The sequence below is a fragment of the Brachycentrus maculatus genome, unplaced genomic scaffold, assembly GCF_059751285.1.
Source record: "Brachycentrus maculatus isolate JH-2025_06_01 unplaced genomic scaffold, ASM5975128v1 h1tg000880l, whole genome shotgun sequence".
Classification (NCBI taxonomy): domain Eukaryota; kingdom Metazoa; phylum Arthropoda; class Insecta; order Trichoptera; family Brachycentridae; genus Brachycentrus; species Brachycentrus maculatus.
In genome coordinates, this window is record NW_028281605.1 from 332,601 (window position 1) to 476,779 (window position 144,179).

The following is a 144,179-nucleotide window of genomic DNA, read 5'->3' on the forward strand; positions in this document are numbered from 1 at the left end:
GCATTCTTATAACTGGACTCGTATCATATACAATCACAGATTTTGTTCCATCTCTTTCCGTTACCGAGATATTCATCATCCAAATAGCCGCAAAATTGTATTAATTTGATACATGTTTTGGCAAAAAGCATCATTTTAAGTTGACTTGAAACTCGTTTATCTCAAAACTGCTGTCTTTAACATGCGGCTATTTCCCTTTGCACTTTAGGTCATGTCGCTCACTCCTTTCAAGAACGTCATAAATCAAAAATTGACAATTTTCAGTTGTACATGTTTTCGGAATGCCCAGAAAATGTACTATATCTAAGCAAAAGAGGCATATTTTAAATTTAATATTTACCCGCTACAGGGCAGAAAATGCTGTTTTTGCATTTTGAAGAAAATGTATTGTTTTATTATTTTTTTTTTAAAAACTAAATCTTTTTCAAATGGAGAAAAAACCTTCAGGTTTTACCTAAAAAGATCTGTGGCAAAGTAAAAAGTTCAATAAGTGGCTTGATATTTATTTTTAATACATTGCGTTATATTTTTAAACTTTAAAAACGTTCTCACGAAAAATCAAGTTTTTTTATTAATGACGTTCTTGAAAGGAGTGAGCGATGTATATAATAATCCCGATGAACAATTTCTATTTCTCATTTTGGGACATGGGATTAAAGTTAACCATACCATATGGAAAATTAAACAAAACTAACACAGGGTAAAATAAAAATCATAAAACAATAAACGAGTAAATAGATAGGCCTATAAAAACATAAGGTGGGAGCATGTTTAAAAGAAACCAATGAGAAAATATAACTAATCACTAACACAAATATCTTTCCCTTAAGTATTTTTTCAGTTCATCATTAAGCTTAAATAGGGCATGGTAATTAGTATTTTTTCATATTTCAATAGATGTCTATAGTGAAATTCTAGAATTCAAGCACAATGTTTAAAAATTGGATCATTGATGAGAATTATTTTATGTATTATAGGTGTCTCAACTTGAGACGAGACATTTATTGTTTTTATACGAAAAAATGTGGAATTAGGTTGACTTAAGGGTGTACTTATAAATATAAAATTCAGTAGGCGACCGGCTGCGCGAGAAGCCACATGTGTTGTTCGCTCATAATTTTATCCACAATTAAGAATCTTGCAATCTCTTAAAGAATTATTTACATTTACATTTCCTTGTACCTTATAAAATACAAATATGTATTAAATAATGTAAAAGTATTGTTCTTTATTCTTATTTTTAACGACATTTTTTTAAAGTAAAACATTTAGTTGACAAAATAAGGATGAAAGTAGAATACTAAATGCGTTCTCTCAGATAAATGTGTGGCATAACTATTAATTAGTTATTTGTATTGTTGTTATTTTATGTTACAGTATTTGGAACTACGCTTTTCGAAATCAGTGAGAACCTTCGCTTCTGTCCTTTTCATAATTCACTGCCTCATGTACCTTCCCTGGGTTATTTATGTACCATCGTTGGCACTAACCCAAGGTAAATTATTAATTTATTTATTTATTGAACTCCTTGTACATAATAACATACATTATATTACATATTTATTTAACCCATCCAACGAATTTATTATATTCAACATTCCAAGTCCAAAAAGTAGAGACCATTTTCAAAAAACATTCAACTATTTAAGAGTAAAAAATACTTTAATCACGCCGCTTTCGCAGAGCTAGGCAGCGAGATGGTGATGATCAATAATGACTAAAAGTTAAATACTGTACAAAATTTATTATTCTTTGCAAACAGGTTGATCGGTAGGTACTTGGGTAAGTACTCTGATATTTTGAGGGTACCTACGCGATAATTAAGTGCCTTTTTTGTTGATAAATGTTCAAAAAAGGAACAATAATATCAATATACAAACGTCAAAAGCGCTTATAATTTTTTTAAGTGACAGGTGAAGTATTTTAATTTATTAAAGTTTTATTTTTTTTCCTAATGGCTTACGTATCCTTTGTTTTTATGTGTGTTTATGAAACAATATAGTGTTGACAAAATTAATATTCTTAGAGTATATTGTAGATTTATCAAAGATGGCTAAGTTAAAAAATATTTATTAGGATACATTGTTCAAAGTATTATATAAACTCTTATTTGTACGTGATAATTTTTTTCTTTCAGTGACTGGCATCAACTTACATTTTATATCAGTCGGAGTAACATCAGTATGTGTCTTCTATACAATGATTGTAAGTAAAATAATGAATATGTTATTTGTTATTTTTTTTTTTTTTTTGGAATCTGAGCCCACCATCCACCCGCAGCAGTTATAGAGTCCTGAGGGACTCTCTGTCAGCTGCACATAGAGGAAAATCTTCAAAATATTTCTGAAGAAATAAATATTGCTCTATTCAATTAATGAGGGGGGAGGAGGATGTACGGACAGAGGCCGACACTTCATCCCCACCCCTCGGGATCCCCTCATTACCTCTTTTAATTTTAATAAAATAAAAACAATAAGAACACAACAAAAAAAAAAAACAATGTTTCCAAAAATAAAAAAAAACAGAATACAATTTAAGACGAACACAAACAATGACTTAAAGACTAAAGTAATAGAGAACTAGTAACTAATATTTAAAAACAAAAAAAAACACCGTTATTTACATTAAGAGAAGAAAAAAAAACCATTAATAAAGAAGGACTTCCTGGGTGAACAAAGGCAGAGGATCCAAATACCACCCCCGTAAGGGGAGGACAAAACACAAAAGAACGTGTGCGTTCCGCTCGGAAGGAAGCACAGTCCTGGCCGTATCAGCATCCCACAGGAACAGCAGCCTGTCCCACCAAATCAATCTCACCTAGGCGTCCGCGCATCTGAGGAGTTCCCAACGAGATACCCAAGTCCGGACAAACCGACGGAAGAGTGCAAAATTCGTACTGTTGGCCATCAGATCCACATTCCACGCTGGTCGCATGACCCCTGTCAGACCATTCAGCATCTCATCTCTGGCGTCATCCAATAGCACACAATGCCACATTATGTTATGTTATTTGTTATTGTTTTATCTTGCCCAAAACCACTCTAAAGATTTTTTTACTCTTCATTGGTAGAATCCATTTTAAGTTATAAAATAAAATCATGAGGCCGTTCTGCGAAAACACATATGAAAATGGCACAAATTCTGCAAAATTCTATCAAAATAAATAACTCGATCTAAGTTTTGTACTCACATTTCTTGGTGAAAACGCATATTTATCACATTTTCAATGTCGTTTTTATCATTTTCCGTGTTATTTGACCTGGCCACGGCCGGTTTAGGTCGAATAATCGAGACTCTACTGTACATAAAAGGCAAGGAAAATTTTCTATGGCAACTAACAAATATATTTTCTTTTTAAGTTTCATTGTTATTTTGTTTTTAATGTTGGCATTATTTTTCGATGACCGTGTATGTATTTATTATGAATCTTTGTTGCAGGGAGGTTTGAAAGCCGTGGTGTGGACAGATTTTTTACAGACAATGGTAACCCTAGTAGCCTGTATCGCAATTCTGATCATTGGAACGGTCAATATCGGTGGCCTGTCTCATGTTCTCTCAGTAGCAAATGGCAGTGGAAAACTTGACATATTTAAGTAAGTTCACCATTTTAATTTTAATTTATATGTTTATATTCAACAATATCCCAACTGTTTGCAAGAGAACAGTCAGCATACAAATGGTGAATAACTCATTATTTTAATTTGTAATTTTTAATAATGTATATTTGCTTCTGTAATGTAATGGTCAGCACGCTCGGCTACCATACTGGAGGTCCTGGGTTCGATTCCCAGAGGGGGGTCAAATAAATATGAGTGATTTTTTCACTCTTACATTTATTCAATATTACCCTGGACTGGTACCTGAAGCGGATGGCTGATCACCTTTCCTTCATGTGTTAACGATTAAGATAACACTGCGTTTGTATGATGCAGTGCCCTATGCACCATTGTGTGCGAATAAGGGTTGGAAGGAATAATGTATATCGTGAAATATAAATAAAATGGATATGAACACATTGTTTACGAGAAGTGTTGAAAAGCGTCTTTTACATACTGTTGCTAGAGAGTAGGAGACGGTTATAAGCGTTCTATTCGCTTACTTTTGGTAGACTGTGAGAGACACCAAAAAATATTGTACAGATCGAAATTGGGTTTGTGGTTATTTATGATTAGTATACTGAGGATCAGATGGCAGACTATCTGAGTAAAATTAGGGTCGAGGTTCATGAAAAAACTGCCCGACAAGAATGGGTTAATATATTTAACTTAAATTTCATATTTTTACTAGGCGATAATGTAATAATAAAATTTCATTATTTTAGCATGGACCCAAATCCATTCTTGAGAAACACATTTTGGACCGTATTCCTCGGATCATTCTTCTCTTGGACATCAGGTATTGTCTGTCTACAAGGGAGTATACAGAGATTCATTTCTGTTCCAACGCAACATGAGGCTAATAAGTATGTGTAATGTTGCAATATAATGTAATATTCACTAATTATAGCATGTTATTCTAAGTTTATTCGAGTTATTTTGTGAAATTAATGGTGACAGCTCATTATATACATATTACTAACTCTCTAGCTAACTATCATACCGCTACACAGTAGTAGGCGGAGGGGATATAACGCCCCACACACTTTGTCTTTAGAAATATTCTTAACTTCTTCCACATTCATGCATCTCCTATTACATATGCTCACCGAATATTCCGACTCCTGAACTATCTACTTTTGAAAATATGAAGAATGATATGAATTGATTTTGAAGATATGATATGAAGAATTGATACATATGAAGTACTTGATTATACGGAGTTTTCCTCGATCTTCCTCTGTTTGTATGTATTCGGCTCATAAATTTGTTTTACTGTTATTTCCTAGCTCATTTGTTCCACATATCCAAACCACCTTATTACACCTTTTCTATAATTGTTTAAACATTCTATTCTCACGCATTTGTTCTACATGTCCAAACCAACACTTTCTTAATTTTACTAATAATTCTTGCAATAAAATTAATTAGCCTTGCATATTTTCCTCATTTTGCCATTTGAACATCTTTCATACATTATTTTGCCGCACATTAGTCTAAGTGATAAACCAATTCGGCTGGAGTGCAAGATGAGACGCGAGTGCCTTTTTTAAGTCCAAATAATGTATAACAACCATAAATTTTAATGAATTTGTAAAAATGAACTTATTTCGTAATCCAGCATTTTTTTTACAATGTGTAATGCTTTCTTTTCAAATTGCAGAGTACTGTTGATTTACTGGATCGGTTTGGTATTCTTGGTGACTTTAAGTGTGTATGCCGGGATACTAATGTATGTGGTGTACTACGGGTGTGATCCTATTGATAGGAAGGTTTGTAATAAAAACATACATTTTGTGTAATGTTATTTTTTATTGATTTGACATCAATTTTGTTGAATAACATGATGATGACTTGAATGCCGCCATAGAGGCAGCATGCACAGTTTACCCTACAAAAGTCTTTATAATTTTTTTGTTTTACCTTTCAATATTATGAAACCAGAATCATTTAAGTACAATAGTAAGAAGTCTCAAAATTTGATTGAGTTGCCGGTATACACATAACAAAAAACTTTCCAGTGCAAAGGGTTGAATAGAAAAATAAAACACTTGAACAAGACCACTTTTTGCGTTTATTCATGTAGACACGACTAGTTTTGAGAACTACGAATGTTCTCATCGATAGGTGAAAATACAAACTGATAAACAATAAATAAAATAATATCGAATGACTGTCTTGGGTCTGTGATAAATGACCTTAAAGGTAACAGTGTTAAAAGTAAATTCCATGTAAGCGGTAACACCTTTTTGGACAACCCTGTATATTGTAAATCATGTGATATAACAAATATTATATTGTGATTGTTTTTATAGATCGTTTCCACAGCTGATCAGATGTATCCGTACTATGTATTAGACAAGATTGGATATGTTCCGGCGTTACCAGGATTATTTGTAGCTGGGGTATTCAGTGCTGCATTGAGGTAATACTTATTCTGTTTCTGGTGCGTTGGGCACCGCATATGCCAATGCGGTCTTCCCCTACTATTTGATGGTACGAAAATAAAGGTGATCAGTCATGCGCTCTAGATTCTTGGATATGGAATGTAATATATTTAGTGAGACGTTCAGACGAGAACTGTCAATGTATTTTCAGCAGTGGATGTCCTGTGCGACGTGAGCTTGATGCCTTGTACAAGAGGCAAGCTCGATAACTGCTCTCAGGAGGCATGCGAAGTATTCCAATTCTATTGCCTTTTCTTCGCAACATATCGCTCAATCCTTTCAACAACGTCATATATCAAAAAACTTGATTTTTCAGCAGATCGTTTTTAAAGTTTAAAAATAAAATAAAATGTATTCAAAATAAATACCTAGCCACTCATTGAACATTTTACTGTGAACAGATCTTTTTAGGCAAAACCTGAAGGTTTTTTCTCCATTTGAAAAATAATAAGTATATTTAAAAAAACAATTAAATAATACCTTTTCTTCAAAATACAAAAACAACACTTTCTGCCCTGTAGCGGGTAAATATTAAGTTAAAAATATGCCGCTTTTGCTGGGATATAGTACATTTTCTGGGCATTCCGAAAACATGCACAACTGAAAATTTACGATTTTTGATATATGACGATTGTTGGAAGGAGTGAGCGATATGTGACCATAGGTTTCTGCGTCTTACACCGTATTTCCTCATTCCTCACGAAGTAAAACCACTGCGCTCGTAAAATTCTTCTTCTCCTTCTTGAAACCCTCATCCACACCCAATATTGAATAGGGCATCATATAAACGCAGTGTTATCTTGATCATTAATTAACACATGAAGGAAAGCCGTATTTCAGGTACCAGTCCAGGGTAGTATTAGATTGAAAAATCACAAATATTTATTTGACCCCCCTGGGAATTAAACCCGGGACCTCCAGTCCAGTAGCCAAGCGGCTGAGCATTACACTACGGTGGCGGACAATTTTTAGCAGGCATCTTTTCTCTAAGCTAAGTATACGGTTGCTCTGGACTCTTGCAAGGTGCCATGTTTCACAGCCATGTAAGAGAATATGAGTGATACAAGCATTATATAGAAGGCATTTGGTCTTCACTGAGTACGAATCCTATTTCCATACATCCGTCATAATGTTGAATGCGGAGTGTGCGAGTGAATAACCGGAGTCTAAATCTAATGTACTTGTTTTTCAGTTCTCTGTCTGCTACTTTGAACACCCTGGCAGGAACAGTGTATGAAGATTATTTAAAAAAGAAAAACACAACTGAAGAAAGAGCTAATGTGATTATGAAAAGCATTGTCGTGATTTTTGGTGTGTTTTCCGTTCTCATGGTCTTCATGGCAGAAAAGATGGGGAAAGTTATTTCAGTGAGTGATAGTTATTTTCTACATTGAACCTGGACATGAGTGCAACCTCCTTATAAGAGAACTGACTCAAGGTGTCATTTCTTCATAACAGAGGTTAAAGAAAGCGTAGACATAAGAGAGACCTATTTATAAGAAAAAAATATCTCGGTCCCTTGAGTTCCCTTATTACGGAATTGCAATTTACAGCACATAGTTGAACTGGACAAAATGACAGAAATAATGGCACTTACTTTAACCTGTCCGGGAGCATGTACGGCCATGGTTGTCTAAACAAAACTTTCCTCAAAGGAGTATGGGCGTACATGAACGGCCGCGCTTGTAGCTAAAGCCGGGTGACATTTATTTCTGAAATGGCACTTGTACTGCCATCTGTGGTGGCATTTGGACACTAAAACCACTCAGATTATTTTGCTGATTTACCCATGATTTTTTACTTAAAACAAAATTTTTGTAACATCTATTAAAAGCATTGTTAACACATTGTCATCGGGTGGTTTTTTCATCAACCCCGACCCTAACTCGTCTTTTAATTAGGGTCGTATACTAATCACAAGTAACTGCAAACCTAATTCCGATCAGTTCAATGTTTTTTGGCATCTCGCGCTCCACCAAAGGTAAACAAATAACGCTTATAAACATCTCCTGCTCTCTCTCAACAGTATATAAAAGACGCTTTTAAGCGTTTCCCGCAAACAATGTGTTAACTTTGTTGTATGTTATTGTAACACTCTCCTTATCATTATCGTTCACTTTGTGTAATACCACATAAAAAGCGTAAACTTTTTAAGCAGTATTACACAAATTGAATGAGGAATGATAAGGAGAGTGTTCTGTTGAATATTTTCAGGTTGGGTATACAATTTCATCCGTAACAGGCGCTCCCTTGTTTTCCGTATTTTTGCTCGGCATGCTGATCCCCTTTGCCAACACCAAGGGAGCTCTGACGGGTTCGTGCTCTGGAATGGCGTTCCTGGCATGGATCGCTATAGGATCCAGCCTGTCTAATATTCACAGAGCGCATAAACCTGTTTATCCCGGAATTCCCGATACTTGTGGTAACATTTCCATAACGTATTCTTACTCAGCTTCAAGGTAATGATATACAGCATTTCTAACACTTTGATGAATTCATCCTTATTTATCATTAATGTTACATTATTCTATAGTTAACCTGAGGATGGAATAATTATTCTGAAAACGGTAGTGGCAAAGTAGAGTTTTTAAGTGGTATTACACAAAGTGAATGATGAATGATAAGTAGAGTGTTATATTACCATATCACAAGGTTGACAATGCTTTTAAAAATAGATTCTCATATATGTTCAAGTTATGTTCAACATCTCAAAGTTCTCAACAGTTTTTTTTTTTAAATGGTTGTACTTAACAGTACGTAAAAGACGCTTTTAGGCGCTTCCCGCAACCAATGTGCTAATATAGTCACAATTTATAAACAAATATATTATATTGTACATGTATATATGTATGTGTGTGTATGTATTTTAGTTTTCCCGACACGCCGGAAGATGACGACGTATTCATACTGTACAAGATCTCCTTCATGTATCTCATGATGTGTGGCACGGGAGTGGGGGTCATCGTGGGAATGGCGGTCAGCCTCCTCACCGGAGGCCGTGACCTGTCGCTGCTCGATCCTCGGCTGATATCTCCACCAATCAGGAAGTTCTTGCCGAGGAAGATCATGGACGATTACCGGAACCAGCAGATCAACCTCATGATGGAAATGAAAGATACGATGTTGAATAAAGAATGAGAAATCAGTTGTTTGTTTTATTTTATATCAATTAGATTATTCACCACTGGATTATTCACCCTAACTAACTATCACCCCGCTTCATCTCAGGGGTACGTTAAGAGAATCTTCATCTCCGTCTTACTCCTTAATACTGAGGGTTGTAACCCTTATCGAAGCAATGACTCTTCTCTAGTTAGTCAAGCCATCCAAATGTACTCCTGAATAATGTACTTGTTGATGTGTCTAGCTGTCTTATGGGATTCGGAGCATGCGCATCCAACACCACTTCAAAACAAAACAGAAATCCAAACATTCTTCGCCTCTTACACATTCATGTATGTATCTCCTCATACATCTCATATACCCGCCGATATTCCTCCCGCCATATTAAGTCCTGACCTGACCACACCCAAATATTTGACATACTCGATCATGCCATATTTTTCTCTGTCTTTCTCTGCTCCTATTTCCAACTACATTCACCTCATAAATTTGTTTTGCCATTTTTATCTCACTCGTTCGTTACACATCGCTCACTCTTTTCAAGAACTTCATAAATCAAAAAATTTGATTTTTCAGGAGAACGTTTAAAAATACATATAATACAATCTATTAAAAATAAATACCAAGCCACTTACTGAACTTTTTATTGTGCAACAGATCTTTTTAGGTAAAACCTGGAGGTTTTTTTTCCATTTGAAAAATATTTAGTGTATTTAAAAAAATAATTAAACAATACCTTTTCTTCAAAATGCAAAAACAACACTTTCTGCCCTGTAGCTGGTAAATATTAAGTTAAAAATATGCCTCTATTGCTGGGACATAGTACATTTTCTGGGCATTCCGAAAACATACACAACTGAATATTGATGATTTTTATTTATGATGTTCTTGAAAGAAGTGAGCGACATGTCCGAACCATCTCAATATCTTAATTCTTAATTTTATCAAAAATACTTATCTCAGCCTTGCATTCGCGTGATAAAGAGAAGAAATATATTAAGCCTCATGTAAAAACTTAACTAAATCCATACCAGGTATGGGCAAATGCGTAAAGGCCCATTTTCTTTTGCTCGTTTATAGTACAGGCAAATCTGTAAAGGCCCTTTTTCTTACTCGTATCAGTATAGGCAAAGGGTTAATGGAATCCATAGAGCGCCGAATCGCATTTTTATAATTTTTTTATTTATTTTATTAACATAAATTGTATACCTACTTTTATTTAAATCACAATTTTAAACATATTTTAAAAAATTATTTTGCACCCACCCACCAAGCCACCTTGCGTGTCTTGTCAGTGGAGTTCTTTTTTAATACATTTTTTATTTACAACATTTTGAGTGTGTCCAAATACTTGTTCACAAAATCTGGATTATCTCCAAATACAGGAGTTATTTTCATATTATTTTTTGACATCTCATCAAAGATATCCATATTCTTCTTCATCTTTGATGAGATGTCAAAAAATAATATATTAATCTTTGTTAATCTGTATTAATCAGTCTTGATAAAGAAGCGGTTAGCTTCGAAACCGGTAGACATTATAATTAAGTTTAAATAAAATATTTATAGTGATTTTAAAACAAAGTTACATTTTACTTAAAATGGAAAATCACAATGTTAGTACTTCAAATATAAATTATATTTTTAAATTATTTTCGTTTACATAAGTGTAAATACTTGTTCACAAAATCTGGATTATCTCCAATTACAGGAGTTATTTTCATATTATCTTTTGACATCTCATCAAAGATGAAGAAGAATATGAAAGTCTGGGCATTTAAACCAGCCTATGAAGGTCGTCAGCCCCGTTAATGCCCAGACTTCCATATTCTTCTTCATCTTTGATGAGATGTCAAAAAATAATAAATTTTTTATTGTTTTTAACCATTTTAACCTTAAATACACACAAAAAGAGAGAAAAATTAAGAATACATAAATACATTTTAAATGTGTAATGATGTAAAGATGTGTAATGATATTTTATTGCCATTCAAAAAAGGATAAAAAGTCCAATACTTTATTCTTAAAAGAAAAGAATGGTAGAGGATTTCCGCCATTTTATAAGGAGAGAAAAATACAAAGTAATATGATATACAAAGTAATATAGTATTACAAGGCAAAGAATATAGTATTACAAGGCATTGTCCGCCTCCGTAGTGTAATGGTCAGCACGCTCGGCTACCGTTCTGGAGGTCCCGGGTTCGATTCACAGGGGGGGTAAAATAAGTATAAGTGATTTTTTCACTCTAATATTTATTCAATATTACCCTGGACTGGTACCTGAAGCGGAGGGTTGATCACCTTTCCTTCATGTGTAAACGATCAAGATAACACTGCGTTTATATGACGCAGTGCCCTATGCACCATTGGGGTGCGTATAAGGGTTTTATTATTATTTATTATTACAAGGCAAAGTGAAAGGTAAGAGTAGCATAGGAAGAAGGCGTATATCCTGGCTTGACAACTTGAAAGACTGATTCCACTGTAGCACTAAATTGCTGTTTAGAGCGGCTGCAGACAAAGTAAGAATTGGCATGACGTTGCCAAACTTCACAATAAGAATCCCAAATAGCAAAGGATCCTTTTTCTGGATGTTGTTAGACTCTTTTGATTACATTTTTTTGTCCTGAAGGATAATAATTTTCATTTTCATAAAATACTACCTCAAGGGCGGTTCCCTATGATTTAATTGGGGGAAAGGATATTGTGGAAACGATTTAGCAAACAAGGGTGCTTTTAGTTTTTTTTTTCTTGTATAAATCATCTCACTCTCATCTGTTTCTAACTACTGGTGGAAGAGCATTCAATGCCATCAGTGCCACAACGGCAAAGGCAAGCTCGCCAAATTTAGTGTGCTAATAACATCCGCCTCTGTAATGTAATGGTCAGCACGCTCGGCTACCGTTCTATAGGTCCCGGGTTCGATTCCCAGAGGGGGGGTCAAATAAATACAAATAATTTGTTTACTATGACATTTATTCAATATTACCCTGGACTGGTACCTGAAGCGGAGGGCTGATCACCTTTCCTTCATGTGTTAACACGATCAAGATAACACTGGGTTTATATGACGCAGTGCCCTATGCACCATTGGGGTGCAGATAAGGGTTTGAAAAAGAAGATAACATCACTTGACCCATAATAGTTGTTTTATCTGATGGAATGACATTTGGTTCCTGAAGAATATAATAATATTTTATTATTAATATTATCTTCCTTTATTACGTGTAAGAAGAAGAAAAATCTTTCCTTTTTTATTATTTATTTACGAATTTCAATAAAAATAGTATCGTAGAACGGGGCTACTTGAACTTTGATGTGTTACTTGAGCCCATTACAAAAAAGAGATTTAAATCTGTATTTGGTCTACAATAATGAACATATTGTGACAATAAGTGTCACCTGTCAGGGAAACAATGAATCATGTCGATACGTTCATTGCTGTAGACCAAATTCAGATCTAAATATTTTTTTTGTACTGGGCTCAAGTAACACATCAAAGTTCAAGTAGCGCCGTTCTACGGTACCGATTGTTTTGTGATATATTTTTATTATAATAATTTATTTTCCAATTTTAAAACAATCCATGATAATACTCCATTGCAAATATGTCAAATCTACTTGCCTATCAATAACTTGACTCTCATGGCCTTATTGTAGAAACATAAGATAACATATTGACCCATGTGTTCAATGCCACTTTATTATATCCTCGTTAATAACATGTGCTTAGCGTACTAGTATTTTTGCTCAACAATTAAGAGAATTTATCAATTGTGAATTTTCATGACATCCATTTTTTTAATTCTCCAATGGATGTCTTATCTCGCGGTAAAACTAATTCACTGTTTAAATAAATATAAAAAGGTAAGACAGTTGCATTTATTTGATTATATATTTTTTAGTAAATTTTCTGTAATATTGAATATAACATTAAATTAATTTCTGTGTCATATAAATCTCAAGGTGATATAAATATGTTAAATGTTGACTTATGACATGTCAATAAAACTTCTTTTTTCATAATCGATGAATAAATATACTAACAGTCGGTGTTTACAAATATTCTCATTCTGTAATACATGTGTGGCCGTATAACGACTTGCCTCAATTTATTGTAAAACATTGTGTTTAAAATTTATTTTGTCTCTGGACATGAATGGATATTGTCATATACTTGTATATGTATATTATGTATAGCTTTGGTTTACAATTGCATATTGTGTTGCATAAATATTGGTGAGTAATTTTTATTTGTTCTAATATTTTACATGTTTGTAATTTGTTAGTTCACGCTAGAGGTCCTGGATTCAATTCCTATGGAATCAAAATATTTATCTTGTATATTTGTTGTTCTTATACAATATTTATAAGTGTTTTTCATTGTAATATTCATTTAATATCACCTGGGATTGGTACATCAAGCGCAGGACTGATCGTCCTGACTTCACGTAATTAACAATCAACATAACACTGTGTCAATATGATGCAGTGCCCTGTACCGCTTGATGTACCAATCACCTGGGATTGGTACATCAAGCGCAGGACTGATCGTCCTGACTTCACGTAATTAACAATCAATATAACACTGTGTCAATATGATACAGTGCCCTATGCACCATTTAGGGTAGAAAAGGGTTAGAAGAAGAATGATTTTTTTTTTCAAGAATTTTTTGAATAAAAACTAGTAATAACATACAATTACAAATACTTATTAATGGTGTTTGTTTTTTTTATATCTGTTTAAAGTTTGTAATTCCTTATTGGTATGTAACACATGTGTATAAAGAAGTGTTTGAACTCAGTTATTTATCTGTTTACATTCGTTACATCTTATATGAGAGCATATTGCTACAAAAATACTGTATATACACATCAAACAATCTCATATAGTTACAGTAAGAGCTCATAAATTCAAGCAACTATAATTGTAATAAAATTCTGATTACTCTCAAAATTTCTCATATTAATCATTCAATACTTAATTTTAAAAAAAATTAAAAAAATCAATAAACGAGAGAAAAAATTATAATTATCAGAAAAACATGGTATTTTGTTTTATTTATATTTAAAAAATTGATTATAATTATTATTATGATGCTGGAATTTATAATTAATAATTACTATTTTTTTTATTTTATTTATTTATTTCATAGATACAAACATTATATTTTTTTACTATATGAATTAGGCATGGCTTGTGTCGAGCCAAAATACTTGCATGTTAATTTTTATTTTTTTCAATTATAATTTTTTTTTTATTATTAGATTATATACATTACATACAATAGATACAATACCAATTTACAGTATAAAGGTTTTACAATAAAATAATTACGCTTGGACGTTAATTAATTCACTTTGTCCCTTGTCCCTTCCAACGAGAAGCAACCATCGACAACACTGTTCTTAAAGACATGTAATTACTTCTTCATGTAAAAACTCTAAGATAGTAGTCTGATGCTTTTCAAAAAGTGCCTAAAACATTTCTTTCTATATCTGAATCATTCTTCCTTTGTTTCCTCCACCTCCCCCCTCAACTTCTTACCTGATCTTACTTCCTTTACTTTCCTTGTTTTCATAAATTTACAATTTCATTAATATTGAAATTTTTGTCCATTTATACTGAGATTAATTGGTTTTTTTTATACTTATGTGCAAGCACTATGTGCCCTATAATTTTAAACGGCTGTATAATGTTAAAACTTATGGTTTGTTGAAAGATATTGCTTCATAGCAATAAGGGCGCTTGTCCACTACCCGGAAATTTACCGTCCGGCAGTCCGGTTTTGAAAAATGAAAGCAACTACGACAGTTTAGCATCATTGAATTTACGCGCAAGATTAAGAGCTCCAATCAGAAGAAAGAAGGGCAAAAGCACAAGCCAATCGTCGTTTTAAAACGCTAACTGACGTGCCGGACGGTAAAATTCCGTGTAATTCCATGTAGTGGACAAACGCCTTAAGACCCCAATGTACATTTATTCTGTACAAAAAGCTATAAAATAAATGTTTTGACGATTTATTTACAGAAACTATAAATCGCTTTAGAAACTTTGCATTTGTATTAGTTTTTTCAGTATTTGAAACATTTTTCTGTTGTAATTTTGTATTACATATTGCAGAAAATATAGTTATTATAAAATACTTACTCGTATTATATATGTTTTGCATACTTTTGAATTATTACTTCCTTCTACCTACACACATATTGCATTGCATTTGAATAAATGTAAATAAGTTAATTATATAATAAAATCACGAAACCACTTATTATCAAGGTTAGTTTTACATACCTACATAAATATTACTAAACGTTTTCTCACTTCTAGATAATTCTACAGCAAAATCAACATGCCAGTTATCAGCTAAATATATCTTAGTACACAACTGTTGATCATCAATACTTTTTTGATAAATTTTCATCTCTGATCTCCAAAATGAATCAGTCCCTTGAAAACGCATCTTCTTTACCCAAAGATGGAGCGGTTTTGCTTAGTTTTTCTGATTACATTGGTATTACCGTGATGTTTTCAATTACCACTATGATTGGAATTTATTTTGGATTCTTCGGAAAGAAAAATATGACCACTGGTGACTTCATGGATGGAGGGAAGAAAATGAAAGTGATTCCAGTTGCATTGTCGCTAGTTGCCAGGTATTCAAATGTTTTTTACTTAAAAACAATATTTTTTAATTTAATTTTTAAGTATTGAACTGATATTTCTTGGTAAACTGCATAGCTGTTTCAACTATACAGCTGTTTCCACTTTTATTTTATTTGACCAGTGTCCGGGTTTTATTGTTACCGCGAGATCTTCAGACTGGTAGACTAGACTTTTTTTTATTATTTTCACAAGGCAACAGTTTAGAACAATGATTTAATATTATTTTTCTGACAGAACGAATTTGAACTGAATTAAATTAAATGGCTTATAAAACAAAAATAGCATTTAAAATATGGCAAAATTTAAAACAGGATTTTATATTAATTTTAGTAATGAAATGGATTTTGCAACTTTTGTCTAACCTCCCACCAGTCTAATAATGTTGGTGATGATAAAATTTGGTTACTGGTGTAATGAAATAAATAATTGTAATTAAATATTAGTTTTAAGTTTTGTACTGACATTTCCTGGTGGTATTACATTTTATAAAATAAAAAACAACCATACAGCTTTTCCACTTTATATTATTTGAGCAGTGACAGTTTTATCATTACCGACATCATCAGACTGGATTAAGTGATCTCTCGATTAACTGACATCCCAATCGAACGGAACCAACTGTACAAAAACGCTGTGGTTTATTGTGTAAACAATATAATATACCCTTATTTTTCTTCTGTATCGTTGTCTACATTACTGAGGATCATGACCATCCTCTGTCCTTCTCCTCAAAACATTATATATAACTAAAGTGGAGGACAACTGTCCTCCATTTCTCTCAACACACCATTGTCTGCATCATTCCAACCACTGGTAAACTCTTAGCAGCATTGATTTGGTCAGTCCATCTAGTAGGATCTTCATCTTCTTCTAGTACCTTTGACCCCTTCATAAGCATTAATTTTTCAAAGCTGTTATCATTTCTTCTGGCAATGTATCAGAAAAACCAAAAGACTCATCCATCTTACCCTAATTTCCATGGAATCCTTTAAGCAACAAAGTAATGAATATTTTTCTTTCAGCTACACATCGGGTATAATATTAAATAGTGTATTATAACCATTGATTTTTCAAAGCCGTTATCATTACTTCTGGCAATGTATCAGAAAAACTAAAGGACTCATCCGTCTCTTACCCTAATTTCCATGGCATTGTTTGCACAAAGTAATGAATATTTTTCTTTCAGCCACACATCGGGTATAATATTAATCAGTGTACCTGCCGAAGTATACACGCATAATGCGCTTTACATCTTGTATTGTTCAGTATTGGTCATTGCGTTAATATGCACGTGGTATTTCTTTCTACCAGTATTTTTCAATCTCAATCTTCAGAACTCGTACGAGGTATATTTTTCTTCACATGTTTTATTTATATATTATATAACAACTAACATGGGTTAGTGGACATGTGATTTCCATACACATATGCCACTTAACTCAACATTCTTAACTTTTACGCACATTTATGTTTTATACACTTTTATGTATATTTTGTATTTCCAGTATGTGGAGTTGAGATTCTCAAAAACTACTAAAAATGTAGCTTCAGCTATTTATTTATTGAGCTCATTTTTGTATTTACCATTTACAATATATGTGCCAGCATTATGTTTAAGTCAAGGTATTTATTTTAAAAATGGATATTTGTATTATTGATTTATTTAAAACATCAATGACTAATATCTATGCTTCTTATTTTAGTAACTGGATTGAATTTATACTTAATATCAATAGGAGTATCCTGTATTTGTATATTTTACACTACAGTTGTGAGTATTTTGTTTTATTTTAAACATTGACCTTTTCCGGCAATACATTGTATCATAAATACCAGTTTGGCAAATATCGTTTTGGTTTATTGATTCGCTCAAAATAAATAATTGTATGATTCAGAAAAAGTCCTTTATTTTGGGGAGATCTAACGACGCTCCACAGTTTTGTCTAAAGTGTGTATAACTTAGTTTGTACACAGAGAAAGTAAGTAAGTGATGGAAAACTTTAAAAAAAAAACATCATACTCTTCATTATTTACTATTCATAACAATGTAGCTTTTCATTTGCTTTTTAAAGCAAAAACGAAGATTTTTTTAAAAGAAGCCAAGAAAATAAAGTTTTGATCATAATTTTTTTAAATATATTTGGTTAAATAAAGTTTAAACTTATTAAGCAATTTTTAGGATACTTGTTTTTTATTGTGATAAAAAAGTAAAAAAATGTTTACATACAAAGAATTATATGTATTTAAGTAAATTCGTAGAAAGTAGCTTAATAATTTCAATAGTAAATTGTTAATCCTTTTAAATTTATTTATTTCTTCCAGATCATCCATTTTGTGTGTAGGTATATTTACTGCAGTAAATTTATTAAAACAAAATGATTTCATAATTTTGTTCAGAAAACGGTTAATTTTCAGTCTTTTGACATGTTTTGTTACATTCCTTGCTTTTATCGTAATTTTTAGTGAATTTAAATAATACGAGTATGTGGGTGAATCTGAAACCGTTGGTGTGCAGCCCCTACAGCGTATTTGTATTTTTGAAAGAATTTTTGAATTATTGTAAGTGTTTTATTTGATGTGTTTGTTTTAGGGTTGTCTCAAAATGTAAACAGTTTTTTTTTCTGTCCTTTCTTATATCTTAATTTTTAGTGAATTAAAATGATATATGAGTGAATCTAGAACCGTTAGTTAGCAACTCTTTCTACTGAATCTTTGTATTTTGAAAGGATTTTCGTAAGTGATGTGATGTTTGTTTTAGGGTGGTCTCAAAGCGTTTGTCTGGAGCGATTGCTTCCAGACGTGTGTCCTTGTGACGGTGTCCTTAGTCATGTTGATAGTGGGGACGTCTGGAGCCGGCGGGTTATCTGAAGTCCTCACGACAGCGAGTCAAGGTAGATTATTGGACATATTCGAGTGAGTCATGTATTGTAGTTGTTCATCTACCCATACAACTCCCATCATCATGCTCACTTACTTACTTATCAATCCGAATCTCTGATTAATCTAAATTAAGCAATCGTCAAACGGATCGTAGATTCACAACATTTTTAGTGTGCTTATCCAAATACTTGTTCATATATCTGGGTTTCTCCACTGAGGAGTTATTGAGATCTCAACAAAGATGAAGAATAATATGAAAGTCTGGATATATACAGAGCTGTCAAAGGCTGGTTAAGTGATCATTTTACACACGTCGCTCACTCCTTTCAAGAACGTCATAAATCAAAAATCATCAATTTTCAGTTGTGGATGTTTTCGGAAAGCCCAGAAAATGTAATATATATTCCAGCAAAAGCGGCATATTTTAAACTTAATATTTACTCGCTACAGAGCAGAAAGTGTTGTTTTTGCATTTTGAAGAAAAGGTATTGTTTAATAATTTTTTTAAATATACTAAATATTTTTCAAATGGAGAAAGAAACCTTCAGGTTTTACCTAAAAAATCTGCTGCACAGTAAAAAGTTCAATAAGTGGCTTCATATTTATTTTGAATACATTGTATTATATTTTTAAACTTTAACAACATTCTCCTGAAAAATCAAGTTTTTTGATTTATGACATTCTTGAAAGGAGTGAGTGATGTGAACATTCACCATTCTACCCAGTATGTTGTATGAAATATGATTTTCAATCAACTTTCACTTTATGTATTATATTTCGAAAATCGCATCTGTATGGGCGCTTGTCCCCTACCCGGAATTTTACCGTCAGACAGTCCGGTTTTGAAAAATTAAAGCGACTGCAACAGTTTAGCGTGATCAAATTTACGCGCAACGTGTTCACGCACCAATCAAAAGCTCCGTTCCGTAGAAAGATGGACAAAAGCACAAGCCAATCCAAGCCAATCATCATTTCAAAACGCTAACTGACGTGCCGGATGGTAAAATTCCGTGTAATTCCGTGCAGTGGACAAACGCCCTATTTCTTAATTTACTTTTTAAAATTATATGACCGGTAATGTTTTCAATATCTTTTTGTTTTGAACTTATATTTTATGAATTTTTTCAACTCAATAAATAAAAAAGGTTAATTTATTTGCATTCAAAAAACTTAATTTTTAACTAGCTGTACCTGGCCACGCATCACTGTGGTATAGTAAAAAAGAATAAGCATACCCTGCCCACCTCAGAACAGGTATCTTCAAATACCTAGTGAGGATAGACAGTGTCCAATAAAAAAAATAATAATAAATATATGTTTATATATAAATATGTATAACTTAAGTACAAAATTATATTAAATAATAAACGCTGTTCTGCAGCACTGAACCTAAATAGTCTGGTTAAATAGAAAAGAAAGAAAACAGAAAGCACACATTTATATAATTTCACAATGCTTACTAAGCAATGAAAATATCGAAAATCTTTGGTATACGCAATCGTAAACATTGAAATGCTTAATGACAGCGGTTATCAAGAAGAATCCTGTCTTCCATGAGAAATGCTTAGTATTGCGACTAACAGATTGTGTCTTAAATTATTTTTCTAAAAATACATTTTTTATATGTCACTAGTTACATTTCTTATTAAAATAACTAACTAACCAACTACCTAACCATCACGCCGCTTCGCTGCAGGGGTAGGCAGAGAGAACAGAACCCCACACCACTCTGTCTTTCCAAACATTCTTCGCCTCTTCGATTATTTCGACTCCTGACTACCTTTAAATATTTGATATACCTGATCATGGCAAGTTTTCCAGAGTCTTCCTCTGCTTTTTTTTCCAACTCTGTCAACATCAAAACTCATTCTTTCCATATGTCCTAACCATCTCAACACACCTTTCTTAATTTTATCAATAATGCTTATCTAAGCTTTGAATTATTTTCATATTTCACTGTGAAATGTGTATCATACATTGTTTTGCCGCATATTCGTCTAAGGGATCGCACTTTGAATGCATTCGGTCTACTTTCATCCTTCTTTTGCCAACTCTATATTTCACTTCCATACATAAGGGTTGGAACCTGGACTCCGTTGTGTACTGCCAGTATAACTTTCGCCGATAGGTTTATTTATATATGTAGATAAATAAAAACATGAGTTTATTCTTATACAATATTGTTTCCAAATTTCTAAGCAATCAGTGAATAACTTTAGGAAATTCAAGATTTTGAAATTCAAGATTTTGAAATTCAAAATTCGTAAATTTTCAGTTGTGCATGTTTTCGGAATGCCCAGAAAATTTACTATATCCCAGCAGAAGCGGCATATTTTTAACTTAATATTTACCCGCTACAGGGCAGAAAGTGTTGTTTTTGCATTTTGAAAAAAAGGTATTGTTTAATTATTTTTTAAAATAAACTAAATATTTTTCAAATGGAGAAAAAACCTTCAGGTTTTACTTAAAAAGATCTGTTGCACAGTATAAAGTTCAGTAAGTGGCTTAGTATTTATTTTTAATACATTGTATTATATTTTTAAACTTTAAAAACGTTTTTTATTTATTGACTTGGCGTTTAATTTGTAGAACTCCATTTTAATTTATGTATTAATTTTAAATCAAACACAGATTATTTGAGTCTACTAAGTTGTATTTTATTAACAAAAAACACATAAAAAATTATATTGTGACAATTGTTTCGCCTTGTTTGATAATGCCCTAACAAGGCGAAACAATTGTCACAATATAATTTTTTATGTGTTTTTTGTTAATAAAATACAACTTAGTAGACTCAAAAAATCTGTGTTTGATTTAAAATTAATACATAAATTTAAAAACGTTCTCCTGAAAAATCGAGTTTTTTGATTTATGACGTCTTGAAGGGAGTGAGCGAAATGTCTTTATTTTTTTTTATAAATTACAATATATCTAGTGTACTTTTTGATCCCTGGTTCACAATTAGTTATTTTTAAGTAACTAAAATTCATGCTTTTTTTTCATAAAATTTTTATTAAAGCAAATAGCAACACACAATTTTGTTTCATTAATTTGTCCCTAAGATTCTGATGTCACTCATAATTCATTTTTGTTTGTATTGAGAGTATATTTTATACAATAGATATTTTGGGTGTATATTGGCAAAAAACATTAACTGTAAAATCCCCGTTTGAGTAATCCCTGTTATTCAAAGCCTTCTGGTTAAAATACCCGCTATTAAACTTAAAGTTGAATTCACTTTTAAAACCACATATATATATATATATATATATATATATATATATATATATATATATATATACATATATATATATATATATATATATATATATATATATATATATATATATATATATATATATATATATATATGAGATTTCAAACTACAAAGTGTATTTTGCCAGTTTATAAATACTATTTTATCCGCCTCCGTAGTGTATTGGTCAGCACGCTCGGCTACCGTTCTGGAGGTCCCGGGTTCGATTCCCAAGGGGGGTAAAATAAATATAAGTGATTTTTTCACTGTCATATTTATTCAAGATTACCCTGGACTGGTACCTGAAGCGGAGGGCTGATCACCTTTCCTTCATGTGTAAACGATCAAGATAACACTGCGTTTATATGACGCCGTGCCCTATGCACCATTGGGGTGCGGATAAGGGTTTTATTTTATTTATATATTTATAGAATGTTAAAAGGTGGAGACTGACCGGAACATTTTGTTGTAACATAACGTAGTAACATCGCTCGCGGCGAGCATCACCGATCATCCGAAACTATGGCCATCCATCCAAGCCGGGCGCTCCATAGCGCCCGGCTTGGTGTACTGACTGCCTGAATGCTCGCATCGTAACGTGTTACGTTACGACGAAATGCTCCGGTCAGTCTCTACACCTTTATAATATGCATCATTAAGTCAAAATTGCATATTTTCGAGTTGACGTTTTTTGCCAGTGATATGTTAAGTGTGAACCTAAGTGAATGGCAAATAAACAATTTGTTTTATAAGCAAACGATTTTAAATTGTGTTTTGATTTTTTAGCATGAATATGAATCCATTTGTGAGGAATACATTTTGGACCATGATGGTAGGATCATTCTTTGACATAATGTGCGTGTTAGTTGCACAGCAAGATAGCATACAGCGCTTTACATCTGTTCCACACATCAAAGATGTTAAAATGTAAGTTTATCACCTTCAAAAATTTGTATTTGATCTGCCTCCTGTTCTTATATTCAGGCCAAAAGTATATGAGATTTTCTTTCTTAATCTGCAAATTTAACAAATTTACAAACTTATTTTAAAATTTACAAGGTTACAAATTTACAAGTTACAAGGACACCATGCCTTTAACAGGACTCGTCTAACACCATGTCTTTCGACTTTACAACAGGTCTTTACAAATCTGAGTTTTGTGCAGTTGAGAATTATTTATATTGACATCTTAACATAGATAAAGGTCTCATATGGGTTTGTAATTCATAAAGGTCTCTGCTAAATTTTAAAAACCTACTCAACTGAACCATAATGGTGCTGAGAGCTAGCGTGTGAAACAATGTGTCAATTTAAGGATAATTGCAATATCTGAATTTTGAGTACTGTGGCTGTCAATCATGGGTACAATGGTAAATGTAATATGTGCATAAATTGGTCACTTAAACCAGTGTATGATAGATCATTGGCTTTGTAAATACCTAGATTTGCATATTCTTCTTAATCTTTGTGGAGGCATCAAAAAGTCTACATATAATTCCTAAGTAGAGACCAACCCAGATTTGTCAACAAAAATTTTGGACACACTCAAAATATTGTTCATGGGTAGAATAATAAATGTGACCACTGAAACCAGCATATGACAGACTGAAAGCTCTGTAGATTCCCAAACTTCAATATTCTTCTTCATCTTTGTTGAAATGTCAATTTAAACAAATCCTGCTTGTTTTTGGTATTGAGAAAAAAAATTGTTAAACCTTTTATACAATTTTAAATGCATATTTTAACTGATATTTGGGTGAAACTAATATATATTAATTACGACGATTTTTTTCCAGAGTATTGCTTATCTACTGGGTGGCAATTACAGGAATGATGGTAATGAGTGTGTATGCCGGAATTTTGGTTTACTCTGTTTACTATGGCTGCGATCCCATAGAAAGAGGGGTAAGTTTTTAATTTAATCAAATTTATCCAAATTGAATACATTATATTTACTACCAGAATAAACTAAAACAGTTACGATTTTTTTCAGTTAGTCGGGGAGGCTGATCAAATATTTCCTTTCTTTGTAATAGATAAAATAAGACACATATTAAGTTTCCCGGGACTGTTTGTTGCTGGTGTCCTCAGTGGTGGTCTAAGGTACAAATAAAATTAATATTTTACTATGTAATTAATAATTATTTAAAGATTTCAAAGAAATGGATTGGCCATGTTTAAATCTTGTTTAATCTGAGTATACAATAAATAGTACAATTTCGGTTATTGAAATACAGTTAAACCTCTATCTATCGTTCCTTGAATAATCGTTTTCCCGGATGTGTCGTTTAATTCTTCATTTCATACAAAAATAGATCGCATAGATCGTTTCTCTTTCACCATTTTACCGCATTCATTGTTTGAATTACGCTGCATATTTGGAATATATTGTCTATGTTTTTTACATTCTTCTTAATATTCCAACGTGTGAGATAGAAATTATTGAATACTTGTGTGATGCAAGTTAACAGATACAAGAGAAAAAGTCGATATTGATGAAGAGGAGCCGCTGCCTGTGCTTTCATTTTCAGAAGCATGCACTCTTTTTTTTAAAATTATCTTCATTTTAAAATTTTGACCCATCAATTGTTATGCAAATAGGTTTCAAATAAGGTAGAGAGGGCTCGAACCCAGAAACTCTGACTCGGAGTCCGCGACACTAGCCACGGGACTACAACCGGTTGAATTGAGAATCTGCAGAACTATGATAATTTTTTATTATTTTTTCAATTTAAAATAATATTTGTTTTCAGTTATCTGGCTGCAATACTAAACACAGTAGCTGGATCTATTTACAACGACTACATCAAGAGAGATGGAATTTCTCAAAGAAATGAAAAGCTGATAATTCGATCGTTGATAGTAATTGGAGGGATATACACAGTTGCGATGGTGCCAGTTGTTGAAAACATGGGCACGCTTTTATCTGTAAGTCATCACTTTTAACCCTTTGCCCAATTTGCCATGTACCAGATACGGCCGAAATAAAGGCCTTTGTGGAGTTGCCCGTACCTGGTACAGGCAAAAAAATATGTCTTTTTGGATTTGCCCATTCCTGGTGCGGGCACTTCAGCAAAGAAATAGCCCAAACTTATCAGTTTAAGCTATTTATCAGTTTAGTGTAGTAATAGCGGTAGTAGTAGATTAAAATAGAGTTTTGGGCTAGAAATACTACATTGAAAAGCTTTGTGTATCAGTTTTAAAATTAGTAAAAATTCTCTTTGTGGATCAGTTTTAAAATTAGTAAAAATTCGCTTTGTGGATCAGTTTTAAAATTAGTAAAAATTCGCTTTGTGGATCAGTTTTAAAATTAGTAAAAATTCTCTTAGTCTATTCATTCAATAAAAACATAAACAAATCATAAAAACTGGAAAACATTGTTATTGCCTTGCAATAATGTAATATTTCATTATCTATCTAAAATACTAAATAAATGGAAAATTGTATTACTTTTTTTGTCATTAATAAGTATGTAAACATATATATATATATTTTTTTACATTTTTTGATGATATATTGTAGTACATTTTTTAAACTTTATACTTTTATTTTGGTACTATATTTCATCAAGTCTTGACAAATACCTTATATAGGATATAAAACGTAATTGTAGAAACCGGATTGAAAAATAGTACCCAAAAAAAGGAGTGAAAAATGAAGTTTGTGTTTTATTTATTTTTATAAAGTTCATAAAAAACACTTTTTTCAATCCCATCCACATTGAATTAATGTCGTTGTATATTTTTTTGGGGTACTTACTTACGTTTACTTCTTCTTCTTCTTCTGCTTGGTGTAGGCCTAGTGGCCTGGTTTTAAGAGGGATTAGCTTCCTGCGATATCGATTCCCAGCTGTCAATCCATCTATTTTGTGGTCTGCCCGGGAATCGTCTACTTTAAGGTTGGCCGTACAGTGCAATGTGGGGGAGTCTGGATGACTCCATTCTTCTCACATGCGCATACCATTGTCTCCTTCATTGCCTTCCCCACAACGACATCTTCAATCTTTTATTAATTGTTTCGGCATTAACTTTATGGTAAGACATGTTACAATGATTAAAGAAAACACTTGTTTTTATACCACTTGAGTTTTATTAAAGACTACTTGTTTAGAAGCTAAACTTCCATCATTCAGGTCTGAATAATAACTGAGTAAAAAATAAAGTTCAATCTTGCATATTCGTATAGCCACTTTATTGAATTCACATAGGTGATGTACACCCTGGACGGTATCACAGCAGCGCCATGCCTCTCCTTCTTTGCCCTGGGAATGCTGGTCCCCTCCTGTAACTCCACGGGGATGATCACGGGCGCCCTAACCAGCATGGCAGTCCTCACTTGGATCGCCATAGGATCGGCAATGTACGGAGTCAATGAGGCCACTGACAAAGTCTACCCGGGAGTGCCCAATACTTGCAACTACACATCCACCAGTGGGCTACTGGACTTCACCCAAAGGTATCCCAAAAGATTTATTTGTTTATTAATTTTGATATTTCTATTCTCCTCACATTGGCATACTATTTTGTATTTTGTTTTTATAATTTATGATTAAAATATAACTTTGTTTTAAAATCATTAAAAATATTTTTTTATAACTTAATTACAATGTCAACCGGTTTTGAAGCTAACTGCTTCATTTTCAAGACTGATTAATACTAAAAGTCTATCTACTTAACAAAATTCAAAATATTTTGGCCGTTAGGCAAAAGAGATTGGGTACGCTTTATGTTTTGTGTTGATTAGCAGTCACAGTCAAAAGGGATCAGGATTGTTGAGTGATTGGAAACATATCGCTCACTCCTTTCAAGAACGTCATAAATCAAAAGTCATCAATTTTCAGTTGTGCATGTTTTCGGAATGCCCAGAAAATGTACTATATCCCAGCAAAAGCGGCATATTTTTAACTTAATATTTGTCCGCTACAGGGCAGAAAGTGTTGTTTTTGCATTTTGTAGAAAAGGTATTGTTTATATTTTTTTTTTAAATATACTAAATATTTTTCAAATGGAGAAAGAACCTTCACGTTTTATCTAAAAAGATCTGTTGGATAGTAAAAAGTTCAATAAGTAGTTTGATATTTATTTTTAATAAATTGTATTATATTTTTAAACTTTAAAAACGTTCTCCTGAAAAAAAGTTTTTTGATTTATGACATTCTTGAAAGGAGTGAGCGATATGGAAACATATTGAAAAATAAGCGGTTAGCTTCGAAACCGGTAGACATTATAATTAAGTTAAAATAATATCTCTTTGGTGGTCTGCCCGGGAGTCGTCTACCTTCGAGTTGGAATTAATATTCTGATCATTTTCTTAATTTCAGAGATGCAAGTGCTTCACAAGATGATGGTGTATTCTTCCTCTACAAGTTATCCTTCATAACGTATACCGCGTTTGGGACTATAATAAATGTGATTGTATCGATCATTGTCAGCTCTCTGACTGGCTCCACAGACTTGTCAAAAATGGATCCTAATCTCATCAGCCCACCACTAAGAAGATTCTTACCCCAGAAAACTAGCAGTGAAAACCAAGAACCTCTCAATGGGTCTATAGAACTTGAAGAAATGGAAAAATAATGCTAGAAAATATTTTTCAAGCGTTTCTCAAGTACCTATATGAATATAATCCAGGATTCGGACCTCACATACAAATTAAAGAGTTTCTGCTTAGTAAAAAGCTTGCCTCGTCCTACCATAGATGTCTGTCGTGAAGTCTATCGAGTTCAAGAACTGTGTATCGAGATTAATCAATATATCTAGAAGTTCCAAGAATTTGAATAGTGTAGTTACTACAAATAGGGGGTAGAATTGGTTAAAATTCATCACGTGTGTAGGTATAATAAAAAAAAACTTTAGTGACGGAAATGTAAATAATCCGAGCGTTTGCAGAGAGCATCTCATCTTTTGCAGCCTGTATCACTTACCATGCTCAAAGGTGTATCTTTCAACAGTGGAGGGACTAGCTATTGTGGGGATAATCTTTTGACCCTATGCCTGTAATTCTGACACAAAGAATAAGCTTCATTGAACATCCATTATGCCTGAATTCTCAGAAGTCATACCATATTCAGGGTCCGGCAAAAAGACCTCTCACACACAGTTCTGCAGTTTCAAAATCTGTTCCAGTTTATTCTTCGGTGACCACCATTTTTGGGTGCATGTGAAGATCCCTGTGCAGGATTCTTCTTATGCTCCTTTCGGATAATCCTAGGTCAGCTGCCTGTTTAAGTGAATGCTTTAGAGATTGTTAGATGAAAGTTCTTACACGCTGCACATTTTCCGTAACGATATAATGAAATTATCTTGTTTTTACTTTACTTCACCCAATGACTGAAATTCATTGTTACTGTCATCATCAGACAAAATTCTACGGTATATACACAACAAAGAAAGGGGTTGAGAACCATGATTTATAAAAAAAATCTGACAAAATTTATTTAAATTGAATGAATTTAAGTTGCGTGAATAATAAATATTACTTATATAACGCGAGGTACCTCACTGTTCATATTTATAGCGTCTGACGTATACATTTACAACACTCTCATGTATGACATTATCTTTTTCTATTGCTTTGTATCGATGTGTATACATATATTTCTTTTGCTCCACTTAACTCTTTTTCCTTCTCTCTACATTATATCTTTCTGTTTTCTCGCATAACGGGATGTGCCTAATAAACATGACGCATCCTTGAAATTTTACTCTCAATTCCCATCCAATTATCGATTATTGAATGCCACCTAGGAAGTTTCCCTTAACAAAAAAATAAAATACATTTTCTTGTGATTAATTTATTTATTTTATTGATATCATAAGTAATAAGCTGATACAATATTAAATATTTAGTTTACGCATGTGCGAGATATATATAAGAAATAAAATCATTACAAGTTTCACTGTCATACATATATATATAATATATGTACTACATAAATAAATCAGAATATAATTATTAATAAGTCTTTTTATTGCACAATTTGGAGTATTTTTAAATAAATACAATCAGTAGGAATATACGGTGATCAAACAAAAAATTATTATAAAAAATATTTCAGGTTTACTGCGGGCATGTCCTTTAAATATAAAACTATAAAATGGCGTTCAATTAAATATGTTTGTGTCTTTAAAGCAAAGGATTAAAAAATATATAAGAATAATCGTATTTCCATACAAATAGAAACATGGCGTCTTTGTATCCTCATTTAATAATATTAGTTCAGAGCATCGGTCCAGATATAAAGAAATCAATAATATAATCTATTTTTAATTATGTTTTATTATACGCAATATTATGTATGATGTCTTTCAAATGAAGACATACCGATGTAGGAAACAAAATAAACAATTCATACTAAAAATAACCGTAGTTACTTTTAAGAATGAAACATACGTATAAGACCACTTTTGAGTTTATTAACAACTTCATGCTTTTGAACGAGCAGTGTCTGCGGATAGCGCATGTATTATAGAACGCCAATCCGAGCTCCCGTGTTTCCACTTCTTTGCGTTACATAAGAAAAACAACCAAATTTAGCTCGCCAATTGCCACTTGACGGTTTTTATCGGAATTTATTGGAAATACTTCAATAAATGACCAAATTTTATCTTTTTATTTTGATTGTTTTTTACTATTATTATAGTTAGACCTGTTTAAAGTTTTTTTTTATATTTTTCATTGCTTCAGTATTGTTTTTTTAAATGGACAAGTTTTAAACTATGTAAACTCTTTATACTTACAGTTCTATTTTTGTTTAAAAAAAACATGAGCAAGTGATTGATTTAAACAAAATGGGTATTTTCATTAATAAACCCAAAAGTGGTCTATCATAATATAATTAAATCATTGTATTGTTCAATAAAGTTAATGTCAAATCAATAAAATATTTTTTATGTACGTGTATAGTAATCAGCGCGTTTCTTGGTGTCATGATTTTGTTATGGTAAGATAAGACTTTAGCTTTTTAAATGAGTTTATGCAATATTACATTAACAATGGAGTTCTTGGTTTTAAATGTAACCAGTACGCAAAATAATCATGAAGAGGAGAAGGTGGACATGGTTGGGACATGTTCTTAGAATGCCACCTGAGAGCATTAACCCCTCGTGTCTCTTCTTCCAACCCCGAGGATTCCGGCGCCCCGGAAGGCCGCTGATGACCATTCGCCGACTATACTATACTATATAGATGCCGGACTGATTTGGGAGGAAGCCAAGGAGATGGCGCGTGACAGAGTGACTTGGAGACGTCTCGCGTTGGCCATATGCTCCACCTAGGGAGCGAACATGGAAAAAAGAAGAAGTACGCAAACTCTAAGGTTTCAAATGTTACTAGTCAAAGGGATACATAAAAAAGATAATTTTCTTTTATATGAAACAATTTTTCCATCAGCATAACATTCTATCTACTACATATATTTGAGTAAAAAAAATTATAGTGAGATCATTATTAGACTTAAATAATTATCGTGACTAAATTCATAGTATAAAATTTAGGTTTTTCGATGGTTATATTTGAATGTTTCTTTATACCTGGACCGAAACTTGAGATTAAAATTACGACCGTAAAAAAACTTACGCTACCTATGACCTAATTATATTATTAAGGATCTATAAAAATAGCCAAAATAAAGGCATTAAAATACTTTTGGACTAGAAATCAATAACACACAAAATATCATCAATTTCAATACATTACTCAACATCGCTACTTTAAAATATGCGCACAGTTCAATGAAAAGCTTACTTATTACATGTTATTTTCAAATAGATTATCGATTTGATTAGGAATCAATTACATAATGTTTTGTCACATTCATTATTGTATGGGAAAAATATTTATATTTGGGTGTTTAGTTGAAAAATCATAAATGATTGATTTTAAGTATTTTTGAACTAAACAAAAAGGCATCAAAATGAAGAGATTAAATTAATGTTTTCTTATGTCATACACACAAAAAATACTACTTTTATGAAAGTCATACAGTTTTAATGAAAAAATATCACAAGTGTATCTTTTATCATTTTGAAATTAAAATGGAAGCTTTTGGAATTTTTTTTTGTTTCTTTTTCTTTAATAATACATATCATGTATTGTAACCAATCCTATAAAACTTGGAATGAATAATTATATATTCGTGGAATGGATAACAAATATCTTATTTTTTTATCATAAATGACCATACAAATATGTAAAAATAAAGTGTACATTAAATTAACACTGCAAAAAGCAAAAACAAACACATACTTTTCTATACTGTCTTGATTTTTGGAAAATCCTGCATCTGAAAATACACCTTATTTCATATGATTCTGGTGACAACATGTTAATTGGCAATAGGTTTTTGTAAAATATTCGAAAATATTTTTTGTATTTTATGGTTTTATTTCATAAAATAGATAAATACAATAGTTGTATTTGTTTTTATATAATTTTATGGCAAATTATTGAGTTTTTTCCTTGTGTCTTGGATCGTCCTAAAAAATATGAATTTTTCCAGATTTTTCTGAGAATATTCCTATCATTATAATTTTTTTAGAAATTGGAATTTTGGAAAAATAAAAAAGTGTGTATAAAAATACAAATAAAATATAAGATACGAAAGCCTTATAAATTTCAAAAAGAAGGAAAATATATGTAATTTTATACATATTGCAAATTATAAATAAAATAGGAATGTTCAGGAACATTTCAACATAAAAACTAAGGAATCGTAAATTTCATTTAGCAAAATTGAAACTGTGCGCATAGTAGGATTTGTGTCAGATAAGTTAAAGACTACGCGTTACTACTAAAATGCAGTTTGTTGTCTAGCTCACTAACACATACAGAGTACTGTATACGTACACATACACAAGCATGCAGAGGTTGGTATATTGTCATGGTTACATAAAGATTTGTCGCCATATACGAAATTTACATTCTTGAAATGATGGATATTGAAATTTTCACTTTTAAAAACTAGTAACTCAATTCTGATGCTACTAAATCATCCTACTACTGACAAACAAAATGCCCAAAATATTGTCTGGTTCGATTTAATAATGTAAAGGGTATTTTCACGAGATATTATTCACAATCATTGTATTCATCCATCTCCTTCTTTTTTTATAACCATAAACAAATTAATAATAGAAGTATAATAATTTCTAAATTTCTGACAAGTGTGAACTCACATTGGGGTTACCATTCATCATGATATACCGCAACATAGCCGACAGGCAGTTTTTAAAATTATTATCCATCTTTTAGCAAAAATGTCCCAGCAAGATCTAAAATATAATTATAATAATAAAACCCTTATCCGCACCCCAATGGTGCATAGGGCACTGCGTCATATAAACGCAGTGTTATCTTGATGGTTTACACATGAAGGAAAGGTGATCAGCCCTCCGCTTCAGGTACCAGTCCAGGGTAATATTGAATAAATATGACAGTGAAAAAATCACTTATATTTATTTTACCCCCCTTGGGAATCGAACCCTGGACCTCCAGAACGGTAGCCGAGCGTGCTGACCATTACACTACGGAGGCGGACTATCTAAAATATGGCAACTTTAAATTATCTGGACACATAGTATTACATTTTGCAAATGCCTTTTTGTTCTTATTTCTGTCATACTACAAAATTTGGATATAAATTTTTTCTTATCATTAACAATCTTAGAATTTCGTGATAATACCCTCACACGGTGTTTTTACGCTGTGCCTATATACTGTTGTATATAAACTGATATGCATATAACACACTGTTGCACTGCAGCCGCCCTACCAATATCTAAAACTTAGACATCTTACATAAAAACTTATTAGCTTAGAAAGTACAAAAAAAAATTGAGCATTTCATTTTGTTGATTTTGAACATCTAAAGAATACTTGTTTTTTTTTTCAATATTAATATTTTAAGCCAGCAATAGGATAATTCTGGATGATATCAACACATCGCTCACTCCTTTCAAGAACGTCATAAATCAAAAATCGTCGATTTTCAGTTGTGCATGTTTTCGGAATGCTCAGAAAATGTACTATATCCCAGTAAAAGAGGCATATTTGTAACTTAATATTTACCTGCTACAGGGCAGAAAGTGTTGATTTTGCATTTTGAGGAAAAGGTATTGTTTAATTATTTTTTTAAATAAACTAAATATTTTTCAAATGGAGAAAAAACCTTCAGGTTTTACCTCAAAAGATCTGTTGCATAGTAAAAAGTTTAATAAGTGGCTTGATATTTATTTATAATACATTGCATTATATTTTTAAACTTTAAAAACGTTCTCCTGAAAAATCAAGTAATTTGATTTATGACGTTCTTGAAAGGAGTGAGCAACATGTGATTTTTTTTAATGCAATATAGAACATGAACATTGCGTAATACATGTGGTATTAATAAAAAACAATGTATATTTAAAAATAAAATAAAAATCTTGACTTGACTTGCATCGTTACGTCTACGTAAAATTTGACACACGTTGATTACACAGGCTGACAAATTTCAACATTCAAATCGTATTTTTACATCTGATACCAATTCTTATAATAATTGTCCATTTTTAATTGAATGACAAAAAAATTATTTTTGGCTACCATGTCAGGTTTTTAAAGAATGTGGGAAACGCGTATAAATGGGGTCTTCATATTGAAAAATGTAAATTCAGTCATATGAAATTTTGCTCTTTGGTCCGTGGCAATTACTCTTCAAAAATGAGTCATATATTCAATTTAAACGTACAATTGTATGCATCGGTTGTTAATATCATGCTTCATACCATAATCTTATCACTTTCTTGATGCGGATGGAGCCCCGCACCGGTAATCTCTAATTTTGAGTGACTTAATTCTTAACTGCAGAATCGAAATCTACAGTCCAAATAACATAAGAACATTGATCAAACCTAAAAATACGAAAATCATATAAGCCTGTGTAATTATTTAAAATTAAATTAATCGTAAGAAATAAATAGTTTTAAAAAAATTTGGAAATCAGAGAAATTTGCGTATCAAGTGTGGGAGAGGAAAAGCACGCAAAATCTACGATTTTGGCATTGGATTATCACATTTTGTCATGAAATTTTGTTATGGAAATAAACATGAATATGAAGATGAGTATTACGAATGGTTTCCGCTAGCAAAAAAATATTAATCTTAAAGATATATATTCCTATAACATTAATACATGAGCCTTTGCCATAAGGAAACTTACAAGTGGTACTTGATCAAAAGGTTACAGCCTAACTTACGCTATTAAATATTACGATATACATACATGATGACTTTTCTACCAAAAATACCACTCCGTTTGGCAGTAGATTATTAATTTTCATATCAAATATTAGAAAAAATACCTCAGTATGGGTACGGGTAGAAAATACTAGAGCGGGATAGTTTTATAGTCTTAAGTAATTGTTTGTAAAGCTCATAGAAAAGAGATGATGTATGGGGGTGAGACGGTACAAATCAAAATTATTATCGGTTGTAGGATCCAAAATATAGGCAAAATTGCTCGATAAAACAGTGTTCATACCGAATGCTGTAAATCAAAATGTGCTAAATCACTTTTTAGTTGAATCTTTAGATAAAAAATGCGCTGGTTGAAATGGCTTCCTTTTGACCACCGCATAAACCGCAATCTCTCTTTACTTTACAATTTTCTTCACAACTCCAATACACCCTTGTTAAAAAAATTATGTACCTTTTAGATCACGTTCTATCAACTTATCAAAAAAATAACACTTTTCATTCTTCGCTATAGAACATCATACTTCAGCAATTCCGGCCCAGTCCAAACGGCCAGACTATGGAATGAATTACCTCTTCATGTATAAAAAAAAACGAGTGTTGGGCAGCAGACTGTCTGAATATAATTAGAGTCGGGGTTGATGAAAAAACTGCATGACAATGATGTGTTAAGATGTGTTCTGTGAAAATTTGAGTTAGCACAATTCCGTTTACAGCATTTGATTAGTACTTCTGCGGATGAAACACTAAATGATTATTTGGATGTGTTATCGAGGATTGAAGATTAGGAAAATTGTGTTTTATTATTGCAGAATTTAGAATTAAAAGGTTGCAATTGAAGGATAAGTGGAAAAGTACTACTTGTATCGGTTTGGAATTGTAATGAGGATGGGTGGGGGGGAAGGTTTGGATGAACATTGGTATGGAAGAGATATAATTATCTAAGTAGAGATGAGTTCAGTAGATTGTTGAGCGCCGTATATAAGAGTTAGTCACTGTTCACTGATCCCATTCCGATTCATCCACTCCCTCCATGCTGTCCTGTTCTAGCTTGAGATTCACTTCCACTCTGGCAGCTAAAGAACGCTGGATCTGAAAATAAACATGGTTTTACTAAGAGCAAAAACACAAAACAATCATAGATATATCGCTCACTCCTTTCAAGAACGTCATAAATCAAAATACTTGATTTTTCAGGAGAACGTTTTTTAAGTTTAAAAATATAATATAATGTATTAAAAATAAATATCAAGCCACCTATTGAACTTTTTACTAAGCAACAGATCTTTTTAGGTAAAACCTGAAGGTTTTTTCTCCATTTGAAAAATATTTAGTATATTTAAAAAAACAATTAAATAAAACCTTTTCTTCAAAATGCAAAAACAACACTTTCTGCCCTGTAGCGGGTAAATATTAAGTTTAAAATATGCCGCTTTTGCTGGGATATAGTACATTTTCTGGGCATTCCAAAAACATGCACAACTGAAAATTGTCGATTTTTTATTTATGACGTTCTTGAAAGGAGTGAGCGATATATTAGACAACAGTGGCATATATAAATTAAACTGCGCCTGTGGCAGTTCATACATTGGTATGACTTCCAGGAAATTCTAAACAAGAATCAGGGAACATGAATTGTGTTAAAAGAAATAATAATTTTTCAGAATTCGCTAACCATTCAATAGATAATTATCTCAAATTTAACAATAGTAATGTAAAAATCCTAAAAACTATGAATATGAAAAGTCATAAACTGCAACATTTTGAAACAATATAAATTCATAAAAATTAATAATAAATCCATAATTAACTATATGAGTAAACCCTCCCTCCTACTGTCTATGTTCCCACTGATAAAAAATAGAAAATAAATAAAAATAAGAACCAGCTCCTACCCCCTCTTCATCCTTTAACATCCCAAGGACACAACTCAAAAATTTTGACTTACGTAAGGTATTTGAAAACGATGTGGAATGCATTAAAACACATGTCACAATAGATTTTAAGAAATAGTGGTTAAAAGTAAAACTTAGATTGAAAAATAATTGTCTGGTGAGATACAAACAGAGTCACATCACTCCACTACTTCACAAACTGCACTGTAAAATATTTAATATTACTGATAATTTTCTATTTTTCTTCAAATTAAGCAGACCAAAAATATGATATTAATCATTCATTATTGGGACCGACGGAGTTAAGGCAGCAGCAGGCACCTCGGTGGTTGGAGCGCTACGTGCAGCGCAGTCAAGGGATAACTGGAGAAGAGTCATTGCTTCCACAAGGGTCACAACCCTAAGAAATGAGGATCAAGACTGAGAAGAGATTGGGATTTTTTCAAAGCGTTGAATTGTATAGGGTGAATTACCTCGTCTTGTTTAGCTTTGGTCAGTCCCGCCATATCGGGGTTCCATCCCAGTCGGTTGTAGGGCCCCTTGGGCAGGGTGACGCTAGGAGGGGCCGCCACGGGGGTCTGGGGGGCCCCTGACTCTGACACTGTTAAAATAAATTATTACTAGTACACAAATTATGCATTTAAATTCTAATTACAATGTAAAAGTTATATTTTGATATTAACACATTGTTTGCGGGAAACCCTTTAAGCGTGTTTTACATACTGTTGGTAAAGAGCGGGAGATGCTTATAAGCTTTCTATTTGCTTACTTTTAGTAAGGTAGAGCGCGAGAGACCCCAAAAAACACTGTACAGATCGGAATTGGGTTTGTGGTTTCTTGTGATTTGTGATTCCGCCTCCGTAGTGTAATGGTCAGCACGCTCGGCTACCGTTCTGGAGGTCCCGGGTTCGATTCCCAAGGGGGGTAAAAATAAATATAAGTGATTTTTTCACTGTAATATTTATTCAATATTACCATGGACTGGTACCTGGAGCGGAGGGCTGATCACCTTTCCTTCATGTGTAAAACGATCATGATAACACTGCGTTTATAAGACACAGTGCCCTATGCACCATCGGGGTGCGGATAAGGGTTTTATTATTATTATTATACTGAGCATCAAGCGGCAGACTGTCTAGGTAGAATTAGGGTCGGGGTTGATGAAAAAACTGTCCGACAACAATATGTTAGTAATATGACTTTCAAATCAACATAGCATCGATTTGATGCGGTCCACTATACATTACTGGGTGCAGATAAACGTCAGTAGTAGTAATTTGAAATTGGTTTGTAGTAATCTGTTTAATTTTCTTTTTTACGTATGACTGTGGTAGCACAACTCACGTGAATCCATTCCCGGAGGCTTGAGGGAGATTCTCTTGGCGGGCTTGTCCACTCCGTTGAACCACTCGGCCGACGTCAGGGTAGGTTCCCAGTTCACAAGAGTCGGTGGGAACAAATCATCTTGGAACAGCTCGCTCTAAAATCATGCAAGGGTAGAGCGCAAGGAGTTAACATCTTCACTGTCCTTTCATATCAAAACCATTATACATAATAAAACAACAGCTATATAGTATTTTACACCTTTTTTTTCTCGTTTTATTTGACCAATGTCCAAGTATTGTCATTGACAACATCATCAGACAGGTTATGTTATATACACAACAAGGCAGGGGTTGAGTTTCTCCAGGGTATGCTTGGCTACAATAGATTAGAGACTAGAAGAAACGTGTATTTGATTACGCATTTTTATCGATTGCTGCGCGGTATGATCGATAATCCTGAAATTATCGGAAACATTGGTCTGTATGTTCCCGATAGTTACCTAAGACAGCATCGACATAAATTGTTTCACATTCCTATACACAGGACCCACCTGCCGATGGTTATGCCTGTAGGAAGAGCTACCGCTATGTTGAACAATATCTCATTGGATATTGATCTGTTCCGTGTATCTGAAGGAGTTTTCCAAAGCGGGATTCTTCTACACCTTAAGCAATAGTATTATTGCTTATTTTCTATTTTTGTTAATGTATACGATTTAAATTTAAGTTTTTAATGTGTATGTCAACTATAAATAAATGAATGGAATTGAATTGAGAACCATCATTTAGTATAATTTTTCTAAAAAAATTAATTTAAATGGAATGAATTTAAGCAGTGTATTAAAATAATAGCAGGTGGGGCAGCAGACCTACGCTGTGTATATATATTTTTTTATTGTGGGTGTACGCAAACTTTTAATGTGTCTAAATGTTTACACACTGATTAAAATTTTGCAAAAAAATATATTCCCCCACTATGGTACTTTCGAGAAAGGGTGTATAAGGGATGGTGTTGAAGTGCCGCCAGTGCGCAGTGTGACTATACTATACAATCAGTTAGTCTTTGAGTATGACGTAGTGGCTCAGGATTATATTCACACTCAATACTATGGCTGATTAATACTCAAACAAATAAGATTTCAAGAATCAAGATTCCATCATGTCGATACTGGCGGCGCTTCTGCTTTCCTTATACTTAGAGAAATTAGAGAAAAAAATAATTCATTCCTGAGCTGGTGTTTTCTTTGTCCCTCGTCATCACCGTGTATTTATTTATTGAATGGCTAATGCCTTTAACATGATTAATACATATATCGTTGTCGTACAGGAGAAAGTGACCAACTAACAAAACGTAAAATGTTCATTTAAGTCACTTATGCTTGGCAAGAAAATAAACATTAATGCAATTAGTCATTTTTAACAAGTCAATATATTATATTTCCAAGATTAAAATGCTTTGGGATTTTTTTTTCAGGGCAATATTAAGCTAGTAAGATACCAAATAGTCGATGATCACGTTTTTGTAAAAAATGCACTTGGTCACTTTCTCCTGTATGACTACGATATACAGTGTCTAATATAAAAATACACCAATAAAGAAACAAAAAGTCTTAAAAATAAAATAAAATAACAAATAGTAAGCACTAGTAAATACACATCTCCTCAACACACTATCAGCGAGCAGCGAGAGAGAGTGAAACACAACGTTTAAATTTATCCATTTTAACATGGAGAAGAAATGCTGAGAAAGTACAGACTTCAGGGTGGATAACAATATAATGTATGTCCAGTACCATTAGATGTTACAGTAACCAAAGGGTTAAAAACAATTTTTGGTAGAGTTAAAAACTCAGAAATAAGAAAAATCTGCGATGTCAAAGATGTTGTGCGATGGGGAAGAGAAAGGAGACGTTTCTGGAGAGATCATGTGAGAAGAGCGAATTCGGATCGAGTGGTGAGGGTGGCAGCGGACAGCAGCATAGGCGGGATCAGACCCCCAGGAAGACCACCTAAACGATGGAAGGATAGCTGGTCTTCTACCTCCCAGGAGCGACCCGAGAATGACAGAAGAAGAAGAATCTGAGTTTGGCCCACCTTGATCCTGGGCACGGTGAAGCTGAGCGGCTCGATGGTGGTGTTGGTGAGGCGCAGGCCGCGGGCGAACTCCACGCGCTGCACGGCGCAGGTGTTCTTGGGCAGCATGGCCAGCCCCTGGTGCAGCGACAGGCAGCGGTGGTGCGACAGCGCGCACAGGAAGGGCGGCTCCTGGGTCACCTCCAGGCAGTAGATAGTCGTGTCGCCCTGCCACATACCAACGCACAACTTAACTCTCTCCCACAATATGTGTAGTTACTTGTGAAAGGGATCCGAAATAGTGTCAATGAATAATGGTTGAGTGGAAATGCGATGACTGACCATTTTTTTTAAATGTCTTTGCACTGTTCCGTGTCTCTCTACTGTGCTGGTCGGGGTTGTGGGCGTCTGTGTACCGGCCAACGTCGAGTCGGAATCCGATCTAGCTGACTAATTGAACTAAATACTAATCCCTTTCACTGCCTACACTGGGGTACTTCTAGAAAATTTGGTGATGGACTTACAAGTCTTACTTTCTTGTATTTATTTAGGTTGGCAGTGACAGGTATATTGAAAGCTTTTAAATGTAAATTCACAGTAAAATCGGGATACAATTTTATATTGTTTCACATTTTCAATAAATTTCGCAACTTAGTTAAAAAAAAAATTGCTTAGCAAGAGCAGATCTGTCAGGAAGCCAAGATGCTTCTGTATCTGGGCATGCAGTGGGACAGCTTTCTCCCACATCAAGCCCTCATGTGAGGAATTAAGCTTTCCGGGAGTATGGACGTAATGAACGTTGGTGCGAATTTTCCTCAAAGACAAGAGATTCCCTATTATTGTCCCGACTGTAATGTGGACCTGTGTATTCCATGTTTTAAAATTTATCACACTATGGTTTATGAGATTCTCAAAAATATAGCTTGGATTTATAATTTTTTTTTAAGAAATGGGTCTAATGTATAACATTCTCGCAAATAATGCGTCTGATTTATGAAATTCTCACACACAGGATAGGAATCAACAAAGTATTAACCTGTCCGGGAGTATGGACGTAAATGAATGTCGGTGCGAATTTTCCTCAAAGGAGTATCGACGTTAATGAATGTCGAAGTCCGTCTGTCAGTTAGTATGATATAACTTGTATAGCAATGACATCTGTAGATATTTGTGTGTAATTTTGTCATAATTGAAAAATATTTCGAAAAGGTTTTTTTTTATTAAATTATTTTAACATAATTTCTATCTTCATAATATATCGATTTAAAGAGAAAAAAAAAATGTTAAAAGAACCGACTCCCCAAAGAAAGTTGGAAATCAATTTTTGTACTCAAGAAAAGTTTAAGGATTGCAACTATTCCTTTCCACACATGCCATAGATACATCATGTTCACATACCCTTCCAGTGAGGAATAAAGTAGAGCTGTCTTCATCATAGAAAGGCATCAGGATAGCTGGAGAAACGTCCAGCCCAATAGTGTTGAGCGGGGCCGACAGATCTGATGCATTGAAGACTGTTATCTGACGTTCCGAGACCCTATGAAATTGTATCACATTGAATCCTGAACTAAAAAATCAAATTGTACAAGAATACGAATGAATTTCAAACTAGCGAGAGCATATTACCTTGCATTCACAGATAATCAGTGGTGGGCAATAATATAAAGAAATTAATTTAAATAGTGACTTCTTTAAAATATGTCGTTACTTAATTTTATCACAGCAAATCATGCCAATTTTTTTAGTAAATTTTTCATAAACTTGGTTACGTATTGCATATTTTAAGCTCATGATATATTTGACATCAAAAATTTATTAATTGATTCAGCAGTCACTTAGTGATAAAATCTATCTATTTTTAATCAATGTTTTACTTAGTAAATAGCACTATTTAATTAGTTTTTGTTTAGTATAGATTTCTTCTTATGAGCTACTGTAATAGCTATATCTCAAGCTCTGTCGTCCAGGCAATCCCATTCCGCAGGGTGAAGTATATAGGTCAATTCTGAATGTAAAATTTTTAACTGATGTTTTATATTGTCCCTGATGATAAACCACAATTTTATTTTTGCACTCACAATAGCTTTATATGCCGCGATACTGTGACTTTTAGTTTTTATTTGAATGAATTTTGGAAATACTTTTTGAGATTGATTGAAGTAAATATCTAAACACACAACTCTATATTTGGTCATTAACTTCCCACACATTTTACCTTTTTTAACCCTACTGGCTTCAATAATTTCATTAATTGATTCAGCAGTCACTTTGTGGTAAAATCTATCCATTTTCAATTAATGTTTTACTTAGTAAATACCACTACATAGTGGTACATATTTACTAAGAAAACATTATTTAAAAATCAAAAATTTAAGCTGGGAAGAAATATTAATCAGGAAAAAGCCATTTCAATACAAGTACAAAAATTTTCTTGTTATGGCATAATTTTAGCTCATAATATATTTGACAATTTGACATAAAAAAATAAGTTGAAATGAAAAATTAACTGAGAAACAATAATGAATACCATCCCCAGAACACAACTTTGGTGGTTATTGTATATTTTTAGCTCCTGATATATTTGATAATTTGATATTAAATAGAAAAGCTATAAAGAAATAGAAACCGAGAAAAAGTAGCACTTACGCATTAGGTACATTCCTACAGATAATCCATCATCATATATTTCCGAACAAACAAGGTAAACGCAAAATTACATAACAGGTTGTGGATAAGGGTTAGATTTAACCTGCAAAAGCGAAAATTTTGGGTAGAAAAGGGACAAATTTGGTTTGTAAAAGGACAAATTTGATTTATAAACGGACAAATTTGGTTTGTAAAAGGACAAATTTGATTTGCAAAAGGACAAATTTGATTTGCAAAAGGACAAATTTGATTTATAAACGTACAAATTTGGTTTGTAAAAGGATACATTTGATTTGTAAAAGGACAAATGTGATTTGCAAAAGGACATATTGATTTGCAAAATGACAAATTTGATTTATAAACGGACAAATTTGGTTTGTAAAAGGATAAATTTGATTTGTAAAAGGACAAATTTGATTTGCAAAAGGACAAAATTGATTTGTAAAAGGACAAAATTTCATTTGTAAAAGGACAAATTTGGTTTGTGAAAGTTTTAATCAAGATGGGACTCTGGAGTCACTCACTTATCGAATCCGGTAACCACAATGTGAGTGCCGTTGAGAGCCCAAACTATTCTGGCACCGCGGCTTCCTACCGGACCCTTTCCTTCTCTGATGGGAGTGGTGGAAGATCGCGGCTTATAAACCTGTGACAACAACAACAACAAAAACATTACGACAAAGAAACACATAAAGCTACGTATGTACTATTTTCGTATTTTATTAACTACTACTACAACTACTATCATCACGCCGTTTCTCCGCAGGGGTAGGCAGAGAGGATGGAATGCTACACTTTTCTGTTCTGATATACTCCTTGCTTTCTTCACATCCATACATCTAGCCATACAAGCCCTCCGATTAAGCAGACTTTTGACACAACCAGATATTAGGTTCAGATTGATCTCTTCGTGCCAAGTATATCACTTAAACTTACCTTAGACAGGTTGTAAGCCCTGTAAATACTCAGAATTCCATATTCTGCTTCACTTATTCGATTTACATGCCCAATCTCAAAAAAATCCATCTTAATTTGATCGATAATGCTTATCTCAGCCTGAATTCTTTCTTTATTTCACCATTCGAACATCTAGCATTTCAACTGTATTCAGTCTCCTTTCGTGCTTTACTTTCATAGGGTTGGTACCAGAACTCCATTATTGAAAGCTAAAAATCGGTTTATTTTGTCCTAATTTTGGTAGATGGGTTCATTCCAATTTTGGTAGATCGAGATTTCAGTAGAGTTCTCAACTGTATGAAAGCGTGCTCACCCTAATCAGGCCGTCTTTGCTGACGGTGGCCAAGTGGGCGCCGCAGGGCGACCAGGCCAGCGCGAAGATCTGGTCCTTGTGGCCCTCGAGCAGGATCCTCTCCCGGGGCTGGTCCACGTCCACGGCGGCCAGGTCCCACAGCTTGACGGAGAGGTCGTGCGCGGCCGTGACCAGCACGTCGGACGCCGTCGGGTGGAAGCGGATCATGTAGATCTTGTCCGAGTGCGCCGCAAACTGGCGATTCGGCGAGTTGGTCGGCTCCGTGAGACCTGCGTCAGAAAGTTTTTTACATATTTATTTACCAACCATACATACTTCAGCAGTTACACTTGGATGGCTTGACTTGGCCAGAGTCTGTACACGACGGATTCTAAAATTCTAATTTATTTTGTTATTTTTTAATAAAAAGAGAAATATTTGTGTTTTCATTATTATTTATTCAAACCCTTATCCGCACCCTATGGTGCATAGGGCACTGCATCATATAAACGCAGTGTTATCTTGATCATTAACACATGAAGGAAAGGTGATCAGCCCTCCGCTCCAGTTACCAGCCCAGGGTTATATTGAATAAATGTTACAGTGAAAAAATCACTAATATTTATTTGACCCCCCCCTGGGAATCGAACCCGGGACTTCCAGTATGGTAGCCGAGCGTGCTGACCATTACACTACGGAGGCGGACAAAATGGCACTATGACAGGCGTCATTATTATTTACAAAAATATTTCAATTTCATACTGTCTGTGAGCCTAAGCGGCTCATTAGAAATAGGTATCAAATTGTGATATGAGTGGGTTCGAACCGAGAAACTCTGTCTCAAGAGTCAGTGACACTAACCACGGGACCAAAACCTGACTTTGGACACATTGCACGTGGCAGTGAGGATCGCCTGAAGAGGAAGAGAGGGAGAGGAATATCCTCCACACGATAGACCAATCAAGTTAAGACAGCAGCAGGCACCTCGGTGGTTGGAGCGCTGCGTACAGCGCAGTCAAGGGATAACAGGAGAAGAGTCATTGCTATTATCCTAGGCTCAACCAAGTTTCTCCAGGGTATGCATGGCTACAATAGTTTAGTGACTTGAAGGAATGTGCATTCGATTAGTCATTGCTCCGACAAGCGTCACAACCCTCAGTAATGAGGAGAAGAAGATATATCTAGATATATAAACATATAAATAAAATATTAAGATGTATCTCACCTCCCTCGGGAATGATCCATTCCCTAAGGATGCCATCGTCACAGGCGACAATGAGGCGCGCCCCGTTGAAGGGGTCCCACTGCCAGTCGCAGAGCGCGTTGGGGTGCAGCAGGGCAGGCGTGACCCCGTCCGCGAGCCTACCGGGTGCGGACAGCTCCAGCACGGCTACGCGCCCGCCACCACCGCCCAGGGGCACAGCCACCCTATCGGGATTGGCTGAAAACAGATAGTATTTTAATTCAATAAAGGGAAAAGGTCATCAATTTGAAATTATTAACTATTCAATGAAAATTATAAATAATTCATTTGAACCCTTATCCGCACCCCAATGGTGCATAGGGCTCTGCATCATATAAACGGAGTGTTATCTTGATCGTTAAAACACGAAGGAAAGGTGATCAGCCCTCCGCTTCAGGTACCAGTCCAAGGTAATATTAAATTAATATTAATAATAATAATAATAAAACCCTTATCCGCACCCCAATGGTGCATAGGGCACTGTGTCATATAAACGCAGTGTTATCTTGATTGTTTACACATGAAGGAAAGGTGATCAGCCCTCCGCTTCAGGTACCAGTCCATGGTAATATTAAATTAATATTAGAGTGAAAAAATCACTTATATTTATTAGACACTCCTCTAGGAATCGAACCCGGGACCTCCAGAACGGTAGTTGAGCGCGCTGACCATTACATGGATTATAAATAAAACATTTGTTTTATACCACTTGAGTAATATATTTTATTTTCCACGACTAGTTTCGTAGGCTACAGATGCTTCCATCTGCGGGTTTGAATATAAAACTGTGATTTATATAAAAATGAGAAAAACCCAAGTAAGATCTAAACATTCCCGTCCACTTAAAGAGGAAAACATTTTATGCATGTGTACTCCCAGTGCTCACATATGGATTCGAGATATTTACCCTAACAAAACGAATCATATATAAACTCCGGGTAACACAAAGAGCAATGGAGAGAAGGATGCTAAACATATCCCTTATGGACTTCCGAAACTAGTCATAACAATATAATACTCAAATGGTAAAAAACAATTATTAATTTACTTTAAAAGTATTATACAAAATAAATATTCTACAATCATTTTACAATATTTAATTCAATAATAAAATATACATATATATTTTTTTTAATTAAAAAAATAACTATCAAGAAAAATTATTTGATATAAATTTTCCAAAAATTAAAGGTTGGTGTTTTCAAACATTTAAGTAATTTACACTAAAAACTTGTACTCAATATACAGTACACCCCCATATAACACTCCTATATGTACCGCGTTATCGGAGGGGATGTTATAGGGAAATTAATGTTTTTAAATTGTATTTTAATTTTAAATGACTCATTACACTTTTTTTCTGCTAGTTGAAATGTAAAAATACAATTTAAAACATTAACCCTTTTAAAATTCAAAAGATAAAGGGGGTACCTATGTCAAAGTTGTAGGGGGGTTAACTGTATATGCTCTTTTTATTTTATACTCACCATGGAAACCATCACACTCCCCAGATATCTGGCGACTGATGTTTTTGATATTCTCAATGTGAGTGGATTTATGTCCCGGAGTCCCTTTCAAATGTCGAAACTTGGAAACTCGACCTAAATGGAATTTATAAATATATAAAAATTAATATTTCAAAATATTTTGCATTAGCTTGTCAGGATAAACAGTACATACGAGAGAGAACAGTACATATAGACAAACGTCTTGCTGTACACATATGGACAAAAGTAATTTTTTCTTTATTAGATTTAAGTTTTGTACTAACATTTCTTGGTGGAACCGCATTTTATACAATAAAATAACAACTATGCAATTTCTTCCACATGAATTTTATTTGACCAGTAACCGGGTTTCGTCGTAACCGGCATCATCAGACTGGTGGGAGGCTAGACAAATTTTATATTTTATACACAATAAGGCAGGAGTTGAAAACCATGATTTTATATAATATTTCTGACCAAATGAATTTAAATTGAATGAATTTTCTCTTTCTTTATATGTATATGTATTTCATCTGTACTTTTACTTGTTTCTGTCAGTTTGTTGTGTTCTCATTTAATTTATGAAAAACATTTATACGTACTTTATTGCATTTCATGTTATGTGTTTTTCATTGTTTGCGAACTATAAATAAATAAATAAATTTCTTTAAATGTTACCAAACACAGTGGATGTTCGTTTAGTAGAAGGATTAGGAACGGAAGCCCTCTTATCTTCCGGTTCAGGACTCCGTCTGGACTTCAGGGAATCACGTCTTCTGGAATACAAAATAACATAAGAAATGAATCCAATAAGAAGTAAAAAAATCCCATAGCAAAGATAATATAAAAAAAATGTATGCACAGATAATCATAATTAAATCTATAGTCATAATAAAATCAGGAGACGCTTATAAGCGTTCTATTTGCTTACTTTTGGTAGAGTGCGAGAGATGCCAAAACACATTGTACAGATCGGAATTGGGTTTGTGGTTACTTGTAAATAGTATACTTAGGTATTATTTTTTGACATCTCATCAAAGATGAAGAAGAATATGGAAGTCTGGGCATTTACGGGGCTTACGACCGTCATAGGCTGGTTTGAGTGATCACTTTACACACGTGTAACATTCACCAATTCTACCCATTATTGACAACCACACTACTCAAATTCTTGGAAGTTCTATATATATGAACCAATTTAGAAACCTTGTTCATGAAACCTTTACATCTCACCAATAGATGTCTCTAGTGAAGTTTTAGTGATTCATGAACAAGGTTTCTAAATTGGTTCATATATATAGAACTTCCAAGAATTTGAGTAGTGTGGTTGTCAATAATGGGTAGAATTGGTGAATGTTACACGTGTGTAAAGTGATCACCCAAACCAGCCTATGACGGTCGTAAGCCCCGTAAATGCCCAGACTTCCATATTCTTCTTCATCTTTGATGAGATGTCAAAAAATAATATGAAAATAACTCCTGTAATTGGAGATAATCCAGATTTTGTGAACAAGTATTTGGACACACTCAAAATGTTGTAAGTATACTTAGGGTCGGGCATCAGACTGTCCGAGTATGATTAGGATCGGGGTTGATGAAAAAACCGGCATGTATATAAAAACAAGCAAGCAATAGACTATACCACAGCCGCGTCTTCTATACGGCCGCCAGGTTTTCTACAGAAAGGTCTGTAAATGTTAAAGTATTTATGTAAATACACTATAAACACATATTAAGTGAATTGTGAGCATCTATAGTGGGGATATCCGAACGACTTACGAAAGTTTCACTAAAAAAAATAGGTAAAAAAATGTTTTATTTGTCAGTAATATTGTACTGTAAAATGATCCAGCACGGGACAACAAGGATGAATCTTGTAATTGAACAGCTTAGAGCAGTGGTTCTGAACCGTGTTGGAGGTACCGAACCCCACCAATTTCATATGCGCGTTCACCGAACCCTTAATTGGAAAAATGCATTGCTAGATTGATATATTCCTTTCAAATAATCTACAAGATCTATTAGATAAATGAATAAACCATATCGCTCACTCCTTTCAACAACGTCATAAATCATAAATCGTCAATTTTCAGTTGTGCATGTTTTCGGAATGCCCAGAAATGTACTATATCCCAGCAAAAGCAGCATATTTTTAACTTAATATTTACCCGCTACAGAGCAGAAAGTGTTGTTTTTTCATTTGAAGAAAAGTTATTGTTTAATTTATTTTTTTTATATAAACTGTATATTTTTCAAATGGAGAAAAAACCTTCAGGTTTTACCTAAAAAGATCTGTTGCACAGTAAAAATTTCAATAAGTGGCTTGATATTTATTTTTAATACATTGTATTATATTTTCAAACTTTAAAAACGTTCTCCTGAAAAATCAAGTTTTTTTATTTATGACGTTCTTGAAAGGAGTAAGCGATATGTCCCATCATTTTTCATAATATTTGATATATTCCTCTGAAAAAATATACTTGATGTATTGGATAAAGGAATATATCATACCTCATAATATCGTACACTAAGTCGGGTGTGCGTTTTGACCTCCGCCGAACCCTGGAGACTGACTCACCGAACCCCTGGGGTTCGACCGAACCCAGGTTAAGAACCACTGGCTTAGAGGTTAAAATATCGCCACTAACCTCAGAGGAGTGGGAGAACCGACTTCTGGGACAACGGGGACATTGGTGGTCTCCTGGACGCTGACGCTCCGGCCCTCGTACATGCGTCGCCTCTCCGCTATACTGCAGCGCTGGCTTCCCGAACGGTCAAACTTGCCGCCCGCGTCATCAAACGCGTCGTCAGCCACGCACGTGTCGGGGGTCTCCTTGGAATTAGATCTACAGAAGAAAAAAACCAATCAGCAAACGATAATAAGAACCACTTCTGAAAATGACCATATTGAAATATTGTTTATTTAACCTTTCCTGTAACTAGCAAGTTTTGAAAATAGGTGCCTGAGGCTAATACTGGGTAAAAAGTGGTATGAATTCGTCAGGTATGACGATGTGAGGAGAAGAACTCAACAGCCCCTCATACTGGAAGTTCTGAAGAGGAGAAGGTGGACATGGTTGGGACATTTCCTTAGAATGCCACCTGAGAGCACTAACCCCTCATGTCTCTTCTTCCAACCCCGAGGATTCCGGCGCCCCGGAAGGCCGCTGACGACCATTCACTGACTATACTCAGCGGAACTTCGAAACGCCGGACTGACCTGGGAGGAAGCCAAGGAGATGTCGCGTGACAGAGTGACTTGGAGACGTCTCGTGTTGGCCATATGCTCCACCTAGGGAGCAAATATGGAAAGAAGAAGAACCTTTCCTGTATTGATCACCTCAAAATTACACATGATCCGAAGCGGGGTAACAATAGATCCCAGTTCATATTTGTATGGAAATCGTATACTATCACGTATATAATCACTTGTTACTCAGAGTTACTAAGTCACAGATTCCATATCTTTCCACAGTAGTTTATAAATTGAAACCCAATTTTCCATTCATATCATGGGAAATCAACAAGTCTTCTATCGGGTTAAATATTTCCGTGACCGCTCTCTTGCAATCTGCCATCGTTAAGCATAATGAAATAGTACTTACTTCACTTCAAACATTTTCCTCCTCTCGGCTGTACTCGGAGTCTTAGGCTTGTATCCCGAGTCGGAAGAATTAACATCCTCCTCGATACTGGAGTCCGACTTGCCATTCTGGTAATCACCGTCTGAAAAACCAGATGAATCAATTAACCAGTCCAAGAAGTAGAAATCTTTTCTTGTGAAATTGGACTACTCGAGCTAGTATTTCCCACATGATGGAATAAAATTCATAAATACATAGTGCAAATAAAAACCTTTTATAGGATTGGCTTCTACGTCGCTGGTAGGAGAAGCCTTGTCCGGGTTGTAATAATCGGTTACATCCTTAAGGGTTGCATTCACTATGCTCACATTACCTGAAACAAAATATCATAATAAAAACAAAATGTAATAAAAAAAAAAATAATAATACAGTAAACCCCCTACAACGTTGACATAGGTCTCGTTCGAGCTTGTCGCAATTAGAATATATCAATTAGGAATATCATTAAATACTAAAATATTACAATTTACCGATATTATCAAAAATACCGTCATCATTCTAAAAGCTTTCACATTTTTGTTGAAAAAAATCACGACCTGCTGGGTACGGCCATATTAATACCTTCCGGCATTGAAAGGGTTAAAAAAAGCCCTTCCTATTTCAAATAATGAGCCGCTTAGGCTCACAGAAATAAAATGTAGTTTAAGTATTTTTGTAAACAATAAAATCACAAATATTTATATTTTCTTATTATAATGTGATTAAAATTATTAGCTTTCTTCTATAGCAAGTGTCCCAACTTACCCTGCGTGGGGCTCGGTCTCTGCTCCACCGGAGACACGACGGCCTGTGGAGGGGGCGATCCCGTCCCGTTCTCCCCGTCCTGACTGGGAGCAGATCCCGGGACTGCTGGAACGCTGAACACACGGTCGAACGAGAACTCCTGGCTACCTTGCGAAGAGGAAAAGGGCTTCGGACCTAGTCGCGGCTGGGAGAAACAATTGTAACAAAATTAAACAATTTTTAATTAATGTTTTACTTTGTAAATACCACTACTTTTTAAAATTTACTGTGACACGTGTTTTGATGCATTCTGCATCATTTTCAAACACCGTATGACACCATTTTTATACGGTGAAACCATGAAATGTGTGACGTATGAAAATGAAAATGAACACCGTATGAAAATGGTTTTCAAACACCATTTTCATACGGTGTTATTACACATGTTTTATTCATATGTTTAAAAACTCATTTATAAAACATGTTAATTTACACACCATTAACATATCATGGGTATACTGGCAAAACTGGCTCAAACCTAAAATCGCTTTTTGAATAATCTGTTTTTTTAAGCTTTTAGCCTGAATAAAACCCGCTACTATACTTAAAGTTGAATTTACTTTTAAAACCACATATACATATGTGACATTTGAAACTATTTAGTGTATTTTGCCAGTTTGCAGAATGTTGATTACTTTATAATGTGCAACAAGTCAAAATTGCATATTTTGGAGTTAACATTTTTTTCCAGTGCACCCACGTCATAATGTAAACATATTTATCACACATAAATAACTTAAAATAAAAAATAAACACATTACAAAATAAAAAAACAAAAAAAATCAAAAGAAATATATTTTTAATGTGAAAAAAATCAAATAAACAGTTTTGAAATATTTTTATGTTCTTTTTTACCTTGTAACTCCCGACCGATGTTTGAGCAGTGGTTCTTGGTTTGGCAACGGGCCGCGGAACACCGTTTACTACATTCACGTTAGAAAGCGCTTCTTCGCCGGCCCCTGCGTCTGAGATAGAAGCCCTGGGCATCGGTTTGGGAGGCACCATGACTGGAGAGTTGCCATTCTCGATCGCGTCTGAAGAAAATCCATTAGACTTGTGATCGACGCCGTTTTCAGAGCCGAAATCCTCCTTTTCAACCGCTCCCTGATCGCTTTCAGGCATGTCGTTGCCATCGCTCTCCGGCAAAATAACTTCCTTGTTTGGCTTCTCGTCAATTCGTTTCGGCGCCTCTTTGTTCGGCTTCTCCATACCTTTGATCAGGTCTTTCACGTTTACGAAGTCGATTTTGGACTCTTGTTCCGTGCTTTTTACGATGTCGGGGTGTTCGATGGGCGGGGTGAATTTAGGCTGAGGCTTGATGAGAGCTGTAGGCGGAGAATTTATAGGCTTTGATAACTTGGGAGCTGGATCCACCATACCTTCTAATTGCTTCACATACTGAGCCAACGATCCCCTGTGTACCTGAAAACGATAGTTAACAAAATATATCCCTTCAAAATCAAATCAAATATGTCATAATTAATTAAATTAGATTTGTTTAAACAACCCTTTACCCTAGGATGCACCAGTACCAATTGTTTAGCAATACTGTGGTGAAAACCCTTTTCAAAAAGTGCAGAGAATATTGAAAGAAATTGAGTGTAAATATTAATGTTTATACAACGGTTAAAACTTACCTTGGATAGGAGATTTGTGGTTTAAGAAACATAGATACAATAAAACACCAAAATACACAAAACGCACAAGTAAAAACAGAAATAAAACACAACCGTATAGGGTGACTACAATTGCTACTCATGCGCTGAGAAAATAAAACGAGAAAAATAATACAAAAAAAACACATAAATTATTTTCACACTTAAGTCAAGTTAATTTTATTTGGTATGGTTATTACATTATAAACATTGGTAGTTTTTTTTTTTAATTATTAGATAATAAAATGACAAACTTCAAAATGAACCGTATACCCATGTGAATAGAATTTTTTTTTTAATAATACCAAAAAATTTACTGAAATTTAATTCATCTTTCGTAAGTCTAAAGCTGATATCTTATTTTTCATAACTACTCATTATTAAACGTAACTTTTAAAATGTTATAAACACTTCAAGAATAGCACGTCCATCTTTTAATCCAAAGGTGCATAGGGCGCTGCATCATATAGAAGCAGTGTTATCTTTATCGTTATACACAAGAAGGAAAGGTAACCAGCCCTGCAGATCAGGTACCAATCCAGGATAATATTATATAAATATTAGAGCAAAAAATCTCTTATATTCATTTTGACTCCACTGGGAATCGAATCCGGGACCTCCAACACTGTAGCCACTATTACACTGCTAAGACAGACAATGAAGAACGTCCAGTCGCCAGAAAAACTAGTAAAATCGCAAATAATTAAATTTTTATTATGAAGTCTTTGAGACTCTAATCCTGTTGCGTTGGCCAGAAACTTAATCCTCCCCATATTATTAAAGTTTAAGATAAAAGTGGTAATAATTAAACTTGTAGGAAATTCAACTCTCTATTACTTAGCCTACACTCGTTTACAAGTGATTTAATATTACTTTAGTTATCATCGTAATGATTTCTCTAAGTTCTATACTTTTTAGGTTTTATTATAGGGACCAACATCATTAAGTTGGGGGTTCCCAAAATCTGGATTAACCGGATCCACGCGGCTCGCATAACCGTATGTGTTTTCACAAAACATTCCCTGTACGCGGCTGACATAACCGTTTGTGTTTTTACTTTGCTCCAAGTTTCGAACCTCAGTTCAACTTGGAGGGATTTTTTCATGGTGTGGAACTTTGGATAAAATAATACGTCAATCTTTGGCTTTATGACATCTGTTGAAATATCTGACTAATAATTTGTAACATCACAAGGATAAATAAAAGAACAGATCCCTGATTTTTCTTGCGGTCGGTAAGTAGTTCGCGCCATAATCATACCCTATATCTGTCTCACTCTCGACGCTACGCATCGCCAGTGGGTAAGAGTGACACACGATGCATGCTTTGATTTATTTATGTTACGATCTTATTTGTTTATATTACGATATATTTCAAGAATAATGTGACACGAGTGTATTATAGAGTACTAAAAAGGCACAATGAATCCCATTGAACGTTTTTGTTTAAGAAAATAAATGGTTTCTTAACTAAATACATGATAAAAGTAATCATTTAAAAAACGGCGAAGCGAAATACCGCCGCGCACGGGCGTCTTTCAGGAACAAAGTGAACGCGGTAAAAAGGTTAATAATACCAATGACCCTCTAATGATTAAACAATATAAATATGTTAAGTTAATATTAATTAAATTTTCAAAGCACATTGTAACTGAACTAACTTCATTAATTTGTTATAGATATATCAAGATAAAGACGTTATTCTGAATGGGAATATCTCAGTGATGAAGCGCTCTTGAGGTGATTTCTCATGAAAACTGCGCTATATCAATTGTCCAATAAATAAATAATAAAGAAATGGAAGATATATTAATTTTTTTAAACAAAATTAAGTAAAAGGATTGTGTGAGCTATAATAAAACTTTGATAAGTAAGATAACGGATAAAAAATTATCATTTTTTTTCACCGCATATTAAAAAATTATATTTATGTTAAGTTACGTTATAAAGTTATAAATTAGTATGTATTTGATTTATTTTAAATTTTATTGCAAAAATTAGGTACAGTTTTAGCACATTCTGTATACGTAATAAAACCTTAAAATATTGATGTATTAAGTATTTAAAACACCATTGATCAATATGATCTAAAGCCATTGCTTCGTAGTTTTGTGAAAAAATTAAAAGATCAACTTAGTTGAAGAAATTTTTATACAAAATTAGAATAAGCGCAGGAAATTACCCATTACATATTTATTATAAGTGTAAAATTATATAAAACAATATTTAAAACCGAGAATCCAAAGTGTGGAAAATAAAAATGAAAAAATGAAAAAATCTAAATTGGTGCAACAAAAAAACACAAGAAAAAATATATTTGTAAGGTATAAACACACTGTAACTACAAATTGTATCATATACCGACATTGGAAAGACTGTAATATGTAAACCACAATACGCATTGTAGTATAAAATGAATAAATCGTAAATGGAAACATGTTGAAAATGTTTTTTACCACTTGAGTTAAAATACAAGTGTTAAAAAGGTTGACACTTGAGTTAATTTGTATTTTTACTAATGTGGTGAAAAACAAGTGTTAATCACGTCTTACCACAAAGTGAATGCCAAAACAATAAAAAAAAAAAAATGAATAATAAATTACATTTAAATTTTTTAAATATATATTCTCGAAACCAACAGTTTAAAATTAAAAGTATAAAAGTTTAAAAAACAATGTAGGTTTTTTTATGAAAGAAAATATTGTTTTGAAACATAGACTTAACATTTACTAATTTGAAAGAATTTTTTTATTAAATGCATACAATAAAAATAAAACAGATATTTTGAAGAGAGGGGTCAACTGGAATGTAGAGAGTATCTTCTAACCCTTATTCATACCCAATGGTGCATAGGGCACTGCATCGTATTGACGCAGTGTTACCTTGATCATTACTCACATGAAAGCAAGGTGATCATTCATGCGCTTCAGGGACCAGTCCAGGGTAATATTAAATAAATATTAAGAGCATAAAATCACTAATATTTATTTTCACCCTCCCCCCTGGGAATCGAACCCGGGACCTCCAGCACGGTAGTTAAACACGCTAACCATTACACCACGGAGGCGGACAAAAGGATAGAGGATATCATACATTGATTTAAGGAGCAATTTTAAATTAGTTGAAAAGAATGTTTTTAAAATGGCATTTACATATTTCTCTCTTTCCACTGTCGATATTACAAATCCTAAACACACACCTATAGTGACACTATCAGAACGTTATCAACCGGTCCGTAACCGAGTTTCACCGTATATATTTTATTTCAACATTACTGTGAAACGAAAATCGTGCGTATACAAAAATTTACATTGTGAAAAATATTTGCCGGATCAATTGCCGGATGAAATGTGTTGAATGACTCACTTTCTCCGAGCTTTCCGGTCCTCGCTTGGCCGGGTCTAGAGACATCTTGGGAACGGGATGATCGATCCCCTTGAACCACATGGTGGAGTTTGTGTGTGTCACGAATCCAGGGGAATCCGGATACAGGTCGGCGTGGAAGTCACGGTATGTCTAAACAATAAACAAATTTACAATATTTTGAGTGTGTTCAAATACTTGTTCACAAAATCTGGATTATCTCCAATTACAGGAGTTATTTTCATATTATTTTTTGACATCTCATTAAAGATGAAGAAGAATATGGAAGTCCGGGCGTTTACGGGGCTGACGACCGTCATAGGCTGGTTTAAGTGATCACTTTACACATGTGTAACATTCACCAATTCTACCCATTATTGACAACCACACTACTCAAATTCTTGGAAGTTCTATATATATGAACCAATTTAGAAACCTTGTTCTTGAATCACTAGAACTTCACTAGAGACATCTATTGGTGAGATGTAAAGAAGCTCTTTATTAAGCAGAAATCTCACCAATAGATATCAGATAAGGAAGAATATGGAAGTCTGGGCATTGACAAGGCTTACAAACTCTCATAGGCTAGTTTAAGTGATCACTTTATACACATCGCTCACTCCTTTCAACAACGTCATAAATCAAAAAACTTGATTTTTCAGGAGATCCTTTTTAAAGTTTAAGAATATAATAAAATGTATTAAAAATAAATATCAAGCCACTTATTGAACTTTTTACCGTGCAACAGATCTTTTTAGGTAAAACCTGAAGGTATTTTCTCCATTTGAAAAATAATAGGTATATTTAAAAAATTATTAGACAATACCTTTTCTTAAAAATAACACTTTCTGCCCTGTAGCGAGTAAATATTAAGTTAAAAATATGCTGCTTTTGCTGGGATAAAGTACATTTTCTGGGCATTACGAAAACATGCACGTTGATGACGTTGTTGAAAGGAGTGAGCGACATGTGAATTCACTAACCCACGATTGAGAACCACACTTTAAGTGTAAAAAATCTTGATTTAAATAACTCCTAAGTGGAGCTAAACCCAGGATTTACAAAGATTTGGACACTCAAAATATTGTGTGTAAAAAAAAAGTTTACCTTTAAATAATTAGAAATATTGGGTTGATGCAAAAGTTTTGACCGTTTTTTACATTAATTTTTTTTTAAATTTTTTTCTTGTGTATTATTTATTTAATAAATTATATAATTTCCATCAGTTCTTATAACCTTCTCCCATCTTTCTATCAACTTATTAATACCAGTATTATAAAATTCCGTGGATTTTAATGCGAAAAATGAAGTAAGGGATGTTTTTACCTGCTCTATTGAATAATTTTTTTCATCATTTAAATTTTTTTGCAGTGATCGGAATAAATAAAAATCAAAAAGAGCAAGATCTGGAGAATACAGTGGATGCTAGATGACATCCCAATTTAACTCATTTAGCTTGTGTTGGGTCATCATAGCCACATGTGGTCGCGCGTTGTCGTGATGAAACACTGCCCCTTTTCTGTTTACCAATTCTGGTCTATCCTTTTGAAGGACCATGTTCAATTTGGATAATTGCTGACAATATCGTTCTGCTGTACTTGTCTTATCGTGTTCCAAGAGTTCAAAATACACAATACCCTTATTATTCCACCAAACACAAAGTATAACTTTTTTTATGGATTTTGGCCTTCGAAGTTGTTAATGGGGCTTGTCCAGGTATAGTCCAATGTCTTTTTCTTGTCACGCTGTTGTACACGACCCATTTTTCATCTCCCGTCACCAAACGATGCAAAAAAGGTTCATGTTTTTGTCTCGCACTCAAAGCAACGCGCGTTGAAACACGATCCAATAAATTGGCAGCCGACAATTGATGAGGTATCCAAACGTCGTACCGCGAAACCATTTCCATACGCTTCAAATGTCTTAATGCGATTGTTTGGTTGACTCCCATCATTGACACAATCTCCCTGATGGTTAGACGTGGATTGGTGTCAATTATGACTTTTAATTCGTCGTCATCAGACTTCAATGGCCGCCCGGTACGTGGTTTATCAATGAGTGAAAAATCTCCAGATCGGAATTTTGCAAACCATCTTCGTACCTGTCAAACTTTGATGACATCTGCTCCATACACTTCACAAATGTTTTTGGTTGCCACACTCGCGGTATTGTCTTTACGGAATTCATAAAGTAATTTTGCATAATTCTGCACTTTATCGAACGACATTTGAAAAAATACAAAGGGTTATTACTGTACTCTGGCCAGGCCAAAACTGAATAGAAAGTAGAGGGAAAGCATCCTTTATACAATGGAATCATAAAAAAAGAAGATACTATTCATAATTTATGAAAAAAATTTTTTTTACTTGGGATCATAAAAAACGGTCATTACTTTTGCATCAACCCAATATAACAAAATTTTGCATTTAGTCTATATATGACATGTGAAAGAATTAGTGTACAATATACAACAAAATAGATGTAAATATGTATATAAATTATTTCCATTGTTGCTCCCTTTTTAAAAAGGAATAACCTTAAAAATCTCTATTTTAGAGGCTTGTCTGCAGGTAGGTAGGATAATAAGGATAGGTAGTTATGAAAAATATCCCAGACTGATCGAAAATAAATATTTCTTGAATTCATTTTTCAATTGTCGGGAATCAAACCCGTAACACCAATTTCGCAGTATGTCTAACCAACCACACTACAGCGTCTGTCAAATTTCAAAATGTTCTTGAAAATTAATTAAATAAGGTTCTTTCTTACCTTCCTGGGTACCTGATACATGATAGGTACCACCATGGATGATGTTAGCTGCAGGATTCTGTTGACTTCTCCGTCCATGACCCTCAATGCTCTCTTAGGGACCAGACATGCTCCCTTCGTCTGCTCCCCTGGTAGAATTGAACCAAAACAAACAAACTGTTATACCAAATGTATGAATCTATATTTTTTTTCTTGAATGTTTTCCGCAGATACTTTGTGGTACATTTTATAAACTTTATAAAATTGATTAACTTTGTTTTCACCCCTTTTTTTTACATACAATTTAACCTACCGGTTTTGACAATACCTTTTCATCATTAGGGTTTATTTTAAATCAAAAACATTAAAATACTCTCACCAAAAACTTCCACACATTCCATAAAAATCCTAAATGTTATTTTTATTATTCATTGCATAGCAACCCCAAATAACAACCCGACTATACTCAGCGGAACTTCGAGACGCCGGATTGACCTGGGAGGAAGCCAAGGAGATGGCGCGTGACAGAGTGACTTGGAGACGACTCGTGTTGGCCGTATGCTCCACCTAGGGAGCGAACATGGAAAAAGAGAAAGATGCAATGAATAATAAAAATATGTTTTTAATATTTTTTTATTTAAAATAAACCCTGATGATGACAAGGTATTGTCGAAACCGGTAGGTTAAATTGTATTAACAAAAAAGTGGTGAAAACAAAGTTAATCAATTTTATAAAGTCTTTATTTTTTTTATATGTAAAGTAAAAACTATTTTGAAATGTAGCCCATGATTCTATTAGAGTAGTGATTTGTATAATTTTCTGCAATATAAGGGAAATAAGGCAGACAAAAAATATTTTCCATGGCTTTTCTTAACACTTTGTAGCTGATTTTTATTTACGGCAAAGATTTTCATCCGGGCCTTCAATACTCACTGCAATACAAAAATAAAATTTCATCCAATGAATGTGGATTTTTATCTTCGCATTGTCCAGTAGGAAAGGATTCAATATAATACGTAGAAAAGTAGAGATCAATATTTTCCTGATATAAAACCATTATTTATTGATTTGGCATTTAATGTGTAGAGCTCCATATTCATATTTTAAATATTAACATCACACACTGATTTGACACTAAGTTAGTAGACTCAAAGCAGTGTTTGATTTTAATACTTAAAATATAAAACCATTACATTAACCGCTTCATTCTTTTGAACAAGTCACACTCGCGCGCTATATGCATTCATTCCCTCAAGCATATGAATTTTTCAATTACTTTTTCGACGATGAATTAGTACAAAATATTGTAAACGTAATTGTAAATTAATATGTTCAAATTATTCTATTTTATTTAAAAAGTGGATTAAATTTAAATAAAAAAGTATAAACCCTGAGGGTTGTGGTCCCGTGGTTAGTGTTGCGGACTCTTGAGTCAGAGTTTTTCGGTTTGAACCCACTCTACCACAATTTGATACCTATTTTTAATAATGAGGCGCTTAGGCTCACAACAAAATAGTATGAAACTGAAGTATTTTAGTAAATAATAAAAACACAAATATTTGTATTTCTTTTTAACGTAAATTAAATAAAAAAAATACACTTAAATTCTGGTTATCAAGTGTGGTTGTCAATCATGGTTAAAATTGTGAAAATTGTATTTCTAACAATGAGCCGCTTAGGCTCACAGAAATAGTATGAAATTGAAATATTTGTGCAAGTAATAAAAACACATAGATTTCTCTTTATTTATAAAAAAAATAAAAAATAAAAAATGAAATAAAACAAATGCTTTTTTAAACACTTTTTTATAAAAAATAAAAAAAACTCTACCATTAAGTGGTTAAATTTGAATGAATAAAGGAGACAGTCAATCACAAAGTCCTCACCGGAGTGTCGGATGCCTTCGATGAGGTACGGCTCCCTGTCGGCCACTTCCATGTAGGCTATGGTGGTGTCCCCCTTCCCCGCCAGGAACAGCATGCTCGTGTCGGGGTCGTACAGGGCCATGAGCACGCCGGTACTGCAGTCCAGCTCCAGGGTCTTCTCCGGGCTGGACAGGTTGCGCACGTCGCGGATTATCACCTGACGCAGGCGGGCCGCATCGAAACCTGATGATAAGTCATTACATGTCATCAATGAAATCACCGCAAGTACTCCACGGCTGAGCTTACGAAGACTATATCAATAGTGATGCCTCACATAGAGTAATTCGTTCCAGGAGCAAGTTCATTATAAGAAATGCGTTTTCCCATAACAATACATGTTTGCGGGAAACAATTTTTTTCCAAATTTTTTCATAAATTATTTATTTCCGTCGCTGCAAATGAATAACTTTATACAATAATACCGTCATGTAATACATACTTATATTACGAAGGAATACGAAAATTCTGAGCCCATATTTACTATATTTTATATTGATTTTCTCATTTCAAAAGTTGAGTTGTAGTAAATACATATCACAGGGAGGGGAAGGTTAATGATATCCTACCTGTAGTGAGGATTCTATCCTGGTCTCCGAGCCAGACAAGGCGACTATCCTTGATGCTCTGGTGGCTGGAGGCACTGCCAGTGATTGGCTGGGGCGCCCGAGGGTCCACGATCCGGACCTTCTTGTCCTTGCACGAGGTGGCCAGCAGCTTCCCGTCGCGGCGCCACGACGCAGACTGGATCACGTCGCCGTGGTCGCTGTTGACTGTCAAAGAAGGCTGGTGTAAGTGGTCACTTTATACGCTGTGTAATATTTTATATTAGATTTAGATTTAAAATTTAGTACATAGTACCTAATTTTAAATCAAATACAGATTTTTTGAGTCTACTAAGTTGTATTTTATTAACAAAAAACACATAAAAAATTATATTGTGACAATTGTTTCGCCTTGTTAGGGCATTATCAAACATTCGTTTTATAATGCCCTAACAAGGTGAAACAATTGTCACAATATATTCAATTAACACATTGTTTGTGGGAAACACCTTTGGAATAAGTGTGTGCGTCGGAGAGATGAATATTTAATACTTTGAAGGGGATGTAATTTTTAAATAAAGTATATTTTTTCATTAATTGATTCGGCAGTCACTTTGTGGTAAAACCTATCCAATTTTAATTAATGTTTTACTAAGTAAATACCACTATTTCTTAAAATCTACTTTGACACGTGTTTCGATGCATTCCGCATCATTTTCAAACACCGTATGTGAAGCTAATTCTAAGTTTAAGAGTTGGGTCCTTGAGACGTTGAAGGTTGAAGAGGGGGTAGTAGCTGTTTCTTATTTTCATTTATTAATTTTATTTTTTTATATTTTTTATTTCTTATCAGTGGGAGCATAGACAATAGGGGGGAGGCTTTAGTCATTGTCATATTGTTAATTATGGGTTTATTGTTATTTATATTTTTATGAATTTCTCTTGTTTCAAAATGTTGCAGTTTATGGCTTTTCGTATTAATTATTTTTAGGTTTTCTATGTTAATGTGGTTAAATTTGTGATCATTATCTATATACCCCACCTTAAGGATAAACTGAGAATAAAACAAACATATCGCTCACTCCTTTCAAGAACGCCATAAATCAAAAATCGTCAATTTTCAGTTGTGCATGTTTTAAGAATGCCCAGAAAATGTACTTTATCCCAACAAAAGTGGCATATTTTTAACTTAATATTTACCCACTACAGGGCAAAAAGTGTTGTTTTTGCGTTTTAAGGAAAAGGTTTTGTTTACTATTTTTTTAAATAAACCTAATGTTTTTCGAATGGAGAAAAAACCTTCAGGTTTTACCTAAAAAGATCTGTTTCACAGTAAAAACTTCAATAAGTGGCTTAATATTTATTTTTAATACATTGTATTATATTTTTAAACTTTAAAAACGTTCTCCTGAAACATCAAGTTTTTTTATTTATGACGTTCTTGAAAGGAGTGAATGATATCTAGTCTTTTTTCGTGATGTTCTTACTAACCGAAGACTTCCTGCTGGGTGATGAGGTCCCACAGGGAGAGGTAGTTGGCGGAGGTGACGTGCAGCAGCCCGTCGGCCGAGGGGTTGAAGCCGACCGTCTCCACCCTCCGCTGGCGCTGGGACAGCGTGCATTCGGGGTTGGTCATTGACTCGGCCAAGCCCGTGGCGGGAACGTTCCACAGTTTCACCTGTGTGCAATGTTTACACATATCATAGTCGTACAGGAGAAAGTGACCAACTACCAAAACGTAAAATGCTCAGGAGGGGCATTTAAGTCACTTTTGCTTGGCAACAAAATAAACACCAATGCAGTTAGTCAATTTTAACAAGACAATATATTATATTTTCAAGTTTAAAATCCTTTGGGATTTTTTCAGGGCAATATTAAGCTAGTAAGATATCAAATAGTCAATGATCACGTTTTTATAAAACAATGCACTTGGTCAATTTCTCCTGTATGACTACGATATTTCAATCTTAAAAACATGAAAAAATAGCATGAATCTCTTGACTTCAGGACCCAAGTGTTCAATTAATTAGGAAAAACTTGATTGATAAATGATTTTGTAACAGTCAATGTTTACAAACAATTCAATTTGAAAAACAAGAAAAAATAGCACGAATCTCCTATCTTCAGGAGCCAAGTGGAGACAAGTGTTCAATAATTAATCATTAGGAAAAACTAGATTGATAAATGATTTTATAACAGTCAATGTTTACACATATTTCAATTTGAAAAACAAGAAAAAACAGCACAAATCTCTTAACTTCAGGAGCCGAGTGTTGCTAATTAGGAAAAACTATATTGAAAGATGATTTTGTAACAGAGTGTGAGAAAAAGTTGTTTTTTTTTTGGTGTTGACAAACTTACTACAGAATGCAAAAAGTAAAGTTTCAATATGGAAGCATTTTTGTGAGTCATTAAGTCATTGAAAATTGTAAATGAAAACACTTGTTTTTGACACTTGAGTAATATATATTTTTGCTACTAGTTTCGGAAGCTTCCATCTTCAGTACAGATAATTATTTATGCTTTAGTTTATATTCAGACCCGAAGATGGAAGCAACTGTAGCTTCCGAAACTAGTCATTAAGATAAATATAACTCAAGTGGTAAAAAACAAGTGTTTTCATTTACAATTTCATCATGTCTTAGCACAAAGTAAATACTGAAACAAAAAATAAAAGGCCTTGTATTGTTAGCGATTTACGCTGATGTTTCTGACCAAAATTCTGTCCAACATCAGGGAATGTTTGCTCGAAATATTAAAATAAATCTTTTCATATCACTATTTTGAATACAATACAAACTGTACACAAAATTTGATTGCCCTTAAGCACTTGATATTTTTAGAAATATTCGATTTGATAACATCAATTATGTTATGGCATTCAGCTAAATGATAAGTAATATCAAATCGCCAATATTGTGTCAATATTCAAATTACCAATCGAGGTCTGTTATCAAAATACATGTGAAAATATCAACATGAGTATTTTTTGTTTGGAGAACAAGTAATGTTTATTGGAAAAAAAAAACATTCTATCACAATTCTGATTTTACATATGGATACCTTAGAAGTTTTCAATATAAAAATAAAGCTCTTGTATAAAACTAGCGCGCCTCCGTAGTGTAATGGTCAGCACGCTCGGCTACCGTTCTGGAGGTCCCGGGATCGATTGCCAGGGGGGGGGGTTCAAATAAATATAAGTGATTTTTTCACTCTAATATTTAATCAATATTACTCTGGACTGGTACTAGAAGCGGAGGGCTGATCACCTTTCCTTCGTGCGTTAACGATCAAGATAACACTGCGTTTATATGATGCAGTGCCCTATGCACCATTGGGGTTTAAAAAATTATATAAATTAAAATGCAATATTTTTTTAAACAATATTGAACAAATAAAAATATATTAAAATTATGGTATATAAACTCAATTTATATTCAAACCCGTACATGGTAGCATCTGTAGCTTTTGAAACTAGTCATTTTAAAAAATTAAATATAAAACTGAAGTGGTAAAAAACCAGAATTTTATTTACAATTTAACCATGCCTTACCACAAAGTATATGCCGAAACAATAAATAACATTAAAATGTATACTTATGTATAATTTCCAAAAGTTATACGAACCAAGCAGTCTTGGGAGCCGGTAGCCAGGAGCCCATCATGGAAAGGAGAAAACTCCATATCGGTTATGGTGTCGGAATGCGCGTGCAACAGGGGCATGGTCTTGCTCTTGCGGCCGCAGTCGTCCAGCGGCAGGACCGCCAAGCTCGAGCCGACGTGCTCCCAGTTGAACGCCATGACGGACGCAGACGCGCAGATGTTGTTGCCGTACGTCTGGTAGGAGCCGACGCAGACGTCCCTGATGCACGCCTCGGGCTTGGGGACAATCGGAGCGGCATTCTTGTACTTGGACGCCTTGAAACGCCACGCCATCTTGCTTCTCAGATATGTACCGACTCTAGGGGCTTAAGTCTGGCTCTCTTTTTCTCCTCCGTTTTTGACAACTTTTTCTTACTCTACGAGTGAATACTTAAGAATAGAAGGAATGTCTGAAAAAAAACATTTATGATCCTTACTACCGATTTTAAAAAATTTAAGACATTAACCCTTGCGAGTGTTTTTGCCTAGAATTTTCACTCATGAATTACATGAAATTATAGTAACTTTAAACATAAAGAGTAAATTCACTCACAATTAGGCATAGGCTATGAAACTTACAAAGTTGAAGCCTGAGTAGGGACATGATAAACGGTGTTGCATAAGCCGTAGCTAGATTTCAGAGTCACTTGGACGTTAGGTAATTTAAAAAAAAAGGCATTAACCCTTACTGGTCCAATGTCGAATCTCATTCGACATAGATTTTTTGCTCTTAGGTCCCGTGTCGGATGTTATTCGACATTTTTTTCATCATTAGTATTATTTATTTAAATTCCAAGCTTACCTTTTTGCCACTCGTATCCATTACAACAGTATGTGGAGCAGAGGACAAAAGGTTTTTTTTCCAATAAGAATGTAACTGTCTACCTAGATTTTTTTTTTAATTTTGGGGGACCGGAAAGGGTTAAAATGTTATAAAATAAATTAAATACATTAAAATAAATATTTTAAAAAAAAATAATAAAATATATATGATAATAAAAAAATTGTATCACCCACAAACATAAACAATAATTAATAAGTGTAAGTCCCTCTCCAAGCACAAGAGTGTCTCTTTATTGGAGAGAACAGCGGAATGAATTTAAAGAATTTAAAGTAGAAATATGTAGATTTTTTTTTTAATTAACTCTTGTAATATACTAAATTAATTAATTAAAAATTAAAAAAAATAGAAGAAACTTTAAAAAATAATGAATAAATAAACTCTTATCGGGCTAAAAAAAAGTTTGGTAACCTCTACATATATACTATGCATACATGCATGGAAAAAAACAAAACATATTTAATATTTTTAAATTTCGGATGAGTCATTAGAAAATTTGATTTGTATTCTACTGCACAATCCATTTTTTTTAATAAAATCTGATAAAATAAAAAATGGTTGGGTGAATGTGCATGAAAATGAGGAATGGATTATTATTTTATAACTGTAAAATGACACACTGGGAAGACTGATAACAATTAACGTACGTGATGGCAACTTCCGCTCGTGTACTGCACTTTAATGCAATAATACAAAAATAGATCACGTATAAAAATAATATATTGATTATCTTCACACAAGGCTAATAAAATCTTCGATATTTTCACGATGAAAGGCCATACTATGAATAAGAGTTAAGTTAAAGTTATGATAAAAATCAATTAAAATGTGCGTAACGTGCAAAAAGTTGAATAATTTATAAGGATATGCACTCGCACATTTACCAATCACTGTGCAAACACTGTGAAGAAATTTAGTGCAAAAATTGGATATTAATAACAATGAAATGTCTGTAATTACGATTCGCGCACGCCGCTATCCTGCCGCCACAAGTAAATTTTCATTCGTATAAAAAGAATTCGAAGATCAGCTACATTCGCACCACGTAATTATATAAATATTTCACATTTAAATCGTAGACAAAATCAAATCACGCCCACTGTTGTGACGGCCATTTGTCAAAACAGCGTCGGCATTTGACAACTGCAAGTTCATGATCATCGCCAACTTCATAGCATTTATTCTCCGTTTCTGCATATTTTGCATTCCATGCAATGACTATATCGGTATCTACTTATTCGATTCTTCAAATTCTAATGTAGGTAGCGAATGTTTTTGCCTCGAATTTTCAGTGAGAATTTATAGTTACTATAAACATAAAGAGTAAATCCACTCACGAGTAGACAAAGGCTCTAAAACTTCTAAAGTTGAAGCCTAAGTAGGGCGGTGTTATAAGCGGTGTCGCATAAGCCGCAGTTAGATTTAAAAGTCATTTGGACGCTAGGTAATTAAAAAAATCTTTTATAAGAATATTTTCATTTATTCTCAGTTCTACGATATCATTTTTTTATTTATTTCTTGCCCTAGTTGAAGTTTTTTTTACAATTTAAGACAGTGAAATGAATGGCTAAGTTACGGATACTTAAATGATTTTAAAGGGCATTTTAATTTTTTTACATGTAGAGCAAATAGATTAAAAAATATCTGGGGAACCTATGAGTGCGTGTCAAGACAGGCGAATGTGGCTCTCTATCCTCTTTGCCTACCCTGCAATAAGGGGCGTGATGGTAAAGAGTTTTGTGTTTATGTTTCTAGATTTCATTCACAAAATAAGTTTTTCAGCGAAATTAGATTTTTATTAATGGCGTCCATTACTAAGTTATAATGACGAAAATAATTATTTTTTTCATATGCCAATAATTTCTCAGATTTCATACATGACAACACTAAATGTCAAATTTACTAAATTTGTATATGAGTATACGATTCGCGATTGATCGAAATGTCAAATTGATAGGTTTTTATTATTTATAAAAAACTACTTGTCATTTAATTCCCAGGTGAGTATTATATCCGTTTTCCTTGCCTTACAAATCCGCCTAGAGTTTTCGTGTTCTTTTTGCGTGTATTGCGCAATTATAATAAAGAAAGTGCCCACCGACCGATTGATTTCACTTTCATTTGAGCGAGACTCGCGATGTGATTTGGTTGATTTTGTTTTCAGATTCCTGTAATGGAAGATTACAAGTTTCTGTTCAAAGTGGTGCTAGTTGGGAATGCGGGGGTCGGGAAAACATGCCTCGTTCGGAGGTTTACCCAGGGCATATTCCCTCCCGGACAAGGGGCGACCATCGGAGTGGATTTCATGATAAAGACTGTCGAAGTTGACAACGAAAAAGTTAAGGTAATATATCTTACTAACAACTAACCATCACGCCGCTTCCCCGCAGGGGTAGGCAGAGAGAATCGAACGCCACACCACTCAGTCTTTGCAAACATTCTTTGCCTCTTCTACATTCATACATCTCCTCATACATACCCGACGATTATTACGACTCCTGACCCGGCCGCTTTTAAGTATTTGACATAATGATTTGCCAAATTTTCCTCGGACGTCCTCTGCTTCTTTTTCCAACTACCTTCGCCTCATAAATTTGTTTAACCGTTCTTTCTTCACTCATACGTTACACATGTCAAAACCATCTCAACACACCTTTCTTAATTTTATCGATAATGCTTATCTCAGCCTTACATTCTTTCCTTATTTCATCATTCAAACATCTATCAAACATCAATTTGCCACACATTCGTCTGAGGGATCGCATTTCGACTGCATTCAGTCTGCTTTCATCCTTGTTTTGCTAACTCCATGCTTCGCTTAGGGAATACCTTGCATAATTTTTTATTTTTTTAAAATAAATCTTTACCATTATATATATTTGAGTATATTTATACGACAATATATTTAACGACAATACCTTTAAAAAAATACATATCTGTTATAGTAGCTTGCGTAAAATATATTAAAATATTTCAATAAAACGCAGATTTTTAAGGGTTTTGTTTTGTCCACCTCCGTAGTGTAGTGGTTAGCACGCTCGGCTACCGTTCTGGAGGTCCCGGGTTCGATTCCCAGGGGGGGGTCAGATAAATATAAGTGATTTTTTTCACTCTAATATTTATTCAATATTACCCTGGCTTGGTACCTGAAGCGGAGGGCTGATGACCTTTCCTTGATGTGTTAACGATAAAGATAACACTGTGTTTATATAATGTAGTGCCCTATTCACCATTGGGGTGCGGATAAGGGTTTGAAGAAGTTGTATATTTATTTTAAAAAATATTAAAATACTCTGTGGTAATTGTATCGCCTTGTTAAAACACTAAGGACGGGTGTTTTTTACAGGAGCTAAAACCTTATCAAAGAGATTGGTGCATAATATTATATAAAAACATAAAAAAATTCTTCCCCAATACCCTTCGCGTCCTTAAGCATTAATTGACGGAACGGGTAGAAATACCTTTCCCGTCCTTAGTGCGTTAAGCCATTATCAATGAACAAAAGTTTTATAATGCACTAGTGAGGCGAAACAATTGTCACGGTGAATTTTTATTTTTATATTTAAAAAAATATATATATTCAACTTATTAGACCCTAAATAATCAATTTTTGATTTTAATATTTAAAATATGAATTATGGAGTTCTATTAATTTAACACCAAATCAATTAATAAATAAAGCTTGCCTAATATTTACTTTTCATAAAAACGCTCTCTGTTGTCTTTACTCAGCTGTTTAAAATGACCGCAAAAAGATCAATTAACACCTCTTTAAACTTGTTTTAAATTTCACTTATCAATAACATATTTTTCTTATTGTAATACTCAAAACCATATGCTTCCATAGTGTATTGGTAAACTCTTCTAGCTACCAGGCTGGAGGCCCCGGGTTCGATTCCCAAGGGGGTCAAATAAATGATAGTGATTTTTAACTTCATAACCTACAAATTATTAAATCTTGGCAACTATATTTATGCATATATTTTTTCCTTTCTCAGTTACAAATATGGGACACTGCCGGACAAGAGAGGTTTCGCTCCATAACCCAAAGTTACTACAGATCCGCACATGCTCTCATCCTTGTGTATGATATATCCTGCCAACCAACCTTCGATTGTCTGCCAGACTGGTTGAGGGAAATCGAGGAGTATGCCAGCAGTAAGGTGCTGAGGATCTTAGTTGGTAAATAACCAAATACATTACTTAACAACATGGGTGGCCAACATTTTCAATAGCCGGGCCAAATTTTAGAAATGAGATTTCCTACCGGGCCGTGAAACAAAATTTATTTTATTATTCAAAGCAAACAAGATAAGATCATTTGCATTTTTAGCCTCGTAATGCCGTTTCATGTTATACTTTTTCAAGATAGAAACAAAATCATTGCATATGTAGTTCATAGTCCATCTGTCTTAAAAACTTCTCAGTTCTTCTGTTACTCTTCTCTTCTTTAGTCCAACGTTTTAGCTACTTGACCCCATTATAGGTCATGGGATATTATACGAACTACGCATGATGGAATGTTCTTTTGGTGGTTTTGTTTGTGTGATTTGCTCGCGGATTGGGCCACGGGTTGGCCACCCTTGCTTTGCAATGTTCTTAAATAACCCCAAAATAATTTCAATGGAATCTGTTTATTGTGTGTTGATAATAATAACAGACCGATAACACATTGTTTGTGGAGGTTTTTTTTCATCAAACCCGACCCTAATTATACTCAGTTAGTCTGCCGCCCGACCATCAGTATACTAATCACAAGTAACCGCAAAACCAATTCCGCTCTGTGAATTTTTTTTTGGCGTCTCTCGCGCTCTACCAAAAGTAAGCAAAAAGAACGCTTATAAGCGTCTCCTGCTCTCTACCAACAGTATGTAAAATATGCTTTTAAGCGTTTCCCGCAAACAATGTGATAAGCAGATGATAAAATAAAATACATTGTTCAACATCTATGTAAATTAAATAGTAAATATTTGTTTGTTAAAAAATGTCAATCTCTTAAAGTTATAGTTAGAAATTTTGACACAACGTTGCATTCAAATACGCATTTGCTTTTATGTACCTGTGATAGGCAGAAACATGTTTTATTTACAAACAGTTTTTTTTAATGCAATGGCAGCGCCATCTCTTGAACATAACAGCAACACATGCAATACTAAACGTTGCTCATACCGGACAGTGTACTTCTTGATAATGTAAGCCCACAAGTATTGTGATACTGAAACATCATGAAATGTGTGTTTTTTTTTCTTCTTTAACATTTAACCAAATTCAGGCACGGCAACACGTGGCTCGGTACAGCTAGCAAGAAATATATTAAATTTAATAAATAAACACTAAAATTTCATCTCACCTATAGATGTCTCTAGTGAAGTTCTAGTGATTCAAGAACAATGTTTCGAAATTGGTTCATATATATAGAACTTCCAAGAATTTGAGTAGTGTGGTTGTAAATAATGGGCAGAATTGGTGAATGTTACACGTGTGTAAAGTGATCACTTAAACCAGCCTATGACGGTCGTCAGCCCCGTAAATGCCCAAACTTCCATATTCTTCTTCATCTTTGATGAGATGTCAAAAAATAATATTAAATAACTCCTGTAATTGGGGATAATCCAGATTTTGTGGACAAGTATTTGGGCACACTCAAAATGTTGTGACTAAATGTGACTTTTTTCTTAGGTAACAAAATTGACAGAGAAGATTGTGAAATACCCCGTCATGTTGGAGAAGATTTTGCGCAAAGGCACGGAATGTATTTCTTGGAAACATCGGCAAAAGAGTCAGATAATGTAGAAAGGCTTTTCATGGAGATTGCAGTTGAACTTATGGAGGTAAACTATATTTTTATAGGTAAAAATATCCAATAATAGGATGAGAACAATTGTACTTCTCAAAACAAGTAATTTTTAAACCACATCCGCTCCCTATGTGGTGCATATGGAGTCCAAAAACTGTCTCCCAAGCTTTTCTGTCAGCTGTCAGCTACTATGCATCCTCCCAAGTGAGATACGCGTCCCGAATTTCTGATGAGAACTGCCGACGAATTGTCAGCAGTGGTCGTCCTGAGCGGCGCGAACCTGATACCTTGTAAAAGAGGCAAGCTTGATTAAGGCTTTCGGGAGGCATGCGGAGTATATGGCCAAGCCAACTGAATCGCCTTTTCTTGACAACAGTTGTGGCCAAGATTTGCTGCGTCCTACACCTTATCTCTTCACTCCTCAAAAAGTCAAAGCTTCTCAAAGCTAAGTACATGGCTGCTCTGGACCCTTGTAAGGTTACAACTAGTCAAGTTCATATTAATAAACTCGAGAAATGGTCTTATACAAGAATTTTTTTTTTTCATGACAATTCTCAAATTACCATATACAGTGGAACCTCTTTTAACGAGCAGCATCTTCCTCGTTAAGCGAAACATTTTTTGTTTTGATTCGTTACGAGAGATTCCACTGTATGGGCGCTTGTCCACTACCCGGAACTTTACCGTCAGGCAGTCCGGTTTTGAAAAATAAAAGCGACTACGACAGCTTAGCATGATCAAATTTATGCGCAACGTGTTCAAGCACCGATCAAGAGCTACAATCTGAAGAAAGATGGACAAAAGCACAAACCAATCGCGAAACGCTAACTGACGAGCCGGTTGGTGAAATTCCGTGCAGTGGACAAACGCCCTAAGTATTTGCGATGTTGTGCCAGGAATGTGTAAATTTTATATTCAATAGTTGTATTTAAATATAACAATTTTATACACCATTTTAGCAAGCCAAATGCAAAGAGTTGCCGCGATACGACACAAGTTCCACGCCGATAAATGGTAAAACGACCTCCATTGGAGATAGCGCATGCTGCGGAGGAAAAGCGGCGTAACTATTCAAGTGGCGAGACAACTCCGCAGACCTGAAAACCTGCACCTATATCGGCTTCTACAAACTTACGGGGTTACACCACCTCACAACCCTCTGATCTTGGCGATACGAAACTTGGGCGCCAAACAGTAAGCCAATTACCGGATTTGATATTGAATTCAATAATATTCCAGTGATATTCGCTTTTTGCAGTTATATTTTAAACCAAATTATCACCATGCATAAATATTCCTTTAACTTTGTTTATTATTAACATTTTCTATTGATTTTTCTCAATAAATTCCATTTTTTAGATAATAGATATTTGGCGTTATGTATTAATTAAAATAAATATGGTAAAAAAAGTACTCGGTAGTCAGTTAATGTATATTGAATTTAATATACCAAGTATTTTCCTCAATAGGGCGTTTGTGCACTACCCGGAATTTTACTATCCGGCAGTCCGGTTTTGAAAAACGAAAGCGACTACGACAGTTTAGCGTGATCGAATTTACGCGCAATGTGTTCACGCACCAATCGAGAGCACCGATCCGAAGAAAGATGGACAAAAGCACAAGCCAATCCAAGCCAATCATCGTTTTGAAACGCTAACTGACGTGCCGGACGGTAAAATTATGTGCAATTCCGTGTAGTGCACAAACGCCCATACACGATCAAATATCTATTATCTGACTTTGTTTATATTTCTCATAGCACTCGTAAATCATAAACCATAACTTAAATATGTATAAATCATAGACAAAAAATTATAATTTAGTTTCAGTTTTTGCGTAAAACTATGTATTTGGTAATCTTTATTGAATGGCCATAATTGATGCCTCAACCTATTCATCAAAACTGGACTTTTTGATTGACATCTAACCCTTAACTCACCACCAGACTTAATTTAATTTTAATACAGAATTTTATTTCATTATAAAGGTACACATTGGTTATATTTATTACAAACAAAATAATTTTCAAGCATAGATTTTTTAATTGTATCATAGTGATTGGTTATGGTGACTTCACAACTGATTTTTTTGTTGTAATTTCTCTAAATTTTCCATTACAATAAAATATGTTCCACTAGTCTAGCAATTCATAATTATCACAACCAATTAATGGAATGAAGGCATTACTCTTCTATTGAACTAATTACATAGCTAGATTTATGGACTCAGCTTTAATTAATCTTTTATTGTTGATAACAAATTCCATTCAATGATTGCTATATTTTTACAGTTAAAAATCTATTCCACAAGCGCTTAAACAACAAATAAAAGTACATTCTATACTTAATGTTAATAGCATAACACTAATGTTAATAGCCTTATCTGTTAATAGTATCAGTATTTAAAAGCTATTTTTGTTAAGATGACTATTGTTTATCCAGTAAATATTCTCATACGAATTCAAGTAAACATTTAAATATGGACATATCGCTCACTCCTTTCAAGAACGTCATAAATCAAAAATCGTCAATTTTCAGTTGTGCATGTTTTCAGAATGCTCTGAAAATGTACTATATCGTACCAAAAGCGGCATTTTTTTTTTACTTTATATTTACCCGCTACAGGGCAGAAAATGTTGTTTTTGCATTTTTAAGAAAATGAATTGTTTAATTATTTTTTAAATATACTAAATATTTTTCAAATGCCGATAAAACATTCAGGTTTTACCTTAAAAGGTCTGTTGTACAGTAAATAGTTCAATAAGAGGATTGATATTTATTTTTAATAAATTATATTATATTTTTAAACTTCAAAAATGTTCTCCTGAAAAATCAAGTATTTTGATTTATGACGTTCTTGAAAGGAGTGAGCTATATGTAATACTTTGATAAATATTTTTTGTTTCTGTTTATGGATTTTTTTAATATGGTTGATTCATATTGTGTTTTGTATTGGAAAAGTAATGTGAGAACCCAAGTTCATTCAATATTTGAAAAACCTTTTTAATTTTATTTTAATGCAAATGACATACAAGGACAAAAAGAGAAAATATAATGTGTTGTTGTTTTATCTCCAATGTCATCAAAATGCTGATTGTGGCATTATATGTGTGAGCCTTAAACCCAGATGTTGTCAAATATTGCAATATTTAATAAATACTTACAATTTATTTAAATAAAAGTGCATTTAATTTATTTTTATGCATTTTATACCATAATTAAGCCTGCACTCATTTACTAATGTTTTTTTTTTATAAATTAAAATCACTCGTAAATGAGTGGAGGCTTAATAAATAATATACCATAATATCTTTCTGTTCTTTTTTAGTACAGAATCATTCAATTTAAAGCATTTTGTTCAATGTTACTACTTAAATATAAATAATTTATAATCACTCATGGCATCAAAATATTGATAGATAATTAATTATCATATTTTGAAAGCTGTAATTGATTTAGCATGTTTAAATTTGTTTTAAATACAATATTTTAAGAAATGGTTGTAATAAAATTTTATCCTAGTTTAAAATGCATTAATTTAACTTACATAATATATTTTAATTTTTTTTTTTTTTATTGGAAGGAAGAACAACAGTTACAATATATGATACATCAGAATACAAAAAATAAAATCATGAGTACCAATTACAGTTCTTCACAACTATGCATAAGAGAGGTAAAGGAAGAGACATGAGACAAGGATGGGATAAAGAGAAAATATTTTAATAATAAATAAGTATTTTAATAATACTAATGTGTTCTTTAACTGATAAACCACAGAATAAGCATCATGACTGCTTATTTTGGCTCAAAATAAGCAAAAATTAACCAATACCTGTTGTTATAGCTACTGATGACACCCTTTATTGTTACAATAGTAAAACCATCCCCTATTTATACCCAAATCTAACATGTGCAGTAATCTGAAATTCGACAGGCTGGTAATGTATATTGAGTTTTGGTGTTATGACAGTACTGTTAATTCCTGTTTTTTTTTCACTTACTGATTTATGAAAGTAATTTATTTATTACTATCATTAACATAACATTTTTGTATTTCATAATTTTATATTTGCTTCCTAAAAACCAACCCCGAAATATTCTAATACATCACTTATTTATCTCTTAACATTTTGGATTTGCGATATTTCCCAAATACACATAAAAAATATATAGATATTATCATAAAGTGACTGCTGAATCAATTAATGAAATCTTTATCTCAAATAGATATTGTTTTTTTTACTGCTTATATTTTTTTTGTTTTGATTACATAAAATATTTTTTGTCACATTTAAAATAACTGTTTTGGTATAATAACTTTCAAGATTTTGACACACTTGAACTATTGTTCTTTGCCAAGCTTTATTTTATTGTTAGTAAATACGATATTCATATTTTTTTATAATCATAGGTATATTTATGTAACATCTTTAAATTTCAGTATTATCTCAAGCATCTTCATTAATCTGTAGTATTATCCATTTGTATACTAATCATATCTTAATAATAGTATCACGATACATTATTCTGATAACTACCGATCATATTTACTGAAGTGGCATTTACTTTGTAAAATTCCTTATCATATTATTATTATAGGTGATTATAAAACGATTTATGGCATTTTTAACCTTGTCACTGTGTAATTTTTTGAAAAGGATACAGTGTTCAAAATTGTATGTGTTAAAATGAAATTTGTATTCTATCGGTGTTTCCAATTTATGTTTTGTGGAAAAAATACTCAAGCTGTTCTGATAAGGATTAAAAAATGAGCAACTTTAGAATTCAACATTAATCTAACTATATAAATTAAATAATAATGCAGATTAGGAATGTACAATCTTTTAAAAGGTGATAAAATAATTGATTCGTGAAATGTTTTAACTGTTTTTTTCTTCAAATTTTTTAATTTTATTAATTGATGACTCTTTATTATTTTGAAATAACATCCATGATATGAATAACACCATTATCGTCATATAACACTGGCCAACAATGATTTTTTAACTGAAATTTCAATGACTGATTTGGACTGAGTTAATCGTTCTTATTCAAAGTCTATATGATGACAGGCTTGTATCACGTCAAGTTTTGATGTTACACGCATATTATTGTTTGTATGGACCCCGTGCATTGAAACCGTAATAGTGGTTGGTATCTAGACATGTTTTAGTCTAAGGTCTAAGGGATTCAAAACAAGTATTTATAATTATGGAGTAACAGAGGAAATACATATATTAACTTATTAATATTGAATATGATAGCATTATATGTATATATATATTTATACATAAATAATAAGATAAACTTTAGTCAATATCAGAATAAAAAATATCCATAACTAAAATATCTGACGTGCTACATTTTTTTTGCTTTCGTTTTTGAATTCAGCTATGCAAAGTGCATAAAGATCAGGTATTCTCATGCCAGTTACAAAATAAAAGTTGTAAATTGTTGGCCAGTGTAATTATCATGATTACTCTTTTGTGTTTGTTTTAAGTACCTTTTCTAATAAACTAGTAGATTTTCCTACATTTTTGTGATAATTAAATATGTTATTTGCGCAATCATTTCTTACTACGAATTTATTTTTTAGTAGCTAATCATCTGACATTTAAAAATTAAAATTACTTGTACAGTTATAAGTTAGAAATTTATTTATTTTAACCAAACATGTATTTTATTTATATGTCGCATTAACGTTGACTAGACATGTATGTTCATATTTTTATTGTAATACATATAAGTTTTAAATTTTCGTTCATAAAAATTAGGCATTTATGAAATAATTTTTTGTACTTAATTTTTCTTTTATCTCTTAATTAATTTCACCGATTAATCTTATTCAATATCACATTAAACAATATTATTTTGCTATATTCATTTCCATTCCATTTTTCTGACATTCATATTATCAGCAATAATTGGAAATATGATATCCATCAAGTGGCTCCCGCCAGTGTTGATACACATTTGTGCCGTTTTATAAATTCGTTTGTATACTGCAGCTGTCTAGTTCACAAATTTCAAATATGATTGACGTACAACGCCATTAGCAAAAATTATAACATCTTCCAATAGGGTGATCAATTTTGCGCCACCCTGTGTATTGCTGGTAACATGAAAGTCAGAAATATTTTATATTTTTGTTATGGCCTCTATGGCACAGTCGTATGGCATGTAGATAGACGTCTGACAGCAAATCTGGTTATGTGGGTATGGTATCCACCAATTTAAAAAAAAAATATGTTTTTTTTTTTACTTGATCTAAACATTGTGCTGTGCCCCTAAATAAAGGCTTTGCGGATTATTTCTTTTAAATATAATTCTAGAGCTCCTTTTTAAGCAAAAAATGAAATATTTTGTATAATATTGTGTTCTGGAAACGGGTAATTAATAATTTGTGGTTTTTTTAAATTAAATAAATAAACCGAATAATTCAAATGATAACTTCGCTCGTTTTTGCATTACATTGTTTGATGCATTATATCAGGAGCTTAAATCAATTGGTTTTAATTGATATGTCCTAATTTATTTATTTTTAGCGTAGCTAATTAATTCAATTAATAAATGCCTTTGTAGTGGTTTATTTAAAAAATAATTTAATAGATTAAAAAAAAACTCTTGGTAGAGTGCATAAATAAAACTAGCATAGCTTTTAGGTGATTAGCTTTATTTTGTTTATTTAAATAATGCATTTTTTATATTGACGCCTCTTACATACATTTTCGTAAGCCACGAAACGTAATTTTACAAAAAAATATATTATACTTACATATATTTTTTTTTTATGAAATTTTGTTTTACGTTTTGCATCCGAGAATAAACGTAATTGATCAGTTTTTTTTTCATGTAATTATTTTTTTATTCAACATTAATTAAAGCATTGTAAGAGAATTTTTGGTATCAAAAACATAATGGAATACAAATATTTTTATTGAAAACTCGCTATTGTCTATTTTTGGCTTGCGATATATCGCTCACTCCTTTTAAGAACGTCATAAATCAAAAAACTTGATTTTTCAGGTGAACGTTTTTAAAGTTTAAAAATATAATACAATGTATTAAAAATAAATATCAAGCCACTTATTGAACTTTTTACTATCCAACAGATCTTTTTAGGTAAAACCTGAAGGTTTTATCCCTATTTGAAAAATATTTAGTATATTTTAAAAAATAAATTAAACAACACATTTCCTTCAAAATGCAAAAACAACACTTTCTACCCTGTAGCGGGTAAATATTAAGATAAAAATATGCCGCTTTTGCTGGGATATAGTACATTTTCTGGGCATTCCGAAAACATGCACAACTGAAAATTGACGATTTTTGATTTATGACGTTCTTGAAAGGAGTGAGCGATATGTAAAAATGTTCAACTTATTTGATTTTATAGTATTTTTTATGATATTTTCATCACAGTTTTGAATATGTGATTTATATATATATATATATATATATATATATATATATATATATATATATATATATATATATATATATATGTTTATATATAATTGTTTAGAATTATAACTATGCAATCCTTGTTGTTCCCAAATATTGGCAGTAATAAGTTTAAGGAATCCATAGTGCTTTGTTAACCAAAATGAAAATGATAATGCAAATATGATCTCTGCACCCGTAAAAACTATTAATGTAACTATATTATAGATTAGAATTTATTGTTAATTAGGTTACAATGAAAAAATGTCAATTGTCTCGGAAAGTTGAGAAATAATGCATCATAATGTGGTACTTTCCATTTTTTCTTTACTTTGAAGACTTTCACTGATGTGGTACTGAATCAACATATCGTGTCTGAAATTCAAGTGGTAAATCAAAGAAATATTCCAGTTTGAACTGTTTAATAATAATAAATACTTCTCTACTTGTTCGATAATGCCTCATTACAAATGTGCGTAAAGAAAAGATTAGCCTAGTTTATATTTAAACTTTACCATTTAATGTGGCAGAAAAGTGGCAATTGTTCTGTCCGATTTTTGACTTGTGAATTTATGAAACGAAGCCTTTTTACAATTGAAGACCTTGGAACAGAAACCACAAATCGCTGACTCCTTTCAACAACGACATATCGCTCACTCCTTTCAAGAACGTCATAAATCAAAATACTTGATTTTTCAGGAGAACGTTTTTAAAGTTTAAAAATATAATGCAATGTATTATAAATAAATATCAAGCCACTTATTAAACTTTTTACTATGCAACAGATCTTTTGAAGTAAAACCTGAAGGTTTTTTCTCCATTTGAAAAACATTTAGTTTATATAAAAAAATAATTAAACAATACCTTTTCCTCAAAATGCAAAATCAACACTTTCTGCCCTGTAGCAGGTAAATATTAAGTTACAAATATGCCTCTTTTGCCAAACCACAAATCAAAATACTTGATTTTTCAGGAGAACGTTTTTAAAGTTTAAAAATATAATGCAATGTATTATAAATAAATATCAAGCCACTTATTAAACTTTTTACTATCCAACAGATCTTTTTAGGTAAAACCTGAAGGTTTTATCCCTATTTGAAAAATATTTAGTATATTTTAAAAAATAAATTAAACAACACATTTCCTTCAAAATGCAAAAACAACACTTTCTACCCTGTAGCGGGTAAATATTAAGATAAAAATATGCCGCTTTTGCTGGGATATAGTACATTTTCTGCGCATTCCGAAAACATGCACAACTGAAATTTAACGATTTTTGATTTATGACGTTCTTGAAAGGAGTGAGCGATATATCAAAAAACTTGATTTTTCAGGAGATCGTTTTCAAAGCTTAAAAATATAATAAAATTTATTAAAAATAAATATCAAGCCACTTATTGAACTTTTTGCTGTGCAACAGATCTTTTTAAGTAAAACCTGAATGTTTTTTCTCCATTTGAAAAATTTTTAGTATTTAAAAAAAATTAATTAAACAATACATTTTCTTCAAAATGTAAAAACAACAGTTTCTGCCCTATAAAAATAAATTCTGCCCTCTAAATATAAAGTTTAAAATTTTCCGCTTTTGCTGGGATATAGTACATTTTCTGGGCATTCCGAAAACATGCACAACTGAAAATTGACAATTTTTGATATATGATGTTGTTCAAAGGAGTGAGCGAAACGAAATCATATTTTTTTTCATTGCATTTTTAGATTCTTTGTCATAGATATTTGACCCATATTACTAACATGGACGCTACGCATTACAAGAGTTTTAAATACTTAGTTTTATAAAAAATAATTCAGCTGTGTCTTTGTTTCTGTTTCCTCAGAAAATTTCCTCTGTTTAATTTCCTGAAAAAAATATGTTTTTTGACACTTGTGGTTTTTGTCACAAGGTCTTGATTTATTGTTGTACATTTATATGACAAATGTATTACAGAAAACGAAAGCAATAATACAATTTTTTATGTATATTTGGATTACATGTTAATATGTTTAAAATTGTCATTAGTTCTCTTATATTCGGCTGTAATAGCTTTTAATGTCATATTATATACATGAAGAAAAAAAATATAGTTGATAATTTTAATAATTGTTGTGACTGTATTTCAAAAACAAAAAAATAGTAAAAAGATACCCCTATGTAATCATTACACATTCTGTTTTTTTTATTTCTAGCTTTTTGAGTTGATTTTAAAACACAACCTTTTTTCATAGTAAGGCCTAGCTAAATAAGTTTGTTTTAATATTATCCTCGTATGTAATTTTAGGATCATAAAATGTTTTTATGAAAAGGTAAATTAAAGGGACATTTGCCCAATTGGCAGTTTACTGTTATAAAACTATATGACGACTTTACAGAAAATTTAAAGCCTATGATTCAATACATGGAGAGTGATAATTTCATCATAATTTGATCACTTGTAAATTTTAAAAGGAGTATTTTTGTTTGTCCGCCTCCGTATTGTGGTCAGCATGCTCGGCTACCGTTCTGGAGGTCCCGGGTTCGATTCCCAGGGGGGTTTAATAAATATAAGTGATTTTTTCACTCTAATATTTATTCAATATTACACTGGACTGGTACCTGAAGTGGAGGGCTGATCACCTTTCCTTCATGTGTAAACGATCGAGATAACACTGCGTTTATATGAAGCAGCGCCCTATGCACCATTGGGTGCGGTAAGGGTTTTATTATATTATTATTTTTGTTTTGTGCGTTATGTTCATCAATCCCGAAATTGTGCAATTTATTATGGGGTATGTGTTCCTTTTATTAAGGTTCCACTGTTTTATCATTACATATTTATTTGAAATTCAAATTAGTTTTGACAGTATTAAATGTTGATATTTTTAAACAATATGTTGTATTTACATATAATTGGTGAATTGTGGAAATAAATCCCACACATTCATTTAAAAAATAGAGTCTTCAGCTCGCCATTGCCACTATTAGTAAAGTGACTTTTTACAATTTTAAATGTTTTTTTTAAATAGTCTATTAACAAAATAAATTAATGATTTTTATTTTAAAGTTTGTAATATTGGAAGCTTTGTCAAAGTAAATGAATCGAGTAAAGTTGTGTAAAATGTGTCTTAATGATATTCAAACTCGTAGATGAACTAGCAACATTAGGAATGGAAAATTAGATAATTTAATGTAATTAAAATGTAACTTTCTTTTAAAATCATTATAAATATTTTATTATAACTAATTATGTCTACCGGTTTCGATGCTAACCGCTTCTTTATCAAGACTCTTCTTTATCAAGCGGTTAGCTTAGAAACCGGTAGACACTATAATTAAATTATAATAAAGAATTCATAGCGGTTTTAAAACAAAGTTACATTTTAATTATAAAACGGAAAATCACAAAGTTAGTTCTTCAAATATAAATTGTATGGAAAATTAGATGTTTTCTTTGCCACTTATCTGTTGGGCTGCTATATGTTTGTTTAATGTCTAGGTGCTACTCGTTGAGTTTAATATGAATTAATTACTTGTAAAATTGGCATTTGATGGTTGATGCATTCTGTGTATTTCAAATTATTAATAATACTGTAAGCAAATAACCAATATTAATTGTATGTACCTGAAGATTTGCGAGTTGTTTTACCTTTTATTATTCTAATTTATTTTTTAATCAGTCGAGACTTTGAGTTAACCTCTTCACGAGTATGGACAAAGCAATTCTTACAAAATACAATTAAGAATTTTTCGAACACTCGTCTGCACCAAATGATGGATAAGGCACTGCACGGCATTGATGCAGTGTCATCAAGGCCTTTGAGGCAAGGTGATCAGCCCTACACGTAACATACATGAGTTGTGTAGCCCACTTGCAAATCATGTTACTGTAGAAAATTAAGTTTTTTAGCTAATGGCGGCAATCAGTGGAATATTAAATCCTCTACCGATTTGAGTTTTTTTAAAGTGAACTATCGTTTGGTATCGCGAGTATTGCAAGAGAATTGATATTTCTATTCCATTTCACTCCTAACTATTAAGTTTTGGCAGATTATGTTGAATATGGACGTTAATATTTAAAATTTTCTACCGATTAGATGCATTGGCTGAAAAACTTAATTTTTTAACATAACGCGGTTTGCAAGTGAACTACTCAGTTGTATTCGCTTCTATGGAAATATTGTCATAGTTCCTAAAAGGTTTAGTACAATTTGTATTGATGTTATCCATTTCATAATATTAATTTGAAAAACAAAGAAAAATTATAAATATAAAAATCAGTTCCCCACTTGCTAAGAGGTTAATTGAAGTACATATTGAATTAATAATATTATGGATTGCTTTTTCATATTGAGAATATAATATCTAATATATTTTCAGGCACTAATGCTATGTTGCTCAAAATGCAAACTACCACAAAAAAGCAATGATATTTATGATTTTAACACATCTACATTTTAATTAAGTTTATAATTTTCTTTCTGGACTGTAAAATTTAGATACAGTAATAAAAAAAAACATCCGAAGATCATTATTTTCACAATGCTTTTCTTAGGTTAGAAATCTATGTACCTGTAGAGTACAGTAAACCCCCCCTATAGTGAACACTGAAGTAAAGTTTTCCCCTGTAACGTTTGCAGCATTTTTTTCCTATAACAGTGGATGTCTGCTTAACGCAGTAAATGTAAAAATAAAATTTAAATACATTAACCCCATGTAACGTTCCCCCAAATAACGCTGAACCTATCTCAACATTATAGGGGGGGTTACTGTACCTATACGACACTAGATTATTCACCATATGGGCGCTTGTCCACTACCCGGAATTTTACCATCCGGCAGTCTGGTTTTGAAAAATGAGAGCGACTACGCCGATCAAGAGCTCCGATCCGAAGAAAGATGGACAAAAGCACAAGCCGATCCAAGCCATTCATCGTTTTAAAACGCTAACTGATGTGCCGGACGGTAAAATTTCGTGTAGTTCCGTGTAGTGGACAAACGCCCTATGGATGAAATATCAATATTATTGGTGTCTCTACTTGAGATGAAGCATCCATTGTTTGTGTATAAAGTGATCACTTAAGCCAGCCAAAATCCAGGTCGTAAGCCCTAGGATGCTGAGATTTCCATATTTTTTCATATAAAAAATAATACACGCTTCATATCAAGTAGAAATACCTATAATACCTAAAAAAAATATTTTTTAACTTAAACACTCTCCTTATCATTTATCGTTCACTTTGTGTAATACCACTTTTAAAAAAAACTACTTTTTGACTACCGATTTCTTAACAATCATTCCATCATCAGGTCAAATGTAGATTAAAATGAAATTGTTATGGTCTAACTTTAAACAAAAATAAAAATTTTAAAGAGAAAGAATACAAATGAATCACAATGGGAATAGTTTTAAAAGTAGACTTGTCAACTTAAAAATATTCCCATTGTGATTCATTTTTCTTCTTTTTATCTACCAAATTTTTACTTTTAGTTAATATAAAATCAGATTGTAACAATTTCATTTTAATCTATATTTAATCTTCATTTGACCTGATGATTGAATGATTCTTCCGAAACCGCTAATCACAAACTAGTGTTTTTAAAAGTGGTATTACACAAAGTGAATGATGAATGATAAGGAGAGTGGTATATTACCATACCACAAAGGAAACAATGATTTTAATATACAAAATATATGTTACAATGTTTTATGTTGTCTAATTTTTTGTAATTCCTAGATGTATATTTTTTATAATGTAAATGAATGTCTCGTCACAGGTTCTGCTTAGTGAGGCATTCATGAAAAATAATAATAATGTATTGTAAAAACCTAAAAAATTAATAAATAAATCTGCTTGCTATACACAGAGAAATGACATCACAGCATTTTTTGTTTTTGTATCTTTTACCTGAATGCAGAATGTAAGAGGGCGTTGAGAGCCTAGTCACAAGTATGAATACAGTTAACGATTTTGTGTGATTTTCCAGAAAAATAGTGAGAAAATTAGCAAAAATAACCGTGTTCATTTTTTTTTTTTTTTTTGGCTGCGTTTTAAAGTTATTTTATGGATGATTAGACGGTTTTCAAACACACTTATTACTGTTAAATGCAGCTTACTTTTTATTATTTCGTCCGCCTCCGTGGTGTAATGGTCAGCACGCTCAGCTCGGAGGTCCCGGGTTCGATTCCCAGGGGGGGGGCAAATAAATTTAAGTGATTTTTTCACTCTAATATTTATTCAATATTACCCTGAACTGGTACATGAAGCGGAGGGCTCACCTTTCCTTCATGTGTTAACGATCACGATAACACTGCATTTATGTGATGCAGTGTTATCCCTACGCACTATTGAGGTGCATATAAGGGTTATTGAAGAAGATAATTCTGGAATTATCAACTCATTTTAGTGGATGATTCTAATCATAGTCCCAACATGCTCTAAATAATATGTAAACAAATTCAGGTTTTATCAATATCTCAACATAGATGGAGAATTTTATTGACATGGGAATATTCCAATACGGGTATTTACAGGACTTATGACCAGTCATTGGCTGGTTTATAGTGTCACTCTTTGCACTCTCATATTAACTGTTTTACCCATGATTAATAACATTCAAATAGAGTAAATGAATCATTTGTGAACAAAAATTTTGACGCACTCATTGCATTGAATCAGATTCATACACTTACTATTTATTCATCAGCAAAGAAAAGATAAGGAAGGTGGGTATGGAAAAATACAACACTACACCCAGACAAACTGAAAATAAATCTCTTGAATTTTTTTTCAACTTTCAAGAATTTAATCACTGATGCCAGTTTTGCAGTCAAACCTCGATGCCATTGCGCCTTTTATCTAGTCATTATAGTCCACCTGTTTTTCTATTAAGAATATTAATAAAACAGTATATAATTCAAAACTAATTAGGTTTTCCATGCACAATGATTCATGGTAACATTTTATAAAAATGGCAATACTTTTACTAAGAATGATAGGACACATTCTGTGGTGTCCTTATCAATACAATAAAAAAAGGGAAACAATAAAACGGAATACATGAAGAGGAAGACTAAAAAGATGATATGTGCTGTCATATAATGATATGTGCTATACGGACATGCGCACCCACACACATACACATATGTATTTATATATATATATATATATATATATATATATATATATATATATATATATATATATATATATATATATATATATATATGTATATATATATATATATATATATATATATATATATATATATATATATATACATATATATATATATATATATATATATATATATATATATATATATATATATATATATATATATATATATATATATATATATATGTATATATATATATATATATATATATATATATATATATATATATATGTATATATATATATATATACATATATATATATATATATATATATATATATATTTATATATATATATATATATATATATATATATATATATATATATATATATATATATATATATATATATATATATATATATATATATATATATATATATATATATATATATATATATATATATATATATATATATATATATATATATATATATTTATATATATATATATATATATATAGATATATATATATATATATATATATATATATATATATATATATATATATATATATATATATATATATATATATATATATATATATATATATATATATATATATATATATATATATATATATATATATATATATATATATATATATATATATATATATATATATATATATATATATATATATATATATATATTTATATATTTATATATATTTAAAGGGATGATGAAGCTCAGAGTGAAGAATATTACTCTGTATAGGATAATAAAAGAAGAAGGAAAAAAAAGAAAAATACAGCAATGCCTAGGGCTCTCGGGGTGACATAGGTACCCCTTCTCATGATAGCTTATTTAATATGGACACGCTGATTTGTATAAGTCTCTTGAGGTTTTCTATTTAATGCATACCTATTTCACCTATGATTGCATTTGTTTTTCAAGTGTCTGCATTCATTGGTAAGTCACATTTAAATATGATAATGAAAATATGAAATTATTTTTACATTATAACATTTCTTTAAAAAAAAATATTATTATTATTTGTCCTGAAACACAGAATAAATAAATTTCTGTATAAATTCATTTTGATTTGCAAGAGCAAAAGCGGTTCCAAGTTCAATGCACTGATAAAATTATTCACAGTTGTAATTTTTCGAGCCTGAAAACATTATGTATCAGTTGATTTGTCTGGATTGCATTTTTTTAATACTTAGGAGTATACATTACTTCTTAGATTAGTACAAAGTTAATATAATACCCTTTGGTGAAAATATAACGAGTGCAATTCAATTTCAATTTAGAAATTCTACAAATTAGTCGTATTTATTACAAAAAAAAATGTAACATCTAACCCCGTTTTTTTAATATGTAGGTACACATAAAGTCAATTAATATTTGATAGACACTTATCTTTTTCTAATAATAATCTATGGTGTCTGGTTCGGTTTGATGCGGATGCGGTTTATTCCTTGTTTTTCGGCTGTCAACGAGTTCTAACATCCTTCAAAAGTGTGTTTATGTGATTTTATTTTTGTGTTTTTAAATTGTTTAGTGTACTTTACTACTTAATTTAACTAATTACGTTGTTTTTTTTCCTTATTTCTTTTACCCCGCGATATTTCAATGTATCGCGACTTGACGCTTATCATGGCATCAATTTAGCTTTTTTGAAGTTTATTACACAAATGTTTAATAATTCAATGAGATGTGTTTTATTTTATTTAAGAGTCGTGTCGCGATTGCGGGTACATTTAAAGTTTTATTTGCATTTGTTTATTTCAGGTTGCCTAATTGGTAAAACATCAACATGGCTCTTCCCAGTAATTACAAACAGATTGCTATGACGATGCCGAGCCCTCAAAACACAACACGTTCGTATAAAGCCTGTTCTACCATAATATTATTTTTTGACATCTCATCAAAGATGAAGAAGAATATGGAAGTCTGGGCATTTACGGGGCTTACGACCGTCATAGGCTGGTTTGAGTGATCACTTTACACACGTGTAACATTCACCAATTCTACCCATTATTGACAACCACATCAAATTCTTGGAAGTTCTATATATATATGAACCAATTTAGAAACCTTGTTCATGAATCACTAAAACTTCACTAGAGACATCTATTGGTGAGATGTAAAGAAGCTTTTTATTAAGCAGAAACTCTTATATTAGTAATAATACATTAGTTGCTCTGGCCAGTTAAAAAAATACATACCAAAATTGTCAATATTTATTAAGCAAAACCTTATGGATGCTCTATACTTGTAATCAGAATAAAATCATGAAGTTAATTTATAACGTAATTTTTTTGTTTAAAAAATATTATAAACGTTAACAAATTCTTCTCCCTGTTGCTTTGCTTGTCTTATTTACATCAGTTTAAGTTTTCGCCTCCGTAGTGTAATGGTCAGCACGCTCGGCTACCGTTCTGGAGGTCCCGGGTTCGATTCCCAAGGGGGGTAAAATAAATATAAGTGATTTTTTCACTGTAATATTTATTCAATATTACCACGGACTGGTACCTGAAGCGGAGGGCTGATCACCTTTCCTTCATGTGTAAAACGATCAAGATAACACTGCGTTTATATGACACAGTGCCCTATGCACCATTTGGGTGCGGATAAGGGTTCAAAAAACAAAACAGTTTTCGTGTGAAATGACAAGCAGTTTACATTTTTATTGCTTTATGATAAAACTAATTTATTTTTTAAAACTGTCTCATAATTAAGTTCATCCGTCATTGTGTGGACAAATCAAATTTGATGAATATTTGATGTCAATGATTGAAAAAATAAATGACAACTGCTATCTTTGTTCTATTAAAAGACGAGAAAAGTTCAACTTTTTATTAAAAATGTCTAAAATATGTTGGTCAATAGCAGAGTTGCTAGATACCCCGATTTAAGTGGGACTGTCCCAAATTCAGCAGTGGTACATTACCTAGGAAATTGTTATTTTAAGACAATTTGGAAAAAATAATGTCCATATTTAAATCAACATTCAACATACTAGCAAGTTAGGTTTTCTTTTTTTAATATGGTGACTGGTCAAATCATGGGATTTTCAAAATTCATTATTTCGTCAGAATTAGATTACTGATGCTCTTTACTTTTCTTTTTTCATGACAATTTTTTTTTCTATTTGCACATTACTTTATTCGGATTCATGTATGTCAAGTTGTGGTCTCGTGGTTTTTGTCATAAACTCTGGGGCCTTGGGTTCAATTCCCATTTTGCATTAACCTGACTTGTATTGTTAACACGTTAAACACCAATTCTAAAATTTGTCAATTTTGTAATTCACAAAAAAAAAACATTTTGGTAATGAACATATTTTAATAATATAATATATTTTTAGTTTATTTAATTTAATTTTTTGATTTGATGATGGGTTCCATAGTTAAAGCATTTTAAATATATTGATTGAGGTCTCTGGTGACTCCCATGGCATTTAACGTGTTACAATGCAAGCATATCAAGTTTTTTTTATAGAGAAACATTTGTGTTTTTACTATTTACAAAAATACTATTTCTGTGAGCCTAAGTGCTTATTATAAGAAATAGGTATCAAATTGTGGTAGAGTGGTTTCAAACTGAGAAACTCTGACTCAAGAGTCCGCGACACTAACCACGGGACCACAACCTGACACAATTTGATAAATTTTGGAAATATTCTACCAATCTAATATCTCAAAAGCGATCATGTCAAATACTGATCAAAGCAAAAGGAATTGTAGTATTAAATCACAAAGGGCTTGCCATAAAAAATATTTTAAACTGTATTTTTTCTGGAGACAATTTGCAGACTCCATATACTCCACATAGGGCGGATATTGTAAAAGAAAAACTGTAATAATTTGATTCATACCACGAACAAAAATATAGAACACCTGTTCTATCCAGTAATGTTGCCAGAAGTGGTGTCCCATATTTTTTGTAACTGGTTGAATTCAGATAATATTCTCAATTATTTTTATATTTTGACTCCTAATATATATATTTTTTTAAATTGTTACTCTAATACCATCTGTCCCAATTTTGGGATTTTTGAAATTTGGTAACCCTGGTTAGGATCCGAAGGTAGGTGTTTTATATAAAGTTTTAAAACTTTGTTATAAAATACCGTTTTACATGTTCTATTTGTATTTCCTATAAAAATGCCTATTTATAAGTATCACTCTTCCTTTAAATAGATTTCCCCCTACTAGACAACTCCTTACAATCCTTCATACATCGCTCACTCCTTTCAACAACGTCACAAATCAAAAAACTTGATTTTACAGGAGATCGTTTTTAAAGTTTAAAAATATACTGAAATGTATTAAAAATAAATATCAAGCCACTTAATGAACTTTTTACTGTGCAACGGATCTTTTAAGGTAAAACCTGGAGGTTTTTTCTCCTTTTGAAAAATATTTGGTAGATTTAAAAAAATAATTAAACAATACCTTTTCTTCAAAATGCAAAAACAACACTTTCTGGTCTGTAGCGGGTAAATATTAAGTTAAAAATATGCCGCTTTTGCTGGGATATGTTACATTTTCTGGGCATTCCGAAAACATGCACAACTGAAAATGGTCAATTTTTGAAATATGACGTTGTTGAAAGGAGTGAGCGATATCTCTTATGTGAAGCATGTTACTGCATAGCTTTCACTAATCTAATATACTTGATCTTAGAGCATTTATTTACTAGTGGAACTTACTATTAATTTATATTATTAGAATTTATTTTAATTTTTTATATTTATAGCTGATAATAAATATGGTCTAGTTGTGTATGATATTTATTTTTAATGACAGCAATCCCACTGCCTTTTATACCAAATTTGATCTGTTACCTCAATCTAGCAATGCCGTGTTAGGTGTCATCAGTAAACCTATTTTTTAAAGATTTTATTCAGGCATTTAACCTTTCTCTTACTGTGCTAAAAAACTTCCGCGTGCAACGATGATATGTATTTTGTACACCATATGAAAATGTGATTTAAAAACGGGAAAAATGTGAATAATCATTGCTAAATATTGCTTTTATTGACCATAGTTGAAGTTGAAATATAACAATTTTGTAATGTTAGCTCTGGTAAGTATCTGAAAACGAGAAAAAAAACATTGCAAGTAGCTGCAATAGCTAGTGTAGCGACACGACCACTGCGAAAGACGATCTGCGCACTACTGGCACTGTAAACACGCTACGACATGCGCGTATATGTAAAGCACGGTACGCACGCAGACACTGAAACGTTTGTGTATTGGTGATTTTATCTCGGATTTTTTCACAAATTATTTACTTCCGTTGCTGCAAATCAATAACTTTACATTAAAATACTTTTATGTAATACGTAATTGTATTACGGAGGAATACAAAAATTCTGAACCCGTATCTATTTTATATTGATATTTTAATTTTTAAAGTCGAGTTGTAGTAAACACATATTGGGAAAGGTTAATAATAATAAAAATACTTTCAAAAGCATTTTTAAAATAGTAAATATATTTAAAATGTATTTCAGAAATATGAATAGTTTATATTGAGGTAAACGATGCTTTAAGCGTAGCTCTTATGTAGAGATATTGGAAACAAATACTGTTATATTATAATATGTACTGGCAAAAAAGTTCGCATTTTTCTGTTGTCTATTTTGATTTCTTAGAATGTTTGCACGCAACACATTGTAAAACCAACATTGTTTAGGTATCACTATTCCAGTATTTTTCATCATGCAATCATCCTTGAAGTTGAACACTGCAAAGCAATCTGAAATGTTGGCAAAAAGTGCTGATAACACACGCCATAATACCCAGAAAAAAGCTACCATCATCAGTATATGTATAAATGTTATATATATATTTTTAAAATTAAAATGGTTTGATTTCTTTTTATAAATAAAATAGTTACGGTGAGGAATTATCTTATGGATTATGTAATTGTCAAATGACAAAAGTCCCAATATGTAAATTATAAACAAATTATATAAATAAAGAATGTATACCGCATGCCTTTAGATGTTAAATTTATACAAAACGAGAGTTTAAAATGAAATTATTATGGAACTACAATATTAACTCCAAGATAAGTAATTAATGCTACATATTATTTAATTTCAAAATATTTTTCAATTTATATTTAAATTCATTCAAAGACATTACGTCCGCATAACTTGTTCCGAGTTAGGTTATTTTACATATTTAATTATGATTTTTTAAATGACAAAATGGTCAAATTCAAAACTTGCATCTTGTGTAAATGTTGAAGCATTGTGTTATATATTTAATTTTAATAGAACTGCTAGAATTGGCTTAGATATTAGTTGCCATATTGAATGCTTATAGAACTCTCTTTTCTGTTTACAGTAGAATGAGCTTTTTTTTATAAAAAGAAACTTATGAGCACAAATCAGAGGCCAGTATTATAACATACAGTATGTATTTGGTAAAATGTCATTGTAATTTTGATATTAGGATGGGATTGCTTCTATTTTAAATATTCATTATATTATTTTCTCTCCTTATTTTACTAATACTGCATCTCGTTGCCTGCTGTTACCCTTTGGCAGTTATGCATTTAGTATTTTAATTTCCAGTATGTTTTTTTTCCATGTTGTGTGTGTACAGACATGATGATGACCGCTGGTTCACCCATGGCATACAATTTACTAAAAGGTAACGTAGAATTGACGCTTGATTACGCTTTAAAATTTATATATTAATATTGATTTATTAACTGATTGATATTGACGTACATCACACTAAGTAGCTCTCTGTAAAATTTTGATAATTTGTCAAAATATTAATTGGACTTGTTTTTCATAATGTAAAATATTTTACTCTTCATATTTTGACACCACAACTCCAAATTTTTTACTTGTCCCTGTTAAACAACGTGGATGTGATGTTTTTTTTTATGTATCAATATTAAAAACTACCTACAGAATTTAAAAAATATATCTCACTTTTAGATTTTTACATATTTATAAGGTTAATTTATCAAAAAAGGATATCTCAATTTTATAAGCTAACTTATAACTAAAAAGAATTAATGGTGATTTGATTTTATTACATACTTTATATCATTATTGATTTTAAGATCATTGTGTAGCGTTTTGATAAAATTAAATCAAACATCAATTCATAAAAATTCATATTTTTCAAATCTGGTTATAGTAATCTTTTAATACAGTTTTGCCTCTAAATGTCCACCATTTTGAAATATACTTGAAATTACTTTTGCTCGACTCATGTGTGCCATTTTATGTCGTTATTCATAAGACTTTTAAGAATTCAATTTTATAAAACATGAAAGGATGATCAAATTAAAATATTTGATGTCGATGTTATTCAAGTTATAAATATTTATCTCAAAAATGATATTCGGTAACTGTACTTTTGTAAGAAAAACTGTTATGTTGGCTGTTCTTAATAAATATTTAAATACTTAAACGGTTTCAGTTGCTAATGATCTTTCGTAGTGGTACACACATTTCTTCGCTTCATCGGCAGAATTAGAATCATTCAATTAGATGAAGATTATTCGCTGCACACATTACTATTTAGGATTTCGTAAATCTGCATATTACAGTATAATAAAACAACCAAACGTACTTTGATTTGGTCGATGCATCTAACAGTATTTTTGCATGTTAGACTGCAGTAACTTTTTGTTGAATATTTTCGCTTCCAATGCCCCTCTAGTTGCATAGCTTTTTAGAATTTAATCAATTTGTATGGCTGTTTCTTCTTTTCTGTTTTCTGTTTTTTCCGCACCTTCTCCGATACAATTCCCGCCTGATTCCTTTGTTTCATTCATTATTGATCCTCTCCATCTAAAAACCCTTTAACCTTATAACCTTAATAAAATATATTCATAACTATGCCATTTATCTTGTAACATTACACATTTTACAAATCATGATCCCCTTCACTTAACCTCGTAATTTACACATTGCAACATACCCTCTTGCAAATTCGTAACCTATTTTTGTCTACAACTACATTTGAATTGTGACCGTTTTCAAATCTTTATTGTTTTCATGCTATTAATTGTCTTTGATTTTTATTAATTTACTTACTTTACGCCTCTAAATCATCGATCATTCTTACATTCATCTACTCGCCTATCCTTTAAGTTTGAGTTTATACTTGATTGTGTGTTAAACGCGATCATTTACCGCTTTATTTCCGCGTGTTATCCCGTCTTATTTCTTACCGACTTTAAATCATTGATTATTCTCACATTCATTCACTCACCTTTCCTTTGATTTTGATAATTTATCGCTTTATTTTCGACTTTAATTCATTGATAATCACATAATCAAATCATTCACTCGCCCATCCTTTGAGTTTGGTTCTTCATTGTATGTTGGACACATCATTTATCGCTTTATATTCGCGTGTTACGATGGCTGTCCGTTCCGTCTTATTTCTTTCACCGCATTCGCCATTCCGCCTGACACCTCTCCCCCTCCCCTGGCACTCTCCCTTGAATCATAAGGCGGCCAAGCTAACCATATGCTCGGGTGGGGCCACCGTCCCGCAGAGCGCCTCAGGGCCGGGGGCGCCATGTCGCAGGACGGGCGCGCGGGCGGCGGCGGCAAGGACGACAAGACGAGCCCCTTTGTCACCACCCCCCACTCGCATCCCGGATTTGTGCCGCAGAAAGTCGGAAAGGGCTCGGCTAATGTGAGTACAAAATTACTAAAAATTTTCCTTAACTTTTAAAAATTTATTTTTTTAAATTTCTTTGGTTAGCTTGTATTACATTTAATACAAACTGTTTTTACATATATTATTTAATATGTTTCCAATCATTCAACATCCCTAATCCCTGATAGATAATTTTGTCTGTGAATGCTAATCAACACAAAAAAATAAAGCCACTCATGATCTACCCAAACTCTTTTGCCTAACGGTCAAAATGACCTGATGATGAAATGATTATTCAAAAACCGGTTGTCATAAATTAGTGTTAATCAAAGTGGTATTACACTAAGTGAACGATGAATGATAACGGGAGTGTTATATTACAATACCACAAAGTTATCAATTCTTTTAATATACAAAATATATTGTTAGAATTGCCTAGAATTCTTAGAATTGCCTTCCTTATTATCACAAATTTGTAATTTATATTTTTTTAAATGTTCAAGTATTATCTACCCTCTGATTGCAAAGCTATATATGGTATCAAATGTTTTGATCACTAGTCTGTTTTTTTGTCAGTTAGAAGATATCGCTGTATAGCAAAAAGCTCGCCAATGTACTTATTTATTTCTGTACATGAAGTTTAAATAATTAAATAAATAAAATAAAGCTATGATAATAGTCCTTAAGAAAAATAGATATAAGAATGAAGAAAAAATGAGAGAAGAACTCAACTGGTTACCTATAAAAGAGACTAATATTAATATAATATGCTTATTTTTATACATAATTTTTTTAACGATTGAATGCCATCTCTTAGACGAAATATGCAGCAAAACGATGTATGATCTTCGAAAGGAAAGAATGCAAGGCTGAAAAAAGCATTATCAATAAGGAAAATACGAATAGATAAATAAATATGATTTCCGTTTTCACTTCAGTCTGCCGCGAATACGCCGAAGCCCCCCAAGCCGCCAGAGAAGCCCCTCATGCCGTACATGAGGTACTCCCGCAAGGTCTGGGACTCGGTGAAGGCTGCCAACCCCGAACTGAAGCTGTGGGAGATTGGCCGGATCATCGGGTCCATGTGGAGGGATCTGCCGGACCAAGAGAAGACGCATTTTGTAGATGAATATGAGGCTGAAAAGGTAAAAGGGACAATTTGATTGTTACATTAGTTTAAAATAAAACGAGTACTTACATTTCAAAAGTAGCTATGTCCAAATTAGTTATATTGACAATTTTGCAAAATGAATATTAAATCTTAGTCAACAATTTTTTTTAACTGCTCACGCAAACAGAAACCAAAAGAAATGTCAATGTTTATGAAATAGAATATAAAAGTCTGAGTATTTATAGGGCTTACAACCTATCATAGGCTGGTGTAAGTGATCACCATTCTACCCATAATTGATAATCACTCTAATTTTAAAAGTTATATATCCTTTAATTAACACCTTCTTTCGCGTGTGAGTTCTCATCACCATCTATTTTTGGTTGAGTAAGTTTTTTTTATTTAGTAGAAAACTTCATGAAATGTGTTAAAGATTCTTTCCAAATTATTTTAGTACTTCCATACTCAAAATATTGAGAAACGAAGTGTTTTTCTTAAATTCATATAATTAGTGCTGAATTTGATATAGCTGCTTTTGAAATATGAGGGACACAAATCAATATTTAATCTATGCTATAATTTAAGAGATACTAATCTGTATTTTTCCATTTAAACGCAAGAAAAAATATAAACAAACATCGTCCCACCCTGCAATTACATATTCCATAATTGAATTTATGTTTTTTTTTTAATGTCAAATTGTCTTCTACTTATAATTAAACTATTGCACTTTGCACTATAGAGAGAAAAATTTCACCACATAAAAAAAAGATAAATTGTTTCTATGTTCTTTCATTGTTTTATCCCTAATTCTCTTTCATCTCAGATTTTAAGTGTTGGAAGAATGGAGCAGAATGGGATAGAAATGTTTATTTACATTTCTTACAGATTTTGTATCATCAGATAAAAAACAGTTTGCAATCGGAATGGGACATTTCCAAAAGAAATATATTATATTGTTACCTTTGAAATACAGTTGTCTCTCAGTATTTGCAGAGGTCATGTTCCTAGAAAAGGTCGCAAATAGGAAAGCTGAAGATATTAAGACTCTTTTGGCATTTCTCCAAACTGACAACTTTGACCTAACAAGCTTTTTCAACAATAACTTCAATAATAACTTTCTTATATAATCACCATGTATCTCATTGCAACTCAACACATTGGATAAGGTGAAGTTTGATAAAGAAATGTAATTTGATGCGGGTGATATAAGATCACATCGAAAGAATGATGACAGAAAAGAATCGATAATATTTTTGTTTTATAATGATACTTATCCCACATATCGGTCACTCCTTTTAACAACGTCAAATATCAAAAAACTAGATTTTTCTGGAGATCGTTTTTAAAGTTAAAACGTATAATTAAATGTATTGAAAGTAAATATCAAGCCACTGATTGAACTTTTTACTGTGCAACAGATCTTTTAAGGTAAAACCTGAATGTTTTTTCTCCATTTGAAAAATATTTAGTATGTATATTTAAAAAAATTATTAAACAATACCTTTGCTTAATTATTTTTTTAAACAACTGAAAATTAACAATTTTTGATTTATGACGTTGTTGAAAGGAGTGAGCAATATGTGACCTATGACATAGCAAAGCAAACAAGAAATTAGACGTTTTATGTTTTATTTGTGTATAAAGTTAAAGCTAACCAAAATGCATAAAAATGTGCAACATAATATTTCTGAAACACAAATATGTACGCAATCCGCAATGTAAGGTTTTTGAAAAGCAAAAATAATGTGTTTATTGTAATATCGGCCTTATAATTAAGTTATAATAAAACTTATAATGATTTTAAAACAAAATTATTTTGTTGTATTACAAATGGAAAATCACAAAGTTCATGCTTTAAATATTAATTATAACTTTTAAATATTAAAATTTAGTAGATTTAAGGGATACCAGTAGATGGAGTGAAAATTTTACACATATATGAAAAAATTGAATTATCAACCTGCTAACCTGAAAAGTCCTTTTTTAATTACGCGACAATAAATGGGTGCTTATTCGTAAAGATGTGACAACGCATCTTACAAATATGTCAATAATCCAACAACAAAAGAGCAATTAATGGACAACATTGAACGTGCGATTGCGTTTTATTTTTATTTTTAAATGGTATCACTCTTAATGAAATTTTATATTTATGCGCCCGGTCAACAGGTTGATAATGATTGAAATGTATGTATGGCTCTTTCTCTTTAATTTGTCGCTTGTACTAATTTTTATTTCCGGTGAAGACATTATTCATGAATACGTAAAACTACATATACTGAGAGACAATTGTGTACATGAAATGGTTTGATTTAAATTGAATTCTGTATCTTAGGCTCAGTATAATGAGTTGATGAAGGCTTACCACTCTTCTCCGGCATATATACAGTGGATGGCGTTTAAAAACAGAGGTATAGGTCATTTATGCAACAAACATAGCGGTGGTGATAACAAACATTTCTAGGAACAACATTTTCTAAAATCGCTTTTCTTTGAACAAACTTGCTTTCTTCTTCTTGCAAAGGTTTTAGCCTAAATTGTCTTATCCAATATCTTGGGTCTATTCACAAACTTTTATTTTTGATTTTTAATCTGACTATTAATCTTGCAAACTATACTGTATCAGTGTTTTTTTAAAATATTTTTTCAAATTATAATATCATTGATCGAATCAAAATTGATTGATATCCATATTAGTAAAAACGTAAATATTTGTTTCTTCAAAATCTTCAATCTACTTAACCACTTCACACTCCAAATAAATGTATTTTTTATTGCATTTTAATTATGTACTCGTTATTTTGAAACAACATTTTGTTTTGTATGAAGATATCAAATGTGATAAGAGTGCGGACACAATGCCAAGTGAACAAGCTCACAGATGAGCGAGCGGATCTAACGTAAAAGCTAATTTGCGCTCACCAGTGTGCGTGCGAGTGTGAAGCGGTTAAGTAATTCACCAATTCTTTGAAATTTTGACATAATGTTACATTTTAATACATACCTTTTTTTATTTGCATGTGTGACAGATAAAAAACATGTTTTTGGACCATTTGAAGTTATTTTGTTAATATCAAAAAAGTCAGAAACACACTATTTATGAAAATACTCTATTTGTCACTCTATTTTGTTTATTCGTGGAAATGATAAGCTACAGATTTTTTGTTGGCAAAATTTGTGGAAATGTTGTTCTGGTGATATGTGCAAATTCTAATATACAGCTTGCAATATGGGGTAGCCTGTTCCTTAATAATGCTAATACATGTAAACCCATCCTTGCTTAATATTCCCCATAATAATTATAATATTAAACCACCGCTTGGTATTGGACTAGCCTAAAAGGTATAACATAATACATATGTACATGAAATTTTATTTGATTTATTTCAAGTAATACATATACAACAAAATGTTTTATTTATCCTGCTCAGTGATATCTTGATATATTCTCTTTGTTGATAATTCTCAGTAGTGGTAACCAAATGTTTTAATGCTGCAACAATCAGCCCTAGTATTTTATCCTGGACTGCCACCTGAAATAAAATAATGGTATTATAACTTTAATTTATATTCAAAACATCTTTTTTCACATATCTGGTTTTGCAAACCTCCAACAACCTGGTCAAATTACAAGCTGCATAAAAAATTAAAAATATGTTTTCAGGCGTTTCTCAGTACTTATGTAAAATAATCTGGTTAATACATCTACATAAAAAGATCTCCGCTAAATAAAAGCTGTCTTAAATCAACTACAGATGACTTTAGCGAAGTCACACATAAAGGCGGAGACTGATTGGAGCATTTCGTCATAACAAAACATCGTAACATCACTCGCGGCGAGCATGTTACGTTATGACGTTACGGCATTGCTGACTGACCGCGATCAGTGCTCGCTAGTGGCCTTGTGCTCAGTGTTGCCATATGTCACACCGAAAAATCTGAAAATCTGAATCAATAACCCAAAATCTATATGAATCTTTGCAACATTGCATTCGTACTGTAGTTAAAATGTCGGACGACGAAGACGTGATTCTTGGTTCTGTGATTTTAATATATTAATGCTTACTCCAAATGAAGAAAAAAAAAAACGTTACTGGATTTCAAACTTGTACGAAAGAATTCCCCGCAGTTGGGGGAATTTCCCACAGATTGGCAACTTTGTACTAACCTAAAATTGCATCCGGCTTCGGATGGAGCATTCGGAACGAGCGGCGAGCAGCTCAGCTCGGTGTACTGACTGCCTGAATGCTCGCATCGTAACATGTTACTTTACGACGAAATGCTCCGGTCAGTCTCCGCCTTAAGGTTTCATGTTATGATAAATGTAGGAGTTTCAAAAATGTAAGTAGTGTGGTTGTCAATCATGGGTGAACGGTCAATGTTACACATATGTAAAGTGATCACTTAACCAGCGTATGACAGGAGATAAGCCCTGTAAATACCCAGACTTCAATATTCTTCTTCATTTATATCAAGATGTCAAAATGTTGAATTTATATCTTCAAAGCTTTTAATACATTGCAATATAATACTATTCTTTTTCTTTAAATACCACTTTTCAATGCCGTTTTGTTGTATAATGTATCTTTGAAATGAATTAAATAAACAAATTTATAAAAATTAATTCCCTGTAAATAAATGTACTTACTAATGTGTGATTTTTAAACTGTCCTGGGATTCATCCTGTTGTATTGTCTTAGAACTGAGAATTAAGGATTTTTACATGTTTAGAAATCACTGAACTATAGGATTGCGATTGGTTGAATGCACTTATTAGAGCACCCCCTATACTGTAATAACAATCCTCTTATTTCTTCAGCATTCATAGACAAATAAAAAAAATAGGTAGGTTTGAAAATCACGATGCAACAAGGGCTAATATAGTTTTGATTTTTTCTCTCTTAGTTTAAATTCGACTTATAGATAAATCTGTCAATATTTTTTTCCATACTAAATAACACATAAAAATCCACTTCTAAATTGTAGTATTAATGTGTTTGCCTACCGTAGACAAGCCCTCAAGTGCGAATTCTGATCATCTGAAAATAGTATATTCTCACTATAGCTATCAAATATGTTACTCATGACTGGCACTTGAAGCATAAGACAGATAATTGTGCCTTCATGCATGTTACAATTGAGATAATACAGTGTCTAGTGTACCACTGAGAACAAAAAGGTTTAAGAATACAGTATTTAAAAATCTGAATGCAATGTTCTTCAAAAAGGTTCATTAGTATTTTTAAAACATTTTGAAAATGGAATATTTTTTTCTCCATCCCATTATTTATCAGAAGTTAAAAAGTATCTTTGTCTATGGATGCTCACACCAATCACAATCTGGCACGCCTAACTGCAAGGACTAATACTTTCCCCCCAATACGGTCACGATGCATTACGTTTTCCAGTTGGATTATGAGAAGAGCCTCAAGGCTTATCACAATTCTCCGGCATATCTCGCTTACATCGCCGCCAAGAACAAAGCAGCTGGTAAGCGTAAGTGTTGCCTGCGTCTCCCTATCCCGCTTTTTAATTGGATATCTGATTTACCAATAAAGTACCTACCTGCTTGTCTATTCCATTCTGTTTGTTATCTATGGAGTATTTTCGAATATAATTTCAAACCTTTGCCATAGATTATACTCTTAAACAAAATAACGTTTTTTGTTTTTAGTTTTTTTTTTACAAAATATTAAAAGTGTTTTCTTGGTACACCAGATGTTATAAAATGAATAATATTTAAACAAATATTATGGTTAAATTATACATTGCATATTATACAATCCAAGCATGCTTAGCTTATAATTTCAACATGTTTATAATATAATTTTTGTAAAATAACATTCAGTTTTAAATTTTCAACAAAAACTTGAAGTAAATTAATTTATCAAACAAAGACGATTGATATATTGATAAATAACGTGTTGATATATTAATAAAGTTTATAAATATATTAATTAGCATCCCTTTTCACAGAAAACTCGTATTTAATTTAAGTAAATTGAATATGAAGTTCTATAGCTAAACAAATACATATAGGTTTTTCCATATCCAATGTATAAAAAAGTTACCAAATTATTATCAGTCAGTGTCCATATTTGTTCTCTGTAAAAAAATTGATGAATGGCAGTAATTTATTTTGACTATTTCAATTTAAAAAAAATATTTATATGAATCAGATATTTATTTTTTCTTGAAATTTCTTTTGATTTGTACTTGTACTATGCATTGGATACCGAATGACAATATATTGTATTATGACTAATATTTATATATACCATACTCTTGTGGAAATAATTTTGGACACTTTTTTATTTCTTTCTTTGAATTATTAGCTGCTCAGGAAACATATTTTTCGCATCCCAGATTACTGTTTTACTTTTTAAAATATATTTATTACATTTCTATTGAATATTAATCATGATTTTGAAATATTCATTCTCTAACATATTTAAAAAATAAGAATAATAAATCATATAATATGTAAGTTCCCTGTATGCACAATTTTAGTTTTTTTGTCAATTTTTATCAATCACAGGGAGCTTCCCAAGTTTTACTTTTCGGTTAATGTTCAAATATTATAATAGATCATTTTTTCATTTCCCATAAAAGACAATTAGTCAAATGATGAATTACACAATTGAAATTTTAAAAAAATCTTAGAATGTACTGTCTGCCTCCGTAGTGTAATGGTCAGCACGCTCGGCTACCGTTCTGGAGGTCCCGGGTTCGATTCCCAAGGGGGGTAAAATAAATATAAGTGATTTTTTCACTGTCATATTTATTCAATATTACCCTGGACTGGTACCTGAAGCGGAGGGCTGATCACCTTTCCTTCATGTGTAAATGATCAAGATAACACTGCGTTTATATGACGTAGTGCCCTATGCACCATTGGGGTGCGGATAAGGTTTATTATTTTTTTTTATGTAACAGATTTCAAAAAAGTGTCCCAAAAAGAGATCCACTAACAATTTTCGCTTTTTTATATTTTAATGTTTGCATTTTCCTATTAACCATTTATTATTTGACGCTTGGAATATCAAAATGTTTGACCATTTTAATGGTGAACTGTATCGGTGAGTCTTGTGCATTTTTTATTATCTTTCTTATAATACAGGGATTTCTAAGGAAATCATAGCTAATTTTGCCATTGAAAATATATAGAATAGTTTTTACTAAATAAGCATAATCAAATCATAATTAATTTCCTAAATACTTCCATAAAACTTTTTACACAATTGTATTTTTTTTTTCCTTTTTTTTAGTTCCATGAAAAAAGGATAATATATTATTAACTAATGTGACCTTTGAAAGATATGTAGAATAATTAAACATTTAAGGCAGTATAATGGGGATTCACAATTTCCTTTTTTCTCTATTTTAATTACTAACACATTTCAGACGGGTGTTATTTACGCCTGCGGACGGCTGGCGACGGTATTCGATAATCGTGTACATATAGTTTAGACCTTAACAAAGATATTAGTACATAATTTTCATATAATATTATTAACTAATTCCTCCTTTTCTGACTTAACAATGAGGCATGCGCAGAAGGTAAAAATACCCTTCCCGTCCTTAAGCCTCAATCTACCGGACAGGTAGAAATATCTTTCCCGTCCTAAGTGTGTTAAGTTAGGTTAGGTTATGTTAAAGGAACAATTTGTCACTTGTTCTATGTAATATTAAATTAGCCATATTAGGTTAGCGGGGGAGTATGGGCATTTTTCCTTGAAAAAGTAAAATTTTTCCTTGAAATCAGTCAGCTTTAGTTAATTCAAATCATTTAGGCTAGGTAAGGTTAGGTTAGGTTAGTTTAAGTCACTTTTTTATGTAATAGTAGATTAACTAAATCATATTAGGTTGGCGGAAGTATAGCCATTTTTCCTTGGATATAACCGCTCAACTTTAGCTGATTCGATAATTTAGGTTAGGTTAGGTAGAATATTTGGTGATTTTTCAATGAAATATCAGGTAATATAGTCTCTGTGTTGCCAGTTGTGGGCGGTCTTGAGGAGAGGGACGAGTCTAGCGGCGGGGGAGGGGGGCGTTCCGGCAGCGGCGGGAACAGCAAAGCTCAGCAGGCGCAGCAGAACGCACACCAGGACAGAAGGATCGACATTCAGCCCGCGGAAGATGAGGAAGGTGGGGTGAAAACAGTATCAATTGAATATCAAAAAAGCAATTTTTTAAAGGCGATTGTGAGTTACTTTTGTATCGTTTGATGTTTTTTTCAGATCAAGATGATGGGCTGTCTCAGAAGCACATTGCGTATGCTCGATATTTGCGAAACCATCGGCTCATCAATGAGATATTCTCAGATGCTGTGGTGCCGGATGTAAGATCCGTTGTTACAACAGTGAGGATGCAGGTATATGACATATTTTGTTGGATCATTTATATAGTGCCATTTTTGAAAAGAGATATGACTTTATGGTGGCTCTCGGGAGGCATGCGAAATACATGGCCTAGACAACTAAATCGCCTTTTCTTGCCGACAGTTGTGACTATGGATTGCTGTGTCCTACACCGTATTTCTCCATTCCTCACAAAGTCAATCCTGAAATTCTTCAGTGTAAAATAACTCATTTTTAATATTACATAAATTTAATTTATAATCCCAGGTGCTGAAGCGTCAGGTCCAATCCCTCACAATGCACCAGAGGAAATTGGAGACTGAACTGCAGCAGATTGAAGAGAAGTTCGAAGCCAAGAAACGCCGCTTTCAGGAGACCAGTGATGCTTTCCAAGAGGAACTTAAAAAGGTAACATTTTGAATTTATAAATTTAAAATGTAATAATTTGTGATGTATATACAGTGATGCCTCGCATCACATACTTAATTCGTTCCAGGAGCAAGTACGTTAAGTAAAAAGCTCGCTATGTGAAAAGTGTTCCCATAACAATACGTGTCCAAAAAATTAATTTGTTCTGTAGCATAAAATATAGTAATGTAACATCAGCCTCAGCTGAGTTTGGACAGTGTGTGTTGGTAAACTCCTGAACCTTTACGCATTCGACCAGGACGTCCCTGATGGCAGCAGTTGAGATTGGTTGGTTTGATTGCTCCTCCTCGTTCGTTGTCAGATAAATCTTCCCTTTGAGCTTCATCATGTTGCTTTTTATATTGGGAGTATGCATTAATTCATGCATTTTTTTTTCTAATATTAAGGCTTTATTGTACTTTTGTTGCTACGGAACTTGCTCTCAATGTTTTAATTTTTTATGTTTTTAAGTTTTTAATGTTATTTTTAAAAAAAACAATTTGTTTTTGTTTTCTGATAGTCAAATATTTTTTGTATTTTATATTATTAACACTATTATTCTAGTTCTACTTATAATACCTATTGTATTCTAGCCAGTGCCCTTTACTAAGACCTAAATTATATTGTATACCCACACACAGGCCATGCCTTTGTGGGATCTTTTTTTGTGTTTATATTTTATTCATATTTTTTTGTATTTAAATTTGTGTCATGTTTGTATAATGCAAAAGAATTTAAAATAATAAAAAAATTAAAAAAAAACTTTCTGTTGAATGTGTATGATAGGTAAGTTTATACTTTAATCATTTTATTGACATTTAAATTTATTTTAAGTATACTGGGCGGGAAACAGAGTTCTTGCAGATTTTACATACGTATTGGAAGTATGCATTTTTTTATTTTTAATTTAAGCCTTTATTGTGAAAAAATGGTTATACATTCAATGTTCAAATTATTGTCCATGGGAAGCTACGACATTTGCCCATCTTTTTGGCAGTTTGTGGATTCCATCCCAAAAGAACTTCTCCAGCTTGGGGCGGCAAGAACGATTTGAGCCATTTTTTGATAACCTGTTCTGAAGTGAAGTGTATTCCCGTGAGGGCATTCTGCATTGATCTGATCAAGTAGTAATCAAAAGGGGCCATCTTTGGGCTATAAGGCGGGTGAGGTAGAACTTCTCACCCACTGGTTTCCAAATAGTTTTTAACCGGTCTTGCAACATGTGGAACGTCTCTTGGCAAAAACTTGCAAGATGGCATGGCTTTATTACATATTAAGTTATTAAATTTTGCAATGAAATTCATACGGCACCCAATTTTCAAGCTTTAACCTCTAAGGTAGTATGGCCGTACCCGTACGGCGGTAAATGTCATTGCAAATCGAAGTATGGCCGTACCGGTACGGTTATGGTCATACAGGCTGTATTCATAAGTAAACGTCAGAAATGGATTTACCAACGGCATCTAGCGGCTTTCCCCCATAATATTTTAAAAACTAAACGAAATTAGCGGTATTATCGACTTTACAAAAGCGATTTCAAAATATGTGTGACGTCACAATCATCTTTCGTGGTGTTCGAAACCAGTTTGAACACGTGCGCGCATGTCATCGCGTATACGTATATTTCTCCCGCGAAAATTGCATTTTTATATAAATTGTTTTGTGATTACTTTTTGAAAGTTTTTGAACACGGTTTTATTTTAAAAAAAAAGTATTTTGTTTGGTGTTTTTGTGTTTTATTGACAATATTTTTATTCTTTGCATACCTTTATTTACGTACTATTTGATAGCGAAAGCCCGTTCGTAACTTTGTGTTGTGAAATTTTTGTGTTGTAATTTTTCTTTTATAAATTATCTGTCCCTCAATTTACGATCATGTCGCATAGTTTTATTGAAAAGGACATCTTCGATGCTTTAGTTGAAAGCGAAGATGAAGAGTTATACGAAAATATCGACGATTTACCTATTGAGTCTGATAGCTCTTCTGAAGAATCTTCATCGTCAGAGGTAGAAGATGACCCAGAGCTGTCTACATCTAAACGTAGAAGACAAGAAGCGCGTAAATGGTTTGATAGTGATTTTGTCCCCACGTTATATAATTTCGACTGTAGCCAATCTGTTATGTAGACAATTGGTATACCAGTCCCGTTTTATTTTCTGTTAGAAAATAAAACGAATGCCTGCGGAACGGCAAAAACAAACAGGAAAAATATGCCGAAGATCAGTACAAATAAAATGAAAAAAGGAGAAGTCACTTTTTATCACTCTGATGGACTGATGGCTCTAAAATGGAAAGACAAAAGAGAGATAGTGATGCTTACAAGCAAGAAAAGATACAAAATTCATGTGTGAAGTGTGCAACGTCGCTTTGTGTATACATCCATGTTTCAAAGCCTACCACACCAAAAAACATTATTAGTCATGTTTTGTGTTTCATCTATGTATTTATATGTATTTTTAATTATTTTGTAAGTGTAAGTTTTCAATTACTTTTAGTGGAGTGAAGATTATTACTGATTAGACTTGTGTACGAATATTTTGACACCGCAACCAATAGTTGACGACACCTGAAATAAACATACGATTTTTCAATAAAAACTTTGAAAAATGGTAAGTTTTAATTTTTTTTTTTTTGAAAAATGGAAAGTTTTATTTTTGATTATTGTGTTGAAGTCGTTAAACATAATACTTTTTATTTTAAATTTTCATAAAATAACTCACTCCGTATGGTATTTACATCATACCAAAACTCACTACCTTAGAGGTTAAGATGAATCCCTTCTTCTTCTTTTTCTAGGACTAAGTCCTGTCATTCTCCGGTCTGCTCCTGGGATATTTAAGACCAGCTATCCGTCCATCGTTTAGGTGGAAGGGGTCAGATCCCGCTTATGCTGCTGTCCGCTGCTATCCTCACCAGTCGATCCGAACTCGCTCTTCCCACATGATTTCTCCAAAAACGTCTTCTTTCTCTTCCCCATCGCACAACATTGCAGATTTTTCTTATTTCTGAGTTTCTAACTCTGTCGCGAAGTGTTAGGCCTGCAATGGGTCGTAGTCTTCATTTCGGATGTCCTAAGAAGGCTTTTTGTTCTCGCAGTGTCGGCTCTCGTTTCTGTGCCGTATGTCAAGATCGGTCTTACGTAGGTCTTATAGATCCTCACCTTACTCTCTTTCAGCATGTATTTATTTCACCATACAAAATTTTTTAAGCATCCAGCTACAGCAGAGGCCTTGTTTGCTTGTTCTCTTACTTCATTGTATAGGTTATTGCTGCTGGACACTTCGACACCCAAATACTTGAATTGCATAACTTGCTCTATGATTTCATTATTGATTGCAAGTTTGCATCGTATTGGATGTCTCGAAGTGACCATGATCTTTGTTTTGTTTATGGAGATTTTCATGTTATATCTTTGAGATGAAAGGTGGAATCTATAAAGCAGCCTCTGGAGAATGAATCCCAATGGTTTTAAACGTCTGGAAATGATTGCTTGATCAACTCCCAATGATTTTGCAAGTTCTTCTTGCGTTTGGCACGCATCTTCATCGAGCAATGCCTCCAATTGTTCTTTTTCAAACTTTTTTGGCTGTCCGGGTCGTTCTTCGTCTTCTAAGTCGAAATTGAGGTAGACTCATTCTAGAAGCAGCTGGACCAAATTGAGATGCAGAACCATTTATATTTGACACAAATTCCAGCACTGCAAGCCGGCTGTTGATGAGGAAACCTTCTCGCGCCTGGTGGAGAGGCAGATGGAGGTGCTGCGGAGGGGCGGGGCCCCGCCGGCGCACTGCCCCGCGCCCCCGCAGAACCAGCCGGCCGAGCTGGCCACCCCCGGGGACCAGGGCAGGGGCTCCACACAGGAAGAGGTAGCCAAATTTTTAAACAAACAAAAATACGGTCGCCGTTTTTTAACTAACCCTTTTCCGACTGAATTAAGATTTTTTGAAATAATATTAGTTATTGGACATCTCGGCTGTCCAAACTCAAAACACAGTAAGGGACATTTTTTTTAGTATGTTTTTTTTTTGCATTTTTGGACTAAGTAGATTCTACTTAGTCCAAAAATGCAAAAAAAAAGTACTACAAAAAAATGTCCCTTAATGTGTTTTGAGTTTGGACAGCCGATCTGCGTATAATTTATTTTTCAAATATTTTCCCTAAAGGAAAGTTATAGTCATTTTTATCCTTTGATTTATTTTGTAGAATTTTCTTTTTTTAACCCTTATCCACACCCAATGGTGCATAGGGCACTGCACCATATAAACTCAGTGTTATCTTGATCGTTTAACACATGAAGGAAAGGTGATCAGCCCTCCGCTTCAGGTACCAGTGCAGGGTAATATTGAGTAAATATTAGAGTAAAAAATCACCGATAATAATAGTCACTTTTATCCTGTGATTTTTTTTATAAAATTACAATTGCTAAAATGAATGCAAATCAATTGTCCTATTTCAATAGTGAATACCTACAAAAGATTTACGTTGAGGTTTGCTAATTAGAATTATCTGCCTCTATAGTATAGTGGTAAGCATGTTTGGTTTCCGAGCTGGAGGTCTAGTGTTCCATTCCCAGGGGAGTCGAAATAACTATGAGTTATTTTTCACTTTAATGTTTATTAAATATAACCCTGGACTGGTACCCGAAGCGCAGGACTTATGATCTTTTCTCATGTGCATTATAATATAGCGTCAACATGATGAAGTGCCTTATGCACCATTGGGTGCGAATCAGAACAAGAATATATATTTTTTAAATTTATTTCCGACACTTACTACTTTCGTTATTTTATTAACAAAAAATAAGAATTACTCAACAAACATCACTGAGCATACATTTATGTATGAAGAATAAATATTTTTTTTATTCAAATTCGGTCATTCAAAATATGTTTTGAATGTTGGTTGGTTCCATCAATTTCAAATTATCAAGCTTTTAATGTTATATGAAAAATACCCAAACGGTTTAATACAAAAAAAATAAAAGGTCTGTTTTCTATTTTTCACAAACTTGTGTGTTTTGTAGAGAAATGTAGATTTCTTGTCTTCTGTAAGTATTAAAATAAACCACTTTCCTATCGACTCTTCCTATGAATATTGTTGTAACCTACAAAATGTAATTTTTTAATAATTTTTGTGTATTTCATGTGTATTCCATTATTTTTTGACATCTCATCAAATATAATATGAAAATAACTCCTGTGATTGGAGATAATCGAGATTTTGTGAACAAGTATGTGGACACACTCAAAATGTTGTATTTCATTATGTCCGCCTCCGTAGTGTAATGGTCATCACGCTCGGCTACCGTTCTGGAGGTCCTGGGTTCGATTCCCAGGGGGGCAAATAAATATTAGTGATTTTTTCACTGTAATATTTATTCAATATTACCCTGGACTGGTACCTGAAGCGGAGGGCTGATCACCTTTCCTTCATGTGTTAACAATCAAGATAACACTGCGTTTATATGACGCAGTGCCCTATGCACCATTGGGGTGCGGATAAGGGTTTTATTATTATATTCCATTACAACTGCAGTTCTGATAAAAAAAAGCATTTTATAGTAAATTTTTTTTTTGGAAATTCAGTACAAATGTTTAACCCTTCTTTTCTAAAATTGCATATTGTGGCTTATGATAGTATACATCGGAGGGTTCGGTATGTACAACTGTCAGTTTTTCAACATGATATTTGTAGATGGTTATGACGGCTGACCAGGAATATTTTTAAAAAAAACTTCACCATTGCCATTCATTTTACACACAACATTAACGCTGAATGTCAACTGATTTTTGTCAAAATGTATGCAGAGGGTATTTCATTGATTAAAAAATATACATCTAAAATATTGTCAAATTTAGTTAATAGCCATGAAAGAAAACTCCCCTATACTCTCTTAAATTAACTGTTAATATGATATATCTAACTCATATACCATAGAACGGGGCTACTTGAACTTTGATGTGTTACTTGAGCCCAGTAAAAAAATAAATAAATTTGTATTTGATCTACAATAATGAACGTATTGACACAATTCATTGTTTCCCTGACAGGTGACACTTATACGTTCATTATTGTAGACCAAATACAGATTTAATTTTTTTTACTGGGCTCAAGTAACACATCAAAGTTCAAGCAGCCCCGTTCTACGGTACAGAGCGAGTGCACATTCTGTTGCCATACCTATTTTAATTTGTGAAAGTAATGCCCTCAGGAAAGGTTTTTTTTTTAAATACTTTTGGTCACCGTATAAACGAGGGGTTTCGAAAAATGAGTATAAGTGACACTTAAGAGAACTAATCTGTAATGCCATTTTTTGGTATATTTACCCATTTTTATCCTGTAATATAAACATAAATTGTAACACACCGATCTAACGCCCGCCAAATACTTAACTCTTCTAACACTCCCGCGTCCCGTCTCTTTCACACATGGCGGTAGCCCGTACCAGACAGCCTTTATAAGGCCAAAAGATCTTTTGCTTGTGAAGCTCCTTGACTACGATACGCCCAGAGTGCTGGACTATCGCGGTTTGTTTGATCACTATGGTACGCCCAGAGTGCTGGACTATCGCGGCTGATAAGACGATAATAACTTGTGCACGAACCTTATTATACTGTATTGTTAAAAATAAAGCACCATACAATTACGTTATAATTTCTTTGTTTAAATAAAGAACCCTTGATGTTATAAAATGTAATTTAAGCATAGTCGTGCAATTGAATTTAATCAGCAGTTACAGTATAACAGCCAAGTTCATTTCAACAGCAATTATCATCTGTGTGGAAATAAATTGATCGATCGGTTTAGCATTTCATTAGATATATATTTGTATATATATATATATATATATATATATATATATATATATATATATATATATATATATATATATATATATATATATATATATAGGCGAAAGAGATGTCATCTGTTGCTACAGACCAATCCGCAGGATTGAGACCAGAGTGAGAGATATTTGTGAATGCTCACCTGCATGTGCTACAGAACAATACTTGTCTAGCCCAACCGATTGAAGGGCTTTCGGGAATTTAGAAACTGACGCTTTGTCACATGTGCGGACTTTTTGAAACCCCTACGTAGTTTTATAGATATTTATGTTGACGTGTTTGTACTTGTGATTTGTATTGAGTTTTGTGTGTTTTATGCGTCTCGCACCCATATCAGATGCTAGTACTACACTATATTCAGGTAAAAGACATTCATTAAGATTATGTAGCCACCCTATTTTTCCATTGCATTATATAATTACTAAACTTAACTATGTTAATCCTTTATCGCTTATTTGTGTAATAATTACGTATTGGCATAAGAGTCTAATTCGTATAATATACTACATATATAATTAACCGCAAATCTTTTGGGCTTGGTTAAGATGGCATAACGAACTTTAAAAATCGGTGTTCTCTTAACCTTCAATTGCCAGTCTGTAAAAGTTTTCTTTGTCACATAGTTTGTGCTGGCGCAATACCCAAGATACAAACCTTAATTTCTCCCAAATAATTATACATATCCTACTAATTTTTTTACTTAATACATGGCTTATTCTCCATTCTATTGAATCTGAATCCCAGGAAAAAAACATCCTTTTGGATTGGAGATAAAAAAGTAATTAATTGAAAAAACTTGATTGCTCATAATGATTGATTTGGTCAGTTTTCACCTCATTATATATTTTATATTGGATTGGATGTAATTAGATTACTTGATATTGGATTACTTGATATCAGTTATTGCAAAAAAATGTTCTCAAAAAATGCCACTGTTACACTGCATGGTGTTCATATTGCACTGATTTGATATGCAGCGATCTGGTTCCATTCCAGCCATATTTGAAGTCAAATACAGTTTTAATTACACTTTGAACGGCCTTAAGATGAATCCTTTATCAAATTATCGAGATAATATTATGCTGTAATACCTAAAAACATTTATTCTATTCATATTGAATTTCAATTATATTTAACCCTGTTTGCCCCCGTTATTACGTTAAAATATCACAATAAACTATCATATTAATAAAAAAGGCACTGAATAAATCATCAACAATTATATGTTTTTATTTATTAATCTGAAATTGAAATGTGCAAAATGTAAGTTATCTCTTTATTTTTGTTTGTTAATAATTTCTTAAATTTATCAAAATTCGACAGACAGGTAGCTAGAGAATATTATTATATTTATTATTGTTTTCATTGATTACTTAGATTTATTATTTGCATAATCTGCTTTATGGGTGTTAATATTAATTTAAAAACTTATATATTTGATTTTTCAAATGACTTATTTTCTGGAATTGTTTATATTTAGCCGATGGAACAGGATGGTCAGCCCGTCAAGAAAGAGTTCGAAGAGAGCGCGGCCGCAGAAAAACCGACAAACGGACAGTTGCAAAAGGAGATGACACCCGAAGCTACCGGGAACGCAGAAGCGGCAAAGGATAGTGAAATTAAACCAGAAAGTAACGAGACGGAAGAAGGAAAACCGGCTTCCGTTGAACAGAGCGCGGCGAAAGAAGCGGCCGAGATTAAACCGGAAGAAAAAGACGTAGAAATGGCGGAAGAAAAGGTAGAGCAGGCCGCAGAAAAGGAGGAACCGAAGCCGGAAGATAAGAATGACTCGGAGAAGTCGAGCGATTCGGAGAGCTCCAAGCCGGCGTTTGAGGCCAAGCCTGATGAGGAGAGCAGTCCTACAGTGACCCCTCCTGTTGCGGCGGTCTCTGCCGCGCTCGGGGAGGGAGTCGCTGCAGCACTTCCGCCGGGTGGGGTGGTTCCCCCGCACATGCCTTCCGCAATCCCGGCTCAGCACATGCCCATGCAACCGCATCCTATGCATCCCATGACACACCCGAGTGAGTATCTTTACCTTCAAAAACTGTGTATCAATCAACCCATTGCAATACAAAGCCGGCAAATTGCCAGCCAAGGTCAATTTGTCACTGACTCACAAGGCCGGCGATGCGTCAGTTTGTCTTTGAATTGATTTTTTTCATATTAAAACTGAATGACATTAACTTTCACAACTCTGAACTGAACACACTCTTCCAAAACTACCTGGGGATGATATTATAGCCATAATGATCTAGCTTACAAACAACAAAATTCTGCTTTTATGTAAACAAATTTTAAAAATCAATTGCTTCACCTAAAGGGCTAATGAGAGACACGGGCGTATTCTGCTCGCGTAACATTTTAATCACGACAGCATATGAATCATTAAAACATTTTAATTTAAATCGTTGAAATCTTTTCAAATAAAAAATAATAATATGTCACTCTAAACCTCAAGTATCACAATATAATGAACACAAAAAGTCCCAAGCATAAGATGTGTTAACTAAGGTTTATGCTATAAAATATGTAATGTGACACGTGTGAGTTTTGCTGCATTAATTATCCTGTAAAAAAAGGATTTATTTGGAGCCGCTGTTGAGTAAATAGTGTTGTTTGAAGTAAATCTTAGCTCTCAATTTTAGTCTTGGTAAAATAACACTTATAAATCGATCAAAGATGTCAATTTTCATTGTGATGGTTGTCTCATTATTATTTTGTTTTCAATAATTTTAGACATGATGCTACCACCGGCACCCAGTCAGTTATCGGTTGGACCACACAATCAAGGTAATAGTAATAATAATAAAAAAATTTAAAAATAATAATAATTTGGATAATTTCTATAGTGCCATTTTTGTAAAATACTACCTCGCTTATAAAGACATGGATAATAATAATAATAATGGGATGATGATGATAATAATATACAAAAAATAGATATATCTATAAACTTAATTTTTTTCTTAACTTTCATAAATTCTTTCTTTTTTGTGTGTACATTATGTTAAAATAGATAAAAATAATAAAAACTTGTTTCCCCAAAACTGTGGCTTTATCCAGCATGCACCCACTGCTCGGTGAAGGTCTCCTTCAATGCCTGCCACACCTTGCGGTTTTGGGCCTTCCTCGATCACTTCTTTTCCGGCAATTTTCTGCGATGTCGTCTGTCCATTTCTCCGAACCTATTGATAGAATAATGTGTAACGTTCCAGGAATGCCTCCGGGACTAATAACTATCCATCATACCGTCATGGGTTTGATTCCTGTGATGCTCAAATAAATAAATATAAAGTGATTTTTTCATTCCAATTCTTATCCAATATACCCTGGAGTCGTACATAAAATGCATGATTAATTTATTATTTCGAGAAATAAAAATACTTTGTGTTTTGATCCACTCACATTTTTATTGACCAACTAGTTTCGGCAACAACCTGTTGCCCTCTTTAGGGTTTAATTTATGACCTGAAGAGGGCAACAGGTTGTTGCCGAAACTAGTTGGTTAATAAAAATGTGAGTGGATCAAAACACAAAGTATTTTTATTTCTCGAAATAATATATCAATATGATCCACAAAGATAATGCTTTCAATATTCAAAAGCATGATTAATTAATTATTGATAGAATAATGTGTAATGTTCCAGGCATGCCTCCGGGAATGATGTACTATCCCCCGCGCCACCCCTACTACCCGCACTACGCCCCCCCGCCGCACCACTACCCCGGCTACCACCATCCCGGAGGGTACCAGGGCTACCAGGAGTACCCGCATGATCCTGCAGGTCGGTGCACTCAAATTAACTAATAGCTTCTTCTGCTTCTGCTTGGTGTAGGCCTTGTGGCCCGTGCAAGGGATTAGCCTCCTGCGACATTTTTTTTTCTCTCTATTTTAAATTCTTATTTTTTATTTTATTTTTTATTTATTTATTGGAAATCAACAGCCATTAACAAAAATAATATAAATACACAATATAAGGAGCCGACAATGAGGCCAATTACTGATTTCACATTTTATACAACCATATATAATATATATATAACAACAAGAAAGAGTGAAAATACTATTAAGCTTAAAATAAAATGTGTTTGCCTGATGTGGCGTTTGGTGTGTTGTATTACTGTATTTTGTGTTAGAGTAAAGAGTGTGCAAGGCCTAGAGTTATAGTCGAGAATTATCCCTAAGCAGAGTTCCGAACATGCTTCGCACATTGAACCCTATACTGAATCCAATGCTCAAAACATAACCACGAACTCAGCCCAGATCCTCTCCACGACCACAACCCACAGCCTAAGTGTGTAAAGATGCATCTTGCTCGGTCAGCTCTTATAATATTTTGTTTGAATTTATTTTTTGTGGTAGTAAAAAAAATCTATTTGATTCTTTTGCATTTCACAATATATTATAATTTTAAGTACAAAAAAAAAATATTAATACAAAAAAAGACCTTAACAATGAGATTAGTATATAATATTCATATAAAACGTTGGATAATTCCCTTTTTTCTGTCTTTGGAATGAGGCCTTAAGCATCAATCCACCGAACGGGTAGAAATACCTCTCCCGTCCGAAGTGTGTTAACTGTGAACATCCATTGTTTGCAATGGTTAGTAAAAATCTTATGATGTCAGTTAGACATTAAGAAATACTAAAAAAAAAATTGGATGAATCACAAAGATTTGAGAAATATATTATAATAATAAATAAAACCCTTATCCGCACCCCAATGGTGCATAGGGCACTGCGTTATATAAACGCAGTGTTATCTTGATCGTTTACACATGAAGGAAAGGTGATCAGCCCTCCGCTTCAAGTACCAGTCCAGGGTAATATTGAATAAATATTACAGCGAAAAAATCACTCATATTTATTCTTACCCTCCCTGGGAATCGAACCCGAGTCCTCCAGAACGGTAGCCGAGCGTGCTGACCATTACACTACGGAGGCGGAAATATATTATAGATGTATATAATGTTGTGTTTATTTAGGTCCTCATATGGGTCCGAATCCTCATGGTGGCCCCCCCGGTCCGCCGGGCCCCCCGCGCCCCCAGCCCCCTCCGGCCCAGCAGCCCCTCCACGCAGTGCCCCCGCCAACAGAAATGGGTAAGACATTTTGTAACAAACGACTGTTTACTGCTTTCAATATTTTGTGAACAACGGTGGATGCTGACAAACTAGCATTTCCAAAACACTAAAACTTTATACAACCAGTTGTCAGTTTATCCCGTGCATGATTCGGGCAAGGAGTTTGTGTTGCATTGAGTCCAAGTGCTGCTCGGGAAAATCGTATTCCAACTTGGTGGTATTGAACTACCCGAGCCAAATATATTTGTTTTTATTGACTTACCCGAGCAGTGTTTGGGTAGTCTTGTTTCGAGTTGTTTGGTGATTATTTCCTGCACCGATGAATTTTTTCGCCAAAATTTGACTGTTAAGTGATTAAAATATGAAATTAATTTTTGTAGATATTAGTACACACTGAATTACTCTCTCTTTGAGTGTAGCATTCACGTGCGGAACATATTTATACTCGCTTTGAGACAAACAAGTATAAACATGAGTCATCAAGCGGACTAAAGTTTACCATATATGTACTTGCAAATTATACATTTTTTATTTATTATTCATTATTTTTTGACATTTCAACATAGATGAAGAAAAATACGGAAGTCAAGACTCAAAAACGACTCCTATAATTGGAGATAATCCAGATTTGTGAACAAGTATTTGGACACACTCAAAATGTTGTAAAATATTCATTATGTACACACTGACAAATAATGATACTTTTAAGCTATTTAACTTACTCTTATCACTCTTAAGACACACGTGCTTAACGCGTATTCCGCATGACAAATTAATGTAACTGATAAGTTTTTACATACTTAAAGTTTAAAAAACATTTTTAATTGCAGAAAACAAGTCCGAGGTGCCCCCCATGCCTGCTGAGAAGAAAGAATGACAAAAGAGAAAACCCAAGGTTTCTAAATTGGTATAATTTTAGAATCACCTCAAGGGATTATCAGTTTGTTATCAGATACAAACAAAACATGAACAATAGTATTGAATCGACGCAAAGAAAATTGTAAACTTCGAGTGAATAATGCTAGGTGGTTGACATATTGCTAAAACTATGTGGAAATATAAAATAAACAATTTTATAATAATTATCAGTAATTCGTAATAATTATCAGTAAAGATATTACAATGACAAATATTTTTGTGTATTAGTTAATAGCAAAATTATTAATAATAAAAAAAACCTAAACTATCTCCATAAAATTTTAAGTGAAAAAGTGTATTGTTCATGGTAATTAAAAAGGGATTGTAGTTGTATTTAAGCAATATGTAGTTCGTAAGTAATACTGTGTTGATTTTCTTGCAAATTGGGTTCAAATGTAAAAGCTTTTTTTTAGAATAAATAATATTTTATTGATAAACAATTGTGTTTTAATGTGTCTCCTGAAGGTTTATTATTGTTATTCATCAGTTACTTTTCTTTTTCCACCTCTGTGGTGTAATGGTTAGCGTGTTTAGCTACCGTGCTGGAGGTCCCGTGTTCGATTCCCAGGGGGGGTGAAAATAAATATCAGTGATTTTACACTCTATTTATTTAATAAAACCCTGGACTGGGATCACCTTGCCTTTATGTACATAACAATCAAGATAACACTGCATCAGTACGATGCAGTGCCCTATGCACCATTGGGTGCGGATAAGGGTTCGAAGAAGAAGGAAGAAGAAGACTTTTCTTTTAATCCAGTACACTATTTGTTAATCAGTCATTTTGTAATCTTTAGAACAGCTTTTCAGCAATATATAATTTTGAGAATTGATTTCATCCTTCTCATGTGTTTTCCATCTTCGATTCTTTCCCATACATTATGATAATGGGTTTTCCTTTTAAAATCGTACCATTTCGCTCGTTCAAAGATTTAGCAGCTAACTCAGGCGCTGTAAAGAAGATTTTTTTTTTTAATGAAACAGCCAATTAACATAAAATATTTTATTAATTGTCTCGGCATTTACTTTGTGGTAAGACATGATGATATTATTAAAGAAAACACTTGTTTTTTTACCACTTGAGTTTATTTTGTGATGGCTTGTTTCGGGAGCTAAGCTTTCATCTTCAGGTCTAAATGAAAACATGTTTACTTATTTATTTTTTTACAAAAATGTTAATAAAATTAGTATATAACCACTCACCGAGATTTTTACGTCTACCGGTTTCGAGACGTACCCGTCTCTTCGTCAGGACAATCACTAACACAGCATGCAAACAATACTACCCTTCACCACCATAGCACCATTTACACACTCAAAACTACACAAAATGTCTAACACATGCGATTTTTGGTCGACCCGAAGACCAACATGCACTATAGTTTTCAATACAAACATGCGTTACGAGCCGAGGTTAAACGTATATTAGAATTAGACTAGGAATCGAATCTACTTATATACTTGTAGGATGAGAGGAGTGGGGGGGGTTCGAATTGGATATTGGCGAATCGTGTTTAATCAATGTCAAATCAAACAATGGACTATATGTAAAATTTATTTGGTTGTTAATTCCATTGTTTGATTCGACATCGATTAAACACGATTCGTCAATATCCAATTCGAACCCCCCCCACTCCTCTCATCCTACAAGTATATAAGTAGATTCGATTCCTAGTCTAATTCTAATATACGTTTAACCTCGGCTCGTAACGCATGTCTGTATTGAAAACTATAGTGCATGTTGGTCTTCGGGTCGACCAAAAATCGCATGTGTTAGACATTTTGTGTAGTTTTGAGTGTGTAAATGGTGCTATGGTGGTGAAGGGTAGTATTGTTTGCATGCTGTGTTAGTGATTGTCCTGACGAAGAGACGGGTACGTCTCGAAACCGGTAGACGTAAAAATCTCGGTGAGTGGTTATATACTAATTTTATTAACATTTTTGTAAAAAAATAAATAAGTAAAAATGACTAACCACAAAGTAAATGCTTTAAATATTAATAATATTGAGAAAACATGTTTATTTTAGTAAGTGTAAAGAAAACAAGTGTTTTCTTTAATAAATTAAAAATACAATTGAATAAAAACAAATTTCTATAATTAATCAAATTCAATAATACTTACTTGTAAATGTCACAAATGCTTGCCCTCTCATTTTTCCCACCATCAATGTGACTGTAGCATTTTTATCATAACTATGAAACATGCAGTTCAAGTCTTCCTGTTTTACGGTGCTTGATAAATTTTTAATATACAGCTTCTAAAAGAAAAAAGGAAATTCATACCAGTTTTGTAATTGATAAATAGTTTTCTGTATTATGATGAATTCTATTTATTGTTTCGGCATTAACTTTGTGGTAAGACATGTTACAATGATTAAAGAAAACACTTCGTTTTTTACCACTTGAGTTTTATTATAGACTACATGTTTCAGAAGTTAAACTTCCGTCATTCAGGTCTGTATAATAACTAAAATATAAAATATAAAATTGTTCTATAAATAAGGAGAGGGGAAAGTAAGGGGAAGGGGTTAGTCAAGGGACAGAGTTTTAAAACAAAGGAAAAATGGAAAGCAATGGTGAAGAATTTTGAAACAATATTTTATTTAATAAATTATTATTAGAATTCAGGTTTTTTTGGATTTCTAAATTTTCAAGATAATTCATAATTTGGCCTTTATATGGAACAAGGTGTAATAATTTTAATTTATGAGAATGAAATGAGTGATTAGTATCTATTATATGATTTGCAAATTCCGAAAAATAATTACTAACAAGACCGCTATGATGTTCTTTAATTCTAATCTTTAAATTTCTCGCAGTTTGACCAACATATTTTTTATCACAATCTCCACACAAGTGGTAAAAAACGAAGTGTTTTCTTTAATCATTGTATGATGAATTCTAGCCAATTATGTAGAGGAATATATATATTTACTCATTTAAAATGTTGTTAATTATAAACCCTTTATAAAGTAAGCGTTTATAATAATCTATACTAGGAGAGTTGATATTTGTCACGCGCAATATATCACAAACTAGCCATTGAAATATGTAATTATTTCTCAATAATGCGAACCTATAATCTGTGCAGACTCACCTAAAGAGTATTGCCATATATAGAGCGATGTGCTCAGAGAATTAATTACGGTAGGCAGTAGAGGAAGGTAGTAAGGTAAGCTAAGTACTACTTAGTGAGGCAGGGTAGGTACTGGTTGCGTTTTTATATGTCACGCGGGTAAGTTAGGATAGGCACTGCTTTTCTGCCTACATATATGGAATGCACGCCCCTGAGTATATATACGGCATTACTCCTGAAAGGGCTGATGTTTGCTTTTGATACATTTATAAAATATACTTGTTTTAATTGTAATATACATAGAAAATTTACAAGTAAGCCTTTTAAATCAGTTTAATTTACCTTAGTGCAATCACCTGGTTCATAGCTTTCAAATTTGGGTATCTTCTTTATATCTTCTAAGCTTAGTCGAGATCCTTCGAGTAGCTGTTCTTCAGCTTTATTTATAGGAAGTATAATTTCTACTGCTTCATAACGATCACCCTTTTCACTCCCATCTTTAACATTAACCTTTTTCTCCAATCTTACAATCTTATTATTTTTAATTGTGTATAAAGTTTCCGGTCTGCAGCCGATGGTGGGCAGGACTCTATCTTTGATTTTAAGATCTGATTTTCGTGCTTCGACTATTTTGGGGTATTTGGACATGTCTTTTATATCCCATTTAGAATCTGGATTTCTACTGCTTGCGTCATTACGTCTATTAACATTTGACTGGCCGACATCGCTTCTGATGAATTCGTTGTAAGAGTGAGATTCGACAATGGAAGAATTAGATTTTGCGTCATTATTACAAGGCTCTGGGAGAGGAGTATCTTTAGCCAACTTTCTCTCCATTCTGCGGAGTATTTTTCTTCTTTTATTAGCTGATGGCAGTTTATCTATATCCATGTGGCCAAATAAGTCGTCTTGTAGTTCGTCCAGGTGATTTATTGGGTGGCCACGATGAACAGAATCGGAGATTGGTTGATTTTCCTTCAAGAGGAAATTTGGGTCTATCGAATATTCCTTGTCTTCTTTCGTTGACACAGTTATATCAGGACATCTAAAAATAAGAAAATTACATTTTAAATCATTAAACAATGAGTAACATAATAACTTAAACAAAAGTCCACCTCCGTATTGTAGTCGTTAGTATGTTTGACTACCCTTAATAACGTCATGGGTTTGATTCCTGTAAGGGTCAAATTAAATATAGGGTGATTTTTTTCATTGTAATTCTTATCCAATACACCCTGGAGTCACACACAAAGCGCATGACTAATCACTTAGTCTTCACATAATATAGAATAAAAGATAAATACAACATGGATCCAATGCAGTGCCCTATGCACCATTGGGTGCCGGTGAAAAATTATGGAAGGAGATTATAGATATAGGGAATAATAAAATTATATGTTGTCACTGGAGCATAGATGCTTGTGCATCATGTAAAATTTGAATGGTACTCAATCACTGATAAAATGGTAACACAGTGTGTAAAGTGATCACTTAAACCAGCTAATGACAGGTCATAAAATCTGTAAATACAGACTTCCATATACCCAGCTCAATACACTTCTTCATTTATGTTGAAATATCAAAAAAAAGGAGAGTTTAAAAAACAAACACAGGTACTTCATGTCGCATGAAAAATCTATTGCAGGAGGCATTGAAGTGTCAGCTTGTGGTCCCGTGGTTAGTGTCGCGGACTCTTAAGTCAGAGTTTCTCGGTTCAAACCCACTCTACCACAATTTGATACCTATTTCTAATAATGAGCCCCTTAGGCTCACAGAAATAGTATGAAATTGAAATATTTGTGTAAATAATAAAAAACAAAACTATTACTCTTTTTTTTTTTTTTTTTTAAATTGATTCGTTCTTTTTCACGGCAAGACACATTTTCATAATAAATTATCATTGAAAGCCAAAAGTATACATAACCCGAGGACGTCAGAATTGCTTGTGGGATCTTGTGTTTTATTTATTTTATCTAGAATACATTTCACCGATTCTTCTAAGGCAGAGATCTCCATATTTTTGTGAACACTCTCCAAATACTCCATTCCTTTTTCATAGTCTTTGTACATTTTGATTTCGTCTTGTGTCAAGCCACAATTTTTAAGCTCAGTAATGTCTTTCTCTTCGGTTTCAAGTTTAGAGAACTGTTCTAGTGACACGACACCAGTGGATGATAAAGGAATAATATTTTTTAAATCTGATACATTATCACTGGCCATTTTTTGCCTGAAATTAGATGTTTCATTAATACAAATTTTATAATTGTTTACATATTACAGTAAATTAAATAAGTTCGTTTTACCCTTCACAAACATTTTTAGAAGAATCTGTTGGAAAAATTACTTCATTTGATTTATCCATTTTTAATATATGTTATGAAAATGAAGATACATTGGCTAATAAATACATCATATAAAAATATTTAAAAAACGCAATCCGCAAAACTGTCAGCTAAACTGTAAACACAGACTAACTAATTTTGTAAACCTGCTGTCAAAACATTTTTGACGTTTGGAGAATCATAGAGATTTTACTTTGAATGCTATGTTGCCATTGAGTTGTAGGTACCGTCAAATGGGGTAAATAGAAATGATTTTCAATATTTATGACTTACGGCTGAATAATTGAACGCGAGCTTGTTCTAAACTCTTATTTAATATTTATTTGCAGTCTTTGCAGTTCTGAAATATTTTTTCTTTACTTCCTTTTTCAAGAGCAGAGAAAGATTCGTCTGCTTTTTGCTCAATGATATTTTGTTGTACGTGAAAAATGTTTTATGAAAAAATCGTCAACTTGTGCGCAGGGACAGTAATGTCACGTTTTATGTGTTTTATATTTAAAGAGGAATAAATCTAGTATAATAAATATGTAATCATGAAAGTAAATGTAAATCTTTGATTATTTTCAATACTTTAACGTTTTTTTCACTTCTCTTGGTTACATTGATTTAAATTTCAATACACAAAAAGAAATAGAGAATACATGGAAATTTGTTTGTTTGTTTTTTTTTTTGAATATTATGCTCGATATTGAATAATTATGTACTCAAATTTAATAAAAAAAACAGCTTATGACACATCTAAATGGTGTTAAGGAAGTTATTTTTACATAAATAGAGGAAACATGCAAATATGAAAATTAGTGAAGGATATATTTACATAATATTAATTACAAATATTCATAATTACACGTAGACGTAAAATTGCTTAAAAGTTAAGTTAATTTATCACGGTATTTTCCATTTAACAGGACACATCTGTAAAGATAGATATACTCAACAAATGTCAAATCATATTGGTATTCCAAAAAGTTTGGGGCACGTATCCCGTATATCACAATATTGATCATTCCATAACCGAAATTGCTGACAGCGGAAAGTGTATAACTGAAGCATTGACCGCCATGCTGACTTCACACAACGCACAGTAAATTACAACGCACCCAGGTAAAGCTTATACATTCAACACGACACGTGTGTTTACCCCATCTCATTTCTTTGCCGACACCGGCACGAAGATACAACATAATATAACTCATCTCAATCTTCAGTCAGCATTCTTTGACTTAAGTATTTACAAATTATTATACTACCGCCTGTCTGCACTTTATCTAATTTTCTATCAATTTCTCTCAATAATCCAAAATGGTTAAAAAAAACTACATTCCAATAAAAGTGAAAAAAAAGCCCTAATCTTGAAGAGTTTCCTGGTCTAGAATCACAGTAAAAAGAAAACACATTGTGTAAATAACCTTAATTTTACTTTTGAAATTCTATTTTTAACTACACTGGCATTTGAAAACCGGTTATCGATCACTATTGAGAGGAAGTTATTGATACTAAAAAGAAAATGAATATTTATTTGTTATTTTTACCGAATAAAAGTAAGGTAAAATTATTAACACTAAAATTCTAGACCCCAACTTCAAAAGGCCGAAACAATAAACAATAATCATTAATATAAATTACCTACTCAAAATCTCTTTCATTCGGCTATCCACTATACTAACTTTCTAAGGAATACCTATTTACAGATGGAACTACATAAATAAAATACAATCTACAGGGTGTTCGGAAAATATGAGGGTCTTCTGAATCTCAGATCTGAACGTTATACAAATCTGACTGTCACTAATTACAGATTTACACTCATGCAGTTTTTCGCAAAATTACTATTTATAAAAGAAAAAAAGACTACATGTCTTGAATGAAAGAAAGCACAGAGATAGTAAGAAAATTATGGATTTTTCAACCTTTCTACTTTATCACATTACGTTTCTACAATGTAGAATGTTTAGAAAACAAAAACTTTGCCAAACAAACCGATTCAGGTTAGGTTTATATATTCTTCTTCTACTTCTTTTTCTAGATCCTAAGGATCCGTTTGTGCCTCCGCTTGTAGCTCTTGGGATGTTGACTCCCAGCTGTCTTTCCACCTTTTTGGAGGCCTGCCTGGAGGTCTGCGTCCTTCAGGGATTCCTTGAAGGGCGATACGTGGAAGTCTGTCATCTGTCATTCTGTTTACATGATCATTCCAGTATCGCCTTCGTTGTCGTCCCCACCTCACGATATCTTCCGTCTTACACATACTCCAGATGTCGGTATTCCTTACTCGGTCTCTCAATGTGTTTCCGGTTATGGATCGGAGAGTCTTCATCTCGGAGGTTCGTATTTATTTAAAAAAATTCACACTTTAAAAATAAAAAAAAGGTTTCAAACACAATTTTTTGCGATAAGCACGCCACAGTCTCACATATTGATACTTTATATACACTTTTAAAATAGAAATCTAGTCATATGTAAAGTTATTTTTATTTCTGAAAACACTTTTGTAAAAGCAGTATCAGCAATTTAATTTCAAACGGCTGTATAACTTTGACAAGTATCACTAGTCTGTTTATTATCGGTTGGAAGATATTGCTTCTTTGCAATAAGCCCGCCAATGTTCTTTTATTCTATAGAAGAAGTTCAATATACATATATGAAAAACATAAATTAATTATAAATAAAACACTTGTTTCTTACCACTCAAGTGATAAAAAACTAGTTTTATTTATTTATAATTTAATCATGTCCTACAAAAAAGTGAATGCCGAAACAATAAATAATAAAACATCTCTCTTCCCTGATCCGCAACCAATGGTGCATAGGGCACTTCATCGTATTGACGTAGTGTTATCTTGATCATTGCTTGAAGGCAAGGTGATCATTCTTACGCCTCAGGGACCAGTCCAGGGTAATATTTAAACAAATATTAGAGTGTGAAATCACTAATATTTATTTTCACCCCCACTGGGAATCGAACCCAAGACCCCCAGCAAGGTAGCTAAACGGACAATATAACATAAATCTCTAATAAAAAATAATTCTACTCATATTCGAAAAAGTGGCAACATTTTCCAGACACGCTGTGCATGAAACAATCAGTGAGCGTACTCTTGTACGAAAATGATAGGAAATAACACTTAGGTATAATGTTATATCGTATTGTTTTCTTTTCTCGCCCGATCTAGCATGATTTCAATCTCTCTCAAATGTCCGCAATGTCCCAAAATGTCGTTTATAATTTATCGGAACCGGTCGATAGAATTTTATCTGCGCGACCCGAGATATTTTATCCCCAAGTCTGGCACTCTCCCGATATACGAGTAGAATAGAGCCATAAGAAATATATTTCGTCTACCGTACCACCACCCATGCAAAAGACCTTTATTTGAGGACTAATATAATACTTTTCGACATTCTCCCAGATTACAAATACAATGCTTCAAATAATGTTTGAAACGACTCAAAGCAACACCGAAATGATGTTTCATAACGAAATTCATCATCATAATTCACAAGGACTTAATAATAAAATGCACATGGAGCCGATAAACACAACTAAGTTTGGAGTAAAGTCCTTGCAATATATTGCCTATACCAGGGGTTCCCAATGTTTTTCAGCCCGCGGCGCACTTACAAGTTTAGTATTTTGTCACGGCGCCTTACTTTAGTAAGCTAATTGGAAAAGACAATGTGACTATATGAAAGATATGTGTGTATATATGATACATATGTTATAGTCGAAAAAAATTGGTAGGTACCTACAGTAATAGTAGTTGGATAGAAAGATGCTAGCTCTCAAAAAATAAATTGTTGCTTCATAGGTACCCGAGAATATTTGTGGTTTCGGATAATGATGGAGGATCGACTCACGGCGCCCCTCTTGACTTTCTAGCCGGGAGCCGCGGCGCACACTTTGGGAACCCCTGGCCTATACCAAAGTTAACCAGCTGCCTGACATATAGTATAAAACCCAGACAGGAAAATGCCTTTTTTTAAATTTATTTCAAAACATATTACATACATAAATCATATATACATATAATATTCCCGAGGAGTAATTTTTATTTCTCATTTTACCTATTAATTGATTTATATTTTATATTCTTATGACAGCTTTATGTGGTTAAATATATTTATACATAAATAATTAAATAAACTTGAGTCAATATCAGAATAAAAAATATCCATAACTAAAAAATCTGACGTGCCACATTTTTTTGATTTCGTTTTTTAATTCAGCCATGCAAAGTGCATAAAGATCAAGTATTTTCATGCCAGTTACAAAATAAAAGTTGTAAATTGTTGGTCAGTGTAATCGATAGACCCTCAGAGACGAGATATTAAGGGTTTTATCACACAGGTCAGGAGGTATCACAAAACATTCAGCGGATATTCGGGCTGCTAATGAATTCTCCTTCCACCCTCACATCCTTCCGCTTCCCATGCCCTCTCCTACACTCTACTGCTCTCCTGTGATTAATGAACCTGACGGAAAATGTCACGAGTCGTGGCAGTATTTAATATGGCTGACATCCAACGAGACGCCGCTGGAATATTTACGTACATAATAATATATCCAGTGTGAATACGAGGATCATGTACATTAAAAAAATCATTTGCTGTAAACCCCCCTACAAAGTTGAGATAGGTACTGCGTTATCCAGAGGTAACGTTATAAGAGGTTAATATTTACGATTGTGTTTTTACATACTACTTTTTGACATTTCAACAAAGATGAAGAAGAAAAAAAATCTGGGCATTTACGGGGCTTACGACAGTAAATAGACTGGTTTAAGTGATCATTTTACACACGCGTAACATTCACCAATTCTACCCATGATTAACAACACACTACTGAAATTCTTGGAAGTTCTATATATATAATACAATTTCAAAACATTGTGCTTGAATCACTAGAATTTCACTAAAGCCATCTATTGGTGAGATGAAAGAAGCATTTTTTTTTAGCAGAATCTCTTTTATTAGTATGTGAGGTCCGAATCCTGGATTATAATCACATACATGAGAAACGCCGGAAAATATCCTTTTCATTTTGTTGTTTTAGCTTATAATTTGACCAGTTAATTTATTTACAACATTTTGAGTTGTCCAAATACAAATATATTTGTGAACGAGTTTTATTAATGCAAGTTCGGATTAATAAACAGTGTTTTTTTTAAAAATTACTTAACGTCCAAGTGACTCTGAAATCTAGCTACGGCTTATGCAACACCGCTTATCATGACCCTACTCAGTCTTCAAGTTTTTATGTTTCATAGCCCATGCCTACTCGTAAGTGGATTTACTCTTTATGTTTAAAGTAACTATAATTTCATGTACTTCATGAGTGAAAATTCTAGGCAAAAACATTCGCGAATAGTGTTCTGAATCGCCTCGGCTTACTATTTATTTTGAAAAACGATAGTAATAATTATGATTAGCAATTTTATCATGTGTGGAATTATGCGTAAATAAATATACATACCTAACACTAAAATTTATCCCTTTCCCTTGTTATCGTTATATTTTGTTTATTAAGAGAGATTTCGTTACATTATTATTAATTGTATCATAATATATGTACATATCTAATGGGGAGTGGGCATGAGAGGGTGTTAAAATACTGGTCTCTTAAAACATCACTTGACAGGATTATAAATAATGCTTTGTATTTTCTTTGTAAGTGCTGTATTGTTAATAATTAAAAATTTAAATGTATTACAATAGGCAAAATAAGATGATGTTTGTGCTACGTAAGACCATGGACTATATTCATGCCTGGACTTCTTCTTCTTCTAACCTTTATCCGTGCACAATGGTGCATAGGGCACTGCATCATATAAACGCAATGTTATCTTGATCGTTAACACAAGAAGGAAAGGTGATTGGGTAGATTCAGGTAGCAGTCAAGGGTAATATTGAATAAATCACTTATACCTGGGAATCAAACCCGGGACCTCCAGTACGGTAGTCGAGTCATTACACTATACAGATCTGAGATTTTGAAAGATATCAAAATACATCACAAACACCCAGACCAATTGAAAAAAAATCATTCATTTATTCGAGTAAGAAATACCGACATCCGGAGCATGTGTAAGACGGAGGATATCGTGAGGTGGAGACGACAACGAAGGCGATACTGGAATGATCATATAAATATAATGTCAGAAGACAGACTTTCACGTACCGCCCTTCAAGGTAACCCTGAAGGACGCAGACCCCCAGACCTCCGAAAAGATGGAAAGACAGCTGGGAGTCAACATCCCAAGAGCGACATGCGGACGCACAAACAGATCCCTAGGATCTACAAAAAGAAGAACATGAAGAAGAATAATTCATTCGGCAGTTGTTGTAATTTTAATTTAAACTTCACTTGGTAAATACCACTATTTCTAATAATTGATTATCAGTAAGTAAAATTTAAATTAAAAATAAAAATAAATAGCCGATCAGGGGGGATCAAATACAATCGATCAAACGCAGATCAGATCGATCTAGACAGGGGGTCTAGATCGATCTGATCTGCGTTTGATCGATTGTATTGAAACTAAAAATTCCTTCGTAATAAGAAGCGAGTTTTAGTAGAAATCTATATTAAAGTAATAATTCTGGCATTTTGGGTCTGTTATTATTTTTCCATCACATATTAATAAAGCATTGAATTTGATATTAAAATAAACATAATATAATATTCCGGTTGATTTGCATGTTGTTTCCGAGAACGTGAATTTGGATAAGGGATAACGTAAACAAACGTTTATTATTTTAAGAAAATTTAAGAGTATTTTTAGGCAAAGAAAATATTATGGGCAAGAGGCATTATTTATTAAGCTAAAAAGGCAAGAGAATGAATATTTAAAAGCAATTAAAATATTATATCATTATAAAGTATCATTTTTCACGTGAGAATTAAAATATGTGTAGGAAAAGATACCTATAAGCTATAAAATAGTGGTATCTTAATGATATAATGATATTTTGAGTATAATTTATATTTGAAGCACTAACTCTGTGATTATCTATTTAATAATTAAAATGTAACTTTGTTTGAAAATTACTATAAATATATTTTATTATAACTTAATTATAATGTCTACCGGTTTCGAAGCTAACCACTTCTTTATCAAGACAAATAAAGAAGTGGTTAGCTTCGAAACCGGTAGACAGTATAATAAAGTTAAAATAAAATATTTATTGTGATTTTAAAACAAGTTACATTTCAATTATATTTTATGATATTTTTACACCCGAATATGAGAATAAAGATTTGGACAAACTCAAAATTATGTGAATAAAAAACTGGTCAAACAAATAGTTAATAAAAAATGAAAATCATGTTTTCAGGCGTCTCACACTATGTAAATTTAATTGGGGAAGAATTTTTCTTACATTTTTCATTAGGGTCTCTGCCAAATGAAAAACTTCATAAACTCAACCACAAACGTTAGCGAGACCTCACAAATGAAGGAACGTATTAATTAAACGATAAATATACGAGTTCTAAAACATCGAGTAGTATGGTTGTCATTATGAGTTGAATGGTGAATATTACACGTGTATCAAGTGATCACTTAAACCAGCCCATGATAGGATATTGTAAGCCCTATTAAAACCCAGACTTCCATATTCTTCTTCATCTATGTTGAGATATCAGTAATAATAATGAGCTCTTAATAATATTACCAGACATTTCAATTTCATACTAATTTAGTCGACCTAAGAGCGGACCGTTATTAAAAATAAAATAATAGGGATGAAGTAAAATCGAACCTAGAATCTCTTACTCAGAGTCTGCTACACTAACCACGGGACCACAACCCGACCTAAGTGTTTTTCGCATGATTTGTTCTCCCAAAGTAGCACGCAGTTTAGCTCAGAATCTAAAATGAAAATCATTTTTCAGCAGCAGTAGTTTTTCGAAGGAGTAACCCTTACTATGTCTCGCATACGTCCCATCATACAAAATAGTGTAGCGGGGAAGAAAATTTATGGTGTTCAAGAAAAATAGGTCATCCATGTAACAGCCATCTTGTGTTGTACAACGGGGGTAGATAAAACATGAGACCTTTTGTTTTAAAAGCTCAGAGGGGATGAAATACTATTCGCAGTTTCGTGAATTTTAAACTCCGGAGCTGAAAGCGGAGACGCCGGATGTTTTTTCAGGTTTTTTCAGGCGGAGGATTTTCGGTTTTGGTACATTTAAAGTAAAGCCTACTTTTTCTGCGATTCGGTACGCGATAAACAAAGTAGTTATAAAACCATACGAGCTTTGATACAACTTCCTGTTTGATGTCGTAAAAATCCGCGCAAACGAAGAACTTTGAAATTTATATACAAAAACGCCTAAAAAAAGGCAAAAAATATTTTTAAACATTTTTACTGTCCATAATATTTAGGTCTAACTAAATTTTTGTTTACAAATTATGGATTTGCTCCATTTAGGAATTATTATTATTACACAAGATTTTTAATTGATATCTCAACATGAATAAGGAAATGTTTATATGAACAGGGCCAAGGACTTGTTCTCGAGTGGTTTAAGCGATCACTTTGTACACTGTACAAAATTCACCATTCTGTACATGATTAATAACCAGATAACTCAAATTTAGGAAATTGTTTTTATTGTTCAATTAAAAACATCTAGGTACTATATGTTACTTTGTCGGTGACATCCATGGTTGACTTTTTTTTAGATAAAACATATACATATATTTTAAAATCATTATAAAAATTCTATCTGTTGTTCTTAAAACAAGTCTTGTTTATATGAACAACTCAAATGTGGTCTTATACAAGTGTTTCATTTTTTTATCTAGAAAAAAACATTCAAAATTATTATTTTATTAAAATTTATAATGCGTCATTTTCGTAAAATCCTACCTCAAGGGTGCTTTCCCCATTTATTTTAATAGTAAACTTATGTTTTTATCAACTTAAACTAACTCTTTCGCTATTCAGAAAAATATTTTGTAGAATTTAAAATAAATTAAATAAAGTCATGTTTTTTTCTTTCACAAAGCGTCTAAAAACATGACAGCCAGAAAAGCACCAGGCTATAAAGAAAACCAACAAACTAAAATATACAGGTGTTCTAATGTTGCATTTTTTATGGAGAAAATAAAGTTAGTCGTATATCACAATCTTCATCTCGCTCATTGCCATAATATTGATAAGAGGCTATATAAAATGCGTCGAAATCGTAAACTCTTTGATGGGATAATATAATATAAAATAAACTGACGTGTTTTTATCGAGAAAAGCAAAGAAATAAAAAATCAAAATAAAATCGCGCGTTAGAAACTTTTTAGGTTCTGGAAACTGTTAATTTTATGCATTTGTTGACTACTACTACTGATACTACTACCATTACGCCGTAGGCAAAGAGGATGGAACGCCACACTCTTCTGTCCTGACATGCACTCCTCGCCTCCTTCACATCCATACATCTAGTCATACATACCCTCCGATTACGCAGACTTTTGACACCGCCAGATTTTAGGTTCTGATTGATCTGATCGTGCCAAGTTTTTTTCGGTCGTCCTCCATTTGTTTTTCCTCTCACATTCACCACATATATTTTCTTAATCATTCTCTCGCTATCCATTCGCTCCACACGTCCATACCCGTAAAGAACTCTTCCTAATCTTTTAAATTATTCCTCGTTCAGCCTTACATTCCTATCTTATATCTTCGTTTTATGCATTTGTTGACGATTTTTTTTCATTTCAAGATTAGGAAATGGTTATATGGAATTAAAAAGAAGAAAATCTCTGTTAACCAAATGAAATATATCTTTTACTTTTGATCATCAATTGAAACATATCTTTCAATCATAACCTGCTCCCGGTCATTAAAAATAGAAACCAAATATGAAAAATCTGAAATATATTTTGTATATTAAAAGCATTGTTAAAATTGTGATATGGTAATAAAACACTCTCATTATCATTCATCGTTCATTTTGTGTAATATCACTTTTATAAACACTTATTTGTGACTACCGGTTTCAGAATAATCATTCCATCATAAGGTCATTCAAATAAAATTATTTTGGTTTGACATTTGTACAAAAATAAAAATTTTGAAAGAGAAAACAAATGAATCACAATGAGTATATTTTTTAAAGTGGACTCGAAGTTAAATTAAAAAATTATTTTTTTATTTAGTCACGAATAAATTTTTAAAAAAGTGGTAGGTATTACACAAAGTGAACGATGAACGATAAGGAGAGTTTTAGATCTGAAAAAGATCACATCATTCGATCATGTCGTATTTGATTGCATGTTATAAACAATTTTCTTCTGTATAATTTTATTTGTAAAATTATAGAATTAAATGTGTCCTCGGCACGAAAAAACACAATGAGAGAACATTATTGTAGTTTGTTATTTGTAATTAGGTATGTGATGTAAAAAAAAAGATAAATATATTTATTGTTCAACATATTTGAATTTTTTACTAAATATTAAAATCAAACACTGATTTTTAGAGTCTACTAAATTGTATTTTATTATAAAAACAGATAAAAATAGAAATCATGTATTTTTTTCGGCTTTTTATGACATTTTCAAACTAATATGAAAATAATATGGACTAAGGGTCCTTATATAGCTATACAATTCTAGTTACATAAGTAATAGTTATAACATGTGCAGTTATAATTTGTGGGAGAATACAATAGTTGAGGGTGAGGCCAAGTGTTCACTTGGTAATTTATATCTAGGTACTTATATTCATTTTCTGAAAAGAAAGAACTATTGACATGGCATTGTGAGACAATAATAGCTTCAGAGAATTGTTCTAAGTTATGTTGGTAATATTATAAACGGTTGTTATTTGACTTAAATAAGCGATTGTCATCAAGGACTTATATAAACACAAATAACCATTAACTATTTTTGAGAATTTATTAAGATATAATTAATAATTCTTTATAATTTATTTTTAGGGTACCTACTTTCTTTGTGATTTTCCATTTTATAATTAAAATGTAATTTTGTTTTAAAATCACTTAAAATATTTTATTATAACTTAATTATAATGTCTACCGGTTTCGAAGCTAACCGCTTCGTTATCAAGACAGATTAATATTATTAATCAGTCTTGATAAAGAAGCAATTAGCTTTGAAACCAGTTGACATTAAAGTTAAGTTATAATAAAATATTTATAGTGATTTTAAAACAAACTTTGATTTTTTTATTTAATATATAAATCAAAATGGTGTTCTGTAAAATAAACGCCAAATCTATAAACACTATATTAATATTTATGGCAGCATTTGAGATGTGATAAAATTCATTTTCATTATCACCAATATTTCCCATCGCTTACATCGTCACCCCCATAACATCCCGCATATTACATTCTCTCCCCATCTCCAATAATGGGTACTGGAATGTTTTGTTAAGGGATGAAACAATTTATCATTAAGATTCATCAAAACCGTATTCATTTCAATATATTGGCAATCGGTATAAATCACGAAGGAAATATTCGATGAGAAATTACACACATCGCTCACTCCTTTCAACAACGTCATATATCAAAAAACTTGATTTTTCAGGAGATCGTTTTTAAAGTTTAAAAATATAATAACGTATCAAAAATAAATATCAAGCCACTTATTGAACTTTTTACTGTGCAACAGGTTTTTTAAGCTAAAACCTGATTTTTTTCTGCATTTGACAAATATTTAGTATATTTAAAAAAAATAATTTAACGATACCTTTTCTTCAAAACGCAAAAACAATATCTTCTGCCCTGTAGCGGGTAAATATTTAGTTTAAAATATGCCGCTTTTGCTAGGATATAGTACATTTTTTGGGTATTTCGAAAACATGCATAACTGAAAATTGACGATTTTCGATATATGACGTTGTTGAAAGGAGTGAGCGACATATTACTTTTGACTCACAAATCTGTATATTGTACATATGTTATATTAAAATAAAATACCCTTTCTGTTTTCCTTATATCTCTGGGTACAAGTTTACGAGAAAGGTTATCAAAAACTAGCTAACTAACCTTTGCTTCTGCAAGGATGGGCAGAGAGATTAGAACGCCACACCAATCTGTTTCCGAAAAAAATATTGGCCCCTTATAGAAGAGTACTATTTAGTTATTAGTAACGTCCTGTTAATATTGTATATAAGTACATGCTTAAATTCAAGTGTCGCCGGATGTTTTTGTTTTCTCCGCAAATAATTTTGGGCACTCATGATAATCACAAATTATGTCGCAAAACTTCATAAATGCAAACAAAATTCCTTTATCATAGCAAGATTACTGAAAACAAGGGCTTCGATATCAAACAGCAACGTCACTACACAGCGAGTGTTCAAAGACAATTAAAAGATTTCGTTTGTGTTTTTCATTGTTTAGTTATTTTTATCTAAATACAGTAAGGTAAGTGTCTATAATACTGACCTAGTTTTTGTCTTAAGCCGGTCCATATTTTTAACATATTGATTTAATTTTAAAACAGCTTGATAAATTTTTTAATTTATTTTTATTTTTTAATGGGATGGTTTCATCCTTACAAAGTTAAAAAAATAATAGTCAAAAGTCAAGTGCATATATTAAATTCCACGCAATAAACAGTTAAAGGTTTTGTATTCAATACTGACCTATTCGAAATGGATTATTTCATAATACTGACCGGTGTTGCCCCTATTACTGACTATGAGTGAAATAAGACAACTCAATTCACTTATTCACATTAAAATAAAGAAAAGAGTTTTCATTTATTTTAACCCCATTTCTAAATAACTATCGGATTTAACGGAATCCCCTCCCCCCAAGTAGTTCGTTATATCGAGACTTAACTGTATTTTTATTTAATTAATATACGTATGAAATAGGTACTGTATGTTTCTGTACGTATGAAACGTCTGCATAAAAAATACATACCAGATTCATCATATATAATTAAAGAATAAATTATTTTACTTTCAAAATTTTGTCCGATACAGTAAAATATTTCAGGTTCTAATTATTTCAATCCCTAAGGTCTAACCCAAAATATCCGTATTTTTACATCCGTGACTTGGGAATGTTTCTGTTTTCAAATCCCGTGGGATAATTAATGAATTTTCTATGCCATGCTGTATCCTGTTTTCTGTTTCCAAATACTGGGAACGGACCAGGGATTAACCGTTTATTTTGTTTGGTGACACAATTCAATACAATTAAAAGGAGTTTCCGAGGGAGGATTTGCAAATATTAAAATATTCTCAGACTGACTTTACTGTAAAAAACCAGCATTAGTGGAGTCTCAATCAAGGTTTATTTTATTTTTTTACTAGTCATACTTATCTCTCGTTGCTGTGACTCTGTCTGGTTACAAAGAAAAGATAGAAAATATTATCCACACATTTATATTATGTTTGATTTCACGATAATTGTGTGAAGCAATAAAAATAGGAAAAATCTGAGAAGGTGACGGCAGATGTCAAAAAGTACGCTGTCCGCCATAAGTAATGTTAAGTATTACGTGTTTTGCTTCTACTTTCAACAGAAGGCGCTGCCATTCAGGTAAAATCCGTTTTTCCCTGACACAGGTAAAAACACCAATCACAGGTAGGTACCTATAAAAAAAACACGCGCGTATTTGAAGGCAGCGTTGATTTGAGTACTACTTAAAACCCTTTACTCAAAACACAAATCACCGGACAAAGATCATTTATAAGAGATGTAAAATTTTAAACAAACGAAGATCCACGTTTTTGAACACAAAATTGCGCCAATTTTTTTAAAAATCAATCCTTACTTTGGGAGATATGGGATTTCGAACAACCCAACATTTATAACATCATTATTAAAATATTTTATTATCTTTTCGTTGCGAAATATTCGTTGCGCGTTTCAGATTAAATGTTCTTGGAATCTCAGGAAAAATGTCAACTTTAGAGTTGAAAAATTTCCAGTTGGCATTTTTGCTAGTTGAATAAATTTGAAATAACTATTTTTATTTCCTTTGCCTTCTTCTGCAAAACTTAAATGTCCTTACATGCAAATATAGAAAGTTAAAGCCACCGTTATCTGCTGTATAAGTACTACACAACAAAACAGCAAAGTCAGTTAAATTTAATCTCGCTAATGAAAAGATAGTATCGTCTTACCGAAAACAAAACACAACAGGCCAAAAGCTTAGCTTTACACGAGGTAGGGTAGACAAACGGTTATCGCTCAGCAATTGTGGCAAATTTGTGTGTAAAATACATATGCTGGGCTGCAAGGGGTTATCAGTTAAGGGATGGGAACTAGAAGGGAGAATATTGAACTCACAGTTTTATAATATAATTATTCTTACATTATTATACCTCAACATAGATGAAGAAGAACATGGAATTCTATGTATTTACAGGGATTAGTCACTTTATACACGTGTATCATTCATGATTCTATCCATGATTGACGACTACACTACTCAAATTTTACGTCACTTCCTGTGCTAGTTCTTGGAAGTATCTATGGTTAATTTAAGTAAGCTTTGTATTACGCAATCAATCTCTCTAATCTGTTTGTAAATTACATAGTGTATAAAGATATGTACATATATGTACTCATTACTGAGGGTTGTGACCGTTGTGCATTGTGGAATCAATGACTCATCTCCTATATATATATATATATATATATATATATATATATATATATATATATATATATATATATATATATATATATATATATATATATATATATATATATATATATATATATATATATATATATATATATATATATATATATATATATATATATATATATATTTATATATATATATATATATATATATATATATATATATATATATATATATATATATATATATATATATATATATATATGTTGACTTGAAAGTGGTCAGGTTAGGAGTCGTAACAATCGGCGGGTATGTATGAGGAGATGCATGAACGTGGAAGAGGCGAAGAATGTTTGCCTACTCTTTATTCTCTCTGCCTACCCCTGCGGGGAAGCGGCGTGATGGTTAGTTAGTTTTAATTTTTTTTATTTTTATATATAGGAGATGAGTCATTGAGTGATGAGTCATATATATATATATATATATATATATATGTATATATATATATATATATATATATATATATATATATATATATATATATATATATATATATATATATATATATATATATATATATATATATATATATATATGTATATACAATATATATATATGTATATATATATATATATATATACATATATATATATATATATATATATATATATATATATATATATATATATATATATATATATATATATATATATATATATATATATATATATATTTTATATATATATATATATATATATATATATATATATATATATATATATATATATATATATATATATATATATATATATATATATATATATATATATATATATATATATATATATATATATATGTATATATATATGTATATATATATATATATATATATATATATATATATATATATATATATATATATATATATATATATATATATATATATATATATATATATATATATATATATATATATATATATATATATTTATATATATATATATATATATATATATATATATTTATAAATATATATATATATATATATATATATATATATATATATATATATATATATATATATATATATATATATATATATATATATATATATATATATATATATATATATATATATATATATATTATAATTCACAAATCGCCTCACGTGCGAGTTTGTGGTAGTACCTATAGTTGATTTTAGTAAGCTGAAAGTGAAATAATAAAATGTGTATTATAAATAAATAAAAAATCCACGACTTAAGTCGAAAGAGTTGGAATAAGAAGTCGTGACTACCCTCAATAAATAATTGAAGCGCACGCTCGATTATTTATTGAAGGTCGCATCTGACCTTTTTTCGAACAATGGTGTATCCCTAAACCTTGAAGGAAAATCGAAGGATGAAATGCAGTATATCTGTACATACTTACACCCTTTGATTTTTTCCCCTAAATTCAATGAACAATACAACATTGAATCTATTGTATGATATTTATTGTTTCGGCATTCACTTTGTGGTAAGATATGATAAATTATAAATATGTAAAACATTTGTTTTTTTACCATTATATTTTAACGACTTGTTTCGAAAGCTACAAATGCTTCTATCTAGGGGTTTGAATAGAAAACGCCACCCCCTAACTTACCCCTTCCCTCACTTACTATCCCATTTACCTCTATCAGTAAAGATAATTAATTCGAATTATCAATGCTTTAGTTTATATTCAAACCCGTAGATGGAAGCATCTGCAGCTTTTGAAACATGTCGTTAAAATATAATTGTACAAAACTAGTGTATTATTTAAATATTATTTCAAGAAATAAAAATACTTTGTGTTTTGATCCACTTACATTTTTACTAACCAACTAGTTTTTATGACCATAAATTAAACCCTGAAGAGGGCAACAGGTTGTTGTATGGTCATAAATTAAACCCTGAAGAGGGCAACAGGTTGTTGCCGAAACTAGTTGGTTAATAAAAATGTGAGTGGATCAAAACACAAAGTATTTTTATTTCTCGAAATAATATATCAATATAATCCACAAAGTTAATGCTTTCAATATTCAAAACAAATTATTTATAATTAAATATATAATATAATTGTTTATTCATTGATTTTGAGTTTAATTTGTAGAACTCCTTTTTAATTTATGTATTTATTGTTAAATCAAATACAGATTATTTTTTGTCTACTTAGTTGTATTTTATTGTTAAAAACACATAAAAATTAATATTATTACAATTGTTTCGCCTAGTTATGGACTGACGGTCCTTAAATAGCTATACAATTCTATAGCTATTGTAAATACAATTCTATTCATAATCCCTGTTAATAAATGGCTAGTTTTTTTGCCTAGAATTTTCACTCATGAATTACGTGAAATTATAGTTACTTTGAACATAAAGAGTAAATCCACTCACGAGTAGGCATAAGCTATGAAACTTAAAAAGTTGAAGCCTGAGTAGGGTCATGAAAAGCGGTGTTGCATAAGCCGTAGCTAGATTTCAGAGTCACTTGGACGTTAGGTAAAAAAAAACCCTGTTAATACACTGACTTACTACACATTCTTCTTCATCTATGTTTAGATGCAAAAATTTAAAAAATGACTAGTGGAGAAACCATGATTTGTGAATAAGGATTTGGACACATACAAAATGTTGTATTTGGAACTATTTGAAACATTCTATAAGCAGAGGAAGATCAAGAAAAACTTGAAATGATCAAGTATTTCTAATACTTGAAAGTGGTCATAGTGTCGGTATAATCGGCGGGTATGTATGAGGAATTGCATAAATATGTAAGACGCGAACATTGTTTGCAAAGATAGATGGGTATGGCGTTCTATTTTTTCTGCCTACCCCTGCGGGGAAACGGCGTGATGGTTACCAATATTTCTATGTGAAATCCTAAAAAAATATAGCATGCATATTTATGTTTGAATCTGGCAATAATGTTTGCATGAAAATTTATCATTTTGAATATTTGCCTTGCCTAAAGGAATAAAATATTGAGAAAACAGGATGTACAGTTCGCGTCTTTGCAAAAAGTTTAAAAAAATGGCAGGTAAACTTCCGGCTGTTTGGCGATGACCGGAAATTGAAAACGTGCCCCAGTCTCCGCGGAATCCTTGGCGGACCGTGAAAGCCTCCGATATTATTGGGAAACCTAATACCGCCGGCCCGAAAGCCTTCTTATAAATACTATAATACCATTTTTGGGATAATATCAGGTTTTGTTTGGTTTGTTTTAATGGAGTGCTACAACCACGTACTACGTGTACGGAATCAAAGATGTATTATATATGAATGTATGTATGTTGAGTGAATACCAGTGGCGTGAGTTCTATATAGGTACAAAAGAACTACTCTGAAGAAAATGAGAAAACATAAAATGCCAAATTAACAATTTTGAATTTTTGACAATATAAGCGTAAGGGAATTAAGAAATAGAAAAATAGAAAATAGCAATACTTTTTTTTTTTAAATATTTAGTTTCATATTGTCGTCCCGTGGTCAGTTTCGTCGACTCTGAGTCAAAGGTTTTAGATTCAACGCTATGTGATTCCTATTTTCAATATCAGGATTTTTCAGATGTAATTTTTTGTATTTTTGTTTGCACACTATTCATATTGATATCTCAACATAGATGAGGACGCCCCATTTAATTCTACATGTACCAAAACGCCGAGTTGAAGAGACAAACGGAGGATAGAGATTGGTAAAGACTGAAAATTGAAATTTTGGTATTTACAGGGTTTACGACTTGTCACAGGATAGTTTGAGTGATAACTTTATAAACGCGGTATAAAGTTATCACTCATCCTACCCTCGATTGACAACAAACACTCAAATTTCAAGGTTTAATGTATATGTACACAAAATAAATATGTATGAAAAATACTGTATGTTTATGTATATCCTTCATTTGACGCCTTCCTTCATATGCGAGTTCTCGGCACCATCTATGTTTGAGTTAAGTAAGTTTTTTTATTAGCAAAGAACTTTATGAAATGTATGAAAGATTCAATACTTGAAAGTGGTCAGGTTAGGAGTCGTAACAATCGGCGGGTATGTATGAGGAGATGCATGAACGTGGAAGAGGCGAAGAATGTTTGCAAGGACAGAGTGGTGTGGCGCTCTATTCTCTCTGCCTACCCCTGCGGGGAAGCGGCGTGATGGTTAGTTAGTTAGTTAGTCAGTTATGAAAGATTCTTCTCGAATTATTTTACATACTGGTAGACGTTTTAAAAACATGATTTTAAATTTTTCGTGTATTATTCAGTTCATTTTAATATTGGTTTATTTTTATTAAGAACCTTTTTTAGTGATACATATTGAAAGTAATACCGAATATTCTTACGCCACAATACGCAAGATATATTATTGTATGATTTCCCAAAATAGGGCTAGTTCAATATCATAACAGGAGTAAACGGGATATGTGGTTCAAACATCGTTTATACTACTACTACTTGCTGTGCTCCGAATACCGTGTGACATCTAATTTGAAACGCAATAAATATTTGCTGTATTAAATAAAAAGAATAATTTTCTACCACAACCAGAATTTTATACCTATTTCAAATAATGAGCCGCCAAGGCTCACAGAAATAGTATGAAATTGAAATATTTGTGTAAATAATGAACACAAATATTTCTCTTAAAAAAAATATATATATAAATTTATATTATCCACTGACACTTCGTGATGGAATTGCATTTTTATTTATTATTAGATTAAAACCAATATTTTTAGCTTTTCCACTTTTTTATTTGACCAGCGATCGGGTTTCGTCGTTACCGACATCATCATACTGGTGGGAGGCTATACAAATTGTTATGTTGTATATTATATATATTATATATATATATATATATATATATAATAATAAATTATATATATATATATATATATATATATATATATATATATATATATATATATATATATATATATATATATATATATATATATATATATATATATATATATATATATATATATATATATATATACATATATATATATATATATATATATATATTTATATATAAATATATATATAAATATATTTTTATATAGATTTATATTATCCACTGACACTTCGTGATGGAATTGCATTTTTAATTTATTATTAGATTAAAACCAATATTTTTGGCTTTTCCACTGTTTTATTTGACCAGCGACCGGGTTTCGTCGTTACCGACATCATCAGACTGGTCTGATGATGTCGGTAACGACGAAACCCGGTCGCTGGTCAAATAAAAAAGTGGAAAAGCTAAAAATATTGGTTTTAATCTAATAATAAAATATTTTTATATATATATATATATATATATATATATATATATATATATATATATATATATATATATATATATATATATATATATATATATATATATATATATATATATATATATATATATATATATATATATATATATATATATATATATATATATATATATATATATATATATATAAATATATATATATATATATATATATATATATATATATATATATATATATATATATATATATATATATATATATATATATATATATATATATATATATATATATATATATATATATATATATACATATATATATATATATATATATAAATATATATGAATTCATTAAAATTTTAAAAATAAAAAATTACTACTTAATTTAAAAAAAAATAGAAAATTCAATTAAAATTTAACTACGACGTTTTTTTTACAAACGACAAATGAATTAATCAATCGATCCATGTGACACGTATTTCGATTTATATTACTAACCGTCAAACAAACATGCTAAATGCATCAAACACGTGTCACAATAGATTTTATGAAACAGTGGTATTTGCCATATAAAATTGTTATTTAAAATAACACAATGTTACTGGACAATCAATTAATGAAACAAATTCCAAACAGTGCACAAAAGTATGTATTCTTTTTTTGGTACATTTGGTACTAGTTTTGATATTATGCAGGAGGCTGATACTAGAGGTTATTTCATAATATACTGGTAAGCCCATATCAAATGTTACGTAATACCGATTCGCCGAACCAACAGTAATAATATTGGTATTTTGCATTTCAATTTTGACTCGGATATTTTTGTATCTAGAAGACTCAGAAATTGAATTGCTTGCTATTCTTAAATTTTTAGGCATTTATGTAATATTTTTATTAATTTATTTATTTGATTTTATTTCTTCAATTAGCTAATATTACATATAGTAAGTACACACCTTTATTTTTTTAAATTTTTTATTTTTTCCATCAGCTTATATTAAATTTGATACAAACTATTATTTATTTTATTTATTGTTTTGGCATTAACTTTGTGGTAAGACATGTTACAATGATTAAAGAAAACACTTCGTTTTTTACCACTTGAGTTTTATTATAGACTACATGTTTCAGAAGTTAAACTTCCATCATTCAGGTCTGTATAGTAACTAAAATATAAAATATAAAATTGTTCTATAAATAAGGAGAGGGGAAAGTAAGGGGAAGGGGTTAGTCAAGGAACGGAGTTTGAAAACAAAGGAAAAATGGAAAGCAATGGCGAAGAAAAAAAAAACCATTATTTACACTGAATTTACATCATATGTATTTAGATCTTCTTACAGTAAACGAAATATTTATTTTTAAACTCTCTCAGATTATTTTCATTCTTCATACATTCAGGCATATATATAAGTGTATAATTTTCTTACTTATACATATTTTAATATTCAATTTTATTTACTCTTTCTTTATTAATTGATTTGATAGTCACTTTTACTAGGTAATTTTTTTACTAGGTAAACACCACATTTTATGAGAATTTACAATGACACGTGTTTCGATGCATTCAGTTTCAAATTACTACGTTTTAAGTGTTTAATAATGACGTAGAATGCAATGTTATCAAATATGATTATTATATGTAGTTTTTGAAAAAAAAATGTGGTAAACATATTTTATCTGCGTAAAAAACGAATTTATGTGTTTGCTCAAAATCTTAAATCTCTTAAAGTAATTCAATAATTGCTTTGAAATTAAGACACAACGTTGGATTTGATTACGAGCGTGTTTTGATCTTTATAAATAAAATTGTAAATGGTCGTTTGTTTAAATCTTTGATTCGGTAAAGATACATGGAAATCATATCATATCCACAGTATATATATATATATAT

The 144,179-nt window shown here is 32.3% G+C and overlaps 6 protein-coding genes across 18 annotated transcripts in view; 4 read left to right on the plus strand and 2 right to left on the minus strand.

Annotated features, from left to right (window-relative positions):
* LOC148299929 (sodium-coupled monocarboxylate transporter 1-like) overlaps positions 1-9,188 on the plus strand; it is a 299,651-nt gene extending 290,463 nt beyond the window's left edge. For 3 of the 4 annotated variants that reach the window (XM_088275487.1, XM_088275488.1, XM_088275485.1), the window contains 9 exons: positions 1,378-1,495; positions 2,138-2,205; positions 3,439-3,593; positions 4,322-4,462; positions 5,260-5,368; positions 5,912-6,021; positions 7,236-7,410; positions 8,258-8,502; positions 8,914-9,188. In XM_088275487.1, coding sequence (XP_088131613.1) covers positions 1,378-1,495; positions 2,138-2,205; positions 3,439-3,593; positions 4,322-4,462; positions 5,260-5,368; positions 5,912-6,021; positions 7,236-7,410; positions 8,258-8,502; positions 8,914-9,181 — 1,389 coding nt within the window. In that variant the 3' untranslated portion in view covers positions 9,182-9,188. The remainder of the gene's footprint in view (positions 1-1,377; positions 1,496-2,137; positions 2,206-3,438; positions 3,594-4,321; positions 4,463-5,259; positions 5,369-5,911; positions 6,022-7,235; positions 7,411-8,257; positions 8,503-8,913) is intronic. The other variant, XM_088275489.1, reaches the window with a different exon arrangement.
* A 3,569-nt stretch (positions 9,189-12,757) lies between these two features.
* LOC148299931 (sodium-coupled monocarboxylate transporter 2-like) lies at positions 12,758-28,742 on the plus strand. Of its 2 annotated transcripts, none has more exons than XM_088275482.1 (12): positions 12,758-13,033; positions 15,498-15,823; positions 17,020-17,179; positions 17,339-17,456; positions 17,537-17,604; positions 18,592-18,746; positions 22,756-22,896; positions 23,766-23,874; positions 23,963-24,072; positions 24,723-24,897; positions 26,177-26,424; positions 27,290-28,742. In XM_088275482.1, the coding sequence occupies exons 2-12, from the start codon at positions 15,606-15,608 to the stop codon at positions 27,543-27,545; spliced, it is 1,758 nt and encodes a 585-aa protein (XP_088131608.1). In that variant the 5' UTR covers positions 12,758-13,033; positions 15,498-15,605; the 3' UTR covers positions 27,546-28,742. The 2 variants fall into 2 exon arrangements, with proteins under 2 accessions (XP_088131608.1, XP_088131609.1); XM_088275483.1 differs by lacking the exon at positions 12,758-13,033 and adding an exon at positions 13,077-13,405.
* Positions 28,743-28,873: 131 nt separating this feature from the next.
* On the minus strand, positions 28,874-66,372 carry pod1 (coronin). 2 transcript variants are annotated; one of them, XM_088275480.1, is made up of 22 exons: positions 66,225-66,372; positions 64,409-64,833; positions 62,273-62,459; positions 60,806-61,009; positions 60,201-60,422; positions 58,335-58,462; positions 55,569-55,718; positions 51,404-51,970; positions 50,510-50,693; positions 49,977-50,078; positions 49,727-49,847; positions 48,770-48,967; positions 46,800-46,897; positions 46,122-46,235; positions 44,617-44,832; positions 43,413-43,681; positions 42,667-42,788; positions 40,895-41,033; positions 39,518-39,724; positions 37,443-37,578; positions 36,572-36,699; positions 28,874-35,295 (listed from the first exon to the last, which is right to left on the minus strand). In XM_088275480.1, exons 2-22 carry the CDS (start codon positions 64,715-64,717, stop codon positions 35,203-35,205), a joined length of 3,894 nt encoding a protein of 1,297 aa, XP_088131606.1. In that variant the 5' UTR covers positions 64,718-64,833; positions 66,225-66,372; the 3' UTR covers positions 28,874-35,202. The 2 variants fall into 2 exon arrangements, with proteins under 2 accessions (XP_088131606.1, XP_088131607.1); XM_088275481.1 differs by lacking the exon at positions 51,404-51,970.
* A 750-nt stretch (positions 66,373-67,122) lies between these two features.
* Positions 67,123-72,849, plus strand: Rab30 (RAS oncogene family member Rab30). The gene is made up of 5 exons (XM_088275490.1): positions 67,123-67,264; positions 67,429-67,608; positions 69,263-69,446; positions 70,944-71,095; positions 72,021-72,849. The coding sequence occupies exons 2-5, from the start codon at positions 67,438-67,440 to the stop codon at positions 72,126-72,128; spliced, it is 615 nt and encodes a 204-aa protein (XP_088131616.1). The 5' UTR covers positions 67,123-67,264; positions 67,429-67,437; the 3' UTR covers positions 72,129-72,849.
* A 14,170-nt stretch (positions 72,850-87,019) lies between these two features.
* Bap111 (Brahma associated protein 111kD) lies at positions 87,020-117,427 on the plus strand. Of its 8 annotated transcripts, none has more exons than XM_088275472.1 (15): positions 87,020-87,118; positions 87,392-87,480; positions 92,227-92,274; positions 94,103-94,290; positions 95,193-95,399; positions 97,704-97,779; positions 103,370-103,516; positions 103,609-103,742; positions 103,996-104,136; positions 107,833-108,003; positions 112,466-113,006; positions 113,722-113,775; positions 114,633-114,770; positions 115,974-116,090; positions 116,903-117,427. In XM_088275472.1, exons 2-15 carry the CDS (start codon positions 87,417-87,419, stop codon positions 116,947-116,949), a joined length of 2,073 nt encoding a protein of 690 aa, XP_088131598.1. In that variant the 5' UTR covers positions 87,020-87,118; positions 87,392-87,416; the 3' UTR covers positions 116,950-117,427. The 8 variants fall into 8 exon arrangements, with proteins under 8 accessions (XP_088131598.1, XP_088131596.1, XP_088131595.1 ...); XM_088275470.1 differs by having other exon boundaries at positions 87,037-87,118; positions 103,355-103,516; XM_088275469.1 differs by lacking the exon at positions 97,704-97,779 and adding an exon at positions 100,777-100,858 and having other exon boundaries at positions 87,037-87,118; positions 103,355-103,516.
* On the minus strand, positions 117,421-122,574 carry LOC148299935 (uncharacterized). The gene is made up of 5 exons (XM_088275478.1): positions 122,371-122,574; positions 121,992-122,294; positions 120,410-121,112; positions 119,114-119,249; positions 117,421-117,941 (listed from the first exon to the last, which is right to left on the minus strand). Exons 1-5 carry the CDS (start codon positions 122,427-122,429, stop codon positions 117,835-117,837), a joined length of 1,308 nt encoding a protein of 435 aa, XP_088131604.1. The 5' UTR covers positions 122,430-122,574; the 3' UTR covers positions 117,421-117,834.
* Positions 122,575-144,179: the final 21,605 nt, after the last annotated feature.

Bases quoted from the DNA above. Each gene is read 5' to 3' on its own strand.
- LOC148299931 (XM_088275482.1), top strand. From the start codon at position 15,606: ATGAATCAGTCCCTTGAAAACGCATCTTCTTTACCCAAAGATGGAGCG. The intron at 15,824-17,019 runs GTATTCAAATGT...TTTTTCTTTCAG, and splicing joins GCATTGTCGCTAGTTGCCAG to CCACACATCGGGTATAATAT. The intron at 24,898-26,176 runs GTAAGTCATCAC...GAATTCACATAG, and splicing joins ACATGGGCACGCTTTTATCT to GTGATGTACACCCTGGACGG.
- pod1 (XM_088275480.1), bottom strand. From the start codon at position 64,717: ATGGCGTGGCGTTTCAAGGCGTCCAAGTACAAGAATGCCGCTCCGATT. The intron at 60,423-60,805 runs GTAGGATATCAT...ACTTATCATCAG, and splicing joins GGATAGAATCCTCACTACAG to GTTTCGATGCGGCCCGCCTG. The intron at 41,034-42,666 runs GTGAGTGACTCC...ACAATTTCATAG, and splicing joins GTGGTTACCGGATTCGATAA to GGTCTCGGAACGTCAGATAA.
- Rab30 (XM_088275490.1), top strand. From the start codon at position 67,438: ATGGAAGATTACAAGTTTCTGTTCAAAGTGGTGCTAGTTGGGAATGCG. The intron at 67,609-69,262 runs GTAATATATCTT...TTCCTTTCTCAG, and splicing joins TTGACAACGAAAAAGTTAAG to TTACAAATATGGGACACTGC. The intron at 71,096-72,020 runs GTAAACTATATT...ACACCATTTTAG, and splicing joins TTGCAGTTGAACTTATGGAG to CAAGCCAAATGCAAAGAGTT.
- Bap111 (XM_088275469.1), top strand. From the start codon at position 87,417: ATGGCTCTTCCCAGTAATTACAAACAGATTGCTATGACGATGCCGAGC. The intron at 87,481-92,226 runs GTTCGTATAAAG...GTGTGTGTACAG, and splicing joins GAGCCCTCAAAACACAACAC to ACATGATGATGACCGCTGGT. The intron at 100,859-103,354 runs GTAAGCGTAAGT...CAGGTAATATAG, and splicing joins CGCCAAGAACAAAGCAGCTG to TCTCTGTGTTGCCAGTTGTG.
- LOC148299935 (XM_088275478.1), bottom strand. From the start codon at position 122,429: ATGGATAAATCAAATGAAGTAATTTTTCCAACAGATTCTTCTAAAAAT. The intron at 119,250-120,409 runs GTAAATTAAACT...TTTTTCTTTTAG, and splicing joins AACCAGGTGATTGCACTAAG to AAGCTGTATATTAAAAATTT. The intron at 117,942-119,113 runs GTAAGTATTATT...TCTTCTTTACAG, and splicing joins AGCATTTGTGACATTTACAA to CGCCTGAGTTAGCTGCTAAA.